This window comes from Nomascus leucogenys, chromosome 22a, assembly GCF_006542625.1.
Source record: "Nomascus leucogenys isolate Asia chromosome 22a, Asia_NLE_v1, whole genome shotgun sequence".
NCBI classification, from domain to species: domain Eukaryota; kingdom Metazoa; phylum Chordata; class Mammalia; order Primates; family Hylobatidae; genus Nomascus; species Nomascus leucogenys.
This window is the reverse complement of record NC_044402.1, coordinates 61,786,629-61,930,807: the sequence shown is the minus strand read 5'-3', so window position 1 is coordinate 61,930,807 and position 144,179 is coordinate 61,786,629. Positions and strand designations below refer to the sequence as shown.

Here is a 144,179-nt window from a genome sequence, read left to right as displayed (position 1 = left end):
GAAGAAGAACTGGCCAACATAGTAGGAGAGTAAATCATTGGACACATGTCCTAAGAGAGGAAGTCATGTCAGATCAATTGAGGAGAGTAAGGGCGGAAGAGCTCTTGCTTTACTTCCTACATGGGTTGTGGAGGACATGGCTGTGCCCCGGTTGTGTGCTAACATGGTGGTGTCCAGTAATGTTAGGAGAGGGACAGATTGGGTAGAGGTCATTGTATTTCTGAATTCCTGTGCTTCTCCAAGTGCATACACCAAGTTAAGAGCCATCGGAGCCTGCTATAAAGTGGGTGGGTTGGCCCTGCACCAAACACTTAAGTGTTGGTCACCTAGGCCAGAGGGCCATATATATTTGTATGGATGTATTCCTATATTTGTATATATATGTGTTCATGTGTATATATATATATATATATATATATATATATGTATGTATGTCTTTGTGTTGCTATAAGGGAATACTTGAGGTTGGGTAATTTATAAAGAAAATTTATAAAGAGGGCAGGAGGAAATATGTGGCAGATGCTCAGTGGAGTCTGCAATTCAGCAAAGACCAGAGGAATCCAAGGGAGTGGGGAGGCTGCTATGGTTCTTGCCAAGCTGAGAAGAAACAGACTTTGGTGTCACCAGCTGCAGGATGCCGGTGGTAGATGCTTACTGAACACATGTGGCTTGGATGGAGCCAACAGTCACCCAATGAGCACCAGGACAGCTGTTTTACAGATGGCGCTAGTGAGGACCTGGAGCACTGTGCACATTCCTGGGCACTCCTTCACTCTGTCTCCTGAGCTCACATTAGCCCACCTCTTTCATCTACCAAATCTGATCTTGGGAGAAGTAGCGGTGAAAGTGGAGATAGTGGTGGTGGGGTGCATACAAGATTGACTAAACAATTATCCCCGAAAAATGAGCATTACCTAAACGGCCTGTTAAAATTGTTAAATCAGGCTAAGGGGTAAATTGGCTTGACATTTAGTTAGTTTTCTCTTCTCTTCAGCAGCTAGGCCTCATAAAGATGATGGACAAGGGACAAAATGAAGAAATTACATTCTCTCTGGACATCAAAGTGTACAACACATTTATATCAGCAATAGGCTATGGGAAAAACTTTCCAAAAATATATAACACGGAACTAATGTCCTTAATAAGAAGACAGAAGTGTAGAAAAACAGACAAAGGATTAGAATAGGCAATTCAAATGAGATAAGTAAAATGGCCCATAACTATATGAAAAAATACTCAATGTCTTTTAAGGAACTGTAAAGTAAAACAAAAATAAGATTTTTTTTTTTCTCGGTATATTGGCAAACAAGAAAAAAGCTGATAATCCCCTAGCTTGTTTTTTAACATAAACATTTGCCGAATCTTGTGATACTCTGGTTGACCAGATTCCTCCTGATTGAAACTCCACATGAATTCTCTTATTTAAGGATATCAGCACAATCTAACAGGAAGTCCTTTGGAAGAGATCTCCAGAGGCACAGAATCTAGTGCCAGCTCTGAAACAGATTTCTTCAGCGACCTTGGGTGTAGACTTTCAGTGCCTTATTCATCTAAAACTTAAGGAGGACGAGACCTACTTTTTCCATGTCTCATTGAAATGTGATCAAGATTAATGGCCTAACATAGAAAATGTTTCCAGTACCTTGAAAGACCAGGCACATTATTCAATGCCTGCCTCTATAAATCTGGCAAAAATCAGTCTAATTCACTTGTCAGGAAAAATGCTCACTTAAAACCATATAATTTTAGAACTGGATGTTTAGAAAATGATCGAATCCAGTGTTCTTCAAAATGTCCTTCAGACTGATAGTGTTATCTGAGACTTAGGGAATAGGTTGACTCTTAGAGAGTATAGATTTAGAAGCTATAAACAACATGAACTCGATGTACACAGCTACTGCACTTGTCTCACAGGTGTGCATACCCTCCTCCACCCTAAGGCTATACTATAATTATTGGATTTGTGTAATCTGGCATTAAAACATGACAAAGATGCTTTCTTGCTCCAATTTTTAGCCTTTTACAGTGCATCACGTTATTTTCTAAAGTAAACTAAATTCAAATTTCTCCGTGTTTTTGCTGCCTGCCTTACAGCATTTGAGGGAGGATCCTTCATACATTTGTAATAGACAAAAAAAAAAAAAAAAAATCCAGATTGTGAGTCTTGTGGTTTTTTTCTGTTTAAAATTTAAACCATGTACAATTTTTTTTTTTTTCCTGAGACAGGGTCTTGCTCTCTCACCCAGCCAGAGTGCAGTGATGTAATCACAGCTCAGTGCAGCCTTAAACTCTGAGCTCAGGCAGTCCTCAGCCCAGCCTTCTGAGCTGCTGGGACTACAGGTGCACACCACCGTGCCCAGATGATTTAAAAAAAAATTTTTTTAACTTTTTGTAGAGACAGGGTCTTACGATGTTGCCCAGTCTGGCATCAAACCCCTGAGCTCAAGCAATCCTCCCACCTCAGCCTCCCAAAATGCATGTACAACTTTTTGGTCCAAATTGCATTGGATAAGTCAAATTAATATACATTTTGCTAACCAATATGAGTATATTCCTGTAAGCATAGTTATGTTGAAATACATGTGTTAAGATGAAAAAAAAAAAAGCCTCAGAGATCAACTATATCCATCCTGGAGGGTGGAGCTTCTGCCCTTCCCCTCCTAATAATATAATAATAAACATAAAAACATCTTCTATATAATGGGTGCTTACTACATGGCAAGTGTCATACTTTCTTTAGCTTATTTCACATTCATGATTCCAATTCCACTTTATAGATGAGACAGCTGAGGCTTAGAGAAGTTTAGTAATTTACCTAAGGTCTCACAGATGCTAGAGTCTACAAGCTGAATTACCATATATTAGTAGTTCCTTGTTACTTCCTTCTGGAAACAGAACGGCTATACTTTTTTCTGTTTTAAATATTGAGCTTTTGCTTCTGACACCTTTGCATGTCTCCCACACAGCCTTTAGGTAATTTATTAAAGTGCAGTTCCAACAGTGTTAATTCTCAGCTTGAAACTCTTGAATGGCTTTTCATCACCTAGAACAACAATAAGAATGGTGGTTCTCAAAGTGTGGTCCCTGGCCCAGCAGTAGCAGCATCACCTGGCAATTGATAGAAATGCAAATTCTCAGGCCACACCCACCTCAGCCTCACTGAATCTGAAACAGGGTGGGGCTCAGCAGTCTAGGTGTGTACAATTTCTTGGGGGTGATTCTGATGCAGCACACTCAAGCTGGATCTTTAGATGACAGTGAGATCCCATGGTCTGCTCCTGCTGACCCTTGTAGCCTGTTCTTGCTGCTCACTGCTTCACTCCCCAACCTCATGTGTATCCCCCTACACATACTACAGCTGCTTCCTGTCCAAAGCCAGTGTTACCTGGTGGCTAAGCACAAGGATTCTGCAACTGGTCTGCCTGGCCTTGAATGCCATCTATAGCATTTACTAGCAGTGGTGACCTGAGTCAAGTTACCTAACTTCTCTGAGCCTTGGTTTATCCATATACAGAATGAGTATGAGGATAATAACAGTATCTTCATTTGTTGTTACAAGAATTAAATGAATCACTGTATGTGGAGCACTTAGAATAGCATCTGGCAGGCTGGGTGCGGTGGCTAACACCTGTAATCCCAGCACTTTGGGAGGCTAAGGCGCGTGGATCACTTAAGGTCAGGAGTTCGAGGCCAGCCTGGCCAACATAGCGAAACCCCATCTCTACCAAAAATACAAAAATTAGCTGGGTGTGATGGTGGGCACTTGTAATCCCAGCTACTCGGGAGGCTGAGACAGGAGAATTGTTTGAACCTGGGAGGTGGAGATTGCAGTGAGCCAAGGTCGTGCCACTGCACCCCAGCCTGGGTGACAGAGTGAGACTCTGTCTCAAAAAAAAAAAAAAAAAAAAAGCATCTGACATGCAGTAGGCACTCTAGAAATACATTATTGCATTTGCTTGTTATATTAGTTTCCTGTGACTGCCATAAATTATCACAAACTTGGTGGCTTATAAACAGCAGATATTTACCTTTCACAGTTCTGGAAGCCAGAAGTTCAATGTCATTTTCACTTGGCTGAAATCAAGGTATTAGCAGAGCTACCCTCCCTCCAGAGGCTTCTGGTGGCAGCCAGCATTCCTTGGCTTGTGGTTGCATCATGCCAATCTCTGCCTCCATTTTCACATCACCTTCTCCTCCATGTGTCTAATTTCCCTCTGCTTCTCTCTTTAAGGACACTTGCGATTAGATTTAAGGCTCACCTGGATAGACCAAAACAATCTTATCTCAAGATCCTTAACTTAATCGTGCCGCTTATACAAAGATATTTTTCCTTATGTTACAACATTTGCAGTTTCCATGGATTAAGACTTGATATCTCTGGGGTGTGGGTGTGGTGGCTCATGCCTATAATCACAGCACTTTAGGAAGCCCAGGAAGGAGGATCACTTGAGCCCAAGAGTTCAAGACCAGCCTGGGTAACATAGTGAGACCCTGTCTGTATAAAAAAAAAATTTTTTTTAAAGACTTGATATCTTTGGTAAGCCATTATTCAGCCTTGTACACTTGTAATAACCTGTATTCCTGTAGTCCCCTTTTCTCTGTGTTTCCTCCTCTTCCTTCTCTTTAGAACTCACTGCAGGGTTTGCCTCCTCCAGGAAGCCTTCCCTGACTTCCCCAGAGCCAGATTTAGTCTCGCTCCTCTGTGGAGCCGTGGAGCTACACACACACACACACACACACACACATGTATATATACACACAAAAAACACACACATATATACACACACTTTTTTTTTATTTTTTTTTTGCACACAAAACAAACATTTTCTAAAAATACATACAAATGAAAAGATGCATATCAAACATATTAGGAAGGTTGCACATGGGAAGACGGGGAATAGAAATGGGGGGTGGAAATGAAAGAAAATAAATGAGAGAGAATGAGAGAGGGACTTTGTATGGATCAATAATAATAACTCAATCCTCTATGTCTTTGACAAAGAAGAAGGAGAAGGAAGAGGAAGAAAAAGAAAGTGGGATAAAGGATCAGAAAGGGAGGAAAATAGAAAAAATTAGAGTATGACTCCAGGGTAGACCTGTTTTGTCGTTGCTGGGTTGGTTGGTTGGTTTGTTTGTTGTATTTTTCATATGTTTCGCCATGTTGGCCAGGCTGGTCTCAAACTCCTAGCCTCAAGTGATCAACCCGCCTCGGCCTCCCAGAGTGCTGGGACTACAGGTGTGAGCCACCACGTCCAGCCCCTACACTGCGTCTGGCCTCCGTGGTAGACCTCCCAGACGGGGCGGCTGGGCAGAGGCGCTCCCCACATCCCAGACGGGGCGGCCGGGGGAGGCGCTCCTCAGTTCCCAGACGGGGCGGCCGGGCGGAGGCGCTCCTCACTTCCCAGACAGGGCGGCGGCGGGGCAGAGGCTGCAATCCTAGCACCCTGGGAGGCCAAGGCAGGCGGCTGGGAGGCGCAGGCTGCAGCGAGCCGACCCCACGCCACCGCACTCCAGCCCGGGCAACATGGAGCACCGAGCGAGCGACACGGAGGGAGGCCGAGGCGGGGAGACCATTCGAGGTCAGGAGAAAGAAAGAAGAGACGAGAGAGAGAGAGAGAGAGAGAGAGAGAGAGCGCCATATATATTTTTAAGAGCACATTTAGGTTTACAGAAAAACTACATAGATAGTACAGAGAGTTCCATACACTTCCTCTCCCCACCACCTCCCTCTGCTTAATTTCTCCTGTTAACATCTTGCAGTAGTGTGGTATATTAATTACAACTAGTTTATCAAAGAATTACAACCAATTAACCACTATTGGTTCATAGTATTAGCCAAAAGTCCATGGTTTACATTAGGGTTCATTCTTTCTATTATATAGTTCTATGGGTTTTGACAAATTCATGATGTCCTATATCCACCATTATCATACAGTTTCACTGTCCTAAAAATGTCCTGCATTCTGCCTATTCATCCATCTCCCCACCCCCCTGAACTCTTCGCAGGCACTGATATTTTTATTGTCTCCACAGTTTTATCTTTTCCAGAATGTTATATAGCTCAAATTATACAGCATGGAGCCTTTCAGATTGGCTTCTTGCACTTAGCAATATGCATTTAACTTTCCTCCTTGTCTTTTCATGGCTTGATAGCTTGTTTCTTTTTAAGGCTGAATAATATTCTATTGTCTGGATGTACCACAGTTTATCCATTCACTGAAGAATATCTTGGTTGCCTTCAAGTTTTATAAATAAAGCTGCTATAGATATCCATGTGCAAATTTTTGTGTGGACATAGTTTTAAAATCCTTTAGGTAAATACCAAGGAGTGAGATTGCTGAATCATAAGGTCAGATGATGTTTAGCTTTGTAAGAAACTGCAAAAATACCTTCCAAAGTGCGTGTATCATTTTGCATTCCACCAGCAATGAATGAAAGTACCTGTTTCTCCACATCCTTGCCAGCATTTGGTGTTGTCAGCGTTTTGGACTTTAGCCATTCTAATAGGCATGCTGTGGTATCTCATTTTATTCTAATTTGCAATTCGCTAATGACATATGATGAGGAGCAATTTTCGTGTATTTATTTGCCATCTGTATATCTTTTTCGGTGGTATCTGTTCAGATCTTTGGCCCACTTTTTAATTGGGTTGTTTTCTTATTGTTGAGTTTTAATTGTTCTTTGTATATTTTGAAAACAAGTCCTTCATCAGAAATATGTTTTTGCAAATATTTTCTCCCAGTCTGTGGCTTGTCTTTTCGTTCTCTTAACAGTGACTTCTGCAGAGCAGTTTTTAATTTTAATGAAATCTAGCTTATCAATTTTTTCTTCTATAGATCATATTTTTAGTGCTATATCTATAAAGTCATTGCTAAACAAAAGGTCTCCTAGATTTATTTAGGTAAATATGTAAATATTTATTTAGATAAAAATAAATTTATCTAGATTTATTGCCTATGTGATCTTTGAGAAGTTTTATAGTTTTATGTTTTACATTTAAGTCTATGGTCCATTTTTGAATTGTGGCACTATCTTTTTATTATATTTATTATATCTTACTTGTACTAGAAACTGCAGACAGATACAGTAAGCTTTACTTTACTGTATCTGTCTTTACCTGTACTGTCTTTACTGTACTGTCTATGAGCTTTCATGGATTATGGGTTATATCTTACTTGTACTAGTAATCCATAATCTCCAGGAAAACCTGCAGACAGATACAGTAAAGCTTTACTTTACTGTATCTGTCTTTACCTGTACCTGTCTTTACTGTACCTGTCTATGAGCTTTCATGGAGATTATGGGTTATATCTTACTTGTACTAGTAATCTCATAACTAAGTAGGCCTCAAAAAATTAGTAAGTAATATCCTACTCTGCAACTCAACCATTCATAAAAGCATCATGGAGGCTGGAGGCTTACCAGCCTAAAGAAAAGATGCAGAACTTTTTGGTTTAAACCTTTGCTTGCGTGCTGTCATAAACATGCAACAGCTATTTCCTCTAAGGACTTGCGCAGTGCTGCATGAAGGTCTCTGAGTGTCAACAATGCTGTCCCCTTAAAAGACTAAGAATAGATGAGGCTTTTATTTTCATTGGAACTGGATTTACTTCCAGTGGCATCCTGGCAAAGGGGTCAGGGTGGTGGTGGAGAGTCAAAAGTTTGAGCATTATATGGCCACTCTCCCATCAATTCAATTCAATATGACTCACAGTTTCCTGGGTAAAATATTCTTTTTTTCTATTTATATGCTTATTGATTTAGAAATAAAAGCAAGCTCTGTAAGTAAGGAAAGAATATAGAATACTTTTTCTATTTCCAAAGCAAAGAAATATGTCTTAACTCTTCTTTTTCCATGGAGAGATACACACAAAAATAAAATGTACAGATCTATTTTTTGTACAGTGATCCAACGGTATAGTTTTTCTGTGATCATTGCAATTTCAAATAAATGTAATTTAACTTACATCTTTCAAAATTTTGTTTATATAAATAAATTCACAAATCAGGAAAAGTCTTTGTTGCTCTGTATTGGAAGGTGTCCCTGGGACATTCTCCTTTTGGGGCTGGAGGCCACTTAGCAAATGTCAGTTTGGTTACAGACTCTTCTCTAAAGTGGTAGTGCATAGGCCTTCAATGTAAGTTGGACACTACAACTTAATTATAACAGCAGGTTTTGTTTAACACCAATGTGATCTTTGCAATGAAAGCATGTGATTGTTTATTAGGTACATATTTTTAAAGGATTGGTGGGATGTTTGTCGTTGGTGGACAATTTAACCATGTAGTAAAAGTTGAAACTACTCCAGCGGGCCCTAAATAGGGAAGGCCTAATGGCCAGCATTTCACGGGCATGTCTTGAGACTACAGGCATTTGAAGCAGGTTAGCTCTGCCCTCAACTTTCTAATATAGCTAAGGATGAAAACCCTGAGGACCTCAGGTTGCTCAGAACTCAGACACCAGTTCTCTCCTTGATAACTACTCACAGTTTCTTAATCTACCATCTGTCTTAATAGTACTGAAACTTTGAGCCTTTTTCAGCTTCCTTCGTGGAGTGATGAATTCCAACTCTAGTAATAATGGCTGTTAAAAGGGTTTTCGGGATGGGTGGCTCACGCCTGTAATCCCATCACTTTGGGAGGCCGAGGCAAGCGGATCACCTGAGGCTGTGAGTTCAGGATCAGCCTGGCCAACACAGCTAAACCTCATCTCTACTAAAAAAAATACAAGAATTACCCGGGTCTGGTGGTGTATGCTTGTAATCCCAGCTACTTGGGGGGCTGAGGCAGGAGAATCACTTGAGCCCGGGAGGCAGAAGTTGCAGTGAGCCAAGATCATGCCACCGCACTCCAGCCTGGGCAACAGAGTGAGACTGTGTCTCAAAAACAAAAACAAAAACAACAAAAACAAAAACAAAAACAAAAAACCAGTGCTTACAAGAGGAAAATACATTCAGAAAATTTGCCCCCTCCCACTGCTTCTTTTTTTTTTTTTTTTTTTTTTTTTTCCTGAGACAGAGTCTCGCTCTGTTACCCAGGCTGGAGTGCAATGGCGCAGTCTCGGCTCACTGCAACTTCTGCCTCTCGGGTTCAAGCAATTTTCCTGCCTCAGCCTCCTGAGCAGCTGGGATTACAAGTGCGTGCCATCACTCCCAGCTTATTTATGTATTTTTAGTAGAGACAGGGTTTCACCATGTTGGCCAGGCTGGTCTCGAACTCCAGACCTCAGGTGATCTGCCCGCCTCGGGCCTCCACAGTGTTGGGATTACAGGTATGAGCCACCATGCCCGGCCACTCCCACTGTTTTTTGAAGCACATAAAGAAGCTAAGCAAAAATTGTGAATTGTGAATTAGCTTTCCTGTAACTCCTAATAAGTCTTTACAGATCAAGCCAAGAGAGCTTGGTAGGTAAGTCAGGCAGCTGCATCCATTTCTCGATTGACTTACGTAACCTTTTAGGTGGGTTCTTCTTCAACAGAAGGGCAGTTAGAAGGGTGAGACTCCAAGCACACACTAATGATTTCTAGCCGCTGAGATTGGCATGGAATCTTATTACTCTTTGGACAAAGGAATAAGGGGAATTATGAGCACAGAAGTCAACAGATACTCAAGGAAACAGTTTAAAATTTATCTGTTGTGTGCCACAGAAAAACATAAGTACTATTTCTAGTAATTGAAAATCTTAGGTTGAAGGATATAAGACAAAACATCAGTAGATATAGAGTTATCTCTATGTAGTAGATATAGAATTCTCATTTTTATAGATTTGTTCATTTATAAAGTTACACACACACAGACACATATACACCTTCCTTTGCAGAGTTAATGGTTCATGCAGGAAAGCCACTTCTGGCCTGGAGTGAGGGGCAGCTTCAGATCTTTAAGGTGACGTAGGTAGGATGTTCCCATGAACTTTCCCTTCTCCAGGCTTTTTTTGTAAAAGTTTGGGTACCTTGATTCGACCTCTCTGCTTACCACGTATCTTTCTAGCCAGTCAGTGTTCAATAACTTTGGGACATATTTGATGTCGGGTCTTGAGATCCCTTGAAGTCTAACCCTGCAGTCCAGGTTATTGTACATGAAATTACACAGTCAATCATTAAACATTGAGACTATAGGGTTAACACTTCCGTTATGGCCCTCCCCAGACCACTGGACCAAACCCAGAATGCTTAGATGCCAAGCCCAGCCCTGGACTCATTGAAGAACGACTTACTGAAGGAGAAGCAGAGTCTGAGGTGAGGCAGAGTGAGCAGAAATGGTGTTCCCAATTGTCCGGCCTTTTTGGGTTTCACAGATGCATATTGGTGCAAATTGTATGTATTTCTCTTCTTCTGTGGGTGGACGCTGTGAAAAAGAGTGGGCAGTACAAAGGGAAGTGAATATGGAGAATATAACCATTTTATGTTTCTGTTTAATCGCAGTTTTGAGAAGGATGCAGAAAGTCACCTGACAGAGAGTTTTAGGTTACTTATGGATTTCAATTTTTTACGTCTAGCCATGTTCCCTGTTACCAGGAATAATCAAGAATCAGCTTGCCTCCAGGGGAATGGGCCTTGTGCCTTGGCGTCTGCATCAGAGTGAGTGGTCACTCTGTCTATGTGGCCAAGTGGATGCCATTTAAAGGGGTACTGGCCTCACCATAATGAGTTCAGAAGTAAATAAATGTGGGATTGTAGAGTTACTTAACATATACTGCAATTTTCATTGCAAATAACTTTTTTATTATTGAGGTGAAATTTATAAAATGAAATGAGCCATTTTAAGGTGAACAATTCAGTGGCATTAGTGCATTCACAATGTTGTGCAACCACCACCTTTATCTAGTTCCAAAACATTTTTTTACTCCAAAATAAGATTTTGTACCTGTTAATGCTATTGTTTTACTCCCTATTTCCTCCTTCCTCCAGCCCCTGGAAACCATCAATCTGCTTTGTGTTCACCTATTTTGGATATTTCTTATAAATGGAATCATACAACATGTGGCATTAGGTTTTTAAGGTTCACCCATGCTGCAGTATGTATCAGTATTTCACTCCTTTTAATGGCTGAATAATATTCCATTATATGGATATACCACATTTTCTTTGTTCGTTCATCCATCGGTGGTCATTTGGGTTGTTTCAACTTTTAGCTATTGTGAATAATGCTGCCATGAGCATTCATGTTGGATAGCAAATAACTGTTGCTCTTCTCTTTTTTGAGCCCCTTCAAAAGATGGGCATTGGAGGAGTTTTACCTGACTTCATTTTCAGTTCTTCTGGTGAACCTCTTCAATTTTATTCTTATCCCAAATTCCAGCTTGGTTACATGACCTGTTTTGTATGTCATAGTATGTTGTATGTATGTATATAAGAGTATGTCCTGACCAATAAATTTGGTATTGACCCTGGACATAGCCAAGAAGTGTTGGAAAGATGATTCCTGCACTGTGGCCAGTTATATGAATCCTAACTCAGGGAATTTCCATGATCATACATGAGTGGTCCGAAGCCTGGAAGATGTCAGCTGTCTGTGGTAGCATGCCAGATTCCCTGGCCTTCAATCCTCCTATTCCCTTCAGCCTACCGTGGATCTCTGCCTCATGTTCCACTTTATGTAAAGCTATTAGGTTGGTGCAAAAGTAATTGCAGTTTTTGCCTTTAAAAGCAAGGGCAAAAACCACAATTACTTTTGCACCACCCTAATAAAAGTTCATCTGTCTCTACTTCAGCCCTACAGGGCACTAAGTTCTGCTCCCCAGCATGAGTTCATCAGGTGTGTCCTGTCCTTGAGACCTAATGACATCATAACCTAAGACTCTCCATCATGACACTTCTTCTTGGCACAATACTAACTTCTCTGATCTATACTAATCTTCCACTATTTCCATAAACATTACCCCCATTTGTGCAAAATGGGGATCTCAAATCTTACTATTCAGTGTTGTTATTGAATAAAATAAGACAAGCAAAATAGCTAGCACAGTTTGTGGCACATGAAAGGTCCACACTAAATGTAATCTCCCTGCCTCTTACCTCTCACTGAAGCTCTCTGAATTCAGTCCTGTGTCTGGTCCTTTCTGACCAACTATTCTCTGCCTGTGTTCTTGATTTCAGCTCCATTCCTTTGCCCACAACTGGGATGACTCCAAGAATGCATTCCGCCCTCTCCAGTTAGGGTGAGGTGCTCAGTGAGTACAACTGTGGAAGGAACAAAGGGCTTCTCAGGTATGTCCAGCCCGCTTACTTGAGAGGTTAAAAGTGTAATAAAGTAAGCCAACTCTCGTGTTGAATGCCTTCTCATGATCATTTAGAAGCGAATTGATCTCCTGTAGGGAGAGATTCGCACACCATGCTAAATGAGCAAATGCTCCATAATATCTGGGACAAATCTGCCTTCCACAAAGGCAACTGAGGAGAGCTCAGAAGAGATGATATTTCATTTAGCATCGTTTATCAAGTGTAGAAAATGATTTCAATAGTTGTGTTAAGGGTGGAAATGGGCCTTATAATCAATATAAGATGAGCTGCTTTCTGCCACTCTTCTGAATAACTGTAATCAAAACTGACGAAAAACAGGTTAGGCTTTTAATAGCTCTCAATTATATGCGGAGGAACTGGGATGACTTGAACACTGCAATTAAGTCTCTGAGGCCAAAGGTCTGTGGTGAAAACAGGCATAATTTTACAGTCCTTTCTAGTTGACAATGAACTCAGCATTTCATCCTCACAGTATCTAAGAGTGTCATAGCCTACACTTGCACTTGAACTTGTAATGGAATATGTGAAAATGTGCCTGGCACATAGCTAGTGCTTAATCAACAGTAGCGAGCAGTATGTGTGTGTGTGTTTAGTTGGGGGAGTGAAGATTTCTCTCTCAAACATATGAGCAGAAACTCAATAAAGAATTAGTTTTCATGGGAAATAGAAAAGTTCTACCCAGCATACTTTGAAGAGCTATTATTATTCATTCATCTTTAGTGCACAAGAGAAAAAGAGCAAAGTGGGGCAGGTTGGGGGAGATAAGAGATCTGTTTAGGTTTACTGCCTTAAGTAAAACATAAGTCTATTGCACAGTATTTCTATCAGGTTAGCCTTAACAGGCCTTTCGTACATTGTCTCCACATAGCACTAAAGCTGTTTAGGAACAAAACCGTTCTCCAGGATTTCATGCACCTGAATCATTGCCTTTCCTACCACCCTCATACTTAGTCTCTTTCAGAAATCTTACTCTTTGTCTCCTCATTTCTCCCCACTTTGAGTTAGATGTGGATTCACATCCTGACTCTACCTATCCATGTGACCTGAGTGAACCCCAGTGTCATCAGCTGGAACATGGGAACAATACAATACCTACCTTCTAAAGTTAATGTGAGGATGAAATGAGAAAATGCATGAACAAGAAGTGCATTACGAGGGGTTCCTTAAATGGTTCTTTCATTTCCTCTCTGGCTCTACCTACTTCTCTTCCTTTCTAGCGTCGGTTAGGTCATCCTTCTGTAGAGACCGTGGGCAAAGAGACAAAGGCATCGGGCCTCCTGGATGCCTCTTCCATCCCAGCCTGGCTCCCTATTTGTCTAAGAGAAGGAAACCAAGCCAAGGCACAAAGGCACAGAAGCAAGCATTGGCTGGGCACCTGAAGTTGGTCATATAGAGGAGAAAAGCTTTTCAGCTTCCCCTTAAGGCCTACCCTAATGTAGCATTAACCTAAGCCCTTCAATGTACCTCCCACCATCTCCACCATGTACCTTGACAATTTTCTGACGCAGGAACAGATATCTACCCCATCCCACTCCACCTCTCTCTCTGGCCCCATACTGTGCTTTTGCTGTTGTGATTTCCTCTGCGTAGAGCTCTGTTTACTCACTTCTCCTTTGAAAGTGCACAACTTGGTGAAACACACCTTTCCTGAGAAGCCCGTCTGCCCATTTATCAAACCTTCTTACACTGCTACAAGTCAAGGAATGCCAAGGATTGCCAGCAACCACCAGAAACTAGAAGAAGCAAGGAAGAATTTTTCCATAGAGCATTCAGCAGGAGCATGGCCCTGCTAACACCTTGATTTTGGACTTCTAACTGCTGGAACTGTGAGAGAATAAATTTCTGTTGCTTTAGGCTACCCAGCTTATTATATTATATTTCATTACAGCAGATCCAGGAAACTAACACAATCAGGAAAAGCTAAAACTTATTGATTACTGGCTTAAACAGTCCTCTTCCTATTTCAAAGTCTATTCACCTTTTGGGATACCAGTTACAAACTTACCTATTTCTCTTACTCTGAGCCCCCAGTGGATTGGCAAGTCAGAGGTTAATGAAGGAAGGTAGAGCAAGATGGTTGGATAGGAGCTGCCACCAATTGTCCTCTCCACAGGAATACCAAATTGAACACATATCCACATAAAAAGCACCTTCATAAGAACCAAAATTCAGATGAGAGATTGCAGCACATTCAAATTCATTTTATAATGCTAATATTTCCCTGATACCAAAACCAGACAAACACACTGAAAAAGAAAAAGTAACCTATAGGCCAATATCCCTAATGAACATTACTGCAAAAACCCTCAACCAAATACTAGCAAACCAAATTCAACGATGCATTAAAAAGATAATTCATCATGACCAAGTGGGATTTATTCCAGAAATACAAGGATGGTTCAACATATGCAAATTAATCAATGTGATATATATCCTATCATTAGAATGAAGGACAAAAATTATCATTTCAATTGATGCTGAAAAAGCATTTGATAAAATCTGACATCCTTTCATAATAAAAACCCTAAGAAAACTAGGTATTCAAGGAACATACCACAACACAGTAAGAGCCATATATGACAGACCCACAGCTAATATCATGCTGAATGGGGAAAAACTTACAGCCTTTCCTTTAAGACCTGAAATAAGACAAGCATGCTCATTTTCACCACTGTTATTCAGCATAGTACTGGAAGTCCTAGCTGGAGTAATCAGACTAGAGAAAGAAATAAAGGGTATCCAAATTGGAAAGGAAGAAGGCAAATTATCCTTGTTTGCAGGTGATAGGATCTTATATTTGGGATAACCTAGAAACTCCACCCAAAAACTATTAGAACTGATAAACAAATTCAGTAAGGTTGGAGGATATGAAATCAACATATGTAAATCAGTAGCATGTCCATATGCCAACAGCAAACAATCTGAAAAAGAAATCAAGAAAGTAATCTTATTTATAATAGCTACAAATAATATAAAATACCTAGGGATAAACTTAACAAAAGAAGTCAAAGATCTCTGCAATGAAAACTATAAAACACTGATGCAAGAAATTGAAGAGGACACAAAAAATAAAAAGATATTTGGTGTTCATGGCTTGGAAGAATCAGTATTGTTAAAATGTCCATGCAAGGGCTGGGCATGGTGGCTCATGCCTGTAATACCAGCACTTTGGGAGGCCTACGTAGGAGGATCGCTTGAGGCCAAGAGTTTGAGGCCAGCCTGGCCAACATGGGAAAACTCTGTCTCTACTATAAAAAAGTGCAAAATTAGCCAGGCATGGTGGCACATGCCTATAGTCTCCAGCTACTCAGGAGACTAAGCCATGAGAATTTCTTGAATCCCGAAGGCAGGGGTTGCAGTGAGCTGAGATTGCTGCTCCACTGCACTCCAGCCTGGGTGACAGAGCAAGACTCTGTTTAAGTAAAATAAAAATAAAAATAAAATGTCCATACTACTCAAAGCAACCTACACATTCAATGTAACCCCTATCAAAATACTAATGACATTCTTCACAGAAATAGAAAAAAAAATCCTAAAATTGATATAGAACCACAAAAGACCCCAAATAGCCAAAGCTATCATGAGCAAAAAGAATGAAACTGGAGGAATCACATTACCTGACTTCAAATTACACTACAGAGATATAGTAACCAAAGCAGCATGGTACAGGCATATAAACAGACATATAGGATGACTACAGTCAACAATAATTTATTGCACATTTAAAAATCACTAAAAGAATATTATTAGATTGTTTGTAACACAAAGAAAGGATAAATGCATGGGGTGATGGATACTCTACTTACCCTGATATGATTATTATGCACTGTATGCCTATATCAAAATATCTTATATATTCCATAAATATATACACCTACCATGAACCCACAAAAATTAAAAGTTGAAAAATTGAAAAAAAAAAAACCTTTCTCTTGTTTTTCTAAAACTCTAACTGAATACCCTGCATTTTTCTTTGCTAAATTTGGTAACCCTAATTGGGAAACATGTTGCAAAAGGCAAAGATGGGGAAATATAGTATACTCATTTGAAGTATGTTGGGGGGGTAGACTATGAAAGTGAATGCAGTTTTTTGACACTCTCCTGAGAGAACTGCCACAACTTTCATTACTAGTATTCACTTCTTCCACCATGGGATTGTCACTCATTAGAGACACGTAGCTGCTGTGCCCCTTAAGGAAGCCCCCTGTAGATGAAAGCAGGTGGTTCCAAAGCCTGTCCTACACTTGCTTCTCCCTCACATCTTATGAGCCAGACCACTGGATCCCACAGAAGAAAAGGATCAGGGAGGTAATTTTTCTACAGAAAAGCACTGGATTCGCACAAGTGATATATCAAGCTTCTAATGTCCTTTTTATCTTTTATTTGAATAATGATTTGTATAACTTTCCCATCTGTGTGTACAATTTAAACAAATGAAGCAGCTTCCTCTCACTAACATGTTTTCTCTTCCTTAAAATGATATCCTCTTCTAATTTACTCAACCCTAAAAACCCCCTCTTCAAATACATTTTCTCTGTTGGTTTCACGCATCTCAGAGAAAGGAAAAAAGGGTTCATTTTAGTAAATAAGCTCTGGCTTTAAAAATGCTCTTACCATTTCACACTCCGGAAAATAAGGAGATGAACACACACACACACACACACACACACACACACACTCACACTAGAATTAACTAAATTTTATAATATATTAAGTAATAAAATTACAATGCAAAACCATTGCAGCGCCCTTTTGATTGCTCTGAACTCCACCCCTCCCTGTCAAACAATAGAAAGGGGAAAGTGCTTTAAACTCTCGCTAGGGTGGGGCTGCTGCCTGCCGCCTGCTCTCCGAACTGTCTTGCAGCTGGAGAAGAGCAGCCAAAGCTCCTGCAGACTTCATGTTGGAACTTCACACAAACATTCTTTCCAACAAAGAACACAGCACGTAGCAGGAGAACATATTGCACTTATTCTTTTTAGTATAAGGGCAGATAGCTTCTCTATTTTTATCTTTACCTTTATTGAAACAAAAACAAGTAAATGGAAGAGCAGACACCTCTTCGTAAAGCTAGTCATTGTCCTATTCCTCTATTCTATTCACTCTCACACGATTCCACTGGGGACCCCTGAGCTGTGAAGAAGGACAGGGCTCTGCCTCCACTTTTTCATCTTTCTCCTTAACTCAGGGAAGTCTGGCTTTTACTTCCAACCACTCAACTGACACTATGTCTTTCAAAGTTCACCAATAGCTAGGGTGGCCAAACGGGGATGCTTCTGAGGGTGAAAAAAAGATGCTACTAATAATTATCCTGGGACAACAGGCATAAATGCAAACAGTCTCATCAAGAACCTCCCATCTGTATCCAAACCTCTCTTCCCAGCATCTTTCTGGAGCTTCCACAGCATTTAACATGGTCTCCATCCCTTCTTTTTGGAACCTTTGTTTCCACTAATCTTTAACACTACAACTGTTCTTCTTTACTCGAAGGCCAGCTCAGAGCTGGTTCCTGTCTCCTCCATTGATTGAAAAAGTTCCCAGATTGATCACTTGGTTCTCCTGTTTGTCTCTAGATTCCTCCTCACAGACCTGCATTCTCATGACTTCAGCTCTCCCTGCATCATGACTCCCAAGTCATTTTAAAGTGAAATTATTGTCCAGGTCGGTGGCTCATGCCTATAATCCCAGAATTTTGGGAGGCTGAGGCCAGAGGATCTCTTGAGCTCAGGAGTTCAAGACCAGCCTGGGCAGCATAGCAGGACCTTGTCTCTGTTAAAACAAACAAACAAAGAAATAAACAAAAGCGAAATTATTAAGAACTCTAAGACAGCAACAGCAGACTATGAAATGCCAAGCTTGGGCCTCCTTCTGATCACAGAGCCCTGCACCTGGCCACATGCCCATGTAGCCGACTCTGCCGTTAGTTAAATGACTAAATAAGTATATAGTACATTCTTTTAAAAAGCAGTAAAAGGAAAGAAGAAAATGGCATAAAAGAGAGAGAAAGTAGGCCAGACATAGTGGCTCACGCCTGTAATCCCAACACTTTGGGAGGCCAAGGCAGGCAGATCACGAGGTCAGGAGTTCGAGACCAGACTGGCCAACATAGTGAAACCCCATCTCTACTAAAAATACACACAAAAAAATTAGCCAGGTGTGGTGGCACGCGCCTATAGTCCCAGCTATTCTGGAGGCTGAGGTGGGAGAATCGCTTGAACCCAGGAGGCAGAGGTTGTAGTGAGCCGAGATCGCGCCATTGCGCTCCAGCCTGGGTGACAGAGTGAGACTCCGTCTCAAAAATAAATAAATAAATAAATAAATAAATAAATAAATAAATAAATAAAAAAGGAGAAAGAGAAAGGAGTAGGGTGAAGCAAAGGGGTTTCAGGGTCTAGGATTACAGAGTGGAGGGGTCTTGAGAGGAAGAGTCCTTGAAAAGACTGGTTGGTGGGAAAGGCCTAAGGCAGGCGCTCAGGTAAAAGGGTCTGGTCTCGGAGAAGAGTTACACTTCTTCACGAAGGCTGGAGAATGGAGACAACGAGCACAGAGGCAGCACGGTGAGAGTTACGAGACTTCATCATGGACAGCAGAGGGAAATCAGCAGAAGTATTTGTTGTTTTTTGTTTTTGTTGTTTTTGTTTTTTGAGACCAAGTCTCACTCTGTTGCCCAGGCTGGAGTGCATAGTGTGAGCTCAGCTCACTGCAACCTCTGCCTGCTGGGTTCAAGCGATTCTCCTGCTTCAGCCTCCTGAGTAGCTGGAACTACAGGCACGCACCACCATGCCCGGCTAATTGTTGTATTTTTAGTAGAGATAGGGTTTCGCCGTGTTGGCAGGCTGTTCTTGAACTCCCGACCTCAAATGGTCCGCCCACTTAGGCCTCCCAAAGTGCGAGGATTATAGGCGCGAACCACCACGCCAGGCCTGAAGTATTTAAGACACAATGAGATGTTGCTTTGTCTCTTTATCTAATTACTGTGGCGCACAATAAAGTGAATCAGACCTGTCAGTGTCTCCAGAAAGCTTACAGTTCCAGAAGAGACAAAACACCAATATGAAATTTAGGACAAAATATGATGAGTGAGTTGGAAAACCTCATTTAGTTAAACTAAGCTTCCTAGAAATATCTTCCTGCTAAATATTTGTTAACTTGGCTTAATACAGAAGGAAAACACAAAATAATATAAATAGCATGGTAGAAATGACATGGTACATTGCATTAGGTATTATAAGTAATCTAGAGATGAATTAAAGTATATAGGAGGATGTGCATAGCTTATATGCAAATACTACACCATTTTATACCAGGGACTTGAACATCTGTGGATTTTGGTACCTGTAGATGATCCTGGAGCCAATCCCCAATGAATACTGAGGGAAAACCGTATATACACGCATACAAATACATACACATGTGCATATATGCACATTTATACATACACACTCACGCATGCACACTCTCACATATAGACATGCACATGTCATTTGAGTCAAATCTACATGAACCTTACCTAGAGTTTTCTGTTTATTCACAGAACTGCCTAGAGGCAATAGAATACCAAGTTAGAAATCAACTTGAAGCAACATTTAATCAGCTACTGTTAACTAGGGAGTGCTGCCTGCCAGGAATTATTCCAGGGGCTTATGATGTTGTGGTGAACACAAAAGCTCCTGCAGCCACAGGACTTACATCCCACTGGGGAGGCAGACAGTAAACATAACATATAAATATTTAACGTAAAATCAGATCATGGTGTGCGCAATGAAAGAAGATAGAGGAGGTGGGGGTGTAGAGAGACAGTGCGTGTGTAGGAGTGGGCTCACACTATTTTAATCAGGGATCAGTGAAGGCTTCCTGAGATGGTGGCATTTATGTAGAAAAAGGAATGAAAAGAGGGGTGAGTCATGTGAAGAGTGGGGAGAAGAGCACTCCAGGATGAGGAAATCACAAGGGGAAAGGCCATGGGCAGGGTGTGCTTGGAAGCTCAAGGGACGGCAAGGAGCCCAGTGTGACCTGAGCAGTGAGATGAGAGGGTATTGGGAAATTAGGTCAGGGGGTAGCTCTGGCCAGGACACTGTGACATTTGCAAGTGAAAGTAAAGTTTCTGGACTTTAAGAGATACTTATCTCAGTTTTGAAAAATGAGGAGAGTCATCCAGCAGATAAGGAGGAAGAAAAATTCTAGGCCGAGGAAACAGCATGTGCTATGGTACGAAGGAGTGGCTGGCTTTGCGTCTTCGGTTGAGTTTCTGAGAGTTGTTATCAGTGGAATCAAGGCTAAGAGGTGGTGAGCCTGTGCGTAGTTCGAGGCCAGGCTAAAATGTGCCCAATGCACAACTCACCATCAGACCAGCCCCGCTGGGTTCTCCTGGGTGGGAGGTGAGCCCAGTGTTTCAGCAGGTTCTGGGGGGAGAGGTCAGTTCAGAGACACGCTATCATTGACAGAGAGAAGAGTTAGTCCAGACCCATGCTTTCTTCTGCAGCCATTATGTTCTCTTTCCTGGGCTCAGAAGCAGAAGGCTCAGGAAGCTGCTGCTCCTGAAGATGGGATCAATTACACGCAAAGGTGGAGGCCTGTGCTCCTGGAGTGGGAAGGTTGAAGGAAGAGAAGAAGGCTCATGAACAAATGGGCAGTTTGCACAAGGAAGTACGGACAAAAGAGTGAAATCGCCACAAAGCATGAAGCTCCTTGCCGTGAGCAAGGCTGAGACTCATGGGACAGAGTCTCTGACAAATGCTGCCTTCTCTCTGAGAAGGGCCTGTTTCTGCAGGCCCAATTCAATCTTATCTCTGTTAAGTATCTGATCACTGCTTACCCATCGGCACACCGTGAAACAAAACAGGCCAGGCATCTTAGAGTGACCTCCTAAGCATGGAACAGGGAATTCTATGTTCTGAACTAAGATGGCCCTTGGCAAAATTGTGCAACAGTTGAGGCTGCTGTTTACTAACTCCCACATCCACTTGCAGCCCAGGACTTTGCTTTGGTCCCAGCAAGGGTGTTAGCTGATGAGGCTGGATGTGTTACGCCATAACACAGCATGTTGGAAGGGGCCTTCATATAGAACGTTTGAAGGTTTCTGCTTCAGGGACCTTGTTTCTAAAGGGCTGAGGTGTGGCACGAGACAGGAAGAGATCTGCCTTACTCCTGAGAGAGGCGACTGGAACACTGCCTCGGTTCTCTTTATCTACAGAGAAAGAAAGTGATTTTGGAAGATTGGTCTGACTGAAAGAAGTTTCTGGAGTGATGGGAAAGGGGTGTGATTGGATAGTGCTTGCCTTACACTGTGAGAATTATGTGTTCCTTCATTCTTTGACCAAAATTTATTGAGTGCCTCCTATAGGCTGGGCATTGTTCAAGGTGCCATGGTTATAGCAGTAAACATATTTCTGTTGTTTCATATTTTAAATATTTTAAAGAGTAAGAACAGACTCAAAAGACTTTGGGAAAAATCCTTCCCCTCCCTTGGTGTACCTTAATAATGAGTCACCACAGAACATTCTACAGCAAGCTCGTCCAACCCCCAGCCTGCGGGCTGCATGCAGCCCAGGACGACTTTGAATGTGGCCCAACAAATTTGTAAACTTTCTTAAAACACTATGAAATTTTTTTGCAAAATTTTTTTTTTTTTTTAGCTCATCAGCTATTATTAGTGTTATATTTTATGTATGGCCTAAGACAATTCTTCCAATGTGGCCCAGAGAAGCCAAAAGATTGGACACCCCTGATCTAGAGCAATAGAAGGATCTGGTAGCTGGCTAGATTATTTGGGGAATTCAGATATCAATCATTTCTTTTTTAAAAAACTTATGTTTAATGTTTTAAAAACTTATTTTTAATTTTTAATTTTTGTGGGTACATAGTAGGTGTATATATTTATATGGTACACAGAATATTTTGATACAGGTATACAATGTGTAATGACCACATCAGGGTAAATGAGGTATCCATTACCCCATGCATTTATACTTTCTTTGCATGATAAACAATCCAATTATACTCTTAGTTATTTTTAAATGTGCAATAAATTACTGTTGACTGTAGTCATCCTGTTGTGCTATCACATACTGGATCTTACTCATTCGATCTAACTATATTTTTGTACCCATTAACCATCCCCATTTCCACCACTGCCCCTCCATTCCCAGCCTCTGGTAACCAGCCTTCTACTCTATCTGTGAGTTCAATTGTTTTAATTTTTAGTTCCCACAAATAAGCAAGAACATGTGAAGTTTGTCTTTCTGTGCTTGGTTTATTCTTAACAGAATGTCTTCCTGTTCTATCCATGTTGCTGCAAATGACTGGATCTCATTCTTTTTTATGGCTGATAAGTGGTACTCCATTGTGTACAAGTACCACATTTTCTTTATCCATTCATCTGTTGATGGACACTTAGTTTGTTTCAAGTCTTAGCTATTGTGAATAGTGCTGCAACAAACATGGGAGTGCAGACATCTCTTGGACATAGTGATTTTCTTTCTTTTGAGTATATACCTAGCCATGGAGTTACTGGATTATCTGGTAGCTCTATTTTTAGATTTTTTTTGAGGAACCTCCAAACTGTTCTCCATAGTGGTTGTACTAACTTACATTTCCACCAACAGTGCATGAAGGTGGCCTTTTTTCCACGTATTCCCCAGCATTCATTATTGTCTGTCTTTTGAATAAAAGTCATTCTGACTGGGGTGAGCTAAGAACTCATTATAGTTTTTATTTGCATTGCTCTGATGACCAGTGATGCTGAGCACCTTTTCATATGCCTGTTTGCCATTTGTATGTCTTCTTTTGAAAAATGTCTATTCAGATCTTTTTCCCGTTTTTAAACTGGATTATTAGATTTTTTTTCCCTATTGAGTTGTTTGAGTTCCTTATAAGTCTGGTTATTAATCCCTGGTCAGAGGGACAGTTTGCAAATATTTTCTCCCGTTCTGTGGGTTGTCTCTTCACTTTGTTGATTGTATCCTTTGCTGTGCAGAAGCTTTTAAACTTGATGTGATCCCATTGGTCCATTTTTGCTTTGATTGCCTGTGCTTGTGGGGTATTACTCAAGAAATCTTTGCCCAGATTAATGTCCTGGAGAGTTTCCCCAATGTTTTCTTGTAGTAGTTTCATAGTTTGAGGTCTTAGGTTTAAGTCATTCATTCATTTCGATTTGATTTTTGTATGTAGTAAGAGGTAGGGATCTAGTTTCATTCTTCTGCATATGGATATCCACTTTTCCTCGCAGCATTTATTGAAGAGACTGTCCTTTGTGCAAAGTATGTTCCTGTGACTTTTGTCAAAAATGAGTTTACTCTAGGTGTATGAATTTGTTTCTGGGTTCTCCACTCTGTTTCATTGGTCTGTTGGTCTGTTTTTATGCCAGTACCATGCGTTTTGGTTACTATATCTCTGTAGTATAATTTGAAGTCAGGTAATGTGAGTCCTCTGGCTTTGTTCTTTTTGCTCAGGATAGCTTTGGCTATTCTGGGTCTTTTGGGGTTCCATATCAATTTTAGGATTTTTTTTTTCTATTTCTGTGAAGAATGCCATTGGTATTTTGATAGGGATTGCATTGAATCTGTTGATTGCGTTGGCTAGGATGGACATTTTAACATTGATTTTTCCAGTTTTTTATGTCCTCTTCAATTTCTTGAATCAATGTTTTATAGTTTCCATTGCAGAGATCTTTTAGTTCTTTGGTTCAGTTTATTCCTACCTATTTTATATTATTTATAGGTACTGTAAATAAGATTACTTTCTTGATTTCCCTTTCAGGATGTTTGCCGTTGACATGTAGAAATGCTACTGATTGGCCGGGCGCAGTGGCTCACACTTGTAATCCCAGAACTTTGGGAGGCCAAGGTGGGTGGGTCACTTGGGACCAAGAGTTCGAGATCGGCCTGGCTAACATGGTGAAACCCCGTTTCTACTAAAAATACAAAAATTAGCCAGGTGTGGTTGTGCACACCTATAATCCTAACTACTCAGGAGGCTGGCACATGAGAATAGCTTGAACCCATGAGGTGGAGGTTGCAGTGAGCTGAGATCACACCACTGCACTCCAGCCTGGGTGACAGAGTGAGACTCCATTTCAAAAAACAAAAGCTACAGATTTATGTATGTTGATTTTGTATCCTGCCACTTCACTGAATTTGTTTACCAATTCTAATAGATTTTTTATGGAATCTTTAGTTTTTTTCAAATATAAGATCATATAATCTGCAAACAAGGATAATTTGACTTCTTCCTTTCCAATTTGGATGACCTTTTATTTCATTCTTTTGTTTGATTGTTTTAGCTAGGACTTCCAGTACTATGTTGAATAACAGTGGTGAAAGTAAGCATCCTTTTCTTGTTCCAGATCTCAGGGGAAAGGCTTTCAGTTTTTTTGTGTTTAGTATGATACTAGTTGTGGGTCTGTCATATATAGCTTTTACTGTGTTGTGGTATGTTCCGTGAATAACCAGCTTTTTAGTGATTTTTTTTTTAATCATGAAGGGATGTTGAATTTTATCAGATGCTTTTTTAGTATCAGTTGAAATGATCATGTGGATTTTGTCCTTCATTCTATTGGTATGATGTATCACATTGATTGATTTGTGTATGTTGAGCCATCCTTGCATCCCTGGGATAAATCCCACTTGGCCATGATAAGTGATGTTTTTAATCTGTTGTTGAATTTGGTTTGCTAGTATTTGGTTGAGGATTTTTGCATTAATGTTCATCAGGGAAATTGGCCTTTAGTTTGATTTTTTGTGTGTCTTTGGTTTTAGTATCAGGGTAATACTGGCCTCATAGAATGAGTTAGGAAGTATTCTCTCCTCTCCTATTTTTTTGGAGTAGTTTCAGCAGGATTGGTTTAGTTGTTCTTTAAATATTTGGTACAATTCAGCAGTGAAGCCATCAGGTCCTGGGCTTTTCTTTACTGGAGATTTTTCTTGTTTCAGCTTTGATCTCATTACTTTTTATTGGTCTGTGGGGGTTTTGGATTTCTTCATTCTTCAATCTTGGTAGGTTGTATATGTCTAGGAATTTATCCATTTCTTCTAGATTTTCCAACGTATTGGCTTATAGTTGTTCATAATAGCCTCTGATAATCTTTTGAAGTTCTACAGTATCAGTTATAATGTATCCTTTTCATCTTCAGTATTATTTATTTGGGTATTCTCTCTTTCTTTCTTAGTATAGCTAAAGCTTTGTCTATTTTGTTTATCTTTTCAAAAACCCAACTTTTCATTTCATTGATTTTTGTATTGTTTTCTTTGTTTAAATTTCATTTATTTCTGCTCTGATCTTTATTATTTCTTTCCCCTCTAGTTATTTTGGATTTGGTTTACTCTGGCTTTCGTAGTTCTTTAAGATGCATTGTTAGTTTGTTTATGTGAAGTTTTTCTACTTTTTTTGATATAGATGCTTATAGCTGTACACTTTCCTCTTAGTACTGCTTTCACTGTATCCCATAGGTTTTGGTAGGTTGTGTTTCCATGTTCATTTGTTTCAAGAAATCTTTAAATTTCCTTCTTCATTTCTTTATTGACTCACTGATCATTCAGGAGCACATCGTTTAATTTTCATGGTTTTTTTTGTAGTTTCCAAATTTCTCTTGTTATTGATTTCTAGTTTTATTTTACTGTGGTCAGAGATGATATTTGATATAATTTCATTTTTTTGAATCTTTAAAGACTTGTTTTGTGGCCTATCATAAGGTCTATTCTTGAGAATGATCCATGGGCTGAAGAGAAGAATGCATATTCTGCAGCTATTGCATAAAATGTTCTGTAAATATCTATTAGGTTCATTTGGTCCGTAGTGCAGGTTAAGTCCAATGTTTCTTTGTCAATTTTCTGTCTGGATGATGTGTCCAATGCTGAAAGTGGGGTGTTGAAGTGTCCTGGTATCATTGTATTGGGGTCTATGTCTCTCTTTAGCTTTAATATTTGCTTTATATATCTGGGTGCTCCAGTGTGGGTGCACACATATTTACAACATATATTTGCAGCTCATTATATAATGTTAAAGGGTTCAAGTCAGCAAGAGGATATAAACATAGACCCCAATACAACGATAAGAGGACATTTCATATTTATGAGTGTATATCATATTCTTCATATTTGTAATTATAACATAAATATACTTATATATTTATATTATATTTACATATAAATATATCCTGTTTATATGTTTATATCCTCTTTCTGACTTGAACCCTTTATTATGTAATGACATTCTTTGCCTCTTTTTATAGTTTTGTCTTGAATTATATTTTGTCTGATATAGGTATAGCTTTTTCTGCTCTTTTTTTGGCTTCCATCTGAATGAAATATCTGTTTCCATTCCTCAATTTTCAGTTTATGTGTGTCTTTATAGGTAAAGTGTGTTTCTTGTAGGCCACAGATCCCTGGCTCTTGTTTTTGTTGTTGTTGTTGTTTGTTTGTTTGTTTTAAATCCATTCAGCCACCCTGTGATTGGAGAGTTTAGTCCATTTACATTAAATGGTATTATTGATCAGTAAGGACTTGCTCTTGCCATTTTGCTATTTGTTTTCTGGTTGTTTTATGGTCTTCTCTTCCTTCTTTCCTTCCTTCCTGTCTTCCTTTCCAGTCAAGGTGACCTTCTCTGTTGGTATGTTTTAATTTCTTGCTATTTATTTTTTGTGTATCTGTTGTATGATTTTTGATTTGAGGTTACCATGAGACTTGCAAATAATATCTTATAACCCATTATTTTAAACCGGTAACAACTTAGCACTGATTGTGTCAACAAAATAACAAGCAAGCAAAGAAAACTAATACACAAGCAAAGAGAAACAAGCAGAGAAACAAACAAGCAAAGAGAAAACTAATGAAAGCTCTACATTTTAACTGCATCCCCCCACTTTTTAACTTTTTGTTGATTTACGTCTTATTATACTCTCTGTGTCTCAAATAGTTGTTGTAGTCACTATTTTTTACTGATTCATCTTTCAGTCTTTCTACTCAAGATCTGAGGAGTTTACACACCACAGCTACAGTGTTACAATATTCTGTTTTTCTGTGTGCTTACTATTACCAGGGAGTTTTGTACCTTCAAATGATCCCTTGTTGCTCATTAATTTTATATTCTTTCAAATTGAATAACTCTCTTTAGCATTTTTTGTAGGACAGGTCTGGAGTTGATGAAATCCCTCAGCTTTTGTTTGTCTAGGAAAGTCTTTCTTTCTCCTTCATGTTTGAAGGATACTGTCACTGGATAGACTATTCTAGGATAAAAGATTTTTTTCTTCAGCACTTGAAATACATCATGCTACTCTCTCCTGGCCTGTGTGGTTTCTGCTGAGAAGTCTGCTGCCAGACGTATTAGAGCTTTATTGTAGGTTATTTGTTTCTTTTCTCTTGTTGCTTGCAGATCCTTTCTTTATCCCTGACCTTTGGGAGACTATTAAATGTCTTGAGGCAGTCTAATTTGCTTTAATTCTGCTTGGTATTCTATAACATTCTTGTACTTGAATAGGGATATCTTTCTCTAGGTTTGGGAAGTTCTCTGTTATTATCCCTTTGAATAAACTTTTTACCCTTATCTCTCTCTTTGCCTCTTCTTTAAGGCCAATCACGGTTAGATTTGCCCTTTTCAGATTATTTTCTAGATCATGTAGGTGCACTTCATTCTTTTTTATTCATTTTCTTTTGTCTCCTCTGACTGTCTATTTTCAAATAGCCTGTCTTCAAGCTCACTAATTCTTTCTTCTGCTTGATCAATTCTGCTGTTGTGACCCTGATTCATTCTTTAGTATGTCAATCGCACTTTTCAACTCTAGAATTTTTGCTTGTTTCTTTTTTAACTATTTGACTCCTTTTGTTACATTTATCTGATAGGATTCTGAATCCCTTCTCTGTGTTATCTTGAGTTTCAGTGAGTTTCTTCAAAACAGCTATTTTGAGTTCTCTAGCTGAAAGGTCACATATCCCTGTCTCTCTATGATTGGTCCCTGGTGCCTTATTTTGTTTGTTTGGTGGAATTGTGTTTTGCTGGATGGTCCTGATGCTTGTTGATATTCATCAGTGTCCGGTCATTGAAGAGTTAGGTATTTACCATAGTCTTCACAGTCTGGGCTTGTTTGTACTTGTCCTTTTTAGGAAAGAGTTGCAGGTATTTGAAGGGACTTGGTGTTGTTATCTAAGTTTTTGATCACTGCACCAGTATCTGCATTTGTGGGCACCCCAAGCTCAGCAATGGGGTGTCTCTTATAGACTCAGAGGCACCACCCAGGTGGTCTGCATAAGATCCGTAAGAATTCTCTGGATTATGAGGCAGATACATTTTTCTTCTCTTCCTTTACTTTCTCCCCAACAAACAGCATCTCTCTCTCTCTCTCTCATTCTCTGCAAAGCTGCCTGTTCCTGGGGGAGGCCTGACACGAGCACCCCTGAGGCCACCACCACTGGCACTGCTCTGTGTTAGACTTAGAACGAGCACAGCAATGGCTCTTGCTGAAGGCCCGCAGTAACCACTGTCTGGCTACCGCCTATGTTTGCTCAAAGGCCCAAGGGCTCTACAATCAGCAGATGATTAAGCCTGTCAGGCTTGTGTCTTTCTGTTCAGGGCTGTGAGTTCCCCAATCCTGGGTGGGTCCATAGATGCTGTTTGGGAGCCAGGACCTGGAGTTAGAAACCATAGAAATCTAACTGGTACTCTTCCACTGCAGCTGAGCTGGCACCCAAGCAGGAAAACAAAGTTCTTCTCACTCTTCTCTCCCTTTTCCACAGCCAGAGCAGTCTCTCTCCATGGCCACTACTACCCCATGCTTGTGGCAAGTACTGCCTGGCTACCACCGATGTTCACTCAAGGCCCAAGGAGTCCTCAGTCAGTTTGTCGTGAATGCTGCCGGGCCTGGGACACTCTCTTCAGGGAAGTGGGCTTTCCTCTGCCCCAGGGAAGGTCTAGAAATGTCATCCAAGAGCCAAGGCCTGGAATCAGGGACACCGAAAGTCCACTTGATCCTCTACCCCACTGTAGCTGATGTGGTACCTAAGCTGCAAGACAAAATCCACTTTACTCTTATCTCTCCTTTTCTCAAGCAGAAGCAGTCCCTCATAATCACCACAACTGGGAATGTGCCAAGCCTCATCTGAAGTAAGCGCAGCTCTGAGTCTCACCCAACGCTCATGGTGAGTACTGTCTGGGTACTGCTGCTGATTATTCAGCACCCAAAGGCTCTTTGTTGAGCAGGTGATAAATCTTGCCAGGACTAGCTGCTTCCCTTCAAAGCAACAGGATCCCTTCTTGCCCAAGCTGTATCTAGAAATGTCTGGGTACTAGGGCCTGGAATGGGAGCCTCAGGACTCTGCCTAGTACTCTATACTGCTGTGGTTGAGTTGGTATCCAAGTTGCAAGACAAAGTCCTGTTTAGTCTTCCTTCTCTTCTCCTTAAGCAGAAGGAAGGAGTCTCTTCTGAAGCTGTGAGCTGCTCTGCCTGGGGTCCAGAGAGGGGCAGCTCAAGCACTCCCTTGGATACCCTGGCTGGTGTCTCACTATGTTACATGCTACACAAATCCACTGGCTCTGAGCCTATCATAGCACCTTGACTTGCCCAGGAATTGCAGTTCTTGTGGCCTAGGCTGTTTTTCAGTTTTATTTAGAACCCCAGAGCATTTTAACTCACAGCGTCAAGGCTTGCTGGAACTCAGGTTTCTACTGCTAGGATGGCTGATTCTCCTCTGGCTAAGGCTAGTCCAGATGCTCCCTCCATGGGCACTGGCTGAGTTCTGCCTGGTGTTGCTTTCTGCTATGACAGGGCAGCACTGGGTGCCTCTTTCAGTTATACGAAGTTCAAACCAGGTACTGTAATCTCTCACCTAAATTTTGGTTCTTATGAAGGTGTTTTTATGTGGATATGTGTTCAATTTGGTGTCCCTGTGGAGAGGACAGTTGGTGGCAGCTTCTATCGAGCCATCTTGCTCTACCTCCCTTCAATCATTTCTGAGTGACCAATCAACTGGGGGCTCAGAATAGAAGAAATAGGTAAGTCTGTAATTAGTATCCCAAACGGTGAATAGACTTTAAATAGGAAGAGGACTGTTTAAGTCAGTAATCAGTAAGTTTCAGCTTTTCCTGATTGTGTTAGTTTTCTGGATCGGCTGTAATGAAGTACAATATTATAAGCTGGGCAATTTAAAACAACAGAAATTTATTCTCTCACAGTGCCAGCAGCTAGAAGTCCAAAATCAAGGTGTCAGCAGGGCCATGCTCCCTCTGAAGGCTCTATGGAAAAATTATTTCTTGCTTCTTCTAGTTTCTGGTGGTTGCTGGCAATCCTTGGCATTCCTGGATTTGCAGCAGTGTAACTCCAATCTCTGCCTCCATCTTCACACGGCCTTTGTCCCTGTGTGTCTCTGTGCCTCCAAATATCTCTTTTTATAAGGACATTGATCAGTGGATTTAGGGCCCACCATGATCCAATAAGACCTCATCTTGACTTGACTACATCTGCAAAAGCCTTTTCCAAATAAGGTCAAGTTCACAGGTACTGGGGGTTAGGGCTTCAACATGTCTTTTGTGGGGACACAATTCAACCAACAACACTGATTGATATTAATGGTGTGCCAAGAGGATTGGTGAAGGTGGCAGCAAGGGGACACACTGTCTGTAGAAAATTTAAAAGCAATAATAAAACCAACTGAAAATCAGTCTTTGTTATTATCACCATGCTCCCAGAATTCTAAACAGTATCAACCGTCAAATACTGCTATCAGGGCCCTCCCGCCCTGCCTGTACAGGGATGTTTGTGTTTGTACACCATTTACATGAGTTTTCTAGAGCTGCCATAACAAAGCACCACAGATTGGGTGGCTTAAACAATAGGAATTTATTTGCTCACAGTTCTGGAGACAAGGAACCCTAGATCAAAGTGCCAGCAGGATTGGCCTCTCCCAAGGCCTCTCTCCTTGGCTTGTACATGGCCATCTTCTCCCTGTGGTTTCCCATAATCTTTCTTCTCTGTGAGTCTGTGTTCAAATTTCTCATTCTTATAAAGACACTGATCATGTTGTATTAGGGCCCACTCTGATGGCTTCATTTTAACTTAGTTATCACTTTAAATTCCTTATCTCCAAAGAAAGTCACATTCTGAGATACTGGGAGTTAAGAGAGTTCAAAAATGAATTTTTGGGGGGACACAGTTCAGTCCATAACTTTCTTGAACCCATCTATAAAGTATTTTAGGGATGATTACAGTAGAAACAAAAATCCTACATTTTCCAGAAAATACATTCTCCTATTTACTAGCATTCTGTTATCATATATATTAATGCAGCATTTCATAAATGGGTTCCCATGAAACACAGTTTCATGGGATGTTTTTAAAAGACACTGCTTGATAAAAGTGGTCCATGCTCAAATAAGTTTGGGAAACAAACAAAAAAAAGAGCAGGGTTTCTCAAACTTGGCTTACCTGGTAACACCTTTTAGAAAGGTGCTCTGTAGAACAAAGTTGAAAGAAGCTGGTTTATGGCAAATTTTAAGACGATAAAAATTGTAATGGTGTTGTTAGGAGATATATATATATATATATATATATAATTGCCCTTAATGGAGTGAACCCGGGAGGCGGAGCTTGCAGTGAGCCGAGATCGCGCCACTGCACTCCAGCCTGGGCAACAGGGTGAGATCTCAAAAAAAAAACAAAAATAAAGCCATTAGTCACTGAAAAATTATAATAATACTCTTGTGTATGTATTTTACTACCACAGAGCAACAAAAAGATAGTAACTAAAAACTTGTAGTGTTATTATTTTTTATTTTTAATTTATTTTTATATATATTTTTCTCAACCTCACATCATTGACATGTAGTAATATTTTAAGACTATCTTTTATGACTGGAGTCTGGAACACAAACAAACATAAATTTGAGAATTGAAGAAGAGTTAATTGATGTTAACCCTAATGTCCATTAGTTGAGAGCCATTGGCTAACAGATCTGGCATGAGATTGAAAGTAAAGACAGCATCTTCCGTGGAGGCCTTGCAGTGTTCCTAGATCCACTTTATGTAAAAGAATGAAAATGGGCGAGGTGGCGGGCGCCTGTAGTCCCAGCTACTCGGGAGGCTGAGGCAGGAGAATGGCGTGAACCCCGGGGGGCGGAGTCTGCAGTGAGCTGAGATGGCGCCACTGCACTCCAGCCTGGGCGACAGCCAGACTCTGTCTCAAAAAAAAAAAAAAAAAAAAAAAAAAAAGAATGAAAATGACAGAAAAGTATAAAGAAACAATTAAAACCATCCAAAATCTGACTAGCTAAAGTAAATCACTGTGCATATTTCAAATTGCTTCCACTCTTTTTACTACACTTACTTATATTTGTTGCATAGTTGTTATTTTATTGCATATTAGGCTCCATGATCTGTGTCATGTACTAAAACCACATGATAATTATTTTACCATGTCACTAAAAATTATTCATAAATACCTTTTCTAGCAGTTGCAAATGCTACATACCATTCATTCCAAAACATAACATTTATAACTGTTTCTGTATCAGTAGACTTTGGGTTGTCTAATTTTTTAAAATTATAAGTAGCACTATGAAGAGGTATTGTTATACTGATACACATGAATATATATATATTATATGCACTTTGCATTTCTGATCATCTTCTTATGATAGATTCCTAGAAAAAGACTATCTCAGTAAAAATACGAATATTTTAAAGCTCTTAGGTTAGTGATATTGAAATGTGAGAAAGTGCCCATTTTGCTTCATCTCTGCCAGTATTGTGTATCATACTCTTAAAAAAAACCGACTCTACTAATTTTGTTAGCAAAAATTAATTCCATTTTCAGTTTCATTTCCCTGATTACAAGTAGGTTTGTTTATTTTTCTATTCATTCATTAGCTTTCCCTTTTTCTTTTCTTTCTTTTCTTTTTTTTTTTTTTTCAGATGAATTCTTTCTCTGTCTCCCAGGCGGGAGTGGCAGTGGTGCAATCTCGGCTCGCTGCAACCTCCGCTTCCCGAGTTCAAGCAATTCTCCTGCCTCAGCCTCCCAAGTAGCTGGGATTACAGGCACGTGCCACCACACCCAGCTGATTTTTGTATTTTTAGTAGAGACGGGGTTTCACCGTGTTGGCCAGGATGCTCTCAATCTCATGACCTCAGGTGATCCACCTGCCTTGGCATCCCAAAGTGCTGGGATTACAGGCGTGAGCCACCACGCCCAGCCTAGCCTTCTCTTTTTTCTTAATTTTTATTTTTAAAATTTTAATTGTGGTTAAAATACATATAGCATAAAATTTACCAGTTAACCATTTTTTAAGTAAACAGTTCTGTAGTTAAGTAAATCCATGTTCAACCAATCTCCAGAATCCATTTCATCTTGCAAATCGAAACTGTACATTCGTTAAACAACAATATCCCATTCCCTCTCCTTATAGTTCCCAGCAATCACGATTTAACCTTCTGTCTCTGGATTTGACTACTCTAAATCCCCCATATAATTAGAAAAATACAATACTTGTCCTTTTGTGACTGGTTTATTGAACTTAGCATGTCCTCAAGGTCTGTTTATGTTGTAGCATGTGTCAGAATTTCCTTTTTTTAAAGGCTAAATATTTTATTGCATGTATATACCAACCACATTTTCCCACCTTTGGTTTTGTTAAATCTTTATTTGTTTTTATCTTGTTAACCTTTATTTTCAGTCCAGGGGTACACGTGCAGGTTTGTTACTTACGTAAATTGTGTGTCACAGGGGTTTGGTGTACAGAGTATTTTGCCACCTAGGTAATAAGCATAGTACCTGATAGGTAGGTAGCTTCTCAATCCTCACCCTCCTCCCACCCTTCACCCTCAAGTAGGTCCTGGTGCCTGTTGTTTACTTCTTTATGTCCTTGTGTACTCAATGCTTAGCTGCCACTTATAAGTGAGAACACGTGGTGGTTGGTTTTCTGTTTCTGCACTAGTTTGCTTAGGATAATGGCCCCCAACTCCATCCCTCTTGCTGCAGAGGACATGATCTTGTTCTTTTCCATGGCTGTGTAGTATTCCATAATGTATATGTACCATATTTTCTTCATCCAACCTACCATTGATGGACATTTAGGTTGGTTCCATGTCTTTGCTATTGTAAACAGTGCTGCAACGACCATACACACACATGTGTCTTTATCCTAGAATGACTTTTATTCCTTTGGGTATATACCCAATAATGGGATTGCTGGGTTGAATGGTAGTTCTAAATTCTTTGAGAATCACCAAGCTGCCTTCCACAATGGCTGAACTAATTTACTTTCCCATCAGCAGCGTGTAAGCATTCCCTTTTCTCCACAACCTTGGCAGCATCTGTTGTTTTTTGACTTTAATGATAGCTGTTCTGACTGGTGTGGGATGTATATGCCACCTTTCATTTAAGTCTGCATTAAATCTGTAGATCATTTTCAGTAGTACTGAATCATAACAGTATTAAGTTTTCCAGTCCATTAACACAGGATGGCTTTTCAAGCTTTCCCTTTTTTTGTGAATTTTTTTTCACATCCTTTGCCTTATCTAGGCAGTCTTAATATCTTTAATTGTCAGTGTTTATCAACTCTTTATATATTAAGGACATTCACCTTTTGTTATATTGTGTCACATATTTTCCCCAGCTAGCTATTCAGGGGCTGGTGGAATCTCACTCTGTGGCCTGGGCTGGAATGCAGTGGCACGATCTCAGCTCACTGCAAACTCCATCTCCTGGGTTCAAGTGATTCTCTGCCTCAGCCTCCTGAGTAGCTGGGATTACAGGCACTTACCACCACACCCAGCTAATTTTTGTATTTTTAGTAGAGACGGGGTTTCACCATGTTGGCCAGGCTGGTCTTGAACTCCTGACCTCAAGTGATCCTCCTGCTTTGGCCTCTCAAAGTGCTGGGATTACAGGCGTGAGCCATCGCGCCTGGCTCAGCTTTCCATTTTCTTGATGATGTTTTGCTGTGAGTTTTATATCAACTTAAAGTTTACAGTAGTCTTTTGAATTTTTTTTAGGATAATTTTTTTAAACTGCACTCAGCTAGAAAAATAGCTAGCATTTACTGAGTGCTTACTATTCTATGGGCACTATCTGAAATGCTTGACATGTACTAGTTCTTTTATCCTCACAACTCTGTAAGTGCTATTATTACCATCCCTACTTTGCATACGAAGAAACTAAGGCATAAGCAGGTTAGATAACTTCTCCAAGGTCACATAGTTAAAGTCAAGCAGTCAGATGTCGGAGACCTTGTTCCTTGAGCTCTATGTTTTACTGCCTCCTGTCCTTATTTGTGCCTTTTTCTCTCTATTCATGATCAATTGTTTTATATGTTCATCAGGGAAAATGAATAAGAAGCAGGGAGTCTTTTTTTATTATAATTTAAGTTCTGGGGTACATGTGCAGAATGTGCAGTTTTGTTACATAGGTATACACGTGCCATGGTAGTTTGCTGCACCCACCAACCCATCATCTACATTAGGTATTTCTCCTAATACTATTCCTCCCCTGGTCCCCCCAACCCCTGACAGGCCCCAGTGTGTGATGTTCCCCTCCCTGTGTCCATGTATTCTTATTTTTCAACTTCCACTTATGAGTGAGAACATGTGGTGTTTGGTTTTCTGTTCTTGTGTTAGTTTGCTGAGAATGATGGTTTCCAGCTTTATCCATGTCCCTGCAAAGGACATGAATTCATCCTTTTATGGCTGCATAGTATTCCATGGTGTATATGTGCCACATTTTCTTTATCCAGTCTATCATTGATGGGCATTTGGGTTGGTTCCAAGTCTTAGCTATTGTGAATAGTGCCACAATGAATATATGTGTGCATGTGTCTTTATAGTAGAAAGATTTATAATCCTTTGGGTATATACCCAGTAATGGGATCGCTGGGTCAAATGGTATTTCTCATTCTAGATCCTTGAGGAATTGCCACACTGTTCTCCACATGGTTGAACTAATTTACACCCCCACCAATAGTGTAAAAGCAGTCCTATTTCTCCACATCCTCTCCAGCATCTGTTGTTTCCTGACTTTTTAGTGATCACCATTCTAACTGGTGTGAGATGATTATCTCATTGTGGTTTTGATTTGCATTTCTCTAATGACCAGGGATGATGAGCTTTTTTTCATATGTTCGTTGGCTGCATAAATGTCTTCTTTTGAGAAGTGTCTGTTCATATCCTTTGTCCACTTTTTGATGGGGTTGTTTTTTTTCTCGTAAATTTGTTTAAGTTCTTTGTAGATTCTAGATATTAGCCCTTTGTCAGCTGGATAGATTGCAAAAATTTTCTCCCATTCTGTAGGTTGCCTGTTCACTCTGATGATAGTTTCTTTTGCTGTGCAGAAGCTCTTTAGTTTAACTAGATCCCATTTGTCTATTTTGGCTTCTGTTGCCATTGCTTTTGGTGTTTTAGTCATGAAGTCTTTGCCCATGCCTATGTCCTGAATGGTATTGCCTAGGTTTTCTTCTAGGGTTTTGATGGTTTTAGATCTACCATTTAAGTCTTTAATCCATCTTGAATTAATTTTTGTATAAAGTGTAAGGAAGGGGTCCAGTTTCAGCTTTCTACATATGGCTAGCCAGTTTTCCCAGCACCATATATTAAATAGGGAATCCTTTCCCCATTTCTTGTTTTTGTCAGGTTTGTCAAAGATCAGATAGTTGTAGATATGTGGTATTATTTCTGAGGGCTTTGTTCTGTTCCATTGGTCTATATCTCTGTTTTGGTACCAGTACCATGCTGTTTTGGTACCAGTACCATGGTGTTTTGGTTACTGTAGTCTTGTAATATAGTTTGAAGTCAGGTAGTATGATGCCTCCAGCTTTGTTCTTTTGCCTTAGGATTGACTTGGCGATGAGGGCTCTTTTTTGATTCCATATGAACTTTAATCCATCTTGAGTTAATTTTTGTATAAGGTGTAAGGAAGGGGTCCAGTTTCAGTTTTAAGAAGCAGGGAGTCTTCGCAAGCTCAAGGTAGGATCTTTGTCAAACAGGAAATATGGTATTATGCAGCAGTGAAATGAGGTCAGTTCTGAGTCCTCAGTCTAGGTTACAAGAGCAAAGTTAAGAGTTTGTTCTTAGGAGGAATAGAACTGGGCCTGTCTCTAGGTCAAGAGAAACACTGTGGTAAAAATGAGAACATTGAGCAACTAATTCAAAATTTCATATGGAACGGTTTCAATAACCATCGGGTAAATGACTTCTTATGGTGAGTGTGCTCAGAAGTGCTCACTAATACTGGTTGACTGAGAGTGATATTTACAATACCAAACAGTCATATCACTAATAGTATAACAACTTTTTCTTACCAGGGGCTTTTTTGAGCCAGTAAAGGAGAGGATCTTCCTTAGGATTTTTGTTTGTTTTCAAGCTTAGCAATGTGCTAACCCCATCCCTTCTACATCCATCGAAGAGAATGCACCCTAGGCTCCCTAGACCAAACTCAGGCATGCTTCACTTGTGGCATGCATTCAGAAGGAGGAGAACATGGTGAAAATATCTTGAATATCATTCTAGTAACCATAGTGACACCAAAGCAAACCTGGATCCTTATCTCATATCTTGTTTATTTTTCAGAAAGAATTTATTTACACATAGACCTTTAATTTTGAAAAAGATGCCCCTCTTTGTTATTTGATTGTGTAAGTGATGTTTTGTTGGCCTTGCTTCACAGCAAGTCTCTGTAATACCTCGGTATGTTGCCAGTGGCTGTCTCTGTCCTCACAAACAAATCTTCCATACTTGTCTGACTTGGGCAGCCAGGCTATCGGGTCCAAGGACGGATAGAATACCTGGAAAGTGACAGCAATGTTTTTGGGGTCAGAACTCTTGAAGTGGCAAAGTTATTGAAGATCCAGCTGCAGAATGAATGAGCACATTCTCTGCTTTTAAAAAAGGTTTTATTTTTAAAAAAGAAGTAATAAAGCTGGGTGTGGTGGTGCTCGCCTGTAGTCCCAGTTGCTCAGGAAGCCGAGATGGGAGGATCGCTTGAGCCCAGGAGTTTGAGACTAGCCTAAGCAATACAGTGAGACTCCATCTCTAAAAAACCAAAACAAAACAAAAAACAAAAAAAAAGGGAAAAGAAAGAAAAGAAAAAGGAGTAATAAAGAGAGATATTGGTGCCTCACTGCTCTAAAGGGCTTTGAGGAAACAGTTCTAGGCTCTCCACAGAATTTGGAAATGCATCCTGGGGGGCTGGACTGTGAAAAACATCTGAGACATAAGCTCTATGTGACACTTGGTGAATACTCATGAACATTCAGGGTTCTTGAGGGCCTGAACTGCTTGTTTTGGTAGCCTTGCATTTTCAGTGCAACAATCCCTGGCATCGAGTGGACCCTCAAGAAATATTTGTTAGCTGTCAGATGCAACTTTCCGCTGCACTGTCAACACTTTTTCAAAACAGGGCACTGAGGACTTCATTAACTTCCCAGCAGCTACAAGGAATCTTGGGAATCTTTTCTCTAGGCAGAGCAGGCTATTTATAAAGATACTTTGAAAGCCAACCTAAGAAAAAACATTTCCCCGATGGTGCCTGAAATTCGATGCGTAGAGGTTCTTTTTTGTGTTACCCTCACTAACTTCTTTGAAAATGCCTACAGAAGGGGTGTTCATATCACGCCCTTGTACTTCACGAGAATAAGTTGATCAGGTAAAAATTTTCTCCACGGCCGGGTGCGGTGGCTCACGCTTGTAATCCCAGCACTTTGGGAGGCCGAGGCGGGCGGATCACGAGGTCAGGAGATCGAGACCACGGTGAAACCCCGTCTCTACTAAAAAATACAAAAAATTAGCCGGGCGTGGTGGCGGGCGCCTGTAGTCCCAGCTACTCGGAGAGGCTGAGGCAGGAGAATGGCGTGAACCCGGGAGGCGGAGCTTGCAGTGAGCCGAGATCGCGCCACTGCACTCCAGCCTGGGTGACAGAGTGAGACTCCGTCTCAAAAAAAAAAAAAAAAAAAAATTTTTCTCCACAAGAGAGACCACTAGTGGGAGGGGGCAGCTGCCCAGTTAGGAGGGTTAGACTTGTCCTGCACCAATATTGTCAAGCAAGTGGGCTCAAGGGTCCCTCTGGACTCTCCTACTTAACCTTCACCATTGGCTTAAATATAGGAGTGACCGTCCCCTCTCTCTGGAAACTGGTCTCAGTCCTGTAGCCTATTTCTTGGGATCAGTGACCCATCTCCACTTTCCACCACCTCCAGAGGCTCAAGAGAACCTGTCCCTGTCTAAACAGCCATTATTAAATGTGACTCTATTTTTTTCTCTATAGGAATGATGTATTTTCTATTAAAAAAAAAAAAAAAAACTCCCACAATCTTTGTGTGATTTGCATTTGAGAGCGGTCCTTTGGCCTACCTGCAAAGCAGTGCAGAGGCTGACCTTTACTGATAATCTGCCATGCACCAGGCACCCGGCCAGAGGGACGCTTCCTGTTCAAAATGACTGTTAGGCAGATGCTATCATTTCCATGTTACTGAGAACAAAGTTGAATCTCTGAGAGAGAAAAAAGGAACATTCACAGGGTCACAAAGGTGGGTTGAATTCCAGAGACCCTGTTCTCTCTACAGCAAGGAAAATTACCCATACCCAGGAGAGCAGGGAAATGTCATAAATTATTTGTATGCCCTCACTGCACTTTGCACAAGGCTTGGAGTCTTTGATGGAGAATGCATGTAACATAACCCACTGAAATTAAACTTAAACAAAAATGATACTTTGCTGGGAGGGATCCTGGTCACCCCCTAAAATCTGAGGAAAGTTGAACAACCAGGCCTCAGTACCAAGAGTTCTTGGATTTTATATCTGTTTAATGCTACACCCACAACTGGACTAAATAACCTGCATCTCTTGTCTCTTAGGTGGAGTTCTCAAGAGAGAGACCCTAATTGGCTCCTGGTCAGCCAATGGACTTCCTCCTCCTGAGTCAGGTGTTCACTTCTAGTCCAATCAGCTATGACCAAGAGTCAAGCAAAAACAAAACTTCTGGGGGCTAATTCTGAAGTCTGCCCAATGGTGCCTACTATACCCAGATATAATTCAATATGTGTTTATTGTCTGGTGTTTTTTGTGTTCATTCGTTGCAACCAAGCTCTTTAAGAACCTTGGATACATCGTCCTTCATTTAATCATCAGGCGGGGGTTGATAGGCCATAGTGATCAAGCAAAATATGTGAAATTTCTATATGCCAGTTATCCCTGTGTTTAAAACCTTCAGAGCAAATTAAAAAAGAAGAAATGAACTATTTGTTCTCAAAAGCTTGGTTTCAAGGGGACTGAGGAAATGGGAAAAGCATCTGTGGACGAGGCTATTGTGCTTGCTGCTGGAAGACTGCCAAGGCCAGTTACTAACCGGGTGGGCAGCAACAAGTAGTTGCTTTGTTTTTTTTTCCCCCATAAGAAGTTGTTGTCTCTGTTTTGCAAGTTTGTCAAATTTCTTTTGTTTCTGGGGTCAATAACCTGGATACTTGAGACTCTTTTTTTCCCCTCCCGAGGGTCCTAATTTTGCATTTTACGTAACACCAGTCTTGACCCAAAGCTGATTTATTAAGGAGGTTTCTTCTGGGTTAGTTGTTGGTGCTGGAGTCTGCGTGTACATGAATCAGTCGTATACTGCCACCATGAGGGAGATGCTGGAATTGCAAGGCTCTTTTAGTCATCCAATGTAAATTTTCAGAAATGAAAGTGAGCACGTTTGAAATTACCTCTATCATCTATCTATCTATCTGTCTATCTATCTATCTATCTATCTATCTATCTATCATCTATCTATCAATCATCTATCTATCTATCGATCTATCTATCATGTTCATATATATATAAAATGGAACAATCCACCTCCTAAAACATATCCTCTGGAAGGCTTAAAGAGATATATAGTATTGCCAAGTGTGTCTGAGTTAGGTAGGCGAGGGTTTGAGACCTGCCTCTGCCTACCACTACAACCGCCCTTACGCTAGACATTTAAGTCTTCTAAGCCACGGGTGTAAAAACGGTCTGATAGTACCCATTTCACAGGGCTTTGTATTGAAAAAATGTCATAGCCTGTGTCAATCTCTAGCATTTTGTTAAGCACTCAATAAATGATTACCATTGCTATCACCTGAAATTGGCCATGGCTGAAAGTATTAGAAAAGCCTTCTGCAGGGAGAGAGAGGGGTGAGGGTGGAGGGTACCAGTAGCTCCGTGAAAACAAACACCCAGTGTACAACTGGAGTGGATGCTCAATAAACATATGAAGGGTTCAGGGGAAAGGGGTGAAGTCACCAGGGATGGCTCTAACAGCCAAAAGAGGCATGGAAAACACTCCTTTACACTGACCATTTTAGAGTCAAAGAACCAAAAATATAGAATGCTCGTGGGGTGAGGATTCTAGATATGTACTCCAGCTTTTTTTTTCAAGTGGGCAACCAAGTGATTGAATCACTCTTCAAGTTAAAATGTTAATCAGTAGTAGAGTGGGACTAGAACCCAAGACTTGTTTTGTTTTGTTTTGTTTTCTTTTTTTTTTTTTTGAGACAGGATCTAACTCTGATGCCCAGGCTGGAGTGCGATGGCACATTTGGAGCTCACTGTAACCTTGAAGCCCTGGGTTTAAACAATCCTTCCGCCTCAGCCTCCTGAGTAGCTGTGACTACACACACACACCACTATGCCCAGCTAATTTTTAATTTTTTGGGTAGAGACAAGAATCTCACTATATTGCCCAGGCTGGTCTGAAACTTCTGGCTTCAAGTGATTCTGCCGCCTTGGTCTCCCAAAGTGCTGGGATTACAGGCATAAGCCACTGTGCCCACCCCCTCATGACTTTTGACAAATAATCCAGAGCTCTTTATATATAAGCACCAAAATGTCAGTCAAGATTGGCCGAATCTGGACTGTCTTAGATTGAAAAAAAATGGGCAAGTTGCTTAACTTGATTATGCTTTAGTTTCCTTACTGGCAAAATGGCAATCATAATATCCTACTGCAGGGGTTCTAGTAAAGACTGAGATGCCACATGGAAAGCATTTAAATTTGTGCAATAAGTGTCCACTGGTATGATTATATGACTATAGACTTCATCTGTTACAATTACCCTGGCTCTTGAATGTGATCAACAAAACTTTGCCATCTCTAAAACCACTGGCTTCCGCCGGGCGCGGTGGCTCACGCTTGTAATCCCAGCACTTTGGGAGGCCGAGGCAGGCGGATCACGAGGTCAGGAGATCGAGACCACGGTGAAACCCCGTCTCTACTAAAAAATACAAAAAATTAGCCGGGGGTGGTGGCGGGCGCCTGTAGTCCCAGCTACTCGGAGAGGCTGAGGCAGGAGAACGGCGTGAACCCGGGAGGCGGAGCTTGCAGTGAGCCGAGATTGCGCCACTGCACTCCAGCCTGGGCGACAGAGCGAGACTCCGTCTCAAAAAAAAAAACAAAAAAAAACCACTGGCTTCCTAACCCTGCCTCCATGATCAACTCTTTAATGATGGGAACATTTGTACCTCTTTATACCTTCTCGTGCCTGTATAATTACCTTTTTAAAATTAAACTTTTAATTTTGAGGTAATTCTAGGTTTATATACAGTTATAAAAAATAATACAGAATGATTCCCATGTACTCTTCACCGAATTTTTTTCCAATGGAAACAGTTTGAAGAACTATAGTACAGTATCACAAAGATACTGGCATTGACAAGATCTACCCATCTTATTCAATTTCTCCTGTTTTACTTGTATCCATTTGTGTGTGTATTTAGTTCTATACAGTTTTATCACCTTTGTAGATTCATGTTTCCACTTCAAAGTCAAGACACCAAACAGTTCTATCTTTCATGAGGATGCCTTGAACTGGCCTTTTGTAACCACACCAACCTCTCTCCTGTATCCCCCCGCCCCATCCTGAAACTCTAGCAACCAATTGGTATTGGGCTTTTTGTTTTCTTGATTATAATTCACTGGAGACTCATCCAGATTATTGCTGATATCATTAGTTTATTCCCTTTTGTTGCTGAGTAGTATTTGATGAGATAGATGAGTAAATGAGTAGTATTAGATGAGATAGATGTACTGCAATTTGCTCAGCCATTCACCTCTTGAAGGACATCTAGGTTGTTTCCTGTGTTTGGCTAGTAGGAATAAAGCTGTTATGAACCTTTGTATACAGGTTTTTGTGTAAATATAAGCTTTCATTTCTCTGGGATAAATGCCCAAGAGTGCAACTGCTGGTTCGAATGGTAATCACACATTTAGTTTTATAAGAAATTGCCTAACTGTTTCTTAAAGTGGCTGTACTATTTTATATCCCCACCAGCAACATACGAGTAATCAGGTGTCCTGTGTCCTTGCCAGCATTTGGTATTATCACTATTTTTTTATTTTAACTCTTTAAATAGGCAAGTAGTAATACTCATTGTGGTTTTAATTTGCATTTCCCTAGTGGCTAATGATGTCGAACATCTTTTCATGTGCTTATTTGCCATCTGCCTCACCTTTTTGGTGAAATAGCTCTTTTATGACTTTTGCCCGTTTTATAATTAGATTGTTTGTTTTTCTCTGTTGAGTTTTGAGAGTTCTTTACATATTTTAGGTATAAAGCCTTGACATATTTAACTTTTAAAGTAAACATCAACACTGGATTGTGAGCAGCGTAATGTCTGTGGTACATAGTTGGAAGTAAAACATTCCTCAGCAAATGTAAAGGAACAGAAATTATAACAAACTGTCTCTCAGACCACAGCGCAATCAAACTAGAACTCAGGATTAAGAAACTCACTCAAAACCGCTCAACTACATGGAAACTGAACAACCTGCTCCTGAATGACTACTGGGTACATAATGAAATGAAGGCAGCAATAAAGATGTTCTTTGAAACCAATGAGAACAAAGACACAACATACCAGAATCTCTGGGACACATTCAAAGCAGTGTGTAGAGGGAAATTTATAGCACTAAATGCCCACCAGAGAAAGCAGGAAAGATCTAAAACTGACAACCTAACATCACAATTAAAAGAACTAGAGAAGCAAGAGCAAACACATTCAAAAGCTAGCAGAAGGCAAGAAATAACTAAGATCAGAGCAGAACTGAGGGAAATAGAGACACAAAAAGCCCTTCAAAAAATCAATGAATCCAGGAGCTGTTTTTTTGAAAAGATCGATAAAATTGATAGACCGCTAGCAAGACTAATAAAGAAGAAAAGAGAGAAGAATCAAATAGACGCAATAAAAATGATAAAGGGGATATCACCACCAATCCCACAGAAATACAAACTACCATCAGAGAATACTATAAACACCTCTACACAAAAAAACTAGAAAATCTAGAAGAAATGGATAAATTCCTCGACACATACATCCTCCCAAGACTAAACCAGAAGAAGTTGAATCTCTGAATAGACCACTAACAGGCTCTGAAATTGAGGCAATAATTAATAGCTTACCAACCAAAAAAAGTCCAGGACCAGATGGATTCACAGTCGAATTCCACCAGAGGTACAAGGAGGAGCTGGTACCATTCCTTCTGAAACTATTCCCATCAATAGAAAAAGAGGAATCCTCCCTAACTCATTTTATGAGGCCAGCATCATCCTGATATCAAAGCCTGGCAGAGACACAACAAAAAAAGAGAATTTTAGACCAATATCCTTGATGAATATTGATGCAAAAATCCTCAATAAAATACTGTCAAACTGAATCCAGCAGCATATCAAAAAGCTTATCCACCATGATCAAGTGGGCTTCATCCCTGGGATGCAAGGCTGGTTCAACATACACAAATCAATAAACGTAATCCAGCATATGAACAGAACCAAAGACAAAAACTACATGATTATCTCAACAGATGCAGAAAAGGCCTTTGACAAAATTCAACAACGCTTCACGCTAAAAACTCTTAATAAATTAGGTATTGATGGGACGTATCTCAAAATAATAAGAGCTATCTATGACAAACCCACAGCCAATATCATACTGAATGGACAAAAACTGGAAGCATTCCCTTTGAAAACTGGCACAAGACAGGGATGCCCTCTCTCACCACTCCTATGCAACATAGTGTTAGAAGTTCCGACCAGGGCAATCAGTCAGGAGAAGGAAATAAAGGGCATTCAATTAGGAAAAAAGGAAGTCAAATTGTCCCTGCTTGCAGATGACATGATTGTATATCTAGAAAACTCCGTCGTCTCAGCCCAAAATCTCCTTAAGCTGATAAGCAACTTCAGCAAAGTCTCAGGATACAAAATGAATGTGCAAAAATCACAAGCATTCTTATACACCAATAACAAACAGAGAGCCAAATCATGAGTGAACTCCCATTCACAATTGCTTCAAACAGAATAAAATACCTAGGAATCCAACTTACAAGGGATGTGAAGGACCTCTTCAAGGAGAACTACAAACCACGGCCCAATGAAATAAAAGAGGATACAAACAAATGGAAGAACATTCTATGCTCATGGGTAGGAAGAATCAATATTGTGAAAATGGCCATACTGCCCAAGGTAATTTATAGATTCAGTGCCATCCCCATCAAGCTACCAAGGACTTTCTTCACAGAATTGGAAAAAACTACTTTTAGGTTAATATGGAACCAAAAACGAGCCCACATTGCCAAGTCAATCCTAAGCCAAAAGAACAAAGCTGGAGGCATCATACTACCTGACTTCAAACTATATTACAAGGCTACAGTAACCGAAACAGCATGGTGCTGGTACCAAAACAGAGATATAGATCAATGGAACAGAACAGAGCCCTCAGAAATAATGCCGCATATCTACAACTATCTGATCTTTGACAAACCTGACAAAAACAAGCAATGGGGAAAGGATTCCCTATTTAATAAATGGTGCTGGGAAAGCTGGCTAGCCATATGTAGAAAGCTGAAACTGGATCCCTTCCTTACACCTTATACAAAAACTAATTCAAGATGGATTAAAGACTTACATGTTAGACCTAAAACCATAAAAACCCTAGAAGAAAACCTAGGCAATATCATTCAGGACATAGGCATGGGCAAGGACTTCATGTCTAAAACACCAAAAGCAATGGCAACAAAAGCCAAAATTGACAAATGGAATCTAATTAAACTAAAGAGCTTCTGCACAGCAAAAGAAACTACCATCAAAGTGAACAGGCAACCTACAGAATGGGAGAAAAGTTTTGCAACCTATTCATCTGACAAAGGGCTAATATCCAGAATCTACAATGAACTCAAACAAATTTACAAGAAAAAAACAAACAACTCCATCAAAAAGTGGGTGAAGGATATGAACAGACACTTCTCAAAAGAAGACATTTATGCAGCCAGAAAACATGAAAAAATGCTCATCATCACTGGCCATCAGAGGAATGCAAATCAAAACCACAATGAGATACCATCTCACACCAGTTAGAATGGCCATCATTAAAAAGTCAGGAAACAACAGGTGCTGGAGAGGATGTGGAGAAATAGGAACACTTTTACACTGTTGTTGGGACTGTAAACTAGTGCAACCATTGTGGAAGTCAGTGTGGCGATTCCTCAGGGATCTAGAACTAGAAATACCATTTAACCCAGCCATCCCATTACTGGGTATATACCCAAAGGATTATAAATCATGCTGCTATAAAGACACATGCACACGTATGTTTATTGCAGCACCATTCACAATAGCAAAGACTTGGAACCAACCCAAATGTCCAACAATGATAGACTGGATTAAGAAAATGTGGTTTTCTTAAAAAAGAAAAATGATGAGTTCATGTCCTTTGCAGGGACATGGATGAAGCTGGAAACGATCATTCTCAGCAAACTATTGCAAGGACAAAAAACCAAACACCTCATGTTCTCATTCATAGGTGGGAATTGAACAATGAGAACACGTGGACACAGGAAGGGGAACATCACACTCCGGGGCCTGTTGTGGGGTGGGGGGAGGGGGAGGGGTAGCATTAGGAGATATACCTAATGCTAAATGACGAGTTAATGGGTGCAACACACCAACATGACACGTGTACATATGTAACAAACCTGCACGTTGTGCACATGTACCCTAAAACTTAAAGTATAAAAATAATAAAATAAAAAAAACACGTGGTAGTAAAATATATGACAACAATAGCACAGAGAATGGGAGGTTGTGGGTGAATGTGTACTCCTCTATGGTGTTTCATTGTATATGAACTGATTTAGTGTTAGTCTATGCTTAATTGTAGTAAGTTAGAGATGAATATTATAATCATTTAAAAATATGCAAAGAGAAACCTTGTTTATTTATTTATTATACTTTTAGTTCTGGGGTACATGTGCAGAACGTGCAGCTTTGTTACATAGGTATACATGTGCCATGGTGGTTTGCTGCACCCATCAACCCCTCACCTACATTAGGTATTTCTCCTAATGCTATCCCTCCCCTAGCCCCCACCCCCCTGACAGGCCCCAGTGTGTGATGTTCCCCTCCCTGTGTCCATGTATTCTCATTGTTCAACTCTCACTTATGAGTGAGAACATGTGGTGTTTGGTTTTCTGTTCTTGTGTTAGTTTGCTGAGAATGATGGTTTCATCCATGTCCCTGCAAAGGACATGAACTCATCCTTTTTTATGGCTGCATAGTATTCCATGGTGTATATGTGCCACATTTTCTTTATCCAGTCTATCGCTGATGGGCATTTGGGTTTGTTCCATGTCTTTGCTGTTGTGAATAGTGCTGCAATAAACATACGTGTGCATGAGTCTTTATAGTAGAATGATTTATGATCCTTCGGGTATATATCTAGTAATGGGATCACTGGGTCAAATGGTATTTCTGGTTCTAGATCCTTGAGGAATCGCCACACTGTGTTCCACAATGGTTGAACTAATTTACACTCCCACCAACAGTGTAAAAGCATTCCTATTTCTCCACATCCTCTCCAGCATCTGTTGCTTCCTGACTTTTTAGTGATCACCATTCTAACTGGCGTGAGATGCTATCTCATTTTGGTTTTGACTTGCATTTCTCTAATGACCAGTGATGATGAGCTTTTTTTGATATGTTTTTTGGCCCCATAAATGTCTTCTTTTTCTTTTATTATTGTACTTTAAGTTTTAGGGTACATGTGCACAATGTGCAGGTTTGTTACATACGTATCCGTGTGCCATGTTGGTGTGCTGCACCCATTAACTCATCATTTAGCATTAGGTGTATCTCCTAATGCTGTCTCTCCCCCCTCCCCCCACCCCACAACAGTCCCCGGAGTGTGATGTTCCCCTTCCTGTGTCCATGTGTTCTCATTGTTCAATTCCCACCTATGAGTGAGAAGATGCGGTGTTTGGTTTTTTGTCCTTGCGATAGTTTACTGAGAATGATGATTTCCAGTTTCATCCATGTCTCTTCTTTGAGAAGTGTCTGTTCATATCCTTTGCACAGTTTTTGATGGGGTTGTTTGGAGAAATCATTTTTAAATACAAGATATTATTAAGTCAATAGAGGACATAAAATGGGATACCAAAAGATGACAGGAAAGGTGCATTAAAGGAAAGAGAACATTAGAAACAAATAGGAAACTAAGAAGATGATAGACTTAAACTCAACCATATAAATTATTACAGTAAATGTTCATGAACTAAGCACTTCCATTAAAAAGGGTAAAACAAGAAAGACCCAACTAGAAGCTGTTTAAAGGGAAACACTTTAATTCTAAAATCATAGCTAGGTTGCAAGTAAAATGATAGAAAATATTTATTATGGAAGCACTAATTGTAAGAAAATTGACATGGAATATTAATATCAGACAAAGTAAAGTTCAAAACAAGAGTATTCCTAGAGATTAAAAAAGAGGATACTTTTATTATGATAGAAGGATCAATGCATCAGGAAGACATACAGTTCCTAAGTGTGAAGATACCTAACAGAGCTTCATAGTGTACGAGGCAAAAACTGACAAAACTATAGAGAAACAGACAAATCCACAATCAAATTTTGGGATTTCAACATTCCACTCTCAGTAACTGAAAAAAAAGCAGACAAAGAAAATCAGTAAGGATACAGATGATTTGAAGAACATTATCAAAAATTCAACTACCAAAGAAAACTACACACTATACGCACCAAATATATATTATTCTGAAGTGTACATGGAATATTCATCAAGAAAGACTGCACACTGGGCTATTAAAAAGTCAAACATTCCACACATTGAAATAATACAGAATATTCTATGATCAAAATGAAACTATACTAGACATCAATAATAAAAAAGACATCTAGAAAATTCCCAAAGATTTTGAAATGAAGCCACATTCTACTAAGTAACCCATGGCCAAAGAAGAAATCACAAGGGATAGTAGAAAACATGTACAAAGAACAAACAACGAAAGTACAATATATCCAAATGACCAAGATGCAGCGAAAACAGTAATAAATGTGAAATCCACAGTTTTAGCTGCTTATTTTGGAGCAGAAGCATATTTCTGTCTTAAAATGAGAATGGAAAAATATATTTCGATGTGGAATTTCATTTTATAGCAAATGCGCTCTGAATGTCTCCATGAATTGAGGAATATTTGTAAATCGAATGAAATAAAAAGGCACCTACTGAAAAGATCACTAGAGGGCACTATTATCTAACTTCCAGAGGAAACAGCTTTTAGTGTGGATAACTTAAATGTTGTTAGCTCTAAAACAGACTCAAGATGGCATCGAGATTTTATTCCTCTGTTTTATAGATGAGACAATTGAGGTCCAAAGAGAGGAAATGACTTGCTTAATATCATACAAACACTAGTTGTAGAGTCAGAACTATAACCCAGTCTCCTGACCCATTAGAGAATCACATCATGATTCTGCACAAAATCAGACTGACCCAGACTTTCGTATACTCTTATGGCAAATGAAATGCTCTTTTCCACTGGCGTTGCCCAGCTACTGTAATGCATGCCTGGCATTGCTGGAGCTGCTGGATAGGGCTGGGCACTGGGGGAGTGTGCTCTATGGAGAAAGCCTGCCTGAGGGTGAAACCGTTATAGTGGAAGGTGTAAGCCAGGAATTGGGAGACAGGACTTGAGAGCATCTGAGCCAATAACCTGTGCCTGAAGCTAATGCCAAATCTTGGACGTTTCTGTGATATTAGCTGGTAGATTTTCTTTTTATCTAAAGCTGGTGGGTGTGGGGGTTTTCTGTCACTTGCATCCAAAATTTCTGAATATGCCAAGCATCTTTCTACTTTGCAGAAAGACCAATAGTATTCAAAACACATGGCTTTATTTTGGACAAAGCCAAAAAAGGTTCTGGGAAACTCACCAGGACTGTTTAAGAGGTGATAAAAACATATGAAGAGCTTCTCATGTTTCATTTTCTAGAAATTTTAGATCCTAAGTCATCAGTATGATTGTTTTTCTCCGCTGACTTCATTGCATTCTTGGAAGCCTAAATTATTTCAAAGGAGACTATTAAGAAAATGTGTGTTATATACCGGTAGAAAGTAGATGCAGGTTGTGTCGTCTTTAATATAATAGTGTTGTCACACTCTCCAGGCGCAGAGTAGGGAGTGAACATGGCTTGCCCTAACAGTGTATGTCCTTTGCTTTTATGGACATTGCCTTATTTCCACCACACAGCAAATCGGCAAAGTGTTCTCATGTCTATTTCACAGGTGATATATAGACAAAGTCTAAAGTCACCCAGCTAGTATGTATAAATATTAGGATTGGAACTCAGTTCTATACTTTTGCTTTTATGCTAGAAGTACTTGTATCCTGTCCCAACCCAGTGCTGATAAACGTCCTAGGAACTTCAGAATGAATCACTTTCGATTGAGATGTTGGCTTTTAAACTGCTTTCATCTGCCATGATGAAAGTGTAATGTATTAAAAGGACATAAAAATGCAGCTTTTCAACACATTCGCCACGCTGTGATATGGTTTGGCTGTGTCTTCACCCAAATCTCATCTTGAATTGTAGCTCCCGTAATTCCCACGTATTGTGGGAGGGACCTGGTGGGAGATAATTGAATCATGGGGGGCGGTTTCCCCCATACTGTTCTCATGTTAGTAAGTCTCACGAGATCTGATGATTTTATAACGGGTTTCCCCTTTGGCTTGATTCTCATTCTCTTTGCCTGCTGCCATGAATGATGTGCCTTTTGCCTTCTGCCATGATTGTGTAGTCTCCCCAGCTGCGTGGAACTGTGAGTCCATTAAACCTGTTTTTCTTTATAAATTACCCAGTCTCAGGTATGTCTTTATCAGCAGTGTGAAAACGGACTAATATACTAGTTTTTGCTCAGAAAAGTTTCATTTCTCCTTCCTCCTTTCTGAACCAGTTTAACCCACATTTTGCTTCCGTTTGAGGCATAATAAACCCAAAATGTGTAAACTGCCCTCATCTTAAGTGTACAGCCCAGTCATTTTTACATGTCTTGATATCCATGAATCATCACCCAGGTTAAGATATAAAACATGTCTAGCAACCTAGAAGTTTGTTTCTTTGGTACTTGTTCATTTCCATCCAGAGGTAACAGGCTGGAGTCCAGGGGCATGATCACAGCTCCCTGGCAGCCTCGATTTCCCAGGCTCAAGTGATTCTCCCACCTCAGTTTCCTGAGTAGCTAGGACTGCAGGTGCACACCACCACATCCAGCCAATTTTGTTTTCTAAACATGGGGGTCTCACTATGCTGCCCAGGCTGGTCTTGAATCCCTGGACTCAAACGATCCTACTGCCTTGGCCTCCTAAAGTGCTGATTACATGAGCCACTGTACCCAGCTCATGGTTCTTTAATGCATCTTCCATACTTAGATTTGTAATGTTTCATTTCATAGAATATTGAGAAGGAAAAGGGGCTTGCTTTAGGGATTATCTAGCCTATCTCAGCCTCTGCTTACCGGGAAAACACAACAGTGAGGAATGTCTGTTTCCCAACCAAGGTTGCCCACCGGGGCCTCTTCACTTACAGTAGTCCTTACCCGTTCCCTTCTGTTATGGACTGAATGTCTCCCCCAGATCCCTGTGTTGAAGCCTAACCCCTAGTATGAGGGTATTTGGAGTTGGAGCCATTGGGAGGTAATTAGGTCATGAGGGTGGAACCCTCATGAGTGGGATTAGTGTCCTTAGATAAGCAGAGATACAAGAGAAATGATCTCTCCAAAACATGGGGATGCAACAAGACAACCATCTGCAAACGATGAAGAGCGCTTGCCAGGAGCTGAATCTGCCAGTGCCTTGCTCTTACACTTCCAGCCTCCCTAACAGTAACAAATGTCAGTTGTGTAAGTCACTCAGTCTGTGGTAGTTATAGCAGCCTGAACTGAAACATCTTCTTACACTTCCATAAGCATCATTTGGCATGTACTTCCAGAATTGTTTATAGGAAATGTTAAATATTTATACGAAAGCATAATGGAGAGAAGACAGCGGCTGATAGAACTCAGTGGCTTATCTTCAGGGAAAGCGGGGAGGCTTAACCCAAACAAAAAGCTCATTAGCAGGACCTCTGAAAACCATGCAACTGAGCAGCTTATTTACGGTTCTGAGAAGGACCCCCTCATCTAGCCAAGCTCTGAAAGGCCCTGGCACCACAGGTCCCCTTCCCCCTGGCCTCTTTGCCCCATGTCAAGCACTGCAATGGCTTGAAGGACACTTAATTCCACATTTTCTCTTCACGAGACTTCAGGTCCCCGAGAAACCTTCCAACTCCTCAGAATATGGCCTAACCCACAAAACATCCTGGATTTCTATGTCTCCTAATTTTTGTTTTGGGTGGTGGTTTGGAAGGAGACATCCAAGGCAATGGATTTTCCCTCCACTTCTGAACTGAAGGCTCACAGACAGCCTCAGAGATGAGCTGAGCAGCAGAGGCATCCTGGGACCAGGAGGAAACCTCTTATTCGCGCAGGGGACTAGATGGGCAGAAAACTAGTCTTTAGGTTAGCAGCAGGTTAATTAACAATCAGTTGTATCCCAAGTTAGGATCTGATGGTCTGGGCTTGGCCACAGGTATTTCTACTAAGGAGAAAGCACTTTTTGCTTGTTTAAGATTTACAGTTCTGTTCCTAAAATCCCCAATTCTTAGCTGTGTTCAGATGGTAAAACTCTTGAGAGCTGTGAGGCTTACATTCTCTGTCCTGGAGAAAGAAGACCACGATCTGGTTTTTAATAAGAGAAAATCTAGACATATCACATTAGACTTAAAAGCAAGTGTTATTTGAGACTTGATATTGATGTGTCCATAACTGAGGTAGAGAAAGTCCTTATTATTCATGGGGCCAGCAAATCCGCGGCATCAGCATCGCCTGGGAGCTTGTTAAGAAATGCGGCCCCACCCCAGACTTACCAAGCCAGAATAACACCCCCAAGAGATTTGTATGTAGACTACAGTTTGATAAGCACTGCCCTAGGAACATTCAAATAAAGAAATTAGAGCTCTGAGAAAAGTGTGTTTCTCAGATGAACATTATTTCATGAACTCTGTGTGTGTGGGGGTGAACACTGATCCAAAGACAGGAGTGGAAAACAGCTCCCTGCAGGACTTGCTGACTCACAGTCTAAATATCTCCGCTTAGACTGCGGTGTGCACAGCACCCAGGTTACTCAACATTCATTCACCATGTCCCCACTGACCCAGCACAACAGCACTTGGGAGTAAAAAAAAAAAAAAAAAAAAGTCTTCCAGTGGCACAGCAGTCAATTCAGTCATACTTCAAGTTCTTTCTTCCCGCCGGGGTTGATAGCCACTAGGGGAGACAAGGCATCTGTTTGTCTTCATCACTATGCTTCTTTCTAGAAATATCTGAGGTCGCAATGATGAAAAAATAATTTCATGGTATTTGGGTTAATTACAAAAACCAAACTCTCCTACTATTTGTTTAGCTGTGGAACTCACACACACTCAAAGGTTTCTGAATGAATGCTAATTCAATTCTTTTATTTCCTCATACCACAAACGTTTTAATTTATCTGCCTTTTTATAACCTGATTTACACAAGCAAATTGCAAACGAAAACCAGGCATTCTTTAATCATCCAAAATGCATGTATAAAATACAGAACAAACCCTAGTATTTAAACATAAACAGGGTTAGCTAAAGCAGCTTTATTGCAATCTCTTCAAGTTAGCATATTACAGTTTAAATATTTATGCCTGTAAAGATCTGCATAATCTACAATACAGAGTTATTTCAGAAGCAGTTAAGACTTAACTAGTTGAGAAATAAAACAACAAACTTCAACGCAAAGCTATAATAATTATCTGAAACTTATTTACAATTAAACATTTAGGGTCCTGATTTACAAAACTCAGTGCCTTTCATGATTTATTTATGAGTTTTATAGAGAAAGTAAGCAGTATGTAGAATATTCCCCAGGTAAAATCTGGAGTGAATGGCTTTTAGAGGAAAGTCTATCAGTATGCTGAACTAAAAACTAAAGAGTAACAAAACCGTATACAGCAGCAATCAGAATAACAGGCCACAACAGAAGAACTAACGCCATTTTTGGCAGTATGCTTTGTATGTATAGGAAGAAAAATGATTGCCACCCCCGACTCCCACCGCCAACTTTTTTAGTTAAAAAAAAAAAATTGTCCTTAATAATCACTACGTGTGAATTCTGGGTAATAATCTCCTTTCTTTCTACAGAGTTGTGTTTAAACTTAATTCCTGCATCAGCAAATTTAAACAAAGAAAAGTTCCTTTGATAACAGCCATCAGAGTTCAATGGGTATTTATTCAGAGGGGAAAGCTTGGGGCAAGGTGACCAAGTGATTATTCCAATTGCAAAAGAAACATCATAGATAAGGTGCTAGAAACCCAAGATTACCCTTGAAGCACTTTCAAAGGATACACAACAAAGGAAATGACAAAGGAAAATTAATGAGAGAAAGTGTTTTTAAAGAGAAAAATTTCAACAAATCAGGTCCCAGGTAGTCTTTAAAAGAACAAAAATTTACAGTAAACATTTTAACTCTGGAATGCAAGTATTGTACAATTACCAGTACGTTACATTTACAAAACTGCTTAGACAGCAGGTTGCTCCAGAGTAAGAATTTAAAAATGTACAAGCCAGTTCACGATGACTTTAGATATGTTATTAAAATACATTGTTAATCAAAAATACTTTACTTTGTACATGTACACTGTATAAACTCTAGATTTACCTACCAAAGAAAGCCTTAATCAATTTCCGGCTCACTGGCCCAGAAAACAGTACAGTTCTATCATTTGGTCTTCATATCATACACATGGGCTGAGGGGCATGGTACCGCAGCCAGTTCGTCAATAAAATAGTAACGCATTTTTCTTTCTGTAGAACGTCTAGTTGGAGGAGTCAGTTTTACTTCCACTATATTTTACTTTCCTAAATGCTGATCCAAGTAACTCTGGGCATTCACATAATTCATTTGCAATTTGGTTACACTTCAAAATAAGGCTATAATTCATTTCATCAGTTATGACACTGTCTTGCTTGTAGTCAGGATGGTTTGCGATAAACTCCCTCATCCATCTGGCAACTGTCATTAGTTCTCCTGTGGGCGGGGTGGCGGCGGGGGAGCGAAAAAAAAATTAAAACCATGTAAGTTTTTTTTTTAATAAGTTGATATTTAGTGGTCAGCATAAACACAATTCTGGAGAGAAATCAGTATGTCCTTTCAGTGTAGCTGCATGGCAGGGGGTGGGAACATCTTTCATAGCGTTTGGAGAACTCCTCCTGCGCAGGAATTCTAGGTTGCAGGCAGGCAATGAGAACACATACATCCAGTTTCTATGGTACCTGTTAGATGCCACCCATATGCTGACACTGCCAGCTCTCAAGGGACAGGAGCCAGCACATGTGTATAAGAACATGTGTCCTCCCATTTGGCCAGAGGGCTAGGACTACAAATGCCAGTGTCAGGAGACTGCCTCAGAGGACTGTAGGGTCCCTTGAGCGATCTTTGATCAAAGAGGTGGAGAGAATAAAGAACAGTAAGTAGAGTGAATGAAGGGGGAAATTGGCAGTATACCATTTGAGGGGTCAGGTAGGGTTCTACGGCTATCCTTTGTGACTCCAGAAAGTTTACAGAAGCCTCGAGTTAAATACAGATGCCATTGCCATTATCGCTGTCATTTTATTAACAGCTGACAGCTCCCTTGTGCCAAGTACTGTGTTAGCAGTACTCGGTTACTGTACTGTAGTGTCAGTGTAACCTTCTCAAAGCTAACAGAGAAAGGGGATTCTCAGGAGCCTCACTGTATGTACAGAGGCAGGCTGAAGAACTGTTCAGCTTATTCAACTTACAGAGCTCCTTAGCCCTATAAAAGGGCCCATGATGATGTACAATCAACACAGTTGGACATAAATGATAAGTAAGCAATCCAGATGCCATTTCATCATCTAAGATGCCAGTGATTTTAAGATGCACCCCTATTTTATGAACTGATAAGAAAAAAAGCACTGCTAATCTAAATTATGAGTGTCAAAGACGATAACGTGAATTACAGAAATATGAAAATGTGAAACAGTGTGCATGAATACAGCATTATTTTAAAAGACTACTTTAAGAAATTGAACATTCTAAGGTTGTACTGTTCTGTCTATATTATGAGATTAAGAAAAATAGATATCATACCAGATGCTCTCTTCTTAATTAGCTTCAGGTAGTTCAGAATACTACATCTGGTGTCCACATCCACTTCCATGTTTTCAAGGTAAGAGTTCAGAATTGGGATCAGTCCAGGAAACACACCTTCCTACAAGAAGCAGGACACGTTATGAACTCCCTGCCAGAGGATGTGCACAGTGAGGCGTACTGTACAGGGCCGCCCTCCTACCTTCCCATTGATGATGGTGTCTATGCTCATGAGGGTGTACTCCTCTGCAGCGAGCTCCGTGCTGTTCTGGGCCTTGCCGCAACCATCCACCACTGCGTTGCCACCTGCCGGAGAAGAGGGTCAGGGGAGCTTTAGCAGCTTGTTGCAGCATAAGCTGACGTTAGAAATCTAAGATAATGTAATACCTTTGCAAATATCTTTCCTGAAATAAAACATTCCCTGCAAGACAGCATCTCTTTTCTGTGCTACCTTCATGTTCTCATCAACCTAAGGGAAAAAAAGAATCACGACTAAGTCAAAATATTCTTGATCAGACATACAAGTTGCAGCACCTTCCTCACTTTTGCAATGAGGACTCACTCCCTTAGGGATTCTACTTTCTGCTCAAATGCTTCCCAGTGGGAGGAACAGGCGTTTTATTTATGTGAGGACTGTATCACTCAATCATGGATTGGTATGTGATTTTTTTAACCAATCAGGGAATTTTAAGAGAAACTTAAAACCCAAAACTTATATTCATGTGGAATGTCTGCATTTCAAAGCACCTCTGTGACTGAGCCTTGCAATAGATATACAGTGTTTGGAGGGCAGGTGGCTGGTTCCCTTTATATAACAGTGTCTCACCAGGAGTCCCAGGGTAACGAAGGCAGAAGGCAGGACTAGAACCCAGTTCTTCTTCTGTTTTTCTGAGATGGAGTCTCGCTCTGTTGCCCAGGCTAGAGCGCAGTGGTGCAATCTCAGCTCACCCCAACCTCTGTCTCCTGGGTTCAAGCGATTCTTCGTGCCTCAGCCTCCCAAGTAGCTGGGATTACAGGCCTGCACCACCACACTCGGCTAATTTTTTTGTATTTTTAGTAGAGATGGGGTTTCACCGTGTTGGCCGGGCTGGTTTCGAACTCCTGACCTCAAGTGATCTGCCCGTTTCAGACTCCCAAGTGCTGGGATTACAGGCGTGAGCCACCGCGCCCGGACTATAACCCGGTTCTTCTAAGTTGAGTGCTCTTCCCCTGCTGCCTCACCATTGGGGTTTTGCCTCCCCACTTTATGAGGAAAGGCAAAGACAGTTCATAGGTTGTCATATCTGGAATAAGGTTACAGCCCTCCCAAGGGCAGAAGATCACTGCTTTTTTACCCACCTGGTGCCTCTGGACATGCAGACTCACTCAGGAAACCGAAAACTGTTTTAGTTGTGAATTCTCTGTATCTCCAATGACTTTTTAAGACTCTCAAAGCAGAATTCAAAAAACTTTTTAGTAGTAATCCCTTATTTTCTCTAATGAAATCTTATGTGGCACCTCAATATATACAACAGTGACCAGTTAGAGGGCCAGGCTGAAGTGGGACAGATGGTACATAAGCTCTCTTGATTACCAAGTCTCCTCCCATATTCATTATGCAGGGAGTGCGATTGTTATGGTTTCATTTTTTAGAGACACACAGACCTTCTGAAGAATCTAGATACTCTAGGAGTATACTCAAATAAATAGTATAAATTCCACTATGGCTGTGAACATCTGCTTTCATTACTAATATTTGTTTCTTTTTTCCTTAGTCTTGAAGAAAGTTCGTAACGACCACTTTTAATTTCTGCTTTGATGACTTCCTTTCAAAGTATATTTTACTTTGCTCTTTAGATTCTCAACTACTTAGATTTAAAATCTTTTTGTTAAGACATTTAAAGCTATAATTTTCCCTTAGACATCAGCTCTGCTAGCATGTCTTTCACTTTCCTACACAATCTGTAATTCTAGTTTTGGTTCATCTCAAATCTACTTGGAAAGACATTTTTAATTTCCAATGTTAAATTTCTCCAGAATATCTCTTTAATTGAATTTTAGTGGGAACGCATGCTGTATTATGTCTACTTTTGAGAAGTGAAGATTTTCTTTAATTTTTGTAAATCTTACTCACGGCATTTGAAAAAAGATGTGGTATGAGATATGTAATATATGCCATACAACCAAGCTTATTAACCATGCCATTTAATGCCCCCATGGCCTTTCCCATCCTTTGATTACACGGCCTGTCAGTTACTGAGTAACACGCAAGGTACTCTGCTAAGTGGTTTACCTCCATTAATCCCACATGGGCTTACAACAGCCTACTTATTCCCCTCTGGGATACATGTGGGAAACTGAGGCACTGAGAATAAGTAACTTGTCCAGGTTAAAAGCCTAGTAAATAGTACCAGGGATTTATGCATTTAGTTCTCACATCAAAGCCACGTATTACCCATCACACTAAACTCTTTTCATGTTACATTTCATGGTACAAAAAGGACCACAGCTTTCACATCATCTTGGAAGAATATATAAAACTGCTTTCTCTATCCCATTTAATAGTCTCTACCTCACATTTTGCCTGATATTGCTTTGCCATTCCTGCTATCATTCCAAAAGGTCACTATGCAGCTCTTGTTGGCATCTGTCCTTGTTCTAGGTGTATCTTACGCAAACTGTGTTGTTGCTATTTTATATTATCTGTTTTAGCGTTTAATAGGATAGAGTTTAGTCTATTCAAATTTGTTTTCATTTTATTTTCACCATTTTATGTTCTATGGGCTATTGTTTCATCACTCCCCTGGCCCCACACCCAATCTTGTGACACTGAAATGTATTCGTGGTTCTTTTTGCCACCCTTTCGCCAGCAAGTTTAGAAGTAATAAATCCTGTTTCTATACTATTAATAGTTTTCTTTACTTTTAAAGAGGTAGTTTTGAAATTATAACTCTCTAAGTGTCAAGCACTAATGAGTATCTACCATTCATCTCCTTCCATATCCCCTTACAAGGCGCTATGGTTTGAATGTTTGTGTTCCCTTAAATTCATACACTGATGCCTAATGCCCATTGTGACAGTATTAGAAAGTAGGGCCTTTGGGAGGCAATTGGGAGGACCTCCTTTGGGAGGTCATGAAGGCGCTCCCCTCATAAATGGTATTATGAAGAGACACCTGAAGAGCTAGTTAGCCCCTTCCACCATGTAAGAACACAGCAAGAAGGCACCATGTATGAACCAGAGAGCAAAAGCTCTCACCAGACACTGAAACTGCCGGTGACTTGATCGTGGACTTCCCAGCCTCCAGAACTGTGGGCAATATGTTCCTGTTGTTTATAAGCCACCCAGTGTAAGGTATTTTTGTTACAGCAGCCCAAACAAACTAAGACACTAGATAAGACTTCTGGCATACTTTTAGCCCTAACTTGATCCATTCAGTTTTGTTAGAAACACCTGAAATTTAAAGAATACTTTGGCTGAGAAGATAATTCTGTGGTTGTTAATTCTTTACCTCTCGAGATACTGAAAACTTCTTTCCATCTAGCATTTAATGTTGCAAATGAGAAGTAACATCAGTTGATTTTTTCCCCCTTGGCAGGTCTCCTAATTTTTTCTCCTGTCCAGAGAGTTAATTTTCTCTTTGAGATTAATAAATGCCTACATTTAAGTATTTGTCTCATCCTTAAGGGAGACTTATTAAGGAAAAATTCTATTATTTCTTTGATTATTGTATTTTATATCTTTCCTATATAAACTATTCTCCTCTTCTAAATTATTACACAAACATTGAATTTTCCAGAGCTTTCCATGCTTCAGGTTTTCCATAATTTCCATTTCTTCACCATCCTGCTGGGATTAATCTTCATTTGGTCTTTTAAATCACTACCTTGGATATTCAACATCTGCTCTACTGGTAAGAATACTCACCATTAAATAAGCACCATCTATAATGCTTGTTTTATGGATGTGACTGAACCTCTCTAGAATCTGTCTGAGGCCACTAATTAGAATTCCTTTAAGAACTCTTTCCAAAGCTGAGCATGGTGGTTTGTGTCTGTAATTCCAGCTACCTGGAAGGCTGAGGCAGCAGGAGGAGGATCATTTCAGCCCAGGAGTTCGAGACCAGCCTGAGCAACATAGTGAGACCCTGTCTCTAAAAAAGGTTTAAAAATATTTTTTAAAAAATAGTACTTCTTTCCAGTTTCTTTTTTTTTTCAACAGATGGGATCTGGCAATGTTGTCGGGGCTGCACTAGAATTCCTGGATTCAGGCAATCCTCCTGCCTCAGCCTCCTGAGGAGCAGAGATTACTTCCTTGAAGCTTACTTCCTTGAAGTAACTAAGTTTGACTTTACAGAGTATAGTAGGCCCTTCTCCTTAAGGCTGTTAATTGTTCTCAATTTTCTGTTGCCTTCCAGGTATCTATTCTTATTTTTAAGCAAAGGCTTAGACTGGTAGCTTACATGGAATCTCTCTTAGATGGATTTGGTCTCCCCAGTAGACAGGCATGAGGGCAATGTGGGCCCACAGAGTTCTGTGGGTGACCTTCGGTCTGGGTGTGAGGAGCAGGCAGGAATGGGCTGACAGCCAGACTTCCTTCAGCGGGTGTGGGGATGAGCACAGTCTGGCAAACCCCTCACGGAGGAAGGAGATGCCCCAGGGGCAGATGCTGGAGCTAAGCAGTTTCATTCCTGCTTCCATGTTTGCTGTGACAGAGCTGCCGTACTTCTCCATTCTCTGGCCCTGAAACCCGCAACCAGGAACCCCTGCAGCAGGGCCCTCTCTGTTTAGCAGTTTTTCCCAGCCACTCTCTGCCAAGAGGAACCCTGGCCCAGAAACCAAAGGCGTTCACCTCCTCAGCTACTGCCCCACAACCCACAGCTCTGCTCCCTCATCACCTGGAGTTGTTTTGCTGGCAAACTGCTCCCAGAAAGCTTGTTTTTTGGTCTTTTGCGGGGCTGATTAACTCCAATTTGTTTTTCTGAGAGTTCAATCCCATCCAAGTTCTTCAGAAATATCTCAAGTTCAGTTCTACTGAGGAGACTTTTACTGGCATTCCAGCAGTCACACTTTCCCTCCCCATCCTAATTTAACATTGTAATCAACCTGGGATTTTGTGGTGGATGAAATCAATGCGTAGGACCACTTCTAGCCATCAATCATCTTGAATGGAAAGCGTCTAGAAATTAAGCTTAGGTTTAAAAGAAAATAAAGAATAGGGCTGATGGAGAAACATTTTATTGCAAAGGGTAAACAATTTCAAATGAAATCAGGTTGGAAATAAATAGCATATATAAATAAATATATTTACAGATAGATCTATACCCGTCACCATAAAGAAACATATCCCTACCTTTGACAGTGGAATGAGAAAATCCAATTTGTAGGAAAGGATGACTCTGGTGAGCAGTACCACGAACACCACATAGGCAGAGTTCTCAAAGTCTGTTAATTGCACCTAGACAAGCAGAAGCCCAGAGAAGTTATGAACCAACTACACAAACATGCTCTTCCCTGACCCAGGCCCTTCCTCAGATCATGTCATTCCCAAGCCATCTCCTAATTCCCCATCTGGGTCTGGAAGCCCTTTGCCCACATCTGTTCTCAGAAATCAACCCTCCTTAACTTGGACTGACTTGTTACCATGCACATACTTAATTTTTATTTTATATTTAAGAGCCTTCTCATAGCAGCATCAGAAGGGCGACGAACAGCTGGCGAAAGAGTACTTTGGAGTCAGTTCTTGCTGATGCGTGTGTCTTACCTCCATAGGTCGAAATTCTACTCTCCATCCAATGTCTGAGTTTGGAGGAGGGGGCTTAAATCTCATTGTCTGCCAATTTGTGGACTGGATATTCTATGATACAAAAGCAGAGAAGAAAACCAACTTTTCACACATCCAGGAAAATATTAAGATGATCTGGTATTTAACTAAGGAAGAAGACTGCTCACTCTCCATACCAAATTTCAATTAACAAATACAAAAAGGTACGATTTAAGATTTTCTTGGAGTGTGCTCTTTTAGGAAAACAAAACAGCAAGTGTTTAACAAAAGCTAGAGGCCCCATCCCTGCAAGCTTAATCCCACCCAGCTCCTACTCCCTATCTCCCAGCTACAGGGCAGCATCTGAAGAGCCACGGGGCCCCCACCTTCATCCCTGAGAATTTTAGGAGCCAGCCTGCCTTTCCAGGTGACACTGGACACTTTCATCTGAGAACCCTGTCACACGACAGTTGTTTCCTTTCTTCCTCTTCTCCTGGGAATGCTGCTGCTTCGATGACCCCAGAGCCTAAAAAGTGTAGCTCTTTCTCAGTACACTGAGAGACAGTTCTTTCTCGGCCCTGACCATCTTGGGACCCGACGGCATGACTGGAAGGATTTATATCTCCTTTTGTGAGTTTGGTGGGGGAAAGAAAGGGGATATAGACGGTATTTCAAAAGGTATATATGTCAATGTCTACATATAACATGACACAGAAATAAATCTATGAGACGTCTATCTACAAAAAAAAAGTTAGGTGATATGTCTGAAGCACTGAAATAACTGATCAGGTTATTTTTTGTGCAGTGTATGTTTGAATTTTTCACCACTAGGCAAGTAAGAAAATACTGAACAACAACAAAAAAATTAGAATCAGTGAGATAAACAGTAAGAATCGTAAAATAAGAGTACTTGAAACCAATTTTTTATTTGTCCAAGTTCTTTACTGCACTGGGTAAATGAAAGTCTTATGAAATTTCTTTTGTATTCTTCACAGGTATAGAAAACTGCCTCCCCATGTTGGTTTGTGAAGTGAAATGTGTATAAAACAGAGGATTCCAGACTCTCCGAAGCCAATAAATGAATAAATAAAAATAAAACTGAGAAGATACCTCAAAATGGTCAGACTCATTGGCATCATCCAGGTGTATTTTCTCTTCAAACAGTGTCAGTGGGTCTCTAATAAAGAGATGAGCAACATGCTGGGCCAGGAGATGATCAATGCCTGCAAAGAGAGATCACATGGGAACTCACTGCAAAGCGGGAGATACCACTTCCTCTTAGTCCAGAAAGACGACAGGATAGCTCAGGAAGTTTGAAGAAAGGGTGTCTCGAAGCTTGAAATAGCTGGTTTGATTAGTATCCTCACCTCACCCAGTATTTCACCCTGTGGACACTGCGGAAGTGTCAGCGTTTTATTCACTACTGACACAATGCCTGCTGGGGCACTGGTGTGGACCTAGACACAGACCTCCTAAGTAAGCTCCTTTTGCTAAAAGTCAAGAAAATCTCACAAGTATTTGGAACCTGAAACTTTAGGAATAAGCAGCCTCATAAGAAAAGTTAAAGACTTCGCGCTAAAAATAGAAACAGACCAGGAGTCAGCAAAAAAGTGTAAAAGAGCTTTGAAGAACTAAAGGCGCACGATCAAACCCAGAAAGATGGAGCAGATACCCACCTTCCTGCAACAGCTGTTCGTAGATCTCTTTATCTATCGTCAAGTCGATGTCATTATATTTCTCACCACACTTAGATAAATAGCTGTCTATTGAGTCATATCGGGATTTACTGATCCTATAGTTATTGTTCTTCAATGGCTAAAGATTAAAAATATATACAAATGAATATGCTACATAAAATGAGTTGAATATATTTTTATATATGATAATTATATAAAGACCTCAACATAAGAAACAGAAAAAAAGTTAGTGAGCCCTAAAAAGTATTATTAAGGAAAATTATATTTTTTAAAATCTGAAGGCAATTTAAATACCCCTTTTTTCTGGTATGATTTAAATATACTTTTTTCTTTTAAAACAGATCACTTTCATTCTTATTAAGTTAGGGAAAATAAATACTAAGGTTAAAAGCAAATAAATAAATCTATAATGTAAGATAAACCTATCAAAATAATTGTCCCTTAAAGTTTATTTCTACTTAGAAAGCATGTTCAACAATTTATGAACAATTACATGAAGACCAGAGCAGTAGTATATAGCCCTGGTGAAGAATATCAAAACCACTTACGAGGGCTCCTTTAAAAACACCCTTGTTCAGGTCCCATCCTAGAGATTCCTATTTAGTAGGTCTAGGATAGGGTCTGGGTATCTATTTTTAAAGATTTCCATGGGTGGTTCTGATGCACACCCCTTGCCGGAGAGATGCAAGGGTTACTTTACAGTTCAACATGCAAACAAGAGGTGCCATCTCACCCTTATTAGTCAGTGCCTAAGCTTTTACATGGAAAAAGAATCTCTGACAACAAATTATACTTTTCACGTCAGAAAGCACCATATACAAAACACTCACGTGGCACCAAAAAGCCTTCTGGTAAAAACAGCCATCAGCACTTCCAAAATATAGAAAAATGGCACTACTAATTTTAAATAAAGCTAAAACAAATACGGACATCAACATATGATAAAAATTCACTCCCCACCTAGACCAAATCTTTTTCCCCATTTCAGATAAAAATTGCAGGGAGACATCCTGAAATCGCAAGTAGTTACAAAAGATCCATTTTACCTGCTTGATTTAAAAGGACTATTAAGGAAAAATAATTCCCACCTCCAGGCCTCTCTCCTCCCGAGTTCTATCATCTACAGATGCGGAAATCACTCCCCAGCGACAATCAATGTCTGACATGTACCCTCGGTAAAAGGGAGATGCAGCACTCAAAGCCATCTAAAAACAAACAAAAGTCAGCTCCTGCAAATTCAAGGTGTCACTTACATGCTAAAAAAACTCCATGCAGTTATATTTCTGATCAAAAAGCATCAGTTTATGCAACCCATACAGAGCTCTACCACATGTACCTGTGCCTATCTTACAGTGAAATATACCAGGAAGAATCCAATTCCTTGGGTTTGATTCACTTAAATCATCCTCTCTCTAATGTGAGGACATGAAGTATGGGAGAGGGAAAATGGCCACATTCAAACTTGACATTTAACAAATCACTGTTGTACTAGCAAGAGTAAACTTCTACAGTGTAGACGCTCAGTTCATTATACCTAAACCTGCCTACTATTTATATTAGTCCATCTCTGAATGAGGTCTTGACTGGACTTAAATAGCACACTGTCAGTAAATTCTGCACATGCTATCTTATTTCATACGAAGTAGTATTTAAAATAAGAGGTAATTTCTACTTACAACAATTGGACAGATAGTAGCCAACTGATCATAAAGGTATCTGGCCTCAGATATACTGCAGGCTTGGAATGTCACCTGTTTTAAGAATTGCAAAGTTATTAACACCAAGGAATCATTAGCATGCTCCCCAAGCAGTGAAGTCAGAGAAGGAAGGTGCTGGGGAGACAGGAGCAAGTTAATGCTTCATTAATGGCAACATTTAATGCAAGAGTTTTGTTTAAAAGTTGTCTTGGGTGAATTTAACCAGAAAATGGTATTTAATTATGTTCCACTGCCTATAGACAACTAATATAAATAACCAGGTCCTAAGTGAAATAAGATTAGTCAAAAAAGAAAAATAAGACACAGACATACGATGACCTTTAGCAAAGCATTTTCTCTTCTACTGGCTTGTTGCCTTCCTATCCCTTCAGTCAGTGAGGGATGCAAAAGGGATTTGGACATGTTAACTATTGTTTTCTTTCTTTCTTTCTTCCTTTCTTCCTTTTCTTTTTTTTTGAGATGGGGTCTCACTCTGTCGCCCAGGCTGGAGTGCAGTGGCGCGCTCTCGGCTCACTGCAAGCTCCACCTCCTGGGTTCGTGCCATTCTTCTGCCTCAGCCTCCCGAGTAGCTGGCACTACAGGTGCCCACCACCATGACTGGCTAATTTTGTTTTTGTATTTTTAGTAGAGATGGGGTTTCACCATGTTAGCCAGGATGGTTTCGATCTCCTGACCTCGTGATCCGCTTGCCTCGTCCTCCCAAAGTGCTGGGATTACAGGAGTGAGCCACTGCGTCCAGCCAACTATTGTTTTCAAACTTCACTGGTGGCAGTATGGTGAAGAGCTTGGAAGGGGGCAAGACTAGAAAGACAGGGAAGCAGTTAAAATACTGCACCTGTCAAGGAAAAGGCTGAGGAAGGATGTGGGGAGAGTGATATTAAAGTCAAAGTAGCAGGCACTGGTGACCAAGGGGAGACTGAGAGTAGGGGATGGCTTAGGTTTTGGCTTGGGTGTTCGGAGGTTAGAGATAAAGAGGTGTCATGACGTAATGGACTTACGAGGCCAATAGAACAGACAGAAAAAGAGGCCCTCTAAGTGGCTAGGTCTTCAGGGCTGGTGCCCAGAAGAAAAATCCAAGTTGTAGAAAGAGCTGGGGAGTAGGCTCAGATAGTGTCCTGAAGATGGGGAGATCACCCAGGAAGCCTGCACAAGGACGGTAGGTAGGACACTTAAGAGTTAGGCAGAGGAAAAGATCATACAACTTGGTGAGCATAAATTCTTTGTTACCCAACAGAAACCAAAAAAAAAAAAAAAAAAAAAAAAAGACTTGCTTTTTTTCCAAGAGGGTAGAAGGGGCAAGGAACACAAATTGTGTTTGTGTTAGCACATTTGTAATAACTGCAAGTTGGGAACAGTTTTAATCTTCTCTGTTGTTATTCAATAATGACAGTTTGAATTTCATGTTGTTATTCATTAATGACAGCTTGAATTTAGTGTTGGTACACGAAATAATTTCAGTGTTTAAGACTTGAAATAACAGCAGCTAAGTGAATATTTTATTGTTATAATCTCAACCTGTTAGTTCCAATGGTTTTAGCTAGTTCTCAACTTTGTTTTCCAGAGCAGGCAGTGTCTATTGGAGACTCAAGTTTGCCTGCTCAATTATAACCGCATTTCATGTCAATGTGCAGACTATATTAACTAGTCATTACTAGTTTAATAATTAATTCAACACACAGAAGAGCTGTGTCATAGGCATCAAAGAATAAGAGTTTCAAAGGTTAAAGTAGACACAAATTGATAAGGGTTGGCAATTAAGTCACTGATAACCAAACCAAGGGCAGTTTCTGCAAAGAGGTGGGAACTTGGAAATCACTTTGCATATGGCATGAAATTACATGAGCAGTGAGGAAATGGGAGCTGGTACGCAAAGTCTTTATGCACTTATTTGCTGAAGTGGAAGCTCCAGAAGGGCGGGGATCTTCGTTCCCTTTCTCTATCCCAAGTGTGCAGGACGGCATCTGATACCTGGTTAGTGCTTAACAAATGAGAATCTTGAAAAAAAAAAAAAAAGAGGGTGCTAAAGAGGATAATATACAGTCAAAGGTATGGTGAGAAACCGGAAAGATGGGACCCCAAAGGCCAAACTGACAAGGCACTGAGATTTAAAAAAAACCAAAAAACAAAAAACTACATGTTTCCCAAGTATTTTGACTCAAGAATTATTTTGAACATGCATCTCTTAGTTTTTTTAGGTCTTTTTTGTGTTACTCTTAGGTATTTGAGTGTGTGTCATTTTTGTTTTTAAAAAGATACTATGAGAAGCAGGTTTTCTTTCCAGTTTTTCAACTGGCTTCTCTTAGATGGCCTAGTACACAATACATAATTCATAGGTGAATCCTGGGAAATCCAACCCCAGAGAAGTATACAACAGTGAAGTGACTTAGTTATTTTAAATACATTTAATAATTAGTTTTCTTACTCTAGAGCTGATATGCAATCAAATTAAATAGGACATCACTGTGGATAATGGCTTTAATGGAAGGAAAAAAAGTTCTTATATCTTACAAAGCTATGAATACATGAGTAATTTGGGCTTCCAGTGTCCCTTTAAAGCATCATATAAAGGAGACACACAATGTTGTCAGGAAACTGATGGGGGTGGGGTTGGGGGTGGAGGGAGGAACTAAGGAAGATATATGTTAGAAACCTAAACATCTAATCTAAAGTATATCTACAACCCAGATTTGAAGTCACATGACTTTGGGGGCGGTTGGGAGGGGCTACCATAACCTGTCATGAACTTAGTGCTTTTTTTTGAGACAAAGACTTGCTCTGTTCCCCAGGCTGGAATGCAGTGGCATGATCTTGGCTCACTGCAACCTCCGCCTCCCAGGTTCAAGCGTTTCTCATGCCTTAGACCCCCGAGTAGCTGGGATTACAGGCACATGCCACCACGTCTAATTTTTGTATTTTTAGTAGAGATGACATTTTGCCATGATGACCAGGCTGGTCTCAAACTCCTGACCTCAAGTGATCTGCCCACCTCAACCTCCCGAAGTGCTGGGATTACAGGCATTAGCCACCATGCCTGGCTGTGAACTTGGTGCTTTTTAAGTGATTCCTGAAAAGCCCCAAAACAGTCAATAATCTGAATGTAGTTAAAATGCTTTTTGTTTTATACAGTAAGGCTTCCATTAGCCTTATAAAATTACTTTAAAACTATTTTTTCTACTTTACTGTAATAAGTAGTTTCTTTTCTTTTTTTTCCATCTCTCTAATGATACATAATAGATGTACACAGTTTCAGGGCACATGTGATAATTTAATACATTCATATAATTTGTAAAGATCAAATCAGTGTACTTGGGAAAGAAGTTGTTTTAGTGTTCCACTGAAGAGATACAAAGCAGGGATTTTGGTGGTGAATTGGCAAAATTCATTTCATGTGCCACACACTTTATCTGAGCTAATGATTTCTTTCAAGTGGAGTAGTGAAACTGTCCATGTCACTGGGAAGAAGAAAACAATCCTAAGCTTACGCTGGATGGAAAAATTCTATCTACAAGCAACAAAAATATTTATCATCTCCCATTAGGAAACATTTACTGGTATATACATACAGTGTTTCAGTGGAAAGAATATCCCTTGGGAACTGAATCAGAGAAACCATGCGGTCCTTTTGGCAGAACACCCTGGTTTAATATTAAACCAAGAAAAGGCAATCAATACTCTACTAGCACTTACACAATTTTAAAACCGTGTACTACTGTAAGCTCTAGAACTTAATGGTTTTCTTTAGAAATACTTGTAATTAAGATAGGAAAACAGGCAGTTAAAAGTCGAAAGATCTCTTTTTTCGCAATGTGTGATGGTTTATGTTTATTTGGAAGTCACATATTTTATACTACCTATAAATGTCAAGAAAACAGAAAGAAATTATCCTTGGCCATGTTATTTAAACACATTCAGAATGGAAAAATCTGATTCCAGCATTCAATTTGGATTACACTTAGTTTTGAAAATAAACAGACCAGAGATACATGCACAAGAAGTGTGTACACGCTGCAGCTGTTTGAGGTGAAGGCAGGCTGGGTTCTGGGTCTCTGCACTGAGAGCAGTCAGACTGGGGGCTCAGAGGGGTCTTACATGGGTCCAGGCTCTGCATGGCCCTGTGCCTCTAAGGACGCTGTTTTTAATCGGCTGAAGTAATCAGAACTGGATAAAATTTCCTTGGACATTAAATAACAAGCAGCTTCTCTCTTTTACTTCTGTTAGTTAAGGCAATAAAATAAATATTAGCTTAGAGTCAGACCTAGAAGGGGACTTAATATCAGCCCTTCTTTGACCTCATGAAAAATCTGAGCCAAAAGAAGTAAAGGGAGTTGCCCAAAAACCTGAGTAGTGACAGAGCCAAAAGCCAACTGCAGGCTTGTGTGTGGCCACCTGATGGGTTCCATGCTCTTCCACTCTGGTCCTAAGTGAGCCTGGACACACTCACTGCCAAGGGCACCATCATTTAAACAGATCCAGGAAAATTTTTAAATGAGTAAACAGAGACAGGCTCCTGTATACTTTACTCAGGGGCAAGACAAACACAAGCTGCTAAATATTTATTCTTTTTATACCGCTAGACAGCTTTGCACAAATCCCTTGGATCACAAAATCATTGGAACACGTCCATCAGAGCTCATTTTCAGAGTTTTGAACAACATTTAAACCACTGCACTAGCCTGTCACGAGATGGCAGTAAAAACTAGGCATATAAAAAGAGAAGGGAAACAATGACAGAATATATTGCATTTTAAGTTAACTGAAATTACAGTTATAAACATATATATACCGTATATACCTCTGTGGTGAACAACAGAGTCTGTAGAACTATTAGTCATAGACGGCTTCCAATGAATTTGCTAACATAATTTCATTGTTTTTCAGAAAGGCATACCAGCTACCATTTCAACCTCATTAAAATGTGATTTTTGGAACAGGAAACATGCATATATAAAGAAGTTAAAAAACAGAAATGGATGGAACACTTTGCCTCCCTGTATATTTGAAACTATACCTGGAGACAGCAATTGCCCATTCCAAATCCCATGGCATCCATGTAAATATGATCCGGCTTAGAAGCCCTTGAAGCTTCATCATCCTCAGGAAATGTTTCTATAAATGGAGATGGTGTATTCTTGTCCTTAAATACTGTATCATAAAAATACAAAAATAAAAATGGTTTAGAATCCTGGATTAAACAACAATTCAACATGTCTCTCTCCCAACCCACCACCTCTCAGTAGACTTACTTGGTACATTGATGACAACCTTTTCTCCTCTCCTATGTCGGATATTTCTTGTTAAGGTACTAAAACAGACAACCAAACGTCATAAATTGGTCACCTAAGAGTCATCGTGTGAAAGAAGAATTTGATTACATACAAGTAAGTGGAATGAAATCATACCTCAGATTAGTTCTCTAAGACAACTCAATAGAAAATATATCTGTGTCAAGATACTATAAGGAAACTTTCTGATTAAAGGTTTTGCATTAGTATCAATTCTTTGGCTCCTGCTCAAGAATGCCATTCTGTCTCCTGCTGAACCCCTGCTCCCAAGGCTCCCTGTAACTTACCAAATCAATTCAGGTGTTCAAAGTCTGCCATGGTCTGCTTTCACTGTTTGCAACATGTCCCAAATTAACTCCGAAGACTTTGGTCAACCTTTAGTACCCACTTTGCCCAGGTATCTCTGGAGCCCCAATACCTTGCTCCTCCCTCCCTCAACTCTGCAGGATTAATACTTATCCTCCAGACTCACGCTTGTTTAGTCCAGAAGCTACCAGGCACACAGTGGCCACTGAGTACTTGAAATATAGCTTGTCCTAATTAAAACATGCACATGCTGTGAGAGTAAAATATACACCAGATTTTGAAGACTCCATAGAAAAAAAATGTAAAATTACTTGTGAATAAAGGATTACATGGATCAAAAGATAACACTTTTGGACGTATTGGGTTAAATAAAATATAAAATTATGTTCATCTGGTTTTTACTTTAATGTGGCTATGAGAACATTTACAATTACATGTTTCTATGGGCAGTGCTGCTATAGACTCAGCTTAAATGCCACCTCTTCCGTGAAGCCTGCTTTGATTCCCTCAGACAGAAGCACCTTACTTTCTCCAAGAAGGATTTCTGGTGTATCTGTCATAATCTATCTCTTCTTGAGCAGCTGAATTATTTTTATTTTCCTTTAAACACATGACAACATATGAAGTTAGAAACTATGTCTACAAATATGTCTTCCCCAAAAGGCTCTGCACATAGCAAATGTGGGAGCCTGTTAAAGGAATGAATGCTGAGAAGTCTCCACGTTCCCACTCTGGGTCAGGAGCCTAGGCTCAGGATGACAGATGAGCATGCATTGTACAAAGTTAAGATCAGACTAGTGAGAGCCTTAAAGCAACGTAAAACCTCAGAATTGAACGACAAACCAACAGAACTCGAAGTTAATGGAAGAGAAGAAAGAGAGTGCCTATTATATATATCAGATACTGTACCTATTTTATAAGTAATATAGAGTAAGATGGGCAGGTCACAGATACTGATGGTTAGAGAGAGGAAAAAAAAGGAGAAATAACTAAGAGAAAAAAAAATCCCAGTAGGCATTTACAGACCTAGGACTGAAAATAATCTCCCTATTAAAAGAGGTCAGGGGCTCAGCTAATACCTTTGTGACGACTTGGAGAATTTGAAAAATCAAGCCTGGTGCATGCATCAACAACCAAGGAGCCTGGGGGTACTGAAGATGTGAACAGGTGCACATCTGCTATCTTCTCTGGTTACTTAGGAAGAGAGCCAAAACTCAGTTAATGCTCAAAAAGGATTTCTAGACAGAAATACTATACTCTCAGAAGTCAGGGGTCTAGTGAAGGGAATCTGCATTTCAACACAAAGCCATACTCACCTGAAGCGAGGGTGCTTGTTTATTGCTTCATCTGGGAAGAAGAGGGACTTGGAAGCTCCTCCTTCCACTGGGTTGGGTTTGACCTCAGGCAGTGTGAACCCAGGACAGCCTAATCTACAACAAATTGAAGAACTAAATAGATGGGATTTGTTTTCAGGAATTAACTGTGTGCAGTCTTGCCATCACTGCACCTGCCAAAGACACCTCATTTCTATATCCCCTTTTCAGAGGGTTTTGTGTTTACAAAACAAATGTTGTGTCAATACTGTGCCCCTTTACAACCACTCCCCACACTTCTTGCTCACAAGGATCTTCTTTTAATTCCAGCCCACTACTAACTTTATCCAAGTCTCCACTCACTCACAATCCACACAGCATTTACTCGGGTCCGCTCCATCTCTTCATCTAATAGGAAGGACTGATAGCACGGAAGTCATTTCCCTTGGTCACGTCAGCTGTCACGGGTGACAGGTGTCCCCCTACATGGCCTATGAGGTGTCTTCCTTTTCCATCTCTAAATTCTCAGATTATCTTTGGACCTGCTGCATGGCACCACTGCCTCCCACTTCCTGGTAGGCTCTGTTTGAATCTGGAAGGAGCCTGTTTTTTGCCTCTGTAGGTCATGAGTCCCTCAAGATTAGGGAGTGTCTCTGCAGGTGTCCCCATCTACCCCTGAGATCACCCTCTGAAGTCTGAAACCCAATCCTATTCTCTCTCTTGACTTAAGGAGCTCTAATTTCAACACAGAAAAATGAAGCTCCATATTTATTCCTAAGTGTAAAGCTCAAATTCTACATCACTTTTAGTGATGGCCCCAGTTATTCCACGTTAGGAATTTGAGGTCAATATTACATGTGCTGTGAGGCAGGACAAAGACTAAGTGAAAGCCAAACAAGGGAGGAGTTTTAAATCAGTGGGAAGAAACTTTTGGCTTGAGGGTCAAGACTAGCTCATATCTTTTTTAAAAAAAAGTTATTATTTTTTTTTTTCTGAGACAGGGTCTTGCTGTCTCCCAGGCTGGAGTGCAGTGGTGCAATCATAGCTCAGTGCAGCCTTGAACTCCCGGGCTCAAGTCACCCTCCTGCCTCAGGCTCCTGAGTAGCTGGGACTACAGGCATGAGTCACTGTACCAAGTTGTTTTGTTTTGTTTTGTTTTTTTCCCAGGGACAAGGTCTCACTATGCTACCCAGAATGGTCTTGAACTCCTAGGCTCAAGTAATCCTTCTGCCTCAGCCTCCTAAAGTACTGGGATTACAGGCATGAGCCACCACACCTGGCCATCCATGCCTTATTTTTAACCCCTACCTTTTCTTAATATAAAATAAAGTATCTATTGGCTGCCCATATCCACCTTGTAAACAATTGAAGGTAGTGATCTTATCTAGAAAACAGTTCCCAGTTACAAGGGTTCTTGAGAATTCTTGAAGCTATGTGCATTATTTACTACGAGCCTACAACCTTAGGAATAGCCCTTTGGGAGAGTAACAAACTTAAATCTGAGGGGATTCCTTGCTCACCGGAATCAGATTGGATGAAGAGAGAATGAGAATGTGTTTGTGTGGAAGGGAGAAGGTAGAATCAGAATCTTTGGACACCTACGGCACTGCTTCATTCTAGACCAGTGCTGTCCCACAGAACTTTCTGGAGTGATGGAAATGTTTAATATCTCCACTATCCAAACCAGCGTGGTAGTCACTAACCACGTGGCTACAGAGCCCTTGAAATGAGGCTAGTTCCTCAGTCACATCAGGAACTACAATTTTTTTAATATAATTTTAATTTTAAATTTAAATAGTCACATGATTACTGTTTTGGACTAGAGTTCCACACTATAGATCTTTGCATCTTTATAAAGAAAGTCACCCTGTTTACACTTAAGAACCAGAACACTCCTTTCTCTCTTGATCCTATACTACAACAAAACTTTATCATTTATTGTAGATGTACAGGGAGGCTTCTAACCACTAAATAACTAATAATTATTGTTTCAAGTCCCCAAATACCTTCCTATATGGATAGGGTAGAAAAAATTATACATATAATTTTTTCTAAATTATAGGTTTTTAGAATAAAGCTTATTCCTCTGTCTCAACTCTCCCTTCATAATGACTTAAGATGCTGAATCTTTTTATTTTTATTTGTTTATTTATTTTGAGATGGAGGCTTGCTTTGTCACCCAGGCTGAAGCAGAGTGGCACGATCTCAGCTCACTGCAACCTCCGCCTCCCAGGTTTAAGCGATTCTCCTGCCTCAGCCTCCCGAGTAGCTGGGATTACAGGTGCATGCCACCATACCTGGCTAATTTTTGTATTTTTTATAAAGACAGGGTTTCACCATGTTGGCCAGGCTGGTCTCGAACTCCTGACTTCAGGTGATCCGCCTGCCTTGGCCTCCCAAAGTGCTGGGATTACAGGTGTGAGACACTATGCCCAGACGCTAAATCTTTTTTTAAAAAGGCAACTATCCCATATGGAACCATTCTCAAGGTAAGGGACACATTAGGCTTAACCCAAAACTTTATTTTCTGGCCCAGAAGGAAACACTACTGCCCATCGATCCTATATATTCTTCAGCTTTAATATATAAAACAGTTCTGGTTTGTGTTACAAATCCCCTCCCCCTTTCTTAATTTGCTAAGTGAAATGTACAACCCTTTTAATGTTAAGAGGAAAAAAAGGAAAGTATAAGGTATTAAATTTTCCAGTTCACTAGAAATTGTCATTTAACATCTGTAACCTACTCCTTGGCCTCTACTCTAGTACTCTAAGGTTTTCAGGACAATGACCTATAGCAAAAGCCTTGATGTGTCTTCTCTCCCCAGCAGTTCACTGACTCTGTCATCTTTTAAACCACCCACTTTTCCTATCACCAGCACCCACCGGCATCCAGGTAGCCCTTGTCTCCCCCCAGGGAGCTCCCTCACTCACCTCCTAGTAAGCCCTGGCACCAGCTCCACAGCTACTCTCACACTACAGCCCAAGTGAGAGCTGCAAAGCAAAAAGGGGATGCCATCTGCCCCACCCAACCTTCCCAAGGCCTCTAACTGCTTTTAGAACTAAAATTTATGGTTAACCTGGCCTGGCCTGCCAATTACCTGGCAGCTTCCCTCTACCCCATACCTGCACTTCCTTCTCAGCCTCCTAGTCACACTGGCCAGCTTGCTTTCTTCTAGTTCCCAGGAAGTCCCCGCTTGTTTGGCTCATCCTAGGACTTCTACACACACCGCTCCCCGTCCCTAAGATTTTCCTCCGCTCCCCATTCCTATTTCACTCCCCCTGGAACCTCGGACATCCCACCCCCTCCCCCTCCACCCACCAGAGTCCACTGGATACCCAGGTTGTACTCTTTGCTCCCCATCTCCTCCTCCTAGCATGGCCCCACTTTGACACTTACAAATCTATGGGTATTTGATTGTGCTTCGTCCCCCCAGCTCCACAGAGACACAGCTGTCCGTCTTCACTCATGAGAGCATGCCCATTCTGCCTGCAGCAGGCACTCAAGTGTCTGAGTGAATGGCAGGGCCAATGATTTTTCACCTCCTCTTTCAAACATTAGGTCAAAGAAATGTGCCCACTCTAATCAAAACAAATCTGTCCACCCTCACCCAGCTGGGTTTTTCCTACTGGTGGGGAGAGGGAAGTGACCTGTGCATACAGAATGAAGGTATCACAGAAATAGAGATGCTTCTATAAATGTTAGACGGCTGGCTTAAATAAGTTTTCAACTATTTAGAGGTTACAATAGAGATATAAAAAACAATAGAATTCCCATTTAAATGCCCCTCTGAGGCCAATGATATGACCCTGAATGGCTGACGGACATTTATCAGAGAAAAGGTATAAAAATAGTTCAAAGTGTTCTCCACCATGGATACCAACCCCCAGAGCTCCTTTGAACTTTGAGGAGCTAAGTATATAAATCTGACAGACATCTAGCATAGATAAATCACATTCATATTTTGGCAGAAATGTATTTTTACATAGATGTTCTATGTATAATACATATGACATTCATGTACCTCATTCTAAGCGAGTAACATAATTTCACTATTTACTTTTATGTACTTTTGGTCATAACTAGATTTGATGACAAACGCTAAATCTTCTTTTCAGAACAATATGCAAGGACCTAATGACTCACATTGTTCATAGAGTATTGGTATCGATAGTGCTTTGGGAGCACCGCCGACCCTCCGATCTGCCACTGATGCCACCATATGCTAGCAGGTAAATGCTGCTTTTTGAAAGTGCATGAGGGCGCAACCGTCACAGTCACCAGGGGACAGCATTCCAGAACCTTTGGCTACTGCTTACAGGGTCAGAACTGCGTGGCAGGCATGCTGCTCCCTCCACCCTCGCCTGCGGCAGACACGGCCACACTGCTGGTCTGTCATCACAGTATCCTCGTCTTTCCCACTGAGCCCCCGCTGAGTGCACTCACCACGGTGCAGCCACCACAGCTGACAGAAGCTGGTATGCAACTGTGCCTGCAGCTCTGCTGTTACAGAGTCTATCAAGTGCAGTCTATAAAAGATAAACTGTCCGTAACGTATGAGGATTGTAGGGTGGAATGCCTGGGTCATGACTTGCTCTTTTCATTACCTGTATCTCTGAGAGATCTGCTGGGGCATGTTAATATAGGAACTAACCTGGGAAATGAAGTTATTGTGCAAAGAGCCTGATTTTCTTCTAATATAGAAGTAGCCTCCTTCCGGCGTTTTCGCATGTTGGCCTCAACTGTGTTGAACTCGGACATCGTTCCTCCGTAGGGCTGTCCTGGTGTCCCTTCAATCATGTAACTCCCATACTCTGGTCTCCAAAGCGTAGGATGGCTATGGAGGAGAAATAATTTAGTTCCATCTTATTCTTTTGCTATAGTCTGCTCAATTTTTAAGTTTTTAAAGTTGCTTTAAAAGTGTAGAAAGCATTAGGTATAAATGAAGCTAAGAACTCCTTCACAGTTCTCCGTGATTATTACTTTTCCATAGCTATTCAACTGCATAAGGGTCAACAAGTATTGGGTCCAAAATGTTTTCTTCTTTTGAGACAGAGTCTCACTCTGTCACCCAGGCTGGAGTGCAATGGCACAATCTTGGCTCACTGCAACCTCCACCTCCCAGGTCCAAGTGGTTCTTGTGCCTCAGCCTCCTGTGTAGCTGGGATCACAGGCGTGCACTACCACACCTGGCTAATTTTTGTATTTTTTAGTAAAGACAGGGTTTTGCCATGTTGGCCAGGCTGGTCTCGAACTCCTGGCCTTAAGTGATCGGCCTGTCTCAGCCTCCCAAAGTGCTAGGATTACAAGCATGAGCCACCATGCCCAACCCAAAATCTTCATAAATAACTGAAAATGCACACAGAGCACTTACTGTCCAGGACAAACTAACCCACTCTGCAGAGAAGGAGATGAGGCCTTAAGGGTTCTTTCAATTCAGTGCTGCCCTCCAAACTCAAATGCAGCCTCCCCAAAACGAATGAGTGGAAAATGAACAGAGGAGTATACTCCCCTTTCCTCCCCGTCTGTGTCTACTTAAATATAGGAATATCTTAAAAACATGCCAGGCCGGGCGTGGTGGCTCATGCCTGTAATCCCAGCACTTTGGGAGGCCAAGACGGGCAGATCACGAGGTCAGGAGATAGAGACCATCCTGGCTAACACGGTGAAACCCCATCTCTACTAAAAATACAAAAAATTAGCCGGGCGTGGTGGCAGGCGCCTGTAGTCCCAGCTACTCGGGAGGCTGAGGCAGGAGAATGGCGTGAACCTAGGAGGCAGAACTTGCAGTGAGCCGAGATCGCGCCACTGCAGTCCAGCCTGGGTGACAGAGTGAGACTCTGTCTCAAAAAAAAAAAAAAAAAAAAAGAAAAAAATCATGCCAGCCAAACAAAACCCGTCTGCAAGTTACATCTTGCACCAGGGTTTGTGATCCCAGTTATACGCTTCCGCAATACATTTTTTCCCAAAAATGTTTTAATAAAAAACAGGCTTTATATTTAGTTTACTGTACAAAGTGCTTCATATATTAATGTATTTAATTCCAACACCTTAGGTAAGTATTGCTATTATCTTTACAGGTGAGAGGACTGAGGCACAGAAAAGTTAAGTAACTTGCCCAAGGTTATTCAGCTACTGAGTAAAGGAACCATGACTTGAAACTATGGCAACCTGAAACCAGAGCCTGTACTCTTAACTGTTAAGCTATCCTGCCTCCAATAACTGAGAAAAAACTCTACATTCTAGTAGCTTTAGCAGTTTCAGAAACACTAAATCAGCACATGAGAGCTTACTTTGGGTTTGTCCTTTCCCCCTTCTCTTGTAGAATTTCAAGAACTTTCTCCCCAGACAGGACCAACCGGACTTTTTTATTTTCATGATCAAAAGATACCAACATGTATTCCACCTATTGAAAATAAAGGTGAGAAAAATTAACATTCTTCCGGACTTGTTTTCAGTGTGGCCTCCAGAAGAAAAAGGCAGGGAAACGTGAAGTCTGTAAAGGATCCACGGTAACTCCAGACAGTCACATTTGCTTACAGTACAGCACATAAGTGTTCATATGCGTAATATGAAAACCTGTAGAAAGGATCAGTCAGTAGTGCCACTTCCATCCCTTCTTTCCTCTGTCCTACTTAATATCCTATGGAAAGGTCAATGCCCATTTTGACAAGCTGTACTTCAAAAAAGATGTGTTTTGAAGCAAAGATTCTGTAAATTGCTGTTGTAAAAAAGAAGCTGCATTTTAAAATTTATTTCCTCAGTTGGCTTACTGTAAGCTTAAGAAAGACGTTATTTGGACATTCCAGTCAAGGTAGATTACACTTACTTACTGGCAGAGTAATAAGTAAGGTAGATTACACTTTCATAATCCCACTACCAGTCCCACTTTTGGAGAGTTAAACCATAATCATAAATATATCGTGTGGAGAAGTTATTTTAGGGGTTTCAACAATTTAATTTTGGTTTATCGCAAGTAATTTAAGACAACTTCTCCACTCTGAAACCATATAAAATTTGCAATGCAGGGTGCACTAGTACAATTTTTAACAATACCTAGTGGAATTCTAGTAAAAATAAAGGATATAAACACCAAAGTCAGACTTCTGGGCAGAATACAGCTAGAACCTACTTTTGTTTTTCCTGAAATTGCATGCTTTAAATCATGATAGTTGGGGTGAACAGTGAAGATTATGAATCACTATGTGTGATGGAAACAAAACATCCATTATCCATATATAAGTGAAAAGATACAGAATTATTCAGGCAAACCCTTGAAAGTACCCTTTGCACATGGCACCAAGACAATTACTATAGAGGTAGGAATCTGATTCCTCACAAGGCAAATCAGGCTACAGTGTATTTGGTTTGGCCTACAATGGTAGTTTAGAAAAAATAAAAAGGTAGGCACAGTATATCCACTATTTCCCAGACATTTCACATGTACATCTAGGTTCTCAGTCTTAAAACGATACCCAGAAGCCCAGCACAAAGCCTGTGACTGTGTGACTGGGCTGTTTGCTTTTCAGGGGTGCACACTGTCTGCAGTTTATTCCCTTATTTATGTGTGTTTCCCTGGTCTTGGAAGGCATTTGGGTCAGCCATCCTCATCACAGAAACATTAAGGGCTAAGTAATATGATTATAAAGAGGAAAAAAATGTTAGTAACTATAGGAGACAACCTAGCAGATTTAAACAACAACAAAATAAACTTTCAGTTAACGTTTATTAGCTCTCATCAGAATCTTTCAGCTCAAGAAATGGAAAAGGCTGCTTGATTTGGGTACATGAACCAGAAACATGAGATCTCCACCTGCAGAATCACTCAGTGTCAGCTGACTAAAAACTAGGCTGCAGAATCTGGAACTGTTCGCAACAACAATTACAGGTTGCAAGATACCATCTATAGATCTATGACTCCGGAACAGCTAAAACCTGATGGAACAGGAAACTTGGTTGAGTCTCAGAACGGGTATGTGAAAAGATACAAGTTAATTTTTAAATGAGCATAATGAGAGAGGATATACTTTCATATATGAATCCTAATTTTCAAACCCGACATGCAAAAGTAGGCATGATCACCCATTTCACAGGTGGGCAAAGGGGCTCAGAGAGGTAAGCTACTCAAGGCCACATGTGTCAGGCAGGGATTGGAAGCCAGCCCCGTCTGGCCTCAAGGCCCAGCACACCTTGCTGCTAGGACTGTAGAGGGTGCCAATCTTGGTAAGTGAAGATAAGCTTTTTATAAAATTGTTATAACCTGTATGAAGCAGGGAAAAGTTATAATACTGGATGAAACTATCTCAAATTGATTATGCTTTCATTTTATGGAAGGGGTCCTAACATTATATCATGCAAGCTGGGCTATAACAATAGTTACAGTCATAGATTTTAACAGATGAATTGGCCCATCCCTCAGGCCCAGGATGGAATCCACTTACTCTATGTAGCATTCCTAACTCTCCCAGCTAGGAGGAAATGTTCCTTCTTCCGTACTCCCTCCTTCACTCACTTAGACTCCAACTCATCTGCCTGGCATCTGCTACTGGAATTAAGTTATCTGCTTAACTAGATAACATGCTTCCTAAAGAAAGTCTAAGAGATACTTCCTTGCTTAATGAGTGCATCATTTATTTTTCACCAAATGAGCAAGAACTTGTAGCAATTATATAAACTAAGTTGCAATAACTTTGTTAGTTTCCTAACTTTGAAAAAAACTGAAATCCTTAGTTTTCAAATTCACTCTTAGCCCACAAGTTTAAAACATGGGTAGGGCAAAAGAACAAAAAATTCAAGCTCATTCTGAGTTTTAAATATCAGCCAAATGGATGACATTTAAAATGTTAACAAACCAAACTCTCCTCAATTAAAGTATAATCACTTCATGACCTCATCAAGCAAATGAAACAAAAAAACATCAGAATATTTGCCAAATGAGAAAGAAAACCAAATTTACTTTTCAGTAGAATATAATCAGTTGGAAGCCTCAAGAATTTCCGGAAGGTTTTTCAAACTAAAATTTAATGCCTTCTGCAGGGCTCCTTCTCTGCAGTCACCTTTCGGCACTAGTCCTCAAAGAGGTTCTTCAACCTTTTAGCTTTTTGTTAAACACCGCCACCACCTCAACACATTTATGTTTATTTCCGATTAGAGCCTGTCTATATGAGCACTCTGAATCGTAACTGCATATTTAAAAGTCAAACTAGAGCTGAAATGGGGTTTGACGCAATAACCGAGATGATTGGTGATAATAAAAAGTGATACATGAAGACAACGCTTTTCCAATTTAAAACATCTAAAGCCCCAATAAATTATTTTATGATTTCTGGATTGTATCCCCATCCTAAACTTTGTTTTTGAATCCAAAGGATAAGAGGAACAATATACAAAAGAAAATAATAAAACAGACGCCTTTCTGTATCACAACACTGATTCCAAGGATAAAACTGTATCAGCTTTCTAACTTTGAATAGCATCTAGGCAATTCAAAGTCAGTACAATGCTGAATATACAGCAGACAGAGAAATACCTGTGACAATGAAGTTAAGAGTAAATACAAGCTTTTAGGATTTAAGTCTTTAAATGGCATTTACCACTAGTATAAAATAAAAATTTTCTTTTCTTGCTTTTAAAAACATTTTGATACTCTACCTTAAGGGTAAGAGTTTCAGGGAGCTTAGAATTTGAGGAATGGCAGGCCGGGCATAGTGGCTCATGCCTATAATCCCAGCACTTTGGGAGGCCAAGGCGGGCGGATCACAAGGTCAGGAGATCGAGACCATCCTAGCTAACACAGTGAAAGCCCATCTCTACTAAAAATACAAAAAATTAGCCGGGTGGACTTACTTGGAGGTGGAGCCAAGGTGGCCAAATAGGAACAGCTCCGGTCTACGGCTCCCAGCGTGAGCTATGCAGGAGACGGGTGATTTCTGCATTTCCATCTGAGGTACTGGGTTCATCTCACTAGGGAGTGCCAAACAGTGGGTGCAGGACAGTCGGTGCAGCGCACCGTGCGTGAGCTGAAGCAGGGCGAGGCATTGCCTCACTCGGGAAGGGCAAAGGGTCAGGGAGTTCCCTTTCCTAGTCAAAGAAAGGGGTGACAGACGGCACCTGGAAAATCGGGTCACTCCCACCCTAATACTGTGCTTTTCCAACGGGCTTGGAAAACGGCACACCAGGAGATTGTGTCCTGCACCTGGCTGGGAGGGTCCTACGCCCACGGAGTCTCGCTGATTGCTAGCACAGCAGTCTGAGATCAAACTGCAAGGTGGCAGTGAGGCTGGGGGAGGGGCGCCCGCCATTGCCCAGGCTTGCTTAGGTAAACAAAGCAGCTGGGAAGCTTGAACTCCGTGGAGCCCACCACAGCTCAAAGAGGCCTGCCTGCCTGCCTCTGTAGGCTCCACCTCTGGGGGCAGGGCACAGACAAAAAGTCAGCAGTAACCTCTGCAGACTTAAATCTCCCCGTCTGACAGCTTTGAAGAGAGTAGTGGTTCTCCCAGCACGCAGCTGGAGATCTGAGAACGGACAGACTGCCTCCTAAAGTGGGTCCCTGACCCCCGAGCAGCCTAACTGGGAGGCACACCCCAGTAGGGACAGACTGACACCTCACTCGGCGGGTACTCCTCTGAGACAAAAATTCCAGAGGAACGATCAGACAGCTGAATTTGCGGTTCACAAATATCCGCTGTTCTGCAGCCACCGCTGCTGACACCCAGCCAAACAGGGTCTGGAGTGGACCTCTAGCAAACTCCAACAGACCTGCAGCTCAGGGTCCTGTCTGTTAGAAGGAAAACTAACAAACAGAAAGGACACCCACACCAAAAACCCATCTGTACATCACTATCATCAAAGACCAAAAGTAGGAAAAACTACAAAGATGGGGAGAAAACAGAGCAGAAAAACTGGAAATTCTAAAAAGCAGAGCACCTCTCCTCCTCCAAAGGAACGCAGTTCCTCACCAGCAACGGAACAAAGCTGGATGGAGAATGACTTTGACGAGTTGAGAGAAGAAGGCTTCAGACGATCAAACTACTCCGAGCTACAGGAGGAAATTCAAACCAATGGCAAAGAAGTTAAAAACTTTGAAAAAAAATAGACAAATGTTTAACTAAAATAACCAATGCAGAGAAGTGCTTAAAGGAGCTGATGGAGCTGAAAGCCAAGTTTCGAGAACTACGTGAAGAATGCAGAAGCCTCAGTAGCTGATGCGATCAACTGGAAGAAAGGGTATCAGTGATGGAAGATGAAATGAATGAAATGAAGTGAGAAGGGAAGTTTAGAGAAAAAAGAACAAAAAGAAATGAACAAAGCCTCCAAGAAATATGGGACTATGTGAAAAGACCAAACCTACGTCTGATTGGTGTACCTCAAAGTGACAGGGAGAATGGAACCAAGTTGGAAAACACTCTGCAAGATATTATCCAGGAGAACTTCCCCAATCTAGCAAGGCAGGCCAACATTCAGATTCAGGAAATACAGAGAATGCCACAAAGATACTCCTCGAGAAGAGCAACTCCAAGACACATAATTGTCAGATTCACCAAAGTTGAAATGAAGGAAAAAATGTTAAGGGCGGCCAGAGAGAAAGGTCGGGTTACCCACAAAGGGAAGCCCATCAGACTAACAGCTGATCTCTCGGCAGAAACTCTACAAGCCAGAAGAGAGTGGGGGCCAAAATTCAACATTCTTAAAGAAAAGAATTTTCAACCCAGAATTTCATATCCAGCCAAACTAGGCTTCATAAGTGAAGGAGAAATAAAATACTTTACAGACAAACAAATGCTGAGTGATTCTGTCACCACTAGGCCTGCCCTAAAAGAGCTCCTGAAGGAAGCACTAAACATGGAAAGGAACAACTGGTACCAGCCACTGCAAAAACATGCCAAATTGTAAAGACCGTCGAGGCAAGGAAGAAAATGCATCAACTAACAAGCAAAATAACCAGCTAACATCATAATGACAGGATCAAATTCACACATAACAATATTAACTTTAAATGTAAATGGGCTAAATGCTCCAATTAAAAGACACAGACTGGCAAACTGGATAACGAGTCAAGACCCATCAGTGTGCTGTATTCAGGAAACCCATCTCATGTGCAGAGACACACATAGACTCAAAATAAAGGGATGGAGGAAGATCTACCAAGCAAATGGAAAACAAAAAAAGGCAGGGGTTGCAATCCTAGTCTCTGAAAAAAAAGAGTTTAAACCAACAAAGATCAAAAGAGACAAAGAAGGCCATTACATAATGGTAAAGGGATCAATTCAACAAGAAGAGCTAACTATCCTAAATATATATGCACCCAATACAGGAGCACCCAGATTCATAAAGCAAGTTCTGAGTGACCTACAAAGAGACTTAGACTCCCACACAATAATAATGGGAGATTTTAACACCCCGCTGTCAACATTAGACAGATCAATGAGACAGAAAGTTAACAAGGATACCCAGGAATTGAACTCAGCTCTGCACCAAGTGGACCTAATAAATATCTACAGAACTCTCCACCCCAAATCAACAGAATATACATATTTTTCAGCACCACACCACAGGTATTCCAAAATTGACCACATAGTTGGAAGTAAAGCTCTCCTCAGCAAATGCAAAAGAACAGAAATTATAACAAACCGTCTCTCAGACCACAGTGCTATCAAACTAGAACTCAGGATTAAGAAACTCACTCAAAACCGCTCAACTACATGGAAACTGAACAACCTGCTCCTGAATGACTACTGGGTTCCTAACGAAATGAAGGCAGAAATAAAGATGTTCTTTGAAACCAACGAGAACAAAGACACAACATACCAGAATCTCTGGGACACATTCAAAGCAGTGTGTAGACGGAAATTTATAGACTAAATGCCCACAAAAGAAAGCAGGAAAGATCCAAAATTGACACCCTAACATCACAATTAAAAGAACTAGAAAAGCAAGAGCAAACACATTCAAAAGCTAGCAGAAGGCAAGAAATAACTAAAATCAGAGCAGAACTGAAAGAAATAGAGACACAAAAAACCCTTCAAAAAAATTAATGAATCCAGGAGCTGGTTTTTTGAAAAGATCAACAAAATTGATAGACCGCTAGCAAGACTAATAAAGAAGAAAAGAGAGAAGAATCAAATAGATGCAATAAAAAATGATAAAGGGGATATCACCACTGATCCCACAGAAATAAAATCTACCATCAGAGAATACTACAAACACCTCTACGCAAATAAACTAGAAAATCTAGAAGAAATGGATAAATTCCTTGACAAATACACCCTCCCCAGACTAAACCAGGAAGAAGTTGAATCTCTGAATAGACCAATAACAGGCTCTGAAATTGTGGCAATAAGCAATAGCTTACCAACCAAAAAGAGTCCAGAACCTGATGGATTCACAGCTGAATTCTACCAGAGGTACAAGGAGGAACTGGTACCATTCCTTCTGAAACTATTCCAATCAATAGAAAAAGAGGGAATCCTCCCTAACACATTTTATGAGGCCAGCATCATCCTGATACCAAAGCCTGGCAAAGACACAACAAAAAAAGAGAATTTCAGACCAATATCCTTGATGAACATTAATGCAAAAATCCTCAATAAAATACTGGCAAACCGAATCCAGCAGCACATCAAAAGGCTTATCCACTATGATCAAGTGGGCTTCATCCCTGGGATGCAAGGCTGGTTCAACATACGCAAATCAATAAATGTAATCCAGCATATAAACAGAACCAAAGACAAAAACCACATGATTACCTCAATAGATGCAGAAAAGGCCTTTGACAAAATTCAACAACCCTTCATGCTAAAAACTCTCAATAAATTAGGTATTGATGGGACGTATCTGAAAATAATAAGAGCTATCTATGACAAACCCACAGCCAATATCATACTGAATGGGCAAAAATTGGAAGCATTCCCTTTGAAAACTGGCACAAGACAGGGATGCCCTCTCTCACCACTCCTATTCAACATAGTGTTCGAAGTTCTGGCCAGGGCAATCAGGCAGGAGAAGGAAATAAAGGGTATTCAATTAGGAAAAGAGGAAGTCAAACTGTCCCTGTTTGCAGATGACATGATTGCATATCTAGAAAACCCCATTGTATCAGCCCAAAATCTCCTTAAGCTGATAAGCAACTTCAGCAAAGTCTCAGGATACAAAATCAATGTACAAAAATCACAAGCATCTTGTACACCAATAACAAACAGAGAGCCAAATCATGAGTGAACTCCCATTCACAATTGCTTCAAAGAGAATAAAATACCTACGAATCCAACTTACAAGAGACGTGAAGGACCTCTTCAAGGAGAACTACAAACCACTGCTCAATGAAATAAAAGAGGATACAAACACATGGAAGAACATTCCATGCTCATGGGTTGGAAGAATCAATATCGTGAAAATGGCCATACTGCTGAAGGTAATTTATGGATTCAATGGCATCCCATCAAGCTACCAACGACTTTCTTCACAGAATTGGAAAAAACTACTTTAAAGTTCATATGGAACCAAAAAAGAGCCCGCATCGCCAAGTCAATCCTAAGCCAAAAGAACAAAGCTGGAGGCATCACGCTACCTGACTTCAAACTATACTACAAGGCTACAGTAACCAAAACAGCATGGTACTGGTACCAAAGCAGAGACACAGATCAATGGAACAGAACAGAGCCCTCAGAAGTAACGCCACATATCTACAACTATCTGATCTTTGACAAACCTGACAAAAACAAGCAATGGGGAACGGATTCCCTATTTAATAAATGGTGCTGGGAAAACTGGCTAGCCATATGTAGAAAGCTGAAACTGGATCCCTTCCTTACACCTTATACAAAAATTAATTCAAGATGGATTAAAGACTTACATGTTAGACCTAAAACCATAAAAACCCTAGAAGAAAACCTAGGCAATACCATTCAGGACATAAGCATGGGCAAGGACTTCATGTCTAAAACATCAAAAGCAATGGCAACAAAAGCCAAAATTGACAAATGGGATCTAATTAAACTAAAGAGCTTCTGCACAGCAAAAGAAACTACCATCAGAGTGAACAGGCAACCTACAAAATGGGAGAAAATTTTTGCAACCTATTCATCTGACAAAGGGCTAATATCCAGAATCTACAATGAACTCAAACAAATTTACAAGAAAAAAACAAACAACCCCATCAAAAAGTGGGCAAAGGACATGAACAGACACTTTGCAAAAGAAGACATTTATGCAGCCAAAAAACACGTGCAAAAATGCTCATCATCACTGGCCATCAGAGGAATGCAAATCAAAACCACAATGAGATACCATCTCACACCAGTTAGAATGGCCACCATTAAAAAGTCAGGAAACAACAGGTGCTGGAGAGGATGTGGAGAAATAGGAACACTTTTACACTGTTGGTGGGACTGTAAACTAGTTCAACCATTGTGGAAGTCAGTGTGGCGATTCCTCAGGGATCTAGAACTAGAAATACCATTTGACCCAGCCATCCCATTACTGGGTATATACCCAAAGGACTATAAATCATGCTGCTATAAAGGCACATGCACACGTATGTTTACTGCAGCACTGTTCACAATAGCAAAGACTTGGAACCAACCCAAATGTCCAACAAGGATAGACCGGATTAAGAAAATGTGGCACATACACACCATGGAATACTATGCAGCCATAAAAGATGATGAGTTCATGTCCTTTGTAGGGATCTGGATGAAACTGGAAATAATCATTCTCAGTAAACTATCGCAAGGACAAAAAACCAAACACCACATGTTCTCACTCATAGGTGGGAATTGAACAATGAGAACACATGGACACAGGAAGGGGAACATCACACTCTGGGGACTGTTGTGGGGTGGCGGGGGGCGGGGGGAAGGATAGCATTAGGAGATACGCCTAATGCTAAATGACGAGTTAATGGGTGCAGCAAAACAACATGGCACATGGATACATATGTAACAAACCTGCACATTGTGCACATGTACCCTAAAACTTAAAGTATAATAATAATAATAATAACAATAAAAAACAATTACTTTAAAAAAAAAAATTAGCCGGGCGTGCTGGTGGGCGCCCGTAGTCCCAGCTACTCAGGAGGCTGAGGCAGGAGAATGGCGTGAACTCGGGAGGCAGAGCTTGCAGTGAGCTGAGATCGCGCCACTGCACTCCAGCCTGGACGACAGAGCGAGACTCTGTCTCAAAAAAAAAAAAAAAAAAAAGAGTTTGAGGAATGGCTGGGTATGTTTTGAAATACTAATTTCTTAATATCTACCCCTAGAGGTAAAAACAATGCTTAATTAGGAAACAGTACAGTTCTATAACACTCAGAGCAGTTATAGGCAGTTCCCCATTTAGGGAGAAAGTTCCTTTGTCAGTTTCTGTGTACATGAGAAGGAAGGAATTTCCCCCCTCAAACTATTTAACCCATCATATGCTTGACCTCTGAAGAGAAGAAACCTACCAAGTTCTTCAGGGACTATGAGCCGTGAGATCCTACATTCCTCCCAGAGACAGCACGAAGACTTTCCCCTCCTTACACCCTGGGAAGGATCTGTATCCAGGTGGTCAGGCCAAGGAGGGCAAGACAGTGAAGGGCTCCCCAGGACCTAGTCCTGGTAGAGTATGTGTGCAGGGCAGGGTCTTCAGTCCCCCTACTGACATCTGGGGTTCGGGGCCAGCTCCTCCATTCCACACTGCTGGCTCTCCTGCACTGGCCCAAGCAATAGTTTTGATCCTTTTGCTGGAACCACCTGTTGCTTCTCAGAGACTTAGTTTTCTCCTTACACTAACTCCTAAACAAGCCTGCAACCATTTTGAGGACTAAGGCTCTAGTTAGAGTTGACGACTAATCAGTGCCAAAAAACACTGTCTTGCTGGACATGCTTCCTGCCCCCCACCCCCAGCACTAACCCCTTTGTCCTTTCATCCATTCAACAAAGCTCTTTGCTAAGCAGGTGCTGGGAATACTGTGAAGGGCCAGGCAGATGTGGCTCCTGTTCTCAGCCTTACACTGGCTGGACTGACAGCCAATAACACGGTATTGCTGAATTATCTGAACGAGTGCTCGAAATGACCAAAGAGAGCTGTGCATATGTAACAGCACAGTCTAAGCCAGTCTAGAAGATCAGAAGGCTTCCCAGAGGAAGTGCCATTTAAATTTAAGTTGACTCCTGACATGGGGACTCGCTAGGCAAAGGTGAGGGTCTAGGGATCCTTCAACATAAAATTCAACCTCCCCCCATAGGATCCCGTCCCCCAGGGGAGCTGCACCACTGACTGCAGCACAATCACCCCTCGCCTGTCAAAGATGCAGATCACTGCATCCACCCCGCAGAGATCATGCCAAGTAGTCACTCTCTAGGTTATAAACTGTTTTAAAGTTAGGGACTGTGCCTTCTGCCCAGAAGACTGTTTCCTCTCACAGCAAAATGGTAATGACAAAATTTTTTTTTTAAAGAAATCTCAACCATCAAGTTGGATGGCATTCATTTCCCAAACTTGGAGCACCCAAAGAGGTGTTAGCCATAGTGATGCTACTTAATTTTTAAACACCCACAGTAACACAGGACAACCTGAATGACAAGACTAAAAGAGGAGCTGTGTTTTAAAAAGTAGAAAATTGAATATGAGATTCTAATACAGATGTAACAAAATTACATATGGCTCAGATTTTTAAAGATGGACTCCCATGTTAGATATGTCTAATGATGACATCGCGAATAGGAAAACCACTGTTTCACATGGTAATCTCCAAGCACTTTTAGGGGACCAGGAAATACAAAGTAGAAACTGTATGTGCTTTTGTGTATGTGACATTATACATACATAACATCACACACACAACTATATTTTAATATATATATTTGATGATTTAAATATATATATATATTTGATGACTGTGGATACTGTAATAATTGTTCTATGTTCCAAAAAGAAAATGTTTCAGCAGTTTCGTCTAAAGCTATATCAAATTCTGCTAACATTTCATATATTTTGAGAAAATAGGTTTTTTTCCTTCTACTTTGAAATGTCTATTCATACTAAAGAATTTCACATGATACTATGAAAGGTTTACACTTTTAGAAATTAAAATAAATGTGGCCTCTCCCTGATCTAGTTTTCTGTAGCACAGAGCAGGCTGCTTTTTATTTATAACACATTAATCTCAATTTTAATACTGCATAAACATCAATTAATTTCCTATAGGATTAGGTGGAGTAATTTTCTCAATATTGTCTTGGCCCAAACAGAGAAAACATTCTTAACATGCCTAGATTAGTGATGTGAGGCCCAAGAGAAAAATTTCAAGACTTTAATAAAATAGAGAAAGACAATGAGAGTTGCGGGGTAAACTGGGATGACTGTCATACAGGGGGAAAATGTCACCTGTCACCAAAGGAATGCAAAAAATTGTGTTGTCCATTATGCTAGTCACTAAGCACATGTAGCTGTGTGCAGATTTAAAATTACTTAACATAAAACAAAAAAACCAGTTTCCTACTCCCTAATGGATAGTACAGAGTAGAACATTTCTCTTACTGCAGAGGTTGTACTAGACAGCACTGGACCAAAACCCAAGAGAAAACACAATCCCGAAATTAATTTTACCTGGACACACTAATTCATTATTGTTGGCACAAAGGAAATCCTTGAATGTAGATCTGCTCCTTCATGCTCCACAGATGCAATGAGACATTTTCTGGGTCTCTGAATTTACATTGGCTGATTTGTTTTAAAAACATCATGCTACCGCAATTCAGGCATAAGTTAATTTTACTTTTCTGACAATTATAGAGACCATTAAGGCATTTCTACTTTATTTCTGAACCAAATCTAGCAAAACCTAACCAGTCTTCTCACACAAATTAACCTCAGAAAAGACAGCACATCAAGTTGCCAATGGGGATGTCTGCTTATGGCCACCGGCATAATTCAGGTACTCCGTAATTTAGAAACCTAAACCAGAACACATTTTCTCTTAAAGAAACAACATTATAAGTATCAACAGGTCTTATTTACCTCCAATCATCTGTACTTTAGTACAATAGGTTCTGAGTTCTAAAGACAAATGAATTCCTTGGCTTTTTCCTAAGAACGTATTCCCCTGCTAGAGTCCTAGACAAGAAAGAGTATCCTGGTCCCCAGACAGAAGCTGCTTTGGATCAACTGCCCTGCAGTAGCCAGAGCTGGGGCACCGTAGCGGGTGAGGATCATGGAGAATTTCTGCAGGGGCTCCCGCTAGGTGCAGGAGAGTTTAGGGCTTTAGCATGGGGACAGGACTGTTGCTAGAGAGAACACATCCCCCCAGTGGGTGGTGCCCCGCTCAGGGCCTGATACACTTCTTGGGCTGAGCCAGCAAGAACGCACACATGATTTCCTCCTAAGGCATGTTATAAATTAGGCTGCCCTAAATTCACAGACTGCCTATGAGAAATTCAGGATTTTAGTTCCTAGGAACTGGTGTTAGACTAACCAACCTAACAGAGAGAAAAAAGAGAGCTTTCTAAGGAGACTAAGTGAGAATCAATGCTAAATACAGGAATTCTAAGTCCAAAGTGACTGCTAGTGCTCGCAGGGGGTCACCTATGTCTCCAGGGACAGGATGACAGGGCTTCAAGACCTCCAAGTTTAATGCCATTCCACCATCATATGAATCTGAGTGCAGACACTGTGTCATAACCACATCTCACAAAGGCAGCATCAGGTTCCCATTCAGGAATCGTATCTGTGTGTTATAGTAGATCCCACCAACAGAGTAATTCTAACCTGTGGGATTTGGAAGATTTAGGTTTTTGTGAATTCAGTCTCCTTCCCTGCCATATTTGAAATTCGTGCTAAAGGATGAAAATCTCAGATAAGTTAAAGCTCCTAACTTGGGGTTCTGATTCTGGCCTGCTACCTGCTGCCCTGGGAAGAGGTCGACACAGGCTGCATAACTATCAAATGAGGTCAGCCTGACTTTCATAGAAAGGGCTCGTCCTGCATCTGCCTTTTCACAGGGCTCGCTTGCCAGCAGATTAGCTGGGAAGGCTGCAGTCACATTACTAAACTTGTTAGCATTTGTCCTGCAGACCGAGAACTTTACCAAGCATATTCAATGGTGTCATTTTGAAAGAGTGCTGGCATTTCACTAGAAGAGAATTACCGGCTATGGGGTACCAAAAAATGCTTAAGCATGGATCTGTGGCTGATGACATACTCATATTTTCATTTAAAAAAAAAAAAGCCTACTTCCTGCATTACCACCATCCCTTTCTCTATTCTTTCTTCTCTACCTCGCCACCCTCAATCTCATCTCTGTTTGGAGCCTATTAAAACTGTCACAGAGCTCTTTTCCTCTTGCCTATTTAGGCGATAATAGGTGGGGGAGCAGCTAACAGTGCAGGCTTTGGAGTCAGTCAGTTTGAATCTTAGTAACTTCTCGATGCTTCAGTTTTTGCAGAATGGAGGTAATACTTGCCTCACAGGGCTACTGGGGAGGATTACATAAAACAATGCATGTCAAGTGCTAAAACAGTATTAAGTACACTGTACCACTCAAGGGTTAGTGGTTACTATTTTCTAGCTCCAGGGCGGTGATACACTGATTGACACAGAATAGTGTCTTGTGTTTTTCAAACGTTGGTTACAGCTCCTTTGTGGGCCATGATGAGCTGTGATCAACATAACAAAAAATAATTTTTAATAGGGTAGAATAGAAATATCAGAATATGTCACTCATGGGAAGAGAACTGCTGTTTCGTGGAAATGTTGTTTCACACAGCACTTGTTTTAGTCAAAGGTAAAAGCTACTGGCATGGAATGCTGTCTAACCCTACAGTCAGGAAGACCATGGTCCTTCAGCAAGCAGGTCAAGTCACTCTCCTTGAAACTCTTCAATGGCTCACACTCAGCAGAAACTCCAACAACCCTCCTAAAGAGCATTAGGACCAATCTTCTCAGCCTCCTTCATTTCAACCCACCCCACACCATGTTGCAGCTACACTGGCCTTTTCTGTCTCTACACCAATCACTTCAAGGCCTTTGAGACACTTTTGTTCCCTCTGCCTGGAAGATTTTACCTCAGTATTTCAAAGAGCTGGCTCTTGTGTGCTTCAAGTCAAGTGCCACTCCTTCAGAGAGACCTTTGCTGAACCCCCAACACTGTAACTCCTTCCCCTTTCCACCCTCAAGGGGTGCTACCCACCCTGGTGCCTCCTAAAGTTGTACAAGGTATTTATCTTGCCTAGAGCAGCCTTAATTTTCCCTAATGATAGCCACTTAGAATGTGTTGTAGTCTTTGGCTTTTAAACCATCTGAAAATAAGAGAAAACCCAATGTCCCTTCCAGTTCTAAACGACTGTTTTTGAAATTAAAGTCTTCCAGAAACTCTTAGTATAAGACCATCATTTTTCTTTCACTCATCAAACACAGAACATTCATTTTATTGAAATTAATTTTCTTATTACCCAAAACTTACCCCTTTAGAGCATGTTTTCTTTAAAAAGTTTACATATACATAAGTGGAAATCCTTCTAAAATTGACCATCTGCTATCAATAGGAAGATGCTAAACATACTTTGACTTTTTATTAGGGCTTCAGATGTTTTTGGCAATTTCACTTCTTTAACTACAGCTATAACAGGGCAGGGCCCTTGGGGGCATATCAGAAGGCCACATCTGGACCTGCTTTTGGCAGCTACTCTCCCAACTGGTCCCTCTCATTTCTGCCTCAATTTCTTGCGGTACATCCTGAGCTGAGAAACTGGATGACCAAGTTTGCAGGAACTATGTATAAAGTGATCTGCGTATAGGCCTCAAATATGCTTCCAGGAATAAAGTTTTTGTTTACTTTTCAGTTCTTGCTCTATTTCAGTAGTGGCGCCAACAGATCATAACCCCTAGACACAACTTAACACACTGGCAGGCCAGGGCACTACCCTGCTTAGCTCAGGCAGGGCTGCTGAAAAGTCTGCTGGAAAACAGCAGCTTCTATGACCTTTTCTATCTCTGTGAAGCTCCAGTCCCCGCCCAGCAGTTAATCTGAATGGGGCAGACTTACAACCCAGATTTTTACTGGTTTCCTGGAAAAGCGTCATGGAGTCACTCACCTTAGAGTCTGAATTCTGCTAAGTCACCATCCACTTCAAAAGGGAGTTAACTGAATCCAAAGGCCTAAAAACAGAATCTTGGGGGAGGGGGACAAAGACAACAGGGGGTCTGTAAGAGCATTTATGTAACTAAGAACATCTGTTTCGGGGGCTCTTTTGTAGTATTATTGTGGAAATAAGTTCAACTACTAAACTCTAACCATAAAACAGACACAAAAATCTAATACAGAACGTTCTTTAGAGATCATCCATTAGAGCAGAACCTTAGTCATAGAAACTCGCTCAGGACATACCAATCTAAATAACCAAACCTTCCAAGTGCCAATAAGGATGTATCAAATATGAACTCTTTTGGCTGTGAGTGTGAGGCTCATTACATCCTTCTTTGTCTTTTTAAACCATGTCTGAGAAACAGAAACATTAAGTGGAGATTAAGTCATCACTCGTTCAGTTTCACTACACACCAGTGATAACTTAGCCACAGAGATACTACCAAAGTGACCCAAACTCACATGCTGTCCCAGTGCAAGCCTGTCTCCTTCTAAAAACTATAATCAAGATTTCAAAGATCATATGAAATGTAAAAACATGCATGGGGGCTTTGTGGCATTTATTGATCTGACACCAACTTTTGCTATTCTCCCAAATCCTTAATATGTTCAGATATGGTGTTGCCAGACACCCCCAGTACCTGCCCAACTGGCAAATCCAGAGGCTTCTTGTCCTTCCCCACCTCTTGAAAGCCTGCCATCATTCTTCCTACACACAGCAATACTACTAACTCCCACACCAAATTTCTAGGAAATTAATATCTGCGGCTTTATAATTAAGATTACTTTTTCAGTTGATGGGAAAGTATGTAATCTCAAAGAAAATGCTGAAACCTGAAAGGTTGCAGGGGAATGAATTCTACCACTTCTGGTAGAATTTACCGATTTTCATAAGTTACAGAGTATTAAGTATTAAGGTATTCTGAAACAATTAAAAATTGTTAAAAAATACAGCTAAAAGAATGTATATACATAAACATGCAATTCAAAACACCAAATGATAGGGTTTTTTAATTAGTCTTACAGATGAGGAAATTGTGGTCCAAAGAATTTAAGTTCTGTTTTTCTTTTTTTTTTGAGACGGAGTTTCACTCTTGTCGCCCAGGCTGGAGTGCGATGGCGCAATCTCAGCTCACTGCAACCTCTGCCTTCTGGGTTCAAGTGATTCTCCTGCCCCAGCCTCCCTGGTAGCTGGGATTACAGGCATGTGCCACAACTCCCAGCTAATTTTGTATTTTTAGTAGAAAAGGGGTTTCACCATGTTGGTCGGGCTGGTCTCAAACTCCTGACCTCAAGTGATCCACCTGCCTCGGCCTCCCAAAGTGCTGGGATTACAGGCGTGAACCACCGTGCCCAGTCTTAAGTTCTATTTTCTAAGCTCACACAACCCGGGATGACCCCAGGTCTTAGACTCTGATCTTCAGACTAAAGCTCATTCATAAAATGTATGTCAACTTTCAAAATACTCATGATTTTACCAAATATCCAGTCACAGGATGATAACAGAGATACTAAATGATGAACTGTGGCTTAAGAGCAAAGAAAATCCTGACCTTTTAAAAACGTGGCTAAATCTTGGGTGCTGGCAGGTATCTTATAAACCACAATGATAGCCAGCTTTGGACAAAGTTTACAAAGGAGAACACAGCTAAAAGGATAGAAAAGTGGGAAACACTTCCACTTCTAATCAAGATGGAGTAACAGGGGCTAAATTTACCCTCCTACCTGAAAAACCAAAAACCAAAAAACAAAAAAAACAAAAAAAAAAAAAGAGGAAGAGAAAATATATGAAAGAATAATTTTCAAGACACTGCATATCAGATAAGAAAGGATCCCTGAGATATGGGGGAAAATCAGTGGGCCCTACAATTGCCCCCACTTACTGCCTGGGGAGGAGGCTCCAGGTCATGGGCAGGAAGGTGAAGAAGAGCCCAGTGGACTCCCTGGGTGGAAGAGATGGAGCTGAAGGTCCGGGGAAACCATTTACAATAGAACTGAAACATAAGAAACATTCAGGGATAACGTGACAAAAAAGATGTGAAAGACCTATACACGAAAAACTACAAAACACTGCTGGGAGAAATGAAAGATGTAAGTAGAGTGGAGAGAGATTCATATACTTGAAGACTCAATATTGTTAAGATGTCAATTCTTCCCAAATTGATCTACAGATTCAATGCAATCCCCATAAAAAACCCCAGCAGGGTTTTTTTTTGTTTTTAAGTAGAAATTGCCAATCTGGTTCTAAAATTCACGCGGAAATTAAAAATATCCAGAACCGTCAAACCAGTTGAAAAAGAATAAAGCTAGAGAGCTAATACTACGTTATCTCATGGCTTATTATAAAGATACAGCAATCAAAAGAGTATGCCATTAGCCAGGTGAGGTGGCACATGCCTGTAAGTCCCAGCTACTTGTTAGGCTGGGGCAGAGGTTTGTTTGAGCCCAAGAGTTCTAGGACAGCCTAGGCAGCATAGCAAAACCTCATCTCTTAAAAATAAAAATAAGGCCAGGCACGGTGGCTTAAGACTGTAATCCCAGCACTTTGGGAGACCAAGGCAGGTGGACTGCCTGAGCTCAGGAGTTCGAGACCAGCCTGGCCAACATGGCGAAACCTCGCCTCTACCAAAAACACAAAATTAGCCAGACGTGGTGGCGCATGCCTGTAATCCCAGCTACTCGGGAGGCTGAGGCAGGAGACTCACTTGAACCCGGAAGGTGGAGGTTGCAGTTAGCTGAGATCACGCTGCTGCACTACAGCCTGGGCCACAGAGTGAGACTCTGTCTCAAAAAAATAAAATAAAATAAAAAAAGAGAATGAAAACAGACTGAGAGGAAATATTTGCAAAGTTTGCAAAGCATGTGTCTGATAATACTTACATCCAAAATATAGAGAACGCTCAAAACTCAATAGTTTTAAAACAGACAAATGATTTTAACACACTTCACAAAAAAGATATACACATGACAAATCGGCACATGAAAAGATACTCAACATCACTGATCTTCAGGAAAATGCAATTTAAAAATATAATAACGTACCACCATACTCCTATTAGAATAGCTAAAATTAAAGAGACTGCCCATACCAGTGTTAACAAGAATGTGGATGAACTGAACTGGCATACTCTGCTAGTGAGAATGCAAAATGGTACAACCGCCCTGGAAAAGTTTGGTATCATAGTTTCCTTAAAAAGTTAACACACACCACTCCTAGGGTAATAAGATGAAGAAAAGCATTAGTCCATACCTACAAACTTGTATGTTAATGTTCATATAATTTTTTTATAATAGTGAAAAACTGAATGCAACACAAATGGTGAATGTATAAACAAACTGGTATATCCATGGAATGAAATATTACTCAGCAACAAAAAGGAATGAACTACTGACGCATGTAACAACATGGATGGATCTCAAAATATTTATGTAGACTCTAAGAAGCCACACCAAAAGAGGATATGCTGTATGATTTCCTAGATATATGAAACTAGATATCAAATGCAAACTATGATTTCTTAGATATGAAAATCTAGAAAATGCAAACTACAGAAAGCAAATCAGCTGCATGGGATGGAGAGAGGAAGAAATTACCAAAGGGGCATGATGACATTTTTGGAGATAATGAATATACTTATTATCAGAGGTGATTTTATGATGTATACATACATCAAAACTTACCAAATTGTACATTTTAAATACGTGCAGTTAACTTTATGTTAATTATAACTCAATAAAGCTGTTAAAATGTTTTTTTAAAAACACCTGATTATATCATGAAATGTAGAAACAGAGCACTAGTTAGCAAGCTCGTTAGGATATGGTCTTTCCAATAATACCAGCAACATCAGTAATGCTTCATATACAGTTTCCTAACTTTAATAATATATTCAGATGCCTTGACGGTATGTAAAAATGTTCAGAAACATAAATAGTGATGTTAGAGGCTCAATTAATATTGTGACATCTTTTCTGAACATACAGAGTCTTACTGAATGTTACTCAGGTTTATGCTTCAAAATGAAACTACACACAGTACCAATCAATGAGTATATCTGTTAATACCATACTTCTAGACAGTGGGGTCTTAACATGGAGGAATTCAACTATGATACGGTAGGTCATAGTAATTGGTAAGTCTTAAAAGATTTTTTCTGTAGGAGATAGGTATAGAAGAATAATACATTTTTTTTCCATTCTATTTTTCTCATGTTTTTAAAGTACAACATAACCTCTACTTATCGAGAATGAGGCAAAGACCTCTACAAGCCGGCTAAACCTATTCACTGCATTTACAACACTACACGGCACAATAACCTTCACATACTATCCAATGGTTATTTCTCACCTTTCCTCCTTTGTTACACTGTTCTTTTGACTATAATGCCTTCCTTTCTCCCCTTCATCTAATTAATGACCACACATTCTTTAAGGCAGTTTCTCAAAGGTGGTGTCTGAAGAAAAACCAGAATCAACTGAAGGGCTCTCCCTCTCTCTCTCTAGCATACACACATGCACACATGTGCGAAGGGCACAGGGGAACTTCTGGGGGGTGGGTAGGGGTTAATGGACAATAAACGCTGTTGAATCAATGTTCAGTGACAGCTAAAAAAGATAGAGAGACGCGACAACTTTGCTTTTTGTGTTACAGAATACTCTATGACCTATAGAAGGAACCTGAATCTTTGTAATGCCTATTAAGAAATAATTAATTTGTGCTCTATATCTTATTTTAAGAAGCCTAGCCTGAGCCTGTGTCAACGCATTTTTGAAGCACAACTTAGAAATACGATCTAAATCGCTTGAGCCTGGGAGGCTGAGGCTGCAGCACACTGTGATGGTGTCACTGCACTCTAGCCTGGGTGACAGAGCAAGACCCTGTCTCGAAAAAATAAATAAATACATACATACATAACATTAAAAAAAGAAAAGAAATACAATAAAAAAATACTGTTAATGGAATATCATTGTATCTGAACAAGCAAGTTTCAGTTAACTGTAAAAAATAAAGCAAAAAACCCTACATATGTGGAATGTTTCATTCCCCAATGACCACAGGTATTTAAATAAGATATATTGGATGTTTTAAATTTTCTAAGTGAATAGTTTAGGCTATTTATGAGTTTTTACTTAACAGGCTAGGCACCTGCAAACCATCTCACTAATATTACCCCATTTAATCTCAATAACCCTGTAGGGAAGGTAGTATTGTTCTCATTTAATGGATGACAAAATTGAAGTTGGGAGAGTAAGCAACTTGCCCAAAGCTATAGAGAACCTTCAGTTTGACTCAAATAATTGTGCTTTTGTCCATTCTAGATTTATCACTCAAGACTGTATTTTTAAATAGGATCATACACTTATTCATTAATAAGCTAGGCATTTTCTTTTTTCTTTCCTTTTTTTTTTTTTTTTAAAAAAAAAAAACCAAGTGGGGTCCCACTTGGTTATCCAGGCTAAAGTGCAGTAGTGGCATGATCCCAGCTCACTGCAGCCACGAACTCCTGGGCTCCAGCGATCCTTCCACCTCAGCCTCCCAAGTAGCTGGGATTACAGGCACAAGCCACCATGCCTGGCAAGCTATGCATTTTCTTCTTTTTTTTTTTTTTTGAGATGGAGTCTCGCTCTGTAGCCCAGGCTGGAGTGCAGTGGCGTGATCTAGGCTCACTGCAAGATCCGCCTCCTGGGTTCACACCATTCTCCTGCCTCAGCTTCCCGAGTAGCTGGGACTACAGGCGCTCGCCACCACGCCCGGCTAATTTTTTTTTTTTTTGTATTTTTAGTAGAGACAAGGTTTCACCGTGTTAGTCAGGATGGTCTCGATCTCCTGACCTTGTGATCTGCCCGCCTCAGCCTCCCAGCTATGCATTTTCTAAATAGTCACTTCAGCATTCTGAACCTAGCACAGGCAAATTGGAAGTTCAAACTCAATGGATGATATATCAGCCCTTAATAAATCTCATCTCTGTTTTATATGTAAGAACATGCTCATAAAGATTAAAGATACATTGCGTTTTCCTCTCAAAGTTCACATGGACTATTCTGCTAACTACAGGACAATTTACCTTCTTGCCTTCAAGAGCCACTGCACTGGGTTACAAACTTAGAAGTATAAGTTTAGTTTTAAATGTTGTTTTCTGACCCTCTACAACCTATACAGTTTGAAATCTGTAAAAGGAAATTCAATGAAATTCATAATTGTAAATAATCCAAAACCTGGTATAATGTTTAAGGACTGGACCTGGAGTCAGACGGATTTCAATTGTGATGATACGTCTGCCACTAAGTAGCTGAAAAGGTCTGGCAGGCAGCTAACACTGCAGTGATCAGAAAAAATCAAGAGTCATATTTGTTACATTTACATAATAGATTTCCCAGATCTGTCTTTTAATGTGCATACCTAAGTTACAAACAAAACCCATATCTGAAAAGCTGCATGTGAACTGTGCAGAAGGGCTTACTTGTTTGTATTCTCGGCAGGCAACAGGGCACCCAGGAATATCCCCCTTACCTCTCCTCATGCTGGGGCAAAATAGGTATCTCCCTGGAACCTAAGAGTTGGAACTTCTGTTTCCCACAGAAGCAGCATAGTAAATGGTGGCTAGAGTTAGGACCTGTCATATTAAAGGTGAAACAGGCATCTGTAGGCTGATCTTGGAGCTTATCACAGGAAAATACCTGAGTTCCAAAAAGCCAGCATACACGCACCTCTGTAAGACAATCCACTTCAGCCTTGGATGAGAACACAAACTGAACCCCAAATCCAAGGTTCTGTCTGGTGTGAAGAGACAAATACTATCCTAGTAAGTAGAGCTGAGCATTTCTAAAGTGGCAGCCTCTCCTTCCAACCTTACCTATGGCGAGTTTTAAGTTCATTTTTGTCTTTTTTTATCCAAGTCCATGGCTCTATAAGTGCAACAGTAAGCAATAAAAAGCAGCATTTTGATATGATGCCCATAAAGCCCAATATATCACATCCAAAACATCACTTTCTGTCCTGCCAGCCATTCTTCATCTCCACGTGGCACACCACCCACCACACCCATTTTTATCTACCACACACACATTTATCTGCGCAGCCTGTTTCTCAGTTATTTCTCAAGGCTTCTGCACACAAACAAGCTCTCTTGCATCTGAGCCACCAGGCTTCTGACCAGTCGTCACACTTCTATTCGGAATGTGTACCAGTGAGTTCCTACTACGTGCGAAGGTTAGTGCTAACCTGTTCTTTTTCACAAGGCTCACCTCATCGAATAAATAAATCTGAGACTGTGGCCTTCAAACTCTTCAACTGTGAACCATAGTAAGAAATAATTTACATGCAACCCAATGCACACGCCTACCCTTCACACACCCCCTCAAAAAATAACTCAGAAGTTTTACATAATATTCTTACTATGGTCTGATCAATTAATATTCTTCACCCTATTCCATTTAATATTTTTAAAAGTCCTGTTGGCAAAGAGATATTAGCACTCCAATGTTCATCGAAGTTATTCACAATAGCCAAAATGTAGAGACAACTAAATGTTCACTGACAGAAAAATGAAGAAAATGTGGTACATACAAGCAATGGAATATTATTCAGCCTTAAAAAAAAAAAAAGAAAATCCTGCAGTAAGGGACAATTTAGATGAACCTTGAGGACATTATGTTAAGTGAAATACATCGGTCACAGAAGGACAAATACTGCTTGATTCTACTTATATCAAGTACTAAAAGAGTCAAACTCATAGAATCAGAAATCAAAATTGTTGCCAGGAGCTAGATGGAGGGGAAAATTGAGGAACTGCTAATCGGTGAGCATGGTTTCAATTATGCAAGATAAACTAGTTCTAGAGATCTGTACAACATTGTCCCTGTAGTTAACAATACTATATTTGTGAACTTAAATATCTGTTAAGGAGGTAGATCTCGTATTGTCTTCACACACACACACACACACACACACACACACACAAAGTCCTGGTTGGAATCTTCTAAATGTATGTCAACCCACTACTGAATCATGACCTGCAGTCTGAAAAATAATGCTCTATCTTACAAAAGGGTGATTAGATTACGTTGACATGATGCTGCTGCTAGAGGAATGGTTAGAGGCATCAGCAAATACTTAGGCATGATGAGACCCTCCCATCCTCACCCCGCAAAAAAAAGTCACACCTTCTCTCTGCACATAAGAGATGTAGAGAGGTGGCCAGGCACAGTGGCTCATGCCTGTAATCCCAGCACTTTGGGAGGCCGAGGCAGGTGGATCACCTGAGGTCACGAGTTCGAGACCAGCCTGGCCAACATGGCGAAACCCTGATTCTACTAAAAATACAAAAATTAGCCGGCTGTGCTGCTGGGTGCCTATAATCCTAGCTATTCGGGAGGCTGAGGCAGGAGAATTGCTTGAACTCTGGGAGGCGGAGGTTGCAGTGAGCCAAGATCACGTCATACACTCCAGCCTGGGTGTCAAGAGCGAGACTCCGTCTCAAAAAAACGAGAAAAAGAAATGTAGAGAGGTACCACAATGGAGAATTAGTATCTGCATCCCAGATCAAGGGTGGGAGGGAAAACTAGCTTGGGGGAGACCAAGGTTTCACTGAAGTGCCATTGCAGGAGGAAAAAGTAGAGTGGGGCTTCTTTTTCTTTAATCACCTGGGCAGTCTTCACAATCTTAATTCTTTCCTTTGCGTCGGGCAGCTGTCAACACTTCAGGGCAGGAATGTTATTCTTCTCAAAAATTCTATACTCCACCCAGAGACATAACTGAAGCAAATTTAAAATAATAAAAAATGAGCAGCGGGTTATGTTTTTCTTCTAAGATGACTTCTCCACCGCAGTTTCTGTTTACTCCCCACTCCAAAAGACATTAATATGTTAGTGGGGCAGGGGTGGGGGGGGAACAAAGGAAGACGTGGAAAACAAATAGTCTAGGGAAATAGAAAGGATAGATCATAAAATAGTAAAATGTTGGTAAGAGCAGCATTTCAAATGAGGTTTAAAAAATCAATTTATAGCTTTGTATTTAAAGTATGACAGAGTATTTGGAACAAGAAATGTGAAGGCATAGTCTCAACAGTCACTAAAGAAAGCTTTCAGTGAACATCATTTACACATTTTAAGGTAAGAGCAGTGTTATCGAATCTTTTTTTGGGGGTGGGGGGCTAGGATCTCACTGTCACCCAGGCTAGAGTGCAGTTGAACAATCACAGCTCACTGCAGCCTCAAACTCCCAGGCTTAAGCGATCCTTCTATCTCAGCCTCCCAAATAGTTGGGGCCACAGGCACATGCCACTAATTTTTTATTTTTTGTAGAGATGAGGTCTCGCTATATTGCCCAGGCTGGCCTTCAACTCCTGGGCTCAAGTAATCCTCCTGCCTGGGCCTTCCAAAGTGTTGGGATTACGGGCCACCACGCCCAGCCATTATTAGAGTCTTAATACAATACCAAAATCTAATTCTCCACAGATCTGCTCAGTATAATTTTTTCAAGAAGTGTTATGACCTGGCTGAAATGCTGGGTCCAATTTTCTCTCCTTTATAGATGCATAATACAAGTTTGCATTATTGCCACTCTTCTCCAAGCCCCTTGATCTTTTGGAGTGGGAAGGAGGTAAACCTATTGCAAACCTCTCCATGAAAGCCTGTTAAAGCAGAGACACGTACTTCAAGGCTCTACTCTTCAGCTCTTCTCACTTCAATCTACCCAACAACTACAAAAGTTACTTAAAATAGGTAGTTCTAAATGCTCTTCCTGCCAACAGGAGAGGCCTTTTTTAAAAGGGTAAGATTAAGGATTCCTGGAGTGTCCTGCAGGAATACACCAAATGGGACAAAGATGGATAAGGGGTGGTGGGGGGTGGGGTGTTGTCTCCAGAATGAGTTGCTGAGCTCCAACTGTGCTGCAAATTTCCTGTTGATGTAGTTCTCCCTGGGGCAATGACCACCAAAGACATGACTGCCTGTCTTTGCAGAGAGACCTAGTTAAATGTCAAAAGAAGCACAGGGCCCGGCACATTGGCTCACGCCTGTAATCCCAGCACTTTGGGAAGCCGAGGCGGGTGGATCACCTGAAGTCAGGAGTTTGAGATCACCCTGACCAACATGGTGAAACCCTGTCTCTACTAAAAATACAAAAATTAGCTGGGCGTGGTGGCAGGCACCTGTAATCCTAGCTACTCAGGAGGCTGAGGCAGGAGAATTGCTTGAACCCGGGAGGCAGAGGTTGCAGTGAGCCGAGATCACACCACTGCACTCCAGCCTGGGTGACAGAGCAAGATTCTGTCTCAAAAAAAAGAGCAGCACAAAAACATGTCAAACTTTGAACTGCTCTACAATGACTAGTTACCATACAGTGGGAACTTCAAATGGTAGTTCATTCACTCATTCATGCCACAAGGACCTGATGCCAACTACACCGGCACAAGGCTGGGCCCTAGGAAAACAGAGGTGAAAAAGAAGCATAATATCCCTGCCCTATTTCGTCTTACATTTTCCTGTGACACACAATACAAAAATGAATATACAAAATGGCAGATGCTGTAAAGAAACTATGAACTTTACAGTAAAACTGAAGAATCATCACCAAAACACATGCTGTGCTTTTTCTGTTCAAAGAAATGTGACAAACCACTTTTTGTAGAAATGTGAATTACTAGTCATCATACTTTCCTAATTTAAAACAGCACAATTTCTTCGGCTGTAGGAGGTAGAATTATCTCCCAATCTTAGAAATAAAAAAAAAAAACAACTAACTTTTTGAAAGGAGATATTCTGCACTGGTGTAACAGCACCTCAGCACTTAGGCCAAGAGTGATAACAACACTGGCCAAAAGATAAACAATTTACACAGGTGGCAAGCCATCTAAGGCAAAAGCTAAAAACAAGAAAAACAGAGATGGATTTCTCAAGAAGTCATTTAATGTGTACTGCGTACACACGTAATTTTCAAAAACAGAAAGGGAAGGCACAAAAAGTTTTGGCAGATGACACTAAACCAACAGTTTTAACATTGCTGCATTCCAGATCATTCCAATAAACAATGGTTCAACATACTGAGAATCTAGAGACACTTCATCTCTAGGCAGAACACTGGTTTGTAAAGTTTAGTTGCTGGACCTAGGCCATGGAAAGACACAAGCAAATCCTAATGTTGAAACTCTACATGCATTCCCACTTAGAATTAAACAGGAAAGGGAAGGTTCCTCCCCCATGTAGGAAACTGAGCCGTAATTTACTGGTTTCAATTTATAGCTATTAAGTGTGTGTTTTGGAGGGGAGGGGAGATGAGAAGTTGGAGAGGTTTAAGGAAAAGACACCTGCATGAGGTAGGGCAGAAGTGGACATCCTGAAGACCTGATTTCTAAAACCAGCAGGCCTACTAGGAAAACTTAGTCTCTTTCATATTGACCGCAAAAGCGAATTTTGAGCCTGTAAGGTGGATCGTGGTAGTTGCCGGTCTGCAGATACACTAGGTTGAAGACTCGCAGCACCCAATGTCACTTTTTCATGCTCACGCCCTCCCAGCGCCCAATCCGAGTTTATGGAATGAAGGGGAAAACCCAAAAGAATGAATGACCGAGAAAGCAGTCTAGTCAGGAGGATGGCCCTGGACGCCGACTAGGCGAAGGCAGGGACGATGCTCCCGGGGCCGGGAGGCGCTCGAGGACCCCGGGCACAGTGGAGAACGCGGACCGCGATAGGGCCGGGGGCGTAGGGCCAGACAAAGGCAGCGCGGGCGGCCAGACACGGGTGCCCGGCGGGGGCGGGGGCCGCGGGCGCTCACCTCATCGCCCCACTTGAGAACGTCCTTGTGCCGGTCCTTGACGGCGTGGTAGATGTGCAGGAACTGGAGAATCCCGTGCCGCCGCACGTGGTCGGCATGGCGCTTGGTTTCCTCCCAGCTCAGCGGCGAGCCCTGGGACAGCAGCCCCATGGCCGCCCCCTCCTCCTCCTCCTCGGGGCGCGAGACGGACACTCAGCCGCCCGCAGAAGGCGGCTGCCGCTCCACCCCGCGGGGGCGCTCTCGGGCCGCAGTCGGCGGAGGGAGGGTCCTGCCCGCTCCGGCTCCCCGGCGGCGGCCCCTGGCGCCCAGGTGACAGACTCTGGGTCCGACGCACCGCGCGGACGCGAAGGCAGAAGACCAAGAGCAGGCGGGACGGCTCTCGGCCCGGCGGCCTCTCCCTGGCCGGCTCCCCGCTGCTCCTGCTCCCGCTCCGATGCGGCGGCGGCGGACCCCACGGCCGCGCTGCCGCGGCGGCTCCCGCTTCTCTTTGCCGGTCTGGTGCACTGGCTTCTTCCTACTTGTGACCAAAACCTGCGCCGCCGCCGAGCATGCCCAGTCTTTGCGTCCGCTAGCTCGCCGCTCCTGGGCGCGATCCTTCGCTCCGGGTTTTATAGACTACGGGCGAAGGCGGGGAGAGGAGGCGGTGCAGCGGCAGAGGCGTGGCCTGGAGCCCGGTGGGAACCGCGGAGGCTGAGGAGGCGTGTGCAAGGGTGGTTGGGACGCAGTTGAGGGGAGCAGCTCGCGAGAAGGGGGCGTGCGGTCGGCCTCGCTTTACGCAAACGCGACATATCAAAATGCATTTTTTTCCTAATCAAAAGAGATAAACTTGGGGTTCGGGAAGAAAGTTGATTATTTGAATCAATGACGAACTCACCATATTATGTTTTAGCTGGACAGGGCCTCACACTTTAGAGTGAGAGCGGCAGAATGTGTTGAGAAAAGTATTAACATGGTAGTGAAGTGAAACAGTTCAACTCTAGGCTCCATCACTTACTGACTGTGAGACTTGGGACGAGTTCTTCCCATATCTGCATAAAATTAGATTAATTCTATCTTTTATAGATGTCGTAATTATGTGCATAGTGTACATGTGTATAGTGTTGATGGCCAATAAATTGACCTGGTTATTAAGAGGTGACATATGTTCTCTGGATGGCACAGACACCATTTATTGCAAAAAGTCTCCAGATAGACCATACGAGGAACCATTTACTGCAAAAAGTCTCCAGATAGACCATACGAGGAACCATTTATTGCAAAAAGTCTCCAGATAGACCATACGAGGAACCATCTCCAAAAGTTTATCCTCCATCTAAACCTAAAATTCATCCCTTAAGTGATCAAAATGACGTTCTTGTGAGCCTACTGTGGGGTGGGATTGAAGATAGTGGGAACATCTAGAGTTGGCCTTATCTTGGAGGGAAAGGAGAGGAAAGAGGTACCATGCCCCCAAGTGATTGTTTAATAAATATGTGTTGACAGAGCAATGACCTGTCAGGGGAAAAGTGACGGCAACTAGATCATACATTACTTTCCCAGAAAGTGTGTATTTATCATACCCTCTTCCCTCGCACTACAGAGTTAACATTTAGTAAGCACTTATTAATTGCTGAATGAGTGAGTACATGATAGCAGGATTCTCTACTCCCACAGCCTTTATATTGGATGTGCCCCTCACAGGGCTTGGGTACATGAATACCCAAGGTCTGGCTGGGATTTCCACAATGGTGTGTGTGTGTGTGTGTGTCTGTGTGTGTGTGGTAGGGATGTTTGAAGCTCAGGAGATGATGTTTCCATCCTCATCACACAGCTGGGATAGAAATCAAACCACATTCTAATTTTTCCACAGCCTTTTCAACAACTTCCTTTGCCCTCCCACCAACCTCACCAGACCTGTATATGGTTCTGGCACTCTGTTGTTTTTCCTGCTTGAAATTCTCCATCTGACACACTCATGTTCATCTTTTGAGTCACAGTTATTCCTCTCTGTGTTTTGGTTGCATTCGCACATTAATGATAAAGTCATTTTAAAGATAGCTCCACACTAAATAGTGAATTCCTCTGGGGCACAGATGACTTATGCCTTTTGTACCTTTAATTCTAGAAAAGTGCTTGGTGTAGAGTGCGTGCTTAATAAATGTTAGCTTCTCCGTGAAAAGCAGGTAGTGGGAGAGGGGGAGAAACAGTGTTTCACATGTTTTAAACATCCAAGGATCATTGGGTTATTCTCATAATCTTATCTCACATTTTCATAGACCTGCATTGTTCAACACGACAGCCATCAGCCACATTGGCCAATGCACATTTGAAATGTGGCTAACATGACCGAGAAACCAAATTTTCGTTTTAATTTAATCAATTTAAATGTCAATTTAAAAACTGATATTCCATTCAGTTACTAGAAAACTTTTAAGCAAATTTGAAACAAGTTGGAAATGTGAATCCACTTTTTGACTGTAAATTTTATGAAATGTAATTACAGATCAAGTATTTCCAGTGAAAACTTAGTGGCCCAGATGTGCTGTGAGTGTAAGTCACACACCAGATTCTAAGACAGTAGAATAAAAAGATGTAAATATCTCATTAAAAGTTTTATATTGATTACATAGTGATATAGTATTTTGGAAATTTTGAGTTAAATATGATGTATGTTACTTAAATTAATTCACCACCCCCCGCCCACTTTTATTTTTAGTTTTAAAGGAGGCTACTGAAAAATTTAAGATTACATATGTGGCTCTCATTCCACTTTATTGAAACAGTACTGATGTAGACCTTGATTTACACTTTGCAAAGCACTTTTCCCATACACCTGCTGCACACCGTACACTTTTCCTATGCACCTGTTAGGAATCATGGACCTGGGCGGTTCAAGAATAGACTAAATTCTAGTCTAGCCAAAGCCCTACGTGACACTGAACCTAGTAAGAGTTTAACACTGTAACTGGAGTTATTCTGTCCTAGATCCCGGCTCACACTCACATAAGGGACCTCCCTCACCCTACTCCCCGAATTCTGAACCAGCTCCCCCAGAGGGGGGTCCCAGGGCTTTGGACAATCCCAAAAAGGGCGCAGGCACTTCTGCACCACAGGGCAGTTATGCCCAATTTAAACCTTGATCTCTCAGTGTCTTTAGCTTTTTCTGTTACAAAGAAAAAAAAAAAAAACCCATCACGGATCAACTGAAGTCATATTTAACAAGAGTTACTCCCCTCTGACAATGCTTTGCTTGCATAGATCCACTACTGCTCGATTTCATTCTGTACACTGAACCCAGGGCTAGGCTTCCACATCTGGAAGTGAGTTTTCAGCAGACAGCTCCATCAGGGCTGTAACGATAGCTGAAGGGGAAAGAAGGAGCTCATATCTTGCAGAATCAGCTCTTCCCTAGACCATGACCAAAGGCCGATTCCCAGCAGTGTCTTCCGCGGAAAAACGCGAGACCCGCTCGCCGGGAACCCATGTCTGCCCAGCGGCGCCCTGGCACCGCAACCTCGCCTCGCAGCCCCGCGGACCGACACAGGCCCCGCCCCCAGAGCCACCCGGAAAACCTGGACCGTGGATATCCGCATCGGGGGACGCCGTGCAGTCGTGAGGCCAAGCTGAGCATGCTCGGAGAGCCGGTCTGTCGCGGGAGGAAGCGGTGTGGGCCGCGGGCGGTGCACGCCGCGCCGTTGTTGTGATACAGTCCCCGCCACGTGACTGCGCGGGCCCGCCTCCCCCTCGCGCGGCACCGCCTCCCCGTGACTCAGCACTTTGTGAGGGCTCCGAGCCGGAGGTCAATCCGGGGGGGCCTTCTCCGGGCAAAGTCTCAGTCCATCACTCCTGACCTCAGGGCTGCTGCTGCTGCTAGGATTGCAGCAGTCATTTCAGACACGATGGGTTTCGGGCCTCCAAGGACCAAAAAATACATCATTTTCCCTGTGGTCACGCCATTCCCAGTTTCCCCTGAGTCAGCGTCTTCGCGAGATCAAATAAGGAAAACAGAGAGTGCCTAGGGGAGTCTGAGGAAGGCACTTATAGGTCATCCGCTCCTGCCTTTACCGCTCTCTTTGGCTTGAGTATCCCTTGACCTCGGTGGTCTGTCGCGTGGGTCCCAGTATATCACATTCTATGCCAGCACTTTGAGCTGGTATCCGTAAAACAGTACTATTTTTGCCACATTTTATAAGTGAGGCAACTGAGATCCAGTAATACTAAGTAACAGGTAGTGGCTAAGCTGGGCTTTGAACTCCGGTGATATTTCAAAGCCGTCTACCACACCACTCAGCCTGGGTGAAGCAGGTGGCTGCCTTCAGTGTGATTCTTCCTGGGACTTGATGCCAACCTTCATTACATCCTTTCTTCTCCCTTGACACACCCTTTCCCCAAAACCCGCGGATCTGCCTGTGAAGTCCTTAAGATTTTTGTCTGTTAAATTTCTTAATTGGTAGAAACAAATGGTTATTTCTTAACTTCAGTGTACATGTTAAAGAACAACAGATACAGAAGGAATTTTCTCCCTACAATTGAATTATACTTGGAATTTGACTTGATCTTATTCAAGAAGATCCCTGGGGGCTTTATGATGCAAGAGCAGTAGCCAAAAGTCTGGGGCTTTGGCCCCAACTCAGAGGGCTACCTGCTGGGTCAATCTAAGCAAAGTTGGGATAATCATTGGAGAGTCCTTTCCTCTCATCTGTACAAATGAGAGTCTGGAGGAGATAAACTTTCCCTTCCAGCCTAAACATTTTCTGATGTTATTACTAAAATTAGTTGAAAGAGTTCAAATCTTTTTGTATTGTGTAGTATTTGTAATACAAGCTGCTGAGGTGTGCTATTGTCATTGTCAAAAAAGCAAGGCACCTCTTGACCTTTTCCAAGCCAATTTTTAGTTTACATGGATTTTTGAAAAATATAAATGTGCTTGTTTTCATGTAGAGTTACAAGAGGTCTGTGAAGTTCAAGTGAAGAACTTTTTTAACATGGAGAAGTTTGAGTGTGCTAAAGAAGATGGGTAGGAGTCAAAAGGGGGAAAGACTGAAGATGTGGGAACGAGAAAGGATGTTTTCAGAAGCAAGATGTCTCAGGAGACCTGACTTGTTGGGATCCAGAACACATGGGAAGTGGTGAGCTTTTATTTTTAGAAAAATCTCATTGTCTTCTTATAGAGGATAAAGATGCCATAATAATGTATTGGGACAGGGTGAGTGATATCTGAGTCCTGTAGACTCACTCTTCTCACTGAAGAATAATTAAAGACAACTTTTTATTGTGGACATTTCCAATAAAGCACAAAAGTTGAGAGAACACAGTGTAATGGCTCTTCATGTACTTTTTTCTTTTTCTTTTTTCTTTTTTTTTTTTTGAGATGGGAGTCTTGCTCTGTCGCCCAGGCTGGAGTGCAGTGGCATGATCTTGGCTCACTGCAACCTCCACCTCCTGGGTTCAGGCAGTTCTTCTGCCTCAGCCTCCTGAGTAGCTGGGACTACAGGCGCCTGCCACCACACCCGGCTAATTTTTGTATTTTCAGTAGAGACGGGGTTTCACCGTTAGCCAGGGTGGTCTTGAACTCCTGACCTCAGGTAATCTGCCAGCCTCGGCCTCCCAAAGTGCTGGGATTACATGTGTGAGCCACTGTGCCCGGCCCTAGTTTTTGTATTTTTAATAGAGATGGGGTTTTGCCATATTGGCCAGGCTGATCTCGAACTCCTGACCTCAGGTGATCCGCCTGCCTTGGCCTCCCAAAGTGCTGGGATTACAGGCATGAACCACAGTGCCCACCTCTTCATGTACTTATTATTCATCTTTGTATGTTACAGTTACTTACCTCCTCCCATTAGTTTAAAGGAAATCTTACTCAAGTCTGACCTCAGGACCTGAGCTCTAAGTGAAGGTTGAAGAAAGAAAGAGGAATGTAGAAGATGAGGTTTGAGCAGCTGATATGGGAGGTGATCTAGAAAGATAGAAAGTAATGAGCAATACCCTAATATCCGTAAACCAAAAATAAAATTCCGAGCCCTCCAACTAACTGAATGGACCACTCCTCTAGGCCAAGAACATTCTAAGGTAAACCTGAGGCCAGGCACAGTGACTCACACCTGTAATCCCACCACTTTGGGAGGCCGAGGTGGGCAGATCACCTGAGGTCAGGAGTTCAAGACCAGCCTGGCCAACATAGCGAAACCCTGTCTCTACTTAAAAAACAAAAATTAGCCTGGTGTGGTGGCATGCGCCAGTAATCCCAGCTACTTGGGAGGCTGAGGTGGGAGAATCGCTTGAACCAGGGAGGCGGAGGTTGCAATGAACCAAAATTGCGCCACTGCGCTCCAGCCTGGCTGACAGAGTGAGACTCTGTCTTAAAAAAATAAAATAAAATAAATTAAAAGTAAACCTGAAATATGAAACACTACTTCAGGCCATGATGGAACAGGTGATCGGACATGCCTAATTATAACAGCCTCCCTTTAGATTTCAGGCACAGTTGACCAGCATTGACATTGAAACAGAGACCTGAAGACTGACTAAACAGGTTCTTTGGAACAATAAAATACCAACATGACAGATAATAGGCCCTGAAGAAATCAAGTATTTTATCCCAAAATACAGTTCTTTGACATATTTTGAAATGGCCCTGCAAAGCTGTTTCTTGTGGGGAAAATCTACATCCTGTTGAGAATCCCCTTCCCTTTCCAGGTCTTTTTCCTGATCCAGAAGAGAATTAACGGAGTCTGGCACCTTTTTAAGTCTCCCAATAAACATTTACAATCTATTCTCTTTGAAGCCTGCTACCTGGAGGCTTCATCTGTATAATAAGAACCTTGGTCTCCACAACTCCTTAGTTAACCCAGACACTCCCTTCTATTGATTCTAGGTCCTTAGGTAAACTCAACCAATTGCCATTCAGAAAACCTTTGAATCCACCTATTCAAACATTAGGGGGGACCTGGAACTGACCGTCTGATATGCTTTGGCTGTGTCCCCACCCAAATCTCAACTTGAATTGTATCTCCCAGAATTCCCACCTGTTTTGAGAGGGACCCACGAGGAGGTAGTTGAATCATGGGGGCTGGTCTTTCCTGTGCTATTCTCGTGATAGTGAATAAGTCTCACATGATCTGATGGGTTTATCAGGGGTTTCCCCTTTTGCTTCTTCCTCATTTTCTCTTGCTGCCACCCTGTAAGAAGTGCCTTTCACCTCCCACCATGATGATTCTAAGGCCTCCCAGCCATGTGGAACCGTAAGTCCAATTAAACCTCTTTTTTTTCCCCAGTCTTAGTTATGTTTTTATCAGCAGTGTGAAAATGGACTAATACAGTAAATTGGTACCAGTAGAGTGGTGTGTTGCTGAAAAGATACCTGAAAATGTAGAATCAACATAGGAACTGGGTAACAGGCAGAGGTTGGAACAGTTTGGAGGGCTCAGAAGAAGACAGGAAAATGTGGGAAAGTTTGGAGCCTCCTAGAGACTTGTTGAATGGCTTTGCCCAAAATGCCGACAGCAATATGGACAATAATGTCCAGGCTGAGGTGGTCTCAGATGGATCTGAGGAACTTGTTGGGAGCTGGAGTAAAAGTGACTCTTGTTATGTTTTAGCAAAGAGACTGGTGGCATTGTGCCCCTGCCCTAGAGATTTGTGAAACTTTGAACTTGAGAAAGATGATTTAGGATACCTGGTGGAGGAAATTTCTAAGCAGCAAAGCATTCAATAAGTGACTTGGATACTGTTAAAGTTTTATAAGAGAAGCAGATCATAAAAGTTTGGAAAATTTGCAGCCTGACTATGTGATAGAAAAGAGAAAACCATCTTTTGGGGAGAAATTCAAGCCGGTGTCAGAAATTTGCCTAAGTAGCAAGGAGCCTAATGGTAATCCCCGAGACCGGAGGGAAAATGTCTCCAGGCCATGTCAGAGACCTTCATGGCAGCCCCTTCCACCACAGGCCTGGAGGCCCAGGAGAAAAAAGTGGTTTTGTAGGCCAGGCCCAGGGTCTCCATGCTGTGTGCAGCCCAAGGACTTGGTGCCCTGTGTCCCAGCCACTCCAGCCATGATTGAAAGGGGCCAATATGCAGCTCAGGCTGTGGCTTCAGAGGGTGGAAGCCCCAAGCCTTGGCAGCTTCCACATGGTGTTGAGCCTGTAGGTGCACAGAAATCAAGAATTGAGGTTTGGTAACCTCCACCTGGACTTGAGAAGATGTATGAAAACGCCTGGATGCCCAGGCAAAAGTTTGCTGCACAGGCAGGGGCCTCATGGAGTACCGCTGCTAGGGCAGAGCAGAAGGGAAATGTGGAGTTAGGGCCCCCACACAGAGTCCCTAATGGAGCACTGCCTAGTGGAGCTGTGAGAAGAGGGCCACCGTCCTCCAGATCCCAGGATGGTAGATCTACTGACAGCTTGCACCATGCACCTGGAAAAGCCACAGACACTCAATGCCAGCCTGTGAAAACAGCTGGGAGGGAGGCTGTACCCTGCAAAGCCACCAGGGCAGAGCTGCCCAAGACCATGGGAACCCACCTCTTCCATCAGCATGACCTGAATGTGAGACCTGGAGTCAAAGGAGATCATTTTGGAGCTTTAAAATTTGACTGCTCCGCTGGATCTCGAACTTGCATGGGCCCTGTAACCCCTTTGTTTTGGCTAATTTCTCCCATTTGGAATGGCTGTATTTACCCAATACCTGTACCCCCATTTTATCTAGGAAGTAACTACCTTGCTTTCGGTTTTACAGGCTCATAGGCAGAAGGGACTTGCCTCGTCTCAGATGAGACTTTGGACTGTGGACTTTTGGATTAATTCTGAAATGAGTTAAGACTGTGGGGGACTGTTGGGAAGGCACGATTAGTTTTTAAATGTGAGGACATGAGATTTGGAGGGGCTAGGGTTGGAATGATATGGTTTGGCTGTGTCCCCACCCAAATCTCAACTTGAATTGTGTCTTCCAGAATTCACACCTGTTTTAGGAGGGACCCCGGGGGAAGTAATTGAATCATGCTGGCTGGTCTTTCTCATGCTATTCTCGTGATGGTGAATAAGTCTCATGAGATGTGATGGGTTTATCAGGGGTTTCTGCTTTTGCTTCCTTCTCGTTTTCTCTGGCTGCCACTATGTAAGAAGTGCCTTTCACCTCCCACCATGATTCTGAGGCCTCCCCAGCCATGCGAAACTGTAAGTTCAATTAAATCTCTTTCTTCCCAGTCTCAGGTATGTGTTTATCAGCAGTGTGAAAATGGACTAATATAGCCCCCTCACCCCGAGTTGTCTCATGTTTCCCAAGTGGTCTCACATTTTCGGGGCATGTTTCTGGACTGAACCACCATCTTTCATGTATTGATGTCTTACATCCACCTAAAATGTATGAAACCAAGCTATATGTAGCCCAACCACCTGGGCCACATGTTCTCAGGATCACCTGGGGCTGTGTCACAGCCCATGGCCATTCATATTTGGCTTAAAATAAATGTCTTCAACTATTTTATAGAGTTTGACTCTTTTTGTTGACATATCTTACTGGAAACCAATTTCTGTCATTCTAAATTTGGAGATGGTAGATCTTATCCAGTTTTTTCACTCCAAATTATCCAGCTATTGTTCCAAATTATGGGGCTTTGTATTTAAAAACAAAACCCAAAGCCAGAAAAAGATGCCTGTCACATATGGTATAAATGATTTGACAATGACTGTGCCTGGGTGATTAATATTGCTAAACTAGGCCAAGTGTCAAAATGTGAGTAAGGTTGCTAAGGCATGTATTTACCTTTTTAAAGATATCTGATCTTAGTCTCTGCCTTTTTTCTTCCATTTCATTCACCTTAGTTCACATAAATATATGTAAAGTTCATTCTAGATTAGATAACAACAAATAATTGAACTTTGGCACAATATAACCTATCATTCATGGATGATGAAAGGTGAAAAAGTGCTAGCCATAATTACATCTATGTAGAAAGGCAATTGTACTGAATAATTGAGCAATTTTGCTTAGATAAATCCAGTTCCTAAAACCAAAAAAAAAAAAAAAGTGTACTTCCCGAAAGTATTTTTTCTCATACAATACCCCCGCCACTTATTTTAGTACTTAAACTTAAATGTAGTAAGTACCTTAAGGAAAAAAAATTCAACTCACTTAAAAACTTATCTTACAATACACAGGACATCCCCACAACAAGAACAGTCCTACTCTAAATGTCAGTAGTATCAAGGTTGAGACACTCCTCTATAGGTTGTGAAAGGAAAATAAATCTCGAGACCTCCAAAGCACTAAGCCAAGGGAAAAATCAAGCTGGAAACGATGTCAGGCAAACCTGCCTGCACCTAATTTTATTCCTAAATAAAATAGCTACAAAGATAAAAGGCTACATACCTCCCTCACAATTTGCCTACAAGGAATTTCCTTGTGGACAAAGGACAGACAGAAATCAGTCATCCTTCTGAGGCTCATCTGAGACAAATGCATATCTGATTGCTTCCTCTGCCATATTGTTTATATAAAAATGCAAATTCACTGAGCCAGACTAAATTGTGTATTCGGTGAAAGGCTGATCAAAAACTCAAAAGAATCCCCCTCTGCTCCCCCCAGCCCTGTGTGCCTTACTGGACCGAACGAAGGTACATCTTACACATAATGATTGATATCTCCTGTCTCCCTAAAATGAATAAAAGCAAGCTGTACCCCAACTACCTTGGGCACAAGTCATCAGGACCTCCTGAGGCTGTGTCACAGGCCTGTCCTTAACCTTGGCAAAATAAACTTTCTAAATTGACTGTGACCCGTCTCAGATATATGGAGTTCACGACGTATTACGATGAACTCTATTACACGAATGCTTGTCTTTAAATATTTGCAAGGGTTTCCAAGGTCATCAAAATGAATAGTTGAGAAGAACTGAACATTTACAATGGTTAGCGTCATTTTATTTGCAGTTATCACAGGCACAAATATGTATATATAGTCACCTAGTATACTCCTCTCTAATGTGCTGATGGAGCCTGTGATGGGAGGGGTTAGGGCCCTTTCTTAATCCTGTTTCTGTTTTTCTTGTGGCCACTTACTTGTGAAAGGAAAATAAATCTTGGGGCCCCAACATCACTAAGCTAAAGGGAAAAGTCAAGCAGAGAACTGTTTAGGGCAAACCTGCCTCCCATTCCATCCAAAGTTATCCCTCTGCTCACTGAGATAAATGGGTATCTGATTGCCTTCTTTGGAAAGGCTAATCAGAAACTCAAAGAAATGCAATCATTTGTCTCTCACCTACATGTGACCTGGAAGCCCCCTCCTTGCTTGAATTGTCCAACCTCACCAGATAGAAACAGTGTACGTCTTATGTATATTGATTGATGTCTCATGTCTCCCTAAAATGTATAAATACAAGCTGTGCCCCGACCACCTTGGGCCAATGTTGTCATGACCTCCTGAGACTGTGTCATGGGTACGCGTCCTCAACCTTGGCAAAATAAACTTTTTAAATTAACTGACACCTGTCTCAGATATTCAGGGTTCACATTTTGGCAACCATGAAGGGATTCTGAGTGTTTGCGCCACTGACATTTGACAAATCTCCTATCAGTGCCTGGTACCAGCTCGAGCTAGCTTTATGGTTCAAACCAACAGGACAATTTGCTGAAGCCTGGAAGCACCCCCTCCAGAGAATCCCTGATCTCCCAAAATTTGGTCAAGATCTAAAGTTTATTTTGTTGTACAACTTCTTTTGGAGTTTTACTTGCTTCCAGTACAAGGCAAGTTTTTCCTGCTTCCATGAAGATTGAAGACAGATAACTCCTTTATAGAGTTTCAGCTTGCTTCCAAGGGAAGCCAAATTTGAGATTTTTCCTGCTTCTAAGATGGTAGAGAACAGTCTTCAGCTTGGGACTCATCCCTAAGTAAGTAACTAAATTGGAGTTCGTTTTGGCTAAAGTTAAGATGAACAACTAGCTGGTCTGAATTTCTCCTTACCATTAGAACACTCAGTAATTGTACAAGTTGTGCCATTGTTTTTTTGGCTTAACTGCTTTTTTGCTGTTGTTTGTTTCTGTTTTTGTTGTTGTTTCGGTCTTTTTCCCATTGGGTTTGATCAAACTATCTGACTTGATCAAATCTAAAGGAAAGTTCCAAATTATGAGGAATAAATCCTCTGAAGTGGCTAAATTCTCACAAAAGAAAAGAGAAAAGAAAAAAGGTGGTGTGGTGGAGGAAGAAAAATGGCCAGCAAAAGAAAAAAGATATTTTTGATTTTGACTACTTAAGGGGCTTTCTTTACATAGCAAGGCCACCTCTTTGCTAGCCAGGCCAAATTGAAAGAGCAATGGCTGTTGCCCTACACTGCAGTTCCATAGCTAAGGGTTCTGCCATCTTTTTTTCCACCACAACAGCCTGATTTTGGTTCCTAAATCAAGCCCTTTCTGGTTTGATACTTGGTACTTCTGCAATAGCAGCAATTTGTTCTAGCTGAAATATGGTAATCAAATTTAAAAACTTTTTTAAAAGGAGCTCAGTGGTTAAAAGTTAGCTTAATTAAAAGCTACCATCCAAGATGTGTGTGTGTGTGTGCACGCATGCATGTGTGTGTGTGTGGTGGGGGGTGGGTGTTTGTATTTAAAAGGACATCATGGTTTGTTTGTTTTTCTTCTAGGACTTCGTCTCTTTTTTTGAGCAAAATATTTTTTTCTTCTCAGTTGGCTGAATTCTGTTTTCTTCATTTACTTCTGTTGTCTCTCCTTTCTCTTGCATCCTCTGCTGCATGAGGGGCCTAAAATAGTTTATAATAGCCTGGGGTTCCTTAAAGAAAATGGAGAAGGCACCAGACTCCCTATTGGGAAGAAACTCGTTTTTCCTTATGGAACTCCAAGAGTGTAAACAGACAACTTGTATCAGCTCTCAAACTGCTTGCATTTGTATTGTGTTACCTGATTTATTGACTAAAATAGGTATTGCAACAGAGGCTACTCTTCAGTTTTTAAGGAAGAGTGTAATTTAGACACTTTGAAATGTCTTCGCTTAAAAAAAATTGTTTTAAGTGCACTGAAAAAGCATTACATGGTCTAGCCTCATAATAATTCTCCCTTTTTGGAGACCCAGGATTCAGTGTGGACTCTGCCCAGATTTCAGAGATCTAGGTAAAAAAGAAATAATCCCTTTCTGAATAAAATTGGTCTCCTCATACAATCCTATGATAGAGTTCTATAATTTTATGTTTGATTTGGCATCCATCTTTAGTCTCCCTCTATCACCACTAGACTTTTTCTGTCTGTACCTTGAGATGTAAATTTTGCTATCTGATTTTTCATCTAAGAGTTGTTTCCTTCAATATGCAGGTTTAGGGCTATTTAGCTGACAGCTGCCAGGCTAATGAAACAGGTTATCAAGAGTTTGCAAGTCTAAGACAGGGGAAAACAAAAGGAGGTCTTAGGAATCTATAAGATGTACTTCTATCAGTATGCCTAATACATCTATGTATCTATTATGTGTTATGTACACCTTTCACTACTAAAAATATACAAAAGAGCTGTAATTAATTGGCTTACAGAAAAATAAAGGTGCTGAAATCAAATGCTTTATCAGAAAAAAGAAGACCAGCCAAATGCTTTTTCAAGTTGACGTGATTTAAGTAAAATCTGTAATAAATAAGCTAGCTTTAAAATTATTGGCAAAATAATATTAGAAATGTCTTAAGAATTGCCAGCATACATTTTTGTTTGCATTTATGGATCAAGTCATTTCATATTTATCCCTGCCAAATACCATAAGGTGTCAAAATTTGGCATAGGGTTACAAAAGCATAAACCCAGCCTAAAACAGAATGATCTTTGTTTGTGTTAATTTTTAATAAATAAGACATTGATATTGGTTTAATGAAAATAGCTACATCTTGAATTATTTAGTAAAATTACCATAACTTCTAATCTTGTGGCCTTAGGGAGTCTAGTCCACAGGCAATAAGGTTTCTCTTGGGAAATGACTGTTATCTTTGTTTCAAAGCTAAACTAAACTAAGTTCCTTCCACAGTTAGTTCGGCCTATGCCCAGGAATGAACAAGGATAATTTGGAGGTTAGAGGCAAGAGGGAGTCAGTTAGGTCATATCTTTTTCACTGTGTCAGTTATAATTTTGCAATGGTGAGTTTCATAACTTTAAATGATGACTATCACAGTTTTCATAAATAATCTAGGTAAACAATTAAAATAATTAGGTAAATGTAATGGGATAAATACTTACAGATAAACGTGTCATAATTTAGAATCTAAAGTTGCATTAAATTAAATAATGGATATTTCATTATTTGGGTATTTTACAATGAAAATATATTATAGGAAAATATTTTTTCTAAAAAACAAAATGTGTCCTTTTTAAAAGGTGAACAATTTTTGTCAAATTCAAAGCTTATTTTAAGGTTATATATAAAACAAGATAAAAGAAACCAGGAAATGAGGCAGATGTAAAGAAAGTTGCAGAAATAAAAGGTATTTTTTGCTAAGAAAGCTCAAAGAGAAATAATTTTATATGAGAAAGAATCTTGTATGGTAAATTTAGTTCTCGAATAAGATGACTGGTTGTTTAAGAAAGAGGGGTGTTCAGGACAAATCAGAAAGTCCAAGCATGTCATGAGTCATCTGTGTAAGTCACAATAAGAGGATTTATTAAAAAAAAAAAAAAACTTTCAGCCGGGCACGGTGGCTCACACTTGTAATCCCAGCACTTTGGGAGGCCGAGGCAGGTGGATCACCTGAGGTCAGGAGTTCAAGACCAGCCTGGCCAACATGGTGAAACCTCATCTCTACTAAAAAATACAAAAAAATTAGCCAAGTGTGGTGTCAGGTGCCTGTAATCCCAGATATGCAGAAGGCTGAGGTAGGGAGAATTGCTTGAACCTGGGAGGTGGAGATTGCAGTGAGCCAGGATTGCGCCCTGCATGCCAGCCTGGGTGACAGAGTGAGAGTCTGTCTCAAAAAAAAAAAAAACTTTTATATGATCAAGTTGTATATGATTAAAGGGAAATTATAATGGTCTTTCTAGAAATTGGGTTTGATGTAAAAAAAACACACTTATACACTAAAGAATTGATTAGAACAATAAAATTTTCTTAGGAGATTGATTTACTCTTTTTCTTTTTTTTTTTTTCAGAGACGGATTCTTGCTCTGTCACTCAGGCTGGAGTTCAGTGGCGCGTTATTTTTGTATTTTTAGTAGAGACAGGGTTTCACCATATTGGCGAGGCTGGTCTCGAACTCCTGACCTCGTGATCTGCCTGCCTCAGCCTCCCAAAGTGCTGAGATTACAGGCATGAGCCGCCATGCCTGGCTGGATTTACTCTTAATAAATTGTAAGACATTTTAATTTTTTTAACCCAAAGTTCAACTTTTATTGCATCTCACCATTTTTGGTTTTCTCTCCCCTTTCAAAAGGTGTAAAATAGTAATGCTCACCTTCATCTCATTTTCAGCTCATGTGAGTTTTTTTTCCCTCGAATTCTGTTTGTTGTGGCCTGATGCTAACAATAAAGGTCTAAAGGAAATGTTTTCTTCCAACATAATATTTTGTGCACTGCAGAAGGTCTTTTGTTTTGCTTTTTGGTAACTGACTAACAGATTTTACATTTTATTGAAATAATTCCTATGCCATTATTATTAAGTTTTGGTTTGTTTAGAAAAAACTGAGATTAAAAGAAAATTTTTTAAAAATTAAAGGTATTACATCCATGTATCTTTCTGTATGTGCTTTTAAAGTACTTGTGACATTGAGTTACAGGGCTTTGACTCCTGGGTCTAAAAAGGACACCAAGTCTTGCTAAATGTTAAACACTGACAGCAATTAAAGCCTCATCTTCAGGCCTGGTAGAAGATGTCAATCGAAATAAACTGCATTCCTAAAACACAAGGCCAGAAATTAAAGCTACTCAACTCCTCAAGGCCCAGGGACTGTTTTGTGGAAGAGGTGTGTGTTTAAGATTTTAAGGACTGATTTTGATAGAGAAAATAAGTTCAGTTTCTCTATAAATTAACTGTTAATGTCAAAGGCATACTGATGCAAGACCATCATATGGTACCCTGTGTAGGATTAACAAGGTTTTCTGGAAACATTGACCGACTCCTTAATAAAGGTTATAAAGGTTATAAAGGGCTTATTGAAGTTATATCTTATGGTCAGGATTAAAATTTTATAGACTGTGTATAAAATTTTGGAAAGCAAATTTAATTGGCTTCATGCTGTTTTTATTAGGGCTTGTTTGGGAAATTAAATCTCCTCTCTAAAATAATGAAGGTTTTTGCCTTTTTTTTTTTTTTAATCCTTGAGTTATCACTTTGGTTAAATAAATGACTTTTTACAATGACCTGCGATCTTATTTTGTGATATCAAGTGTTTTCAATCTTTGATATTTGACAAACTTTCCAAAATCAAATTATAAATTATGTCTTTTTCTGACCTAATTAATCCTTTAAGATATTATGTTCCCTAAAGTCCAAAAATGACATATTTGGCTTATTTGATATAAAAATTATACAGGAAGCATTGTGAAATATGAAATGGTATTTAGTTTTCTTTGGGCTGTATTTGTATAAGTGTGTTATTGGTATCTGTTCCAAAATAATAGGAAACTCCTAAAATTCTGACATGACTTAGTGTATGTTATCAGTAATTATAATTGTTATGTTAAATTATTGTATGCCACAGAGGTAACAAATTTTCTTGTCAATTGTGTCTTTGACTGTGGCTGCCCTAAAACTTTTTGTCATCCATGGACAATTGTTGTCTTGTTTTGTTCCTCTTTTGAAGGTAGTTTTATAATCAGCTATAAAACTCTTAACGCGTGTCCTTGAATGCAGTTTTCTGATAACTTTGGAGACTGTGACATTAGAAAAGAGGAAAAACTTTCAGGACTCATGGAGAGCTGAAATGTTCACGAATATCAAGCAGAACAGAAATTAACTGCATGGACTGAACCAATAGAAGACTGAAGTAATCTTTTTGACTTTTTGCACAAAACGTTGCTGATCCTTTGTTTTGTTTTTCAGAGTCAAGGAAACTTTTTTTTTGAGCTATTGACAGCTTTTAACAAGTATACTCCTATGAACAAAATTTGGAGCTTGTTTCTCTCTACCTGATTTCTCCAGAATTTGGACACTATTTGTAAGTATTCGTGATTTATGGCAATATAGTTATTTGCATAAGTGAAATAAGAATCTGTTTTTATTTGTAACAGGACACAATTGGAGAAACTGGTTATTTTACAGTCTTTGGCTGGAATGGTGTGCTTTCCTTTAAGGTATTAAACTTGACTTATAGAGCCAATAAAAAATTCTTGGGGAAACTGGCCTCATACCTTGTCTGCACAGTCCCTGAACAGTGTTCCTGACCTGTGGTAAGTAAAGAATGTCACTTTCTGACAGGCCCAAGAGCCCTAAATTATGTTGGGACTCAAAAGGAGAATAAGTCACCCAACTCGTAGGTATTTGATGGTACAAATCCGTGGCTGGGCTTGGCTTTAAAAAAGCCTTATCTGAGATTGCTTCTATGGAAGAAGTCCATCAAAGCTAATTTTAAAAGCCTATGTGAAAAATAATTATTCTTGCTTCACTTCATACAAATAATCTGGCCAAGTATAATAAAGCAAATTGGTTCTTCTATGATTTGTCTTTAGTAAAAATGGGAAACTAGAGAGAGAAAAAATATGTTTCAAAAACTATAGTACACCTGTTGTTAGATTTTAGTCTTGCCTAATGTTTTTCTATTTTTATTATTTTCTACAGTTTAGACTGAATTCTTATTTTTCCTGGCTACAAGTCTCCAAAATAATGTTTTCAATTTTTTTCCTTCTTTTCCTTCCCCTCACCCCATTTTTCCTAATTTGAAATAATTGAAAACTAAGCTGTACTTTCTAAAGTCCTGCAAACTGAATCTAGACAACTTAAACTTCAGAAGAAAATAAAAGCAATCTATTTAGATACATAAGCCACTTTCATACATACCTACGGATGTATGGACTTCAAAGTAATGTGGTCCATATAGATTTTCTAGGATTGTTCTCTTGTTTGTTGTTTTTCTCCCTTCATCCTACTATTTTCTCTTCACAGGACATGAGACTTCTCAACCTGCTAAAAATGAACTTTCCTAATAACTTGGGACCTACCCCTGTAGGAATAAACTATCCTAGCCATGAGAGCAGAGACTCATTTTCTTCTAAAATGCTTTCTTCAAAAGATTTTTAAAAAGAAAATGGAAGAAGTGTGAAAGGAAAATAAATCTTGGGGCCCCAACATCACTAAGCTAAAGGGAAAAGTCAAGCTGGGAACTGTTTAGGGCAAACCTGCCTCCCATTCTATTCAAAGTCACCCCTCTGCTCACTGAGATAAATGCATATTTGATTGCCTCCTTTGGAAAGGCTAGTCAGAAACTGAAAGGAATGCAACCATTTATCTCTCACCTACATATGACCTGGAAGCCCCCTCCCTGCTTAAGTTGTCCTGTCTTTCTGGAGATAACCAATGTACATCTTACATATATTGATTGATATCTCCTGTCCCTCTAAAGTGTATAAAAACAAGCTTTGCCCTAACCACCTTGGGCACATGTTGTCAGGACCAACTGAGGCTGTGTCATGGGTGCATGTCCTCAAACTTGGCAAAATAAACTTTCTAAGTTAACTGAGACCTGTCTCAGATATTTTTGGGTTCACATACTCATCCAGCCCTGGTGTACCCTCTGAAGAATGTTATGCCAGTGCATGAAGAAACTGGTTATATACTTGTACCATTATTAACATTAAACTATAGAGCACTTAGTGCTCCTGTCTATATTTCTTAAAAATTCTTAAAATTTTCATTTCTTAAAAATTCATTTAACAAATGAAAACTCAGATTTCTTAGAAGCTTTGTTACTACTCGACAGGAAATGTGGCATACTGTGTATTAGAACTGAGGGAGAATCCCAACTCTGGTCCCTCCTAGCTCTGTACTCCTAGGCAAACTACTCTGCTTCAATTTCATCATGGATGTAATTGGTAGTGAGGAGAAGCAGTAAGTTGCCGAGTGGTTGTGAAGATCAAAAGTAACATATATGGAGCATCTGGCACATATTAGGAGCTTAATAAATTGGTACTTCTTTTACATCCATCAAGGAAAGGTAGGAATTTCAGGAGACACAACATTGCTAGACTGCAAGTAGCAGTGAGCTTGGAAAACACTAGCCGTGGATGCTTTTGCTGCTACAACGGTAAGAGGTCTCAATCTCTTCTTACTCAAAAGCCCAGCATTTGTAAAAGCTGGGGTTAACAGCTTTCATCTGGCCACCAAAAGCCACCTCGTTGGCACTTTAATTTTTAAAGTTTTGTGACTGCTACCAGTGTTTTTTCTTCAAGTATCATTCAGACAAACCTTCGCTGGCTCCTCTACCTTCTTCCTCTCCAAGCAGAAACCTGGATTAAATATAAAACAGCTTGCTCATCAGCAGCAACCTCCATGACCTTGGGTAGGGGCGTTGTGGAGTCGTGCTTCAAGGCTGGCAGACCCCAGCTGTCAAGGAAAGGTAGGCCAGTGAGTTCCTCATCAGATAGTTGCTATGAAGGCTCATTTGGTGTGGGCAGCTCTGCCCTGGCACAGCCAAACTGTCATCCTTCAAAGGAGTGTTCTGCCAAGGGGATGGGTACCAGACAAGTAGGTTGCTCTGTTTGTCTTTGATCTGGAGAAGGAAGGGGAATCAAGACATTATTCAATGTCTGTTATGATCAGAAAGGGTTATATTTATTCCTCCCCACAAACTGAGTAAAGCAGAGCTTCCCAAAAAGTGTGCACAGAACATTAATGTGCCCTGTATAGTTACCAAGTGCCAAAATGCCAATTGCCGTCAGCCTTTGTGAAAGCAAAACAGGACTTCATTCAGGTGATCAGAGCTCCCTGATCTGGTCACCTCTTACTGTAGATGGCAACATCCTTTGCAGTAAAAATATTCTCATTTTCAAAGTGTACAATGTTATGAAAAAGTTTGGGAAAGACTACTATAAGGTATTACCTTGGTTTACAGCGGAGGAAGTTGAAGCTCACAGATTAGGAAGCACACCCAAAGATCACACTTGCAAACAGCAGAACCAGCATTTGATTCCAGGTTAGTTTGCCTTCAAAGTCCAAGTTCATTCCACTTTCCTCACATTGCTGAAAACAACACAAAACCATAAAAACAATAACACCAGGAATCTGAGTAGATCTTTTTGGTTTAGGAAGTGCTTTGACAGAAGAAAGGAAGACATTAGAGGTGATGGAACGAACACTTCTCATATGCCTACAATGTACCTCGTGCTTTACATTAAGAGTCTTATCAACAGTTTTAATTTGTTTTACATAACTTATAGTAGATAAACATATATGTTTTCTACTATATTTGTAAAAATGGTACATTTTTTACAAATTTAATTTGCTCTTTCATAATTTTCTCTCCATGCCCCACTAGTTTTTTTTTCCTGTTTGTTTATTTTTGTATATTTAGGGGGTACAAGTGCTGCTTTCTTACATGCATATGCTGCACTGTGGGCTTCTAGCATACCCATCACCTGAATGGTGAACACTGTATTCAATAGGTAATTTTTCAGCCTTCATCCCTCTCCTCATTCTCCCACCTTTTATAGTCCCCAGTGTTTATTATTCCACTCTTGTCCCCCACTCCTTCTAATAACTGATTCAGTTCTTAGAGAAACATTTAATGATAGAAACTGGACTTAATCCCATTTCTTTTGACTGCAAATTCTGGACCCTCCTTGCCCCAAGAGCAATGGAATAATTAATTCAAAAGAGATTTTCAACATAAAATAGTCATATTTACTGGACCAAGACTGTACAAAATAAACTTTTAAATTTCATGCTATTTTTAGGTTTTTCAATACATTTCTATTTCTCTCTATAACTTCTGATTTCCTAGTTCATAGTTTTTGGGTTTCAGAAGGACATCTATGTCATGTGCTGGTGGAGGAAGATACGGGGTAAGACCAAATGGCAGATTGGTTAGGAGTTGAATCCCCAATCACTTGAAGTAGAGGCTTGAGAGATTAAAGTAACTCGAGAGTTAGCATAGCTAGAAGACTCTCCAGTGATGATTTCTTTTTAAAGGAAATTGTCTCTAAATACAATCCTTAACGTAAATCCATGGAAATAAAACAGTATCATTTCATCATATAATTCACCAAAATTCATGGTATCGAAAATGAAAATTCTCTGTCTAGAGATGTCTCTCAAGCACACAACAAAGCCATTTTGTCCTGTCCAGGAAAAGCCAATGGAACTGTCGTGAGAGATCATGAACCATTTCCGTGTCCAGGGAACTAATCGCTGCTTATGCTGTGTTCAGTGAGGTCAGGGGCACAATCCTGTAGTTGTAGGCATTTGTGATGGAGAAATCTGGTAGATTTTCTGAGTCATAATTTGATTGCAATGGTGATGGCAATAGCTGAAACCTTGACTGTGAGAATTTGTCCTTGAAGATAAATTATTACTGAGGTTACATCTGACATTATTTTCTTTTTTTCATTATGCAAAACAAGTAACTAAGAATGTGGTCAAACCCCATCTCTACAGAAAATACAAAAAAAAAAAAAAAACCCAAAACAAAACTAGCTGGGCATGGTGGCGCAGGCCTGTAATCCCAGCTTCTCAGGAGGCTGAGGCAGAAGAATTACTTGAATCTGGGAGGCAGAGGTTGCAGTGAGCCAAGATTGTGCCACTGTACTCCAGCCTGGGAGACAGAGCGAGACACTCCGTCTCAAAAAAAAAAAAAAAAAAAAAAGAAAGAAAAAATATTTTACAGTTGTTTTTAAATGTTTAATAGCTTGGATTATATATATGTTCATAAACCTGCTGTCAAGTTAGTACCAGTGTTGATCTGGGTTGCAAGGAACTTAGTTTGAAAGTTTGGATAATATGTAAAGTGCCACAGTTATATAACTAAGGCAATTATCTGTCAGTTAGATTAAATTTGTGTTTGTTTAACAAATACTAGGCACCCACTGTGTATGGGTCCTGTTTTCGGTGCTGGGGATATTGGGTGAATAAGAAAGACAGCATTTCTGCTGTCATGAAGCTTTCCTTCTAGAAAGAGAAGACAGAAAATAAACACAATACATTGGATCACTTTAGGTGCTATTTTGAAATAATAGAGAGCACCTGTTGTTATGAATGTGTCAGACTGTCTTCTGGTTAGTTTTGCTAATAATTTACCTACAGTTGCAGTGATTCTGCAGGTCAAAAATGCTGCCAGCTCTTAGAGAATTTTCCTTTGCTCCTGCTGAAGATAAAATCGGACAGTTATAGTAGAGAATTTTTTTTTTCCCCGTTTCCCTTCAAGTAGGGCATACAGCATTCTTCTTAAATATGGAGTGGGTTAATCAGCATAAATTGTAATTGGAAGACAGATGCTTTAGTTCTCTTTGAGAATCCCTAGTTTCTGTTATGAATCTATAGATCCTTAGAAACACAGTATTTAACGAATGCCTAAAGCCTGAAGGGTTTATGAGAGATTTATGAGATTTACTCAGCACACCAAAATAGTGTCATAATGTTAAAGAAATTTGACTGATATTTTAAATTGACTTACCATGTTGTTATGTGGTGAAGGTTTTTATTTTTTTCAGAATTTACTTGGGATACAAACAATAATGAGTGGCATGCCTTTGATAGTATTACACTATAATCTTTAGGAAGACCATGCTGATATAAAGTTCCAGGCACAGGATGGTAGAAAACATAGCGAATGTAAAACAAGAGGAAAAAGTACAAGTAGTCATGTTTTTCAGAAATCTGGTACATTTGATGATGTCAAATACGTAAGAAATAAATAATTCATATTAGTATATTACACTCAAAGTTGCTTATAAATCCTGTTTTTTTTCCCTCATAAGAAAATAACATAAATTCTGCTTAAAGACAGACTCCTCAATAAGGGTTTCTTCTCTTTTATCCACTCTTGTATTTTCTAGATGTAGAAAGGAGGTTCAGAGTCATTACATTTTCACTACAGTAATATGTTTTGGGGTTTTCAAGTTTTAGTTTTCAAGTTATGGCTGGTTTATACAGCTTCAGGGCTGTTCTGTATTCAGATGATTATAAAGTGGTTGGTTTGAAAGGCCAACATAAGTCTGCAAATATTTACTTCAACTTTTAAAGTCTGTTAACAGCTCAATTCAGGTAACATGTTGTTGCATGATTAAAGAAAGCTGAGTTTCCTTTAACTGTACTTAGAAAGAATACTGTTGAAGTAATAAACAACAATGGCTATTATGTTTTTTTTTTGAGGCTTATAGTTTTAGTAATCGCATTAGTGACTGCATTCCAGAGGTCCAGAGCTTAGAAGGACATACAAGCTGTAGTAAAGATTGTGAAAAATTACCAGAAATAAAAAAGGAGAAAGAGAGAGAGAGAGAGAGAGATGAAGAAAGGGAGAGGGGAAGGGAAGGGAAGACCAACAGCCTGGATTAGGGGTTTGGATTTCTTACTTACTAGTTCATTCATTAAGTCATTCATTCCTTCTTTCAAAATATTAGTGTGCTGGTGATAAGACTTTAAGCAAATAAGTGAACCTCTTAGCTGAAGTTCTGGGAAAAAATTTAAAAAAATTTTTTTTTTTTTGAGATAGGGTCTTCCTCTGTCACCCAGGCTGCAGTGCAGGGGCACAATCTCAGGTCACTGCAGCCTCTGCCTCCAGGGTTCAAACGATTCTCCTGCCTCAGCCTCCCGAGTACCTGGGACTACAGGCACCCGCCACCACACTTGGCTAATTTTTGTATTTTTAGTAGAGACAGGGTTTCACCATGTTGGCCAGGCTGGTCTTGAACTCCTGACCTTGGGTCATCCACCCGCCTTAGCCTCCCAAAGTGCTGGGATTACAGGCATGAACCACTGTGCCCAGCAAGATTTTTTTTTTTTTTTTTTTTTAGTAAGAAAAACTGGAAAGGATAATAATTCTGTCTGTGTCTCACAGTTATTGTGAGGCTTAAACAACAACATATATGAAAATGCTTTGGAAAAATTCTCTAGAGAAGAAAGTTCTCCACAGGTGCTATTAATAAAAGGCATATGCCCATTTACCATCTTATTTCTGAAATCATATTTGAGGTATTTCAAGCAGCCTCCAGTGGGGCTCTGGCCCAGTAGCTCACAGTGCAAGATGAACAACATGTTTATCTGGTGAGAAAGCTAGCAGAGTGTCTTAATATTTCAGCTGAGTGTATGAGGGCACAGTTGGAGCACAGCAATCTCTCTTTGATTAGTGCACAAAAACTACTGATTTGCATATTTAAGTTATGATGCCTCATTGTATGGGAAGAAGTTGGGCAGATGATTCATCTGGAAAAGATCAAGGAGGCTGATTCATTTAATTCAGGGCTTATTTATGCGAAGCTGTTTTTGAATGTTTGCAGATCTGGATCACATAATTATGGCATTAATTGAGACATTAGCATGTGTTCATCATTGTGTTCAAATTCGTAAGCATCCTGTTATTTAATTCTCACTACAACCATTTGAGGTGAACAATAATATCCTCAGTTTGCCATTGAAAAAAGTAAATTTGGATGACTTGAGCATTTTTTTTTAAAGTTTACATATCTAGTAATTAGCTCAGGGCTGTCCTGCAAAGTTAGCTGTTGGCTCTGAGGACACCAGGGTCAGTGACGTGGGGTCAGTGATCTTACCCACACCCCGTCCCTATTTACTGTAGCATTTGCAGAAGATGCTGTGTTCCTTCTCACCTCCTGCGATGGTGGCATCATCCTGGACGGCAGCTCTCCCTCTAGTTGGGTCAGTCCATCTCTTGCTTCTCAGTGATGCTCTAGTTCCAGCAGTCAGTGAATACTCCGCAGGGGTTAATGGAGGAGCTGGGAAGTGTAGGGGTTCAATAAAAGGAAAGATGAATAGATTTAATGAATATTTATTAAGTGCCTACTAGGTATCAGGTACCGTGCTAGGTACTGGGACAAAGTAACAAGCAAAAGACAGGATATTTCTCATAGAGCTTATAGCTTAGTTGGGTGGGAGGAGACTAGTGTTAAATGAAGAGCCACATAAATGAATGCACTGTTCCCGGAATGAACCGAGGATCAGGCTGCTTATTCTCATGGCCCAATAACGAGATGCAGATGAACTGGGAAAGAAGAGAGTTTACTTCTGTAACCGGGTACAGAGAGAAGGCCGGGAAAATATCAGCGGACCAACTTAAAGTTACAAAGTTTTGCAGAGCTTATATACCTTCTAAGCTACATGTCTACGTGTAAGTGTGCATTCATCAAAAGACATATGTTATTAATTTCTTCTAACCTATAACTAAAGTCTGTGTCCTAAAGACCTTCCTCTGGAGCTCAGTAAATTTACTTAATCTAGATGGGTCCAGGTGCCAGAGGTAATTACCCTTATCTTGTCTCCTTGCTAAATCATGGAGGTTTGGGGAGTTCCTTCAGACCCCAGTAAAACTTGTTTAATCCTAAACGGATCCTGTTAAGAATTCCTTTGTTATCTTGTCATGCTTCAAGGCCCAGGCAAAGCCTAGGCAAAACTCTCAGTGGGCTTTAGTTACCTTCCAGCCTTCGTATAAGGACAACGGCTCTATCATGCTTTCTGTTGTTGTTGTTGTTAGTTTGTTTGTTTGCTTTTGAGAGGAAGTCTTGCTCTCTCGCCCAGGCTGGAGTGCAGTGGCATGATCTTGGCTCACTCCAATCTCGGCTCACTGCAACCTCCGCCTTCAGGGTCAAGTGATTCTCCCGCCTGGGCCTCCAGAGTAGCTGGGATTACAGGCACCTGCCACCATGCCCGGCTAATTTTTGTATTTTTGATAGAGACGGGGTTTTACCATGTTGGCCAGGCTGGTCTCGAACTCCTGACCTGAAGTGATCCACCGGCTTCAGCCTCCCAAAGTGGTGAGATTACAAGCATGAGCCACTGCGTCCGGCCTTCTATCAACTTATTATTTATTTATTTATTTATTTATTTATTTTTTGAGGCGGAGTCTTGCTCTGTCCCCCAGGCTGGAGTGCAGTGGCGGGATCTCGGCTCACTGCAAGCTCCGCCTCCTGGGTTCACGCCATTCTCCTGCCTCAGCCTCCTGAGTAGCTGGGACTACAGGTGCCCGCCACCATGCCTGGCTAATTGTTTTTTTTATTTTTTAGTAGAGACGGGGTTTCACCCTGTTAGCCAGAGTGGTCTGCATCTCCTGAGCTTGTGATCCGCCTGCCTCGGCCTCCCAATGTGCTGGGATTACAGGTGTGAGCCACCACACCCGGCCTCTATCAACTTTTTAATATTTAACTTAACAGTCAGTGCTGAAACAGTTGTCGTGGAGGCCTGTGTGTTCAGCTATTAGTGAGACCTGGCCTGCTACAGCACAATTTAAAATTGTGATGTTTCATGACAGTGAAAGAGGGCTATGACAAAGAATAAGGGGAAGAAGATATAGTTTAGATGACAGGGGTGTGTTTTTCAGAAAAGGCCTCAGTGAGGAAATGGTGTTTAAAATGACATGCTTATAAACTATGTTTGAATACTGAAATACTTGCATATTGATAATTCTAAAATAATACAACTATTAGCCTTTGAAATTTGTAGTTAATAGTAGGAAATACATTTATTTTTATTACTTATGCACAGTTTTCTTACCATTTTTAAAAGTAAATTGCAGATATAAGTGAATACTTCTATATATGCTTTAGTTATAAATTCCAGGAACTACTGTTTGATTATCTTCATATCACCTGGAATAAGCCATGAGCATTACTGATTTTTACAGATAAAATGTCTCTTGTTTTGTGAAGGATTTTTCTGTATTTCCCAATTAACTGTTTCTATATATATAATAAAAATTATCTTCTCACCATTCAATGTGTCTGTTTTAAGGTTAATATTGTACCAAATGTGGACTAATCCTCATTTCTAAAGCTTATGTAACCACATAGTGTTTTATGTCCAATAAAATGTTATTTATGTACTCGGTTTACAGCATACCTAATTTTTCATAGAGGAAATGGACATTTTGGCAACCTTTAATGGTGACAAAATGAAACACTTAGAATCTTTTTTTTTAGAAAAATAAGATATGTACTTTCTACCTTTTGGATATGAATTTTCACTTGTTTTCTACTGACAGTTACTTCTCAAATAGTGTACATTACAAATAAAGTTATCATAATTAGTGGGAAAGAATATTGATCAAAATATTTTATATTCCATCTTTGCCTCTGTTCAAAAACTTCATGTAAAATTGTATATGTATATTTCAAAATGTAAAAGTAATGTTTGTAAGGATCTTCACAATTATCAAAGCATTAAATGTACCATGTATTTTTTATTTACTGAATAAAAGGGAAGTTTATTAAATGATACAAATATCACATTTTCTCTGTTTTGATACTTGTTTTTACAGTTTATAGTTTATGTTATCTGAATCCAGGATTGTTTTATTTTTTTAAATAGAGATGGGGTCTCCTTATGTTTCCTGGGTTGGTTTCCAACTCCTGGCCTCAAGCGATCCTCCTGAGTAGCTGGTATTATCGCCATGCATCACACCAACTGGCCTTTTTAAAATTATTATTATTATTTTAATTTTATTTTTTAAATTAACAAAATTTTTTTGAACTAAAAGTAGATCTGCCATTTGATCCAGCAAACCCACTAATAGGTATCTACCCAGAGGAAAAGAAGTCGTTATATGAAAAAGATACTTGAACATGCATGTTTATAGCAGCACAATTTGCAATTGCAAAAAATATGGAACCAACCCAAATGCCCATCAGTCAACAATAAAGAAAATGGAATACTACTCAGCCATAAAAAGGAACGAAATAATGGCATTCTCAGCAACCTGGATGGAATTGGAGACTATTATTCTAAGTGAAGTAACTCAGGAATGGAAAACCAAACACTGTATGTTCTCACTTATAAGTGGGAGCTAAGCAATGAGGACACAAAGGCACAAGAACTCTGGGGACTTGGAGGAAAGGGTGGGATGGGGGTGGGAGGGATAAAAGACTACACAATGGGTACAGTGTACACTGCTTGCATGACAGGTGCACCAAAATCTCAGAAATCACCACTAAAGAACCACCACCTATTCCCCCAAAATCTATTGAAAATTTTAAAAGAATCAAATACAATACAATAAAATATATAAAATTAAAAAAATTTTTAAATAGGGATGGGGTCTCACTATGTTGCCCAGGCTGGTCTCAAACTCCTGGTCTCAAGCGATCCTCCAACCTCAGCCTCCCAAAGTGCTGGGATTACAGGCGTGAGCCACCATGGCCTGCCAGATGCTGACTGGAGTTTGAATTCAGGATTTCTTTTATGATTATTGTTTATGATTAATGTTAGGAGTAAAATTTTTTTTTCAAAAAAGTCTTATTTAAATCAATGGCACAACTTACAATTAATGGCACTTTAGAATTGGCATCACATGGCATGATTTATATGTTGTCAGCCGCAAGCCTTGATTTCATCCACCTGGGGTAGAAAATGAAATACTATTAAATTTTAATGTCCAACTTTCCATGGTTCTTCTCCCCAGGCTGTGATCCCTTGACCTCTCCCTCATCCTCCACTTTCTCACGATTCTCGCTAGGTATTTCTGGGAGTCCTGGACGGCGTGTCTTACACCAGGTTTATAACCCGATCCTCCCCTGGAGGTACCTGCTGCTAGCTCTCCCGCTCTGTTTCTGGCCACGCCCACTGCCTTCCGGTGGCCTGAAGGAGGATTACATGAGACATCCCGGCGTCTGCCTGCGTGCAGTCCCCAGAGGCTGTCCGCTCAGCACTGTTTAGTAGTCGGGTTCTCGGCGACTTCAGTTTAGTCCCCAAGGCTTGCTCTCCTTGGTCCAGGAGCAGCTCTGCTCAAAGCCAAAGGGTCTCCAGGTGTCTCAGGGAAGCTTCTGTCACAAACTTACTGCAACCTTTGTTTCTCCAGCCTTCCACACACACACAAGTCTCCATGGAATCACAGGGCAGTTGCAACTCACTCCCCTTTCAACAGGAAAACTGCAACAGCCCCCTTCTACCCAAAAGGCATCACGTCATTTAAAATAAGGATGAGGCAGGGCAGTCAGTAATAACAGTGGCAACCACAATAGCTGTCACTCATTTTGATGTTAGGAAACTCAACAGAGAAAATCAGAGAGGTTGAATGAGTTGCTTAAGGTCACAGATCTAAGAAAACCATGCTCAGGATTTGAGCCAAGGACTGCCTGTCTCCAAACACATCAATGCCATCTCCCATAAAAGGACTGGATTTTTTTCTGTCCCATGGCTGTTTTTACCTCTTGCTGAACCTATCAGCTGAGGTAGGTAGGGTAAGGGGTGGGGAAGCACCAACTCCTCCATGTGCAATGGGTTGAAACACCTATTCCACATTACTGCTGTTGTTGCAGCAGGGATAAAGGGGGTCATGACCTACCAAAAGGCTCCTGAATTTATTTTTCAGCTTTTAGCTTGTATTTTTTGTTGCTATTGTACCATTTGATGCATGAACTTAAGTGCCTTTAAAAAGGAAATGCCAAACAGCTGAGAAAGAAACGTTATAAAATTGATGACATCTCTTTTTTTTTTTTTTTGAGACAGAGTCTTGCTCTGTCGCCCGGGCTGGAGTGCAGTGGTGCGATCTCGGCCCACTGCGATCTCCTTCTCCTGGCCTCAAGCAATTCTCCTGCCTCAGCCTCCTGAGTAGCTGGGACTACAGCCACATGCCACCACGCCCAGCTAATTTTTGTATTTTTAGTAGAGACAGGGTTTCACCATGTTGGCCAGGCTGGTCTCGAACTCCTGAACTCAGGTGATCCGCCCGCCTCAGCCTCCCAAAGTGCTGGGATTACAGGCATGAGCCACCGCACCTGGCTTGATGACATCTTTTATGAAATCCTTTTTATGTTTTCAAGTGAATTTGGTCAGTTTTCTCCCTTGAAAGAACCAATGCAACGCAATTTATTCATTCAGTCTTTCTTTTCCTTTCTCTTTCCCTCCCTTCCTTCTCTCTGTCTTTCCCCCATTTATCATCTAGGAGACACCTGCATTACAGTGTTTGAAGCAGTTCTAAGCATTATGGGATACGGAGATGAATATAACTGACACCTGTCCTAGGATATTACACTGTAAAGAACTGGATCTTTAGAACAGAAGGCAAATACAGAAAAATTCTAATACCCATTGTAAAAGGATAAATACTTAAGCAAATCTAATAAGTGTGATGTTTTTTGTTTTGTACACAGATTACTCTCCACTGAAAGAGAAGAGAGCAGGGCACTACGGAAAGCATCATAAGGAGATGGTATACGGGGTAGATTTGGAAGGATGGGTGAGAAGGTGTTATGCAGAGATGGAGCATGGGCAGAGTTTGGGGCAGTAGAACCATCAGAAACTATATGATGGGATCAATGAAGAATAGGCTATACATGGTGAAATGAATGGAATGCTTACATCCCCCCCAAATTCATATGTTGAAATCCTAACCCTTAAGCTGATGGTATTAGGAGGTGAGGGCTTTAGCATGTGATTAGGCCATGAAGGTAAAGCACTCGTAATTGGGATCAGTGCCTTTACAATAGGGACCCCAGAGAGCTAGCTAAACCCTTCCATGATGCAAGGACACAGCAAAAAGGCACCCTCTATGAACCAGAAAGTGGGCCTTCACCGGACATGGAATCTGCTGTGCCTTGATCTTGGACTTCCTAGCCTGTAAAAATGTCATAAATAAATTTCTGTTGTTTATAAGCTGCCCAGGTTATGGTATTTTATTATAACAGCCTGAAATAGACTAAGACACATGGTCAACAATAGATATTTAATTTTGATGGGATGTTAGTTTTTCAAGGTGGGTGAAAAAATAAGCTTAAAAACATAGGCCAAGATCAAATTTAGGAGACCTTAAATCCTTAAATGCCAGCTTTTGGACTGACGTAGGACTTTTTTTTAGACAGTCTCATTCTGTCACCCAGGCTGGAGTGTAGTGCCGTGATCTTGGCTCACTGCAACCTCCGCCTCCCAGGTTCAAGTGATTCTTGTGCCTCAGCCTCCTGAGTAGCTGGGATTACAGGCATGGTGTGCACCACCACGCCTGGCTCATTTTTCTGTTTTTAGTAGAGACAGGGTTTCGCTATGTTAGCCAGGCTGGTCTCCAACTCCTAGACTCAAGTGATCTGCCCACCTTAGCCTCCCAGAGTGTTGGAATTACAGTCATGAGCCACTGCACCTGGCCTGTTTTGTTTTTCCTGTTTTCACTTTCCAGTTTTTCTGTTTGTTGAAGATTGGTCCAATTATACTCCTTAGTTTATTTCATACTTTGGCCATTGGTCTGTGTTAGGCTCGTCCTTCTCCATCATTCATTCATTTTTATTTTCTTTTATTTCCGCCTTTGATTTCCATCCCCTCCACCCACCAATGGCAGCAATTCTTGGGCACTTGATATTTATGCTTTTCTCTGTATGTGTTTTTATTATATAAATACTATTGCATGCATGCTTTAAAAATATTTTTCTGCCAGTGGTGGCGGCTCATGCCCAGCACTTTGGGAGGCTGAGGCAGGCAGATCACCTGAGGTCAGGAGTTCGAGACCAGCCTGGCCAACACGGTGAAAGCCTGTCTCTACTAAAAATACGAAAATTAGGCCAGGCACGATGGCTCACGCCTGTAATCCCAGCACTTTGGGAGGCCAAGATGGGCGGATCACAAGGTCAGGAGATTGAGACCATCCTGGCTAACATGGTGAAACCCCATTTCCACTAAAAATACAAAAAAAATTAGCCGGGCGTGGTGGCGGGCGCCTGTAGTCCCAGCTACTTGGGAGACTGAGGCAGGAGAATGGCGTGAACCTGGGAGGTGGAGCTTGCAGCGAGCCGAGATCGCGCCACTGCACTCCAGCCTGGGCAACAGAGTGAGACTCCGTCTCAAAAAAAAAAAAAAAAATGAAAATTAGACAGGCGTGGTGACACGCCTAGCGTACCAGCTACTTAGGAGGCTGAGGCAGGAGAATCACATGAACCCAAGAGGCAGAGATTGCAGTGGGCTGAGATCGCGTCACTGCCCTCCAGCCTGGGCAACAGAGCAAGAGACTCCGTCTAAAAAAAAGAATAATAAAAAGTAAAAATAAAAATATTTTTCATTATGGAGAATCTCAAACATAAAAAAAGTAGATTATAATGAACTCTCATGTATCTACCATCCAACTGTAATAATGATAAATTATTGCCAAATCTTGGTTTATCTCTATCCCCACCCACCCATTCCTTCCCCTCAGGTTATTTTGAGGAAAATCACAGATATTATATTATTTCATCTGTAAATATTTTAGTATAAATCTTTAAAAGATACGAGCTTTTTGGGGAGGAAACATAACTTCAATGCTATTATCTTCCTTAAAAAAGGTGGTAAAGGCTGGGCACAGTGGTTCATTACTGTAATCCCAGCATTTTGGGAGGTCGAGGTGAGAAGATCTCTTGATTCCAGGATTTTGAAACCAGCCTGGGCGAGATGGTGAAACCTCATCTCTATAGAAAATACAGAGAAGTTAGCTAGACATGGTGGTGTGGGCCTGTAGTCCCAGCCACTTGGGAGGCTGAAGTGGGAGGATTGCTGGAGCCCAAGAGGTCAAGGCTGCAGTGAGCTGAGATAGCACCACTGCACTCCAGCCTGAGCGAGAGAGCAAAACTCTGTCTCAAAAAAAATTGTAGTGAAAATTTTAAAAATATTTCTTAAATAAGTGGTGTTCACATTTCCTCAGTATTTCTGCAAAATATCAGAGGATGTTACAATTATTAAAATTTATAAATTTGGGCTGGGCATGGTGGCTCATGCCTGTAATCTTAGCACTTTGGGAGACTGAGGCAGGTGAACACTTCAGTTCAGTAGCTCAAGACCAGCCTGGGCAATACAGGGAGATCCCGTCTCTACAAAATATACAAATAATCAGCTGGGCATAGTGGCTCGCACCTGTAGTTCCAGCTACCTGGGAGGCTGAAGTGGGAGGACTGCTTGAGCCCCAGAGGTTGAAGCTGCAGTGAACTGTGATTGCACTACTGCACTCCAGCCTAGGCAACAGAGTGAGACCCTGTCTCAAAAAAAAAAAAAAAAAAAAAAAAAAAAAATCTATAAATTTGGTGAGTTGCCCCAAAGAGTTGGAACTAGGACTTCTTCGGGTATGTTGAGGCTGGTTCTGGGAACATTGGAATTACTGCAAACTGGAACCAACTGTTGCTATTGGAACAATACTGCTACTACTGGGGAGAATAGGGTTGGTGTGATAGTAATGGTTCCCTTTTAGACTTTCAGTTCTTTAGAACCCGGCTAACTCTGTTTCTGCCTCCTGTATAGACTCATCCTGATGCTACCAACTCATGTCTTTTTGTCTCCTCCTCTCCACTACTGTGTTGATATTATTTAGAATTTTAGTCCTGGATTACTATGCTATAAATATATTTTTATTTCTCTCTCTTTGTTCGTTTTTGAAAATAAAAACAGCATCTTAATTTCATATGCCTTTATCAGATAAAAATTTTATTTTTCATTTATTATGTTTTTTTAAAAAACAGCTTTATTAAGGTATAATTGACATACAATAAACTGCAAATATTTAGAATGTATGTTTTGGAAAGTTCTAACATAGGTATACACTCTTGAAACCATCACCCTAATCAAGATAATCAGCACACTTATCTCTACCTTCCCCCTCCCGCCACCGCCAAACTTCCTTGTGTTCCTTTGTAACCCTGCTCCCCTGCTCACCCACGCCTGCCTGCCTGTTTCCCCTGTTCCCAGGCAACCACCCATCTTCTTTCTATCACTATAGATTAGTTGCATTTTCTAGAATTTTTTATAAATAGTTAAAACAGTATGTACTCTCTTTTATCTATATAGCATAATTATTTTGATGTTCACTTATGTTGTTGCATGGATCAATAGTTTATTCTTTTTATTGCTAATAGTATTTCATTATATAAATGTGCTACAATTTGTTTATCCATTTGCCAAGTAATAGACATTTGGATTATTTCCAGTTTGGACTATTACAAATAAATTTGCTATGAACGTTTATGTACAAGTCATTTGTGAACATATGCTGTTTTTTCTCCTGAGGTAATTCTTTGGAGTCGAATGCTGGATCATATGGAAGGTGTATATTTCACTTATTTATTTATTTAGAGACAGGGTCTTGCTCTGTTGCTGAGGCTGGTGTACAGTGGCATGATCTCAGCTCACTGCAAACTTCACCTCCCAGGTTCAAGTGATTCTCATGCCTCAGCCACCTGAGTAGCTGGGATTACAGGCGTGTGCCACCAGCTAATTTTTTTATTTTTAGTAGCGATGGGGTTTCACCATGTTGACCAGGCTGGTCTTAAACTCCTGTCCTCATGTGATCTGCCCACCTCGGCCTCCCAAAGTGCTGGGATTACAAATATGAGCCATTGCCCCTGGCCTGTATATTTACCTTTTTGGGAAACTGCCAAACTATTTCCAAAGTAGTCATATTAATCTGTTTGCTTTGCTTGAAGCTGGGTAATTTATGCAGAAAGGAGGTTTATTCGACTCACAGTTCTGCAGGCTGTACAAGCATGGCACTTTGCATCTGCTCAGCTTTTGATGAGGCCTCAGGAAGCTGTTACTCATGAGGTGTAGGGGGAACAGGTGTGTCACATGGTGAACGCAGTAGCAAGAGAGATGCCAGGCTCCTTTAAACAACCAGTTCCTACACAAACTAATAGAGAAAGAACCCACTCATCACCAAGGGGTTGGTGCTAAACCATTCAGGAGGTATCCGCCCCATGATCAAAATACCTCCCACTAGGCCCCACCTCCAACATTGGGGATCACATTTCAGCATGAGATTTGAACTATATAAGTGGTTGAGTCATTTTACATTCCAACTAACAGCATGTTAGAGTTCTAGTTCCTTTAAAGCTTTGGCAACAGTTGGTATGGTTAGTGTGTGGTGGTATTTTATTACGGTTTTAATTTCCATTTCCCTAATGACTATTGGTGTGGTCTGTCTTTCATGTGCTTATTTCCCACCCGTCTACCTTCTTTGGTAAAGTGTCTGTTCAAGATAAACCACATTGTGCACCATAAAATGTCTCAATAACTTTAAAAGTGTTTAAGCCATATAAAGTGTGTTTTCGGACCGCAATGTTATTACATTAGAAATCGGTAACAGAATGATATCTGGAAAATCCCCAAATATTTGGCCCCCAGTGTTGCTGTTAAGAAATCTGCTGCCAAATCTTCTTGTATCTTTGGAGGAGATATGCTCTTTTTTTCCTGGAAGCTTTTAGTATTTTCTCTTTCTCTTTGTTCTTAAATGTGCAATAATCTTTCTAGGTTCTTAATCTCTCCTATTTGGCATGCAACCTTTTCCATCTGACTTCTTTTATCTTTAATTTAGAGATAATTGTTTTTATTGTTCTCTTAAATATTTGTCCTCCCTTTATTTTGTCTTCCTTTGGACTCCTGTTTTCAGGATGTCAGCATGTCTACTTTTATCCTCGATGACATTTAAATTTTTATTTCTGTATGTCTCTCTTTATCCTTTTTTCTGCCTTCTGAAAGATGTCCTCAGTCTGCTCTTTCAGTTTTACAATTTTTCCTTTGGCTGCATTCAGCTTGCTATTTATCCCATCTAGGAGTCTTACTTGGAAGCATAATTTTTTATACTTTATGTATAATGTCTGTCTGTCTTTATGACTTTTTTCCTACTTCCTATTACCAGTAGCTTTTTGACAATATTGGTTGTGCTTATTTGTTTCAGTTTTTTGAGACAGTCTCACTCTGTCACCCAGGCTAGAGTACAGTGGTGCAATCTCAGCTCGCTGCAAACTCCACCTCCCAGGTTCAAGCGATTCTCCAGCCTCAGCCTCCCGAGTAGCTGAGATTACAGGTGCCCACCACCACGCCCAACTATTTTTTGTATTTTTCGTAGAGACAGTTTCACCATGTTGGCCTGAGTGGTCTTGAACTCCTGACCTCAAGTGATCTGCCCACCTCCACCTCCCAAAGTGCTGGAATTATAGGCGTGAGCCATCGTGCCCAGCGTGGTTGTGCTTACTTTAAATTCTTAATTTGTTTGTTCCAGTATTTCTGCTTGATATCGTGTATGTTCAGTGTGTATTTTTCTTTTTACAGTGGTTCTAACCTCAGGAATTTTTAAGCTGTGAGCTGATGTTCCCCTGGAGTTATCAGGTACCAATGTGACATACCAATACCAGGTCCTACTTTCTGTCTTCCTTATGGTTTTAAGATTAAGGAGTTGAGTCCCAGGGAGTCCCTTAGGTGTTGGAACTATAGTCAACAACCCATCTGTTGCCCCTCCACTAGGCATTACTCTGCTGGGGATTCTCCTCTAAAGCCTTTGAAAGGGAGCTGGTAGTCATCTCATAAGTGATGCATCATTTACCACACATGAGGAGGACTGGAGGAGTGAGTGCTCAGGGAAGCTGGTCAGCCTCCCCTTTTTAGCGTGGGTGATTGCTGCTGCCTCCTGACTCACAGTGGTTATGGGACAGGCAATGGTCCAAAGGAAAGAGGAGAGAGAAGGAGAGCAGAACCTAGCAGCACTCTATCTATTATTCTAACTCTGCATTCCTCCCCACCCAAAGTTTGTGATGGCCTTTAGGCCATCTCCAGGGGTTTCTCACAGTTTTTTCCTAGAGCTGATTCCCCAGAGCATCTGTGGCCTGTGCCTGATCTTGCCTGTACTTCAGGGGCCAGCAGTGGGGGATGGGTTACTGAAAGCTTTTGAGTTTTGCTGTGAGAAGATTAGTCTTTCAGCAGAGCGCAATAAAAGGAGGAAGGAAACCCTGTTACTAGTCTAAGTAAGCAATAATGGAGATCTGGATTAATGGTTTGTATGTTGAAGTGAGAAGACTTTTTTTTTTAAGTATAAATGATTTATTTGTTAGTTGAGCCCAAGCTTGAAGAAGCTGCTCTTTTATTTTGCTTTTTGTTTTTCTTACATATGTTTATTCTTAGCCTTTTCTTTTCTTTCTTTCTTTTTTTTTTTTTGCAGTGAATTCTGCAAACTAAGCATTGGAAGAATGTCAAGATGTTACAGTGAAAAAGGAAGCTAAATGAGGCCAGATAGGAGAGCAAATTGTTATTATTTAAAACTTATGGACCACCTTGAATATGCCAAGTCCTATTTAAGAAAATACAGAAACATGATTCCTTTCATTTAACAGCTAACATTTTCAGGAAGTATACACATTTCTGTGTGTGTTTCACTCCACATACTGCCAATATTTAAACTTGCTTAGTTTGAGGAATTTCCTCTTATTAGTTTTCTTTTTCTCCACTTTTTTTTTAGGGTGGTTCTCTTTCTTTTTTAAATTTTGTTTGTTTTCTTTCCTCTTTAAAAATAAAAATAGAGACTATGATCAAATATCATTGCATATGTTCCTATTACTGGGTTGAAAGTTGGTAACTGAAACACTACCTTTATTCTGTTTTTTTTTCTAAAAGCAAGCTGGATGAACTATTTGTTACCCTTTTTGCAATTGTTCAGTGTGTTTGTCTCTCCGCAGAATGGTAACT

The 144,179-nt window shown here is 40.7% G+C and overlaps 1 protein-coding gene and 1 long non-coding RNA gene across 3 annotated transcripts; both read right to left on the bottom strand.

Moving 5' to 3' along the window:
* Positions 1 to 54,029: 54,029 nt before the first annotated feature.
* Positions 54,030 to 107,124, bottom strand: GCLC (glutamate-cysteine ligase catalytic subunit). 2 transcript variants are annotated; one of them, XM_003254137.4, is made up of 16 exons: positions 106,688 to 107,124; positions 79,088 to 79,200; positions 77,449 to 77,631; positions 72,801 to 72,914; positions 71,140 to 71,198; positions 70,905 to 71,038; positions 65,855 to 65,929; positions 65,267 to 65,383; positions 64,158 to 64,296; positions 63,592 to 63,704; positions 62,482 to 62,574; positions 62,071 to 62,175; positions 57,127 to 57,208; positions 56,942 to 57,045; positions 56,740 to 56,860; positions 54,030 to 55,656 (listed from the first exon to the last, which is right to left on the bottom strand). In XM_003254137.4, exons 1-16 carry the CDS (start codon positions 106,835 to 106,837, stop codon positions 55,445 to 55,447), a joined length of 1,914 nt encoding a protein of 637 aa, XP_003254185.1. In that variant the 5' UTR covers positions 106,838 to 107,124; the 3' UTR covers positions 54,030 to 55,444. The 2 variants fall into 2 exon arrangements, with proteins under 2 accessions (XP_003254185.1, XP_003254187.1); XM_003254139.3 differs by lacking the exon at positions 72,801 to 72,914 and having other exon boundaries at positions 106,688 to 106,837.
* Positions 107,125 to 124,978: 17,854 nt separating this feature from the next.
* Positions 124,979 to 135,119, bottom strand: LOC115832423. The gene is made up of 4 exons (XR_004027920.1): positions 135,044 to 135,119; positions 131,384 to 131,509; positions 126,664 to 126,803; positions 124,979 to 126,333 (listed from the first exon to the last, which is right to left on the bottom strand). It is a non-coding gene; the product is annotated as an uncharacterized LOC115832423 (long non-coding RNA).
* Between the last annotated feature and the right edge of the window lie 9,060 nt (positions 135,120 to 144,179).

What these genes read in the sequence shown, in the direction of transcription:
- GCLC (XM_003254137.4), bottom strand. Translation starts at nt 106,837, where the DNA reads ATGGGGCTGCTGTCCCAGGGCTCGCCGCTGAGCTGGGAGGAAACCAAG. An exon ending in ACAATAACTTCATTTCCCAG is followed by an intron (nt 72,915 to 77,448) that starts GTTAGTTCCTAT and finishes AATTTGTTGTAG; the next exon opens with ATTAGGCTGTCCTGGGTTCA. An exon ending in GGTTGTCATCAATGTACCAA is followed by an intron (nt 71,039 to 71,139) that starts GTAAGTCTACTG and finishes TTTATGATACAG; the next exon opens with TATTTAAGGACAAGAATACA.